This window comes from Talaromyces marneffei, chromosome 3 (genome assembly GCF_009556855.1).
Source record: "Talaromyces marneffei chromosome 3, complete sequence".
Classification (NCBI taxonomy): Eukaryota; Fungi; Ascomycota; class Eurotiomycetes; order Eurotiales; family Trichocomaceae; genus Talaromyces; species Talaromyces marneffei.
In genome coordinates, this window is record NC_072350.1 from 142823 (window position 1) to 278014 (window position 135192).

General features: G+C 46.8%; 48 protein-coding genes across 48 annotated transcripts in view; 23 read left to right on the forward strand and 25 right to left on the reverse strand.

Moving 5' to 3' along the window:
* Positions 1–1132: 1132 nt before the first annotated feature.
* EYB26_003803 (uncharacterized protein) lies at positions 1133–1921 on the forward strand (the record flags this gene model as incomplete). The annotated part of the gene is made up of 1 exon (XM_054263097.1): positions 1133–1921. The coding sequence occupies one exon, from the start codon at positions 1133–1135 to the stop codon at positions 1919–1921; it is 789 nt and encodes a 262-aa protein (XP_054119072.1).
* A 529-nt stretch (positions 1922–2450) lies between these two features.
* On the forward strand, positions 2451–4003 carry EYB26_003804 (uncharacterized protein; the record flags this gene model as incomplete). Its single annotated transcript, XM_054263098.1, has 3 exons — positions 2451–2500; positions 2568–3165; positions 3227–4003. 3 exons carry the CDS (start codon positions 2451–2453, stop codon positions 4001–4003), a joined length of 1425 nt encoding a protein of 474 aa, XP_054119073.1.
* Positions 4004–4651: 648 nt separating this feature from the next.
* EYB26_003805 (uncharacterized protein) lies at positions 4652–6339 on the forward strand (the record flags this gene model as incomplete). Its single annotated transcript, XM_054263099.1, has 3 exons — positions 4652–4691; positions 4746–5317; positions 5377–6339. 3 exons carry the CDS (start codon positions 4652–4654, stop codon positions 6337–6339), a joined length of 1575 nt encoding a protein of 524 aa, XP_054119074.1.
* A 196-nt stretch (positions 6340–6535) lies between these two features.
* On the reverse strand, positions 6536–8116 carry EYB26_003806 (uncharacterized protein; the record flags this gene model as incomplete). The annotated part of the gene is made up of 4 exons (XM_054263100.1): positions 6536–7198; positions 7252–7383; positions 7450–7995; positions 8060–8116. 4 exons carry the CDS (start codon positions 8114–8116, stop codon positions 6536–6538), a joined length of 1398 nt encoding a protein of 465 aa, XP_054119075.1.
* Positions 8117–9420: 1304 nt separating this feature from the next.
* On the forward strand, positions 9421–10573 carry EYB26_003807 (uncharacterized protein; the record flags this gene model as incomplete). Its single annotated transcript, XM_054263101.1, has 2 exons — positions 9421–9542; positions 9601–10573. 2 exons carry the CDS (start codon positions 9421–9423, stop codon positions 10571–10573), a joined length of 1095 nt encoding a protein of 364 aa, XP_054119076.1.
* Positions 10574–10948: 375 nt separating this feature from the next.
* EYB26_003808 (uncharacterized protein) lies at positions 10949–12681 on the reverse strand (the record flags this gene model as incomplete). The annotated part of the gene is made up of 2 exons (XM_054263102.1): positions 10949–10974; positions 11046–12681. 2 exons carry the CDS (start codon positions 12679–12681, stop codon positions 10949–10951), a joined length of 1662 nt encoding a protein of 553 aa, XP_054119077.1.
* A 522-nt stretch (positions 12682–13203) lies between these two features.
* Positions 13204–14743, reverse strand: EYB26_003809 (uncharacterized protein; the record flags this gene model as incomplete). The annotated part of the gene is made up of 3 exons (XM_054263103.1): positions 13204–14144; positions 14221–14512; positions 14567–14743. 3 exons carry the CDS (start codon positions 14741–14743, stop codon positions 13204–13206), a joined length of 1410 nt encoding a protein of 469 aa, XP_054119078.1.
* Positions 14744–16524: 1781 nt separating this feature from the next.
* Positions 16525–17058, reverse strand: EYB26_003810 (uncharacterized protein; the record flags this gene model as incomplete). The annotated part of the gene is made up of 1 exon (XM_054263104.1): positions 16525–17058. One exon carries the CDS (start codon positions 17056–17058, stop codon positions 16525–16527), a length of 534 nt encoding a protein of 177 aa, XP_054119079.1.
* Positions 17059–17837: 779 nt separating this feature from the next.
* Positions 17838–19422, forward strand: EYB26_003811 (uncharacterized protein; the record flags this gene model as incomplete). Its single annotated transcript, XM_054263105.1, has 3 exons — positions 17838–17940; positions 18060–18651; positions 18732–19422. The coding sequence occupies 3 exons, from the start codon at positions 17838–17840 to the stop codon at positions 19420–19422; spliced, it is 1386 nt and encodes a 461-aa protein (XP_054119080.1).
* A 1942-nt stretch (positions 19423–21364) lies between these two features.
* On the forward strand, positions 21365–22222 carry EYB26_003812 (uncharacterized protein; the record flags this gene model as incomplete). Its single annotated transcript, XM_054263106.1, has 1 exon — positions 21365–22222. One exon carries the CDS (start codon positions 21365–21367, stop codon positions 22220–22222), a length of 858 nt encoding a protein of 285 aa, XP_054119081.1.
* Positions 22223–24074: 1852 nt separating this feature from the next.
* Positions 24075–24732, forward strand: EYB26_003813 (uncharacterized protein; the record flags this gene model as incomplete). The annotated part of the gene is made up of 5 exons (XM_054263107.1): positions 24075–24164; positions 24247–24335; positions 24400–24456; positions 24519–24664; positions 24725–24732. The coding sequence occupies 5 exons, from the start codon at positions 24075–24077 to the stop codon at positions 24730–24732; spliced, it is 390 nt and encodes a 129-aa protein (XP_054119082.1).
* A 254-nt stretch (positions 24733–24986) lies between these two features.
* EYB26_003814 (uncharacterized protein) lies at positions 24987–27682 on the reverse strand (the record flags this gene model as incomplete). The annotated part of the gene is made up of 8 exons (XM_054263108.1): positions 24987–25474; positions 25527–26014; positions 26066–26547; positions 26594–27068; positions 27119–27296; positions 27348–27388; positions 27451–27505; positions 27571–27682. 8 exons carry the CDS (start codon positions 27680–27682, stop codon positions 24987–24989), a joined length of 2319 nt encoding a protein of 772 aa, XP_054119083.1.
* Positions 27683–28710: 1028 nt separating this feature from the next.
* EYB26_003815 (uncharacterized protein) lies at positions 28711–31104 on the forward strand (the record flags this gene model as incomplete). Its single annotated transcript, XM_054263109.1, has 1 exon — positions 28711–31104. One exon carries the CDS (start codon positions 28711–28713, stop codon positions 31102–31104), a length of 2394 nt encoding a protein of 797 aa, XP_054119084.1.
* A 706-nt stretch (positions 31105–31810) lies between these two features.
* On the reverse strand, positions 31811–32540 carry EYB26_003816 (uncharacterized protein; the record flags this gene model as incomplete). Its single annotated transcript, XM_054263110.1, has 2 exons — positions 31811–32427; positions 32483–32540. 2 exons carry the CDS (start codon positions 32538–32540, stop codon positions 31811–31813), a joined length of 675 nt encoding a protein of 224 aa, XP_054119085.1.
* A 570-nt stretch (positions 32541–33110) lies between these two features.
* EYB26_003817 (uncharacterized protein) lies at positions 33111–34554 on the reverse strand (the record flags this gene model as incomplete). The annotated part of the gene is made up of 2 exons (XM_054263111.1): positions 33111–34396; positions 34446–34554. The coding sequence occupies 2 exons, from the start codon at positions 34552–34554 to the stop codon at positions 33111–33113; spliced, it is 1395 nt and encodes a 464-aa protein (XP_054119086.1).
* Positions 34555–35477: 923 nt separating this feature from the next.
* EYB26_003818 (uncharacterized protein) lies at positions 35478–36528 on the reverse strand (the record flags this gene model as incomplete). Its single annotated transcript, XM_054263112.1, has 2 exons — positions 35478–36307; positions 36363–36528. 2 exons carry the CDS (start codon positions 36526–36528, stop codon positions 35478–35480), a joined length of 996 nt encoding a protein of 331 aa, XP_054119087.1.
* Positions 36529–37133: 605 nt separating this feature from the next.
* Positions 37134–38844, forward strand: EYB26_003819 (uncharacterized protein; the record flags this gene model as incomplete). Its single annotated transcript, XM_054263113.1, has 5 exons — positions 37134–37667; positions 37716–37755; positions 37802–37959; positions 38006–38542; positions 38596–38844. 5 exons carry the CDS (start codon positions 37134–37136, stop codon positions 38842–38844), a joined length of 1518 nt encoding a protein of 505 aa, XP_054119088.1.
* A 573-nt stretch (positions 38845–39417) lies between these two features.
* EYB26_003820 (uncharacterized protein) lies at positions 39418–40887 on the forward strand (the record flags this gene model as incomplete). Its single annotated transcript, XM_054263114.1, has 1 exon — positions 39418–40887. The coding sequence occupies one exon, from the start codon at positions 39418–39420 to the stop codon at positions 40885–40887; it is 1470 nt and encodes a 489-aa protein (XP_054119089.1).
* A 1721-nt stretch (positions 40888–42608) lies between these two features.
* EYB26_003821 (uncharacterized protein) lies at positions 42609–43600 on the forward strand (the record flags this gene model as incomplete). The annotated part of the gene is made up of 2 exons (XM_054263115.1): positions 42609–42675; positions 42729–43600. The coding sequence occupies 2 exons, from the start codon at positions 42609–42611 to the stop codon at positions 43598–43600; spliced, it is 939 nt and encodes a 312-aa protein (XP_054119090.1).
* Positions 43601–43943: 343 nt separating this feature from the next.
* Positions 43944–45711, reverse strand: EYB26_003822 (uncharacterized protein; the record flags this gene model as incomplete). Its single annotated transcript, XM_054263116.1, has 2 exons — positions 43944–45087; positions 45155–45711. 2 exons carry the CDS (start codon positions 45709–45711, stop codon positions 43944–43946), a joined length of 1701 nt encoding a protein of 566 aa, XP_054119091.1.
* A 1073-nt stretch (positions 45712–46784) lies between these two features.
* EYB26_003823 (uncharacterized protein) lies at positions 46785–48374 on the reverse strand (the record flags this gene model as incomplete). Its single annotated transcript, XM_054263117.1, has 2 exons — positions 46785–47823; positions 47878–48374. The coding sequence occupies 2 exons, from the start codon at positions 48372–48374 to the stop codon at positions 46785–46787; spliced, it is 1536 nt and encodes a 511-aa protein (XP_054119092.1).
* Positions 48375–49863: 1489 nt separating this feature from the next.
* On the forward strand, positions 49864–50394 carry EYB26_003824 (uncharacterized protein; the record flags this gene model as incomplete). The annotated part of the gene is made up of 2 exons (XM_054263118.1): positions 49864–50057; positions 50121–50394. 2 exons carry the CDS (start codon positions 49864–49866, stop codon positions 50392–50394), a joined length of 468 nt encoding a protein of 155 aa, XP_054119093.1.
* An 885-nt stretch (positions 50395–51279) lies between these two features.
* EYB26_003825 (uncharacterized protein) lies at positions 51280–52256 on the reverse strand (the record flags this gene model as incomplete). The annotated part of the gene is made up of 2 exons (XM_054263119.1): positions 51280–51944; positions 52010–52256. The coding sequence occupies 2 exons, from the start codon at positions 52254–52256 to the stop codon at positions 51280–51282; spliced, it is 912 nt and encodes a 303-aa protein (XP_054119094.1).
* Positions 52257–52869: 613 nt separating this feature from the next.
* Positions 52870–54137, reverse strand: EYB26_003826 (uncharacterized protein; the record flags this gene model as incomplete). The annotated part of the gene is made up of 4 exons (XM_054263120.1): positions 52870–53018; positions 53086–53460; positions 53518–53847; positions 53909–54137. 4 exons carry the CDS (start codon positions 54135–54137, stop codon positions 52870–52872), a joined length of 1083 nt encoding a protein of 360 aa, XP_054119095.1.
* A 1550-nt stretch (positions 54138–55687) lies between these two features.
* Positions 55688–58707, forward strand: EYB26_003827 (uncharacterized protein; the record flags this gene model as incomplete). The annotated part of the gene is made up of 7 exons (XM_054263121.1): positions 55688–56023; positions 56095–56155; positions 56213–56635; positions 56826–57030; positions 57443–58001; positions 58067–58425; positions 58494–58707. 7 exons carry the CDS (start codon positions 55688–55690, stop codon positions 58705–58707), a joined length of 2157 nt encoding a protein of 718 aa, XP_054119096.1.
* A 79-nt stretch (positions 58708–58786) lies between these two features.
* EYB26_003828 (uncharacterized protein) lies at positions 58787–60415 on the reverse strand (the record flags this gene model as incomplete). Its single annotated transcript, XM_054263122.1, has 5 exons — positions 58787–59420; positions 59473–59588; positions 59642–59928; positions 59979–60098; positions 60163–60415. The coding sequence occupies 5 exons, from the start codon at positions 60413–60415 to the stop codon at positions 58787–58789; spliced, it is 1410 nt and encodes a 469-aa protein (XP_054119097.1).
* A 584-nt stretch (positions 60416–60999) lies between these two features.
* EYB26_003829 (uncharacterized protein) lies at positions 61000–63431 on the forward strand (the record flags this gene model as incomplete). The annotated part of the gene is made up of 14 exons (XM_054263123.1): positions 61000–61081; positions 61135–61220; positions 61302–61406; positions 61456–61547; positions 61599–61693; positions 61749–61773; positions 61879–62003; positions 62055–62269; positions 62325–62338; positions 62405–62504; positions 62554–62592; positions 62735–63021; positions 63081–63288; positions 63342–63431. The coding sequence occupies 14 exons, from the start codon at positions 61000–61002 to the stop codon at positions 63429–63431; spliced, it is 1563 nt and encodes a 520-aa protein (XP_054119098.1).
* Positions 63432–63524: 93 nt separating this feature from the next.
* On the reverse strand, positions 63525–65260 carry EYB26_003830 (uncharacterized protein; the record flags this gene model as incomplete). Its single annotated transcript, XM_054263124.1, has 5 exons — positions 63525–64164; positions 64218–64342; positions 64399–64700; positions 64755–64799; positions 64864–65260. 5 exons carry the CDS (start codon positions 65258–65260, stop codon positions 63525–63527), a joined length of 1509 nt encoding a protein of 502 aa, XP_054119099.1.
* A 1471-nt stretch (positions 65261–66731) lies between these two features.
* EYB26_003831 (uncharacterized protein) lies at positions 66732–68426 on the forward strand (the record flags this gene model as incomplete). Its single annotated transcript, XM_054263125.1, has 5 exons — positions 66732–67034; positions 67123–67629; positions 67691–67723; positions 67783–68086; positions 68143–68426. The coding sequence occupies 5 exons, from the start codon at positions 66732–66734 to the stop codon at positions 68424–68426; spliced, it is 1431 nt and encodes a 476-aa protein (XP_054119100.1).
* Positions 68427–68682: 256 nt separating this feature from the next.
* Positions 68683–69989, forward strand: EYB26_003832 (uncharacterized protein; the record flags this gene model as incomplete). The annotated part of the gene is made up of 3 exons (XM_054263126.1): positions 68683–68853; positions 68916–69032; positions 69087–69989. The coding sequence occupies 3 exons, from the start codon at positions 68683–68685 to the stop codon at positions 69987–69989; spliced, it is 1191 nt and encodes a 396-aa protein (XP_054119101.1).
* A 647-nt stretch (positions 69990–70636) lies between these two features.
* Positions 70637–74921, forward strand: EYB26_003833 (uncharacterized protein; the record flags this gene model as incomplete). The annotated part of the gene is made up of 2 exons (XM_054263127.1): positions 70637–72319; positions 72369–74921. 2 exons carry the CDS (start codon positions 70637–70639, stop codon positions 74919–74921), a joined length of 4236 nt encoding a protein of 1411 aa, XP_054119102.1.
* Positions 74922–75776: 855 nt separating this feature from the next.
* EYB26_003834 (uncharacterized protein) lies at positions 75777–76598 on the reverse strand (the record flags this gene model as incomplete). Its single annotated transcript, XM_054263128.1, has 2 exons — positions 75777–76289; positions 76347–76598. The coding sequence occupies 2 exons, from the start codon at positions 76596–76598 to the stop codon at positions 75777–75779; spliced, it is 765 nt and encodes a 254-aa protein (XP_054119103.1).
* A 745-nt stretch (positions 76599–77343) lies between these two features.
* EYB26_003835 (uncharacterized protein) lies at positions 77344–78433 on the forward strand (the record flags this gene model as incomplete). Its single annotated transcript, XM_054263129.1, has 4 exons — positions 77344–77484; positions 77535–77628; positions 77677–78016; positions 78070–78433. The coding sequence occupies 4 exons, from the start codon at positions 77344–77346 to the stop codon at positions 78431–78433; spliced, it is 939 nt and encodes a 312-aa protein (XP_054119104.1).
* Positions 78434–78497: 64 nt separating this feature from the next.
* Positions 78498–79006, reverse strand: EYB26_003836 (uncharacterized protein; the record flags this gene model as incomplete). The annotated part of the gene is made up of 3 exons (XM_054263130.1): positions 78498–78661; positions 78735–78932; positions 78991–79006. The coding sequence occupies 3 exons, from the start codon at positions 79004–79006 to the stop codon at positions 78498–78500; spliced, it is 378 nt and encodes a 125-aa protein (XP_054119105.1).
* A 531-nt stretch (positions 79007–79537) lies between these two features.
* Positions 79538–81064, reverse strand: EYB26_003837 (uncharacterized protein; the record flags this gene model as incomplete). Its single annotated transcript, XM_054263131.1, has 1 exon — positions 79538–81064. The coding sequence occupies one exon, from the start codon at positions 81062–81064 to the stop codon at positions 79538–79540; it is 1527 nt and encodes a 508-aa protein (XP_054119106.1).
* Positions 81065–82248: 1184 nt separating this feature from the next.
* On the reverse strand, positions 82249–84784 carry EYB26_003838 (uncharacterized protein; the record flags this gene model as incomplete). Its single annotated transcript, XM_054263132.1, has 4 exons — positions 82249–82729; positions 82782–83964; positions 84010–84468; positions 84520–84784. 4 exons carry the CDS (start codon positions 84782–84784, stop codon positions 82249–82251), a joined length of 2388 nt encoding a protein of 795 aa, XP_054119107.1.
* Positions 84785–89060: 4276 nt separating this feature from the next.
* On the forward strand, positions 89061–92475 carry EYB26_003839 (uncharacterized protein; the record flags this gene model as incomplete). Its single annotated transcript, XM_054263133.1, has 4 exons — positions 89061–89468; positions 89541–89761; positions 89823–91030; positions 91313–92475. 4 exons carry the CDS (start codon positions 89061–89063, stop codon positions 92473–92475), a joined length of 3000 nt encoding a protein of 999 aa, XP_054119108.1.
* Positions 92476–98205: 5730 nt separating this feature from the next.
* Positions 98206–99880, forward strand: EYB26_003840 (uncharacterized protein; the record flags this gene model as incomplete). The annotated part of the gene is made up of 6 exons (XM_054263134.1): positions 98206–98248; positions 98301–99079; positions 99135–99398; positions 99457–99618; positions 99687–99773; positions 99824–99880. The coding sequence occupies 6 exons, from the start codon at positions 98206–98208 to the stop codon at positions 99878–99880; spliced, it is 1392 nt and encodes a 463-aa protein (XP_054119109.1).
* Positions 99881–100655: 775 nt separating this feature from the next.
* EYB26_003841 (uncharacterized protein) lies at positions 100656–101291 on the forward strand (the record flags this gene model as incomplete). Its single annotated transcript, XM_054263135.1, has 3 exons — positions 100656–100677; positions 100871–100899; positions 100956–101291. 3 exons carry the CDS (start codon positions 100656–100658, stop codon positions 101289–101291), a joined length of 387 nt encoding a protein of 128 aa, XP_054119110.1.
* Positions 101292–103053: 1762 nt separating this feature from the next.
* EYB26_003842 (uncharacterized protein) lies at positions 103054–106949 on the forward strand (the record flags this gene model as incomplete). The annotated part of the gene is made up of 3 exons (XM_054263136.1): positions 103054–103115; positions 103429–106352; positions 106408–106949. The coding sequence occupies 3 exons, from the start codon at positions 103054–103056 to the stop codon at positions 106947–106949; spliced, it is 3528 nt and encodes a 1175-aa protein (XP_054119111.1).
* A 1377-nt stretch (positions 106950–108326) lies between these two features.
* EYB26_003843 (uncharacterized protein) lies at positions 108327–110503 on the reverse strand (the record flags this gene model as incomplete). The annotated part of the gene is made up of 6 exons (XM_054263137.1): positions 108327–108533; positions 108594–108668; positions 109108–109199; positions 109258–109304; positions 109591–110377; positions 110449–110503. 6 exons carry the CDS (start codon positions 110501–110503, stop codon positions 108327–108329), a joined length of 1263 nt encoding a protein of 420 aa, XP_054119112.1.
* A 1711-nt stretch (positions 110504–112214) lies between these two features.
* EYB26_003844 (uncharacterized protein) lies at positions 112215–113231 on the forward strand (the record flags this gene model as incomplete). Its single annotated transcript, XM_054263138.1, has 1 exon — positions 112215–113231. The coding sequence occupies one exon, from the start codon at positions 112215–112217 to the stop codon at positions 113229–113231; it is 1017 nt and encodes a 338-aa protein (XP_054119113.1).
* Positions 113232–113796: 565 nt separating this feature from the next.
* Positions 113797–116024, reverse strand: EYB26_003845 (uncharacterized protein; the record flags this gene model as incomplete). Its single annotated transcript, XM_054263139.1, has 4 exons — positions 113797–113819; positions 113889–114273; positions 114372–115535; positions 115764–116024. The coding sequence occupies 4 exons, from the start codon at positions 116022–116024 to the stop codon at positions 113797–113799; spliced, it is 1833 nt and encodes a 610-aa protein (XP_054119114.1).
* A 2081-nt stretch (positions 116025–118105) lies between these two features.
* On the reverse strand, positions 118106–120592 carry EYB26_003846 (uncharacterized protein; the record flags this gene model as incomplete). The annotated part of the gene is made up of 6 exons (XM_054263140.1): positions 118106–118231; positions 118301–118609; positions 118678–118932; positions 119008–120247; positions 120305–120408; positions 120464–120592. 6 exons carry the CDS (start codon positions 120590–120592, stop codon positions 118106–118108), a joined length of 2163 nt encoding a protein of 720 aa, XP_054119115.1.
* A 2491-nt stretch (positions 120593–123083) lies between these two features.
* Positions 123084–129647, reverse strand: EYB26_003847 (uncharacterized protein; the record flags this gene model as incomplete). Its single annotated transcript, XM_054263141.1, has 4 exons — positions 123084–123101; positions 123166–124101; positions 124153–129408; positions 129486–129647. 4 exons carry the CDS (start codon positions 129645–129647, stop codon positions 123084–123086), a joined length of 6372 nt encoding a protein of 2123 aa, XP_054119116.1.
* Positions 129648–131276: 1629 nt separating this feature from the next.
* On the reverse strand, positions 131277–133066 carry EYB26_003848 (uncharacterized protein; the record flags this gene model as incomplete). The annotated part of the gene is made up of 2 exons (XM_054263142.1): positions 131277–132862; positions 132937–133066. 2 exons carry the CDS (start codon positions 133064–133066, stop codon positions 131277–131279), a joined length of 1716 nt encoding a protein of 571 aa, XP_054119117.1.
* Positions 133067–133626: 560 nt separating this feature from the next.
* Positions 133627–134124, reverse strand: EYB26_003849 (uncharacterized protein; the record flags this gene model as incomplete). Its single annotated transcript, XM_054263143.1, has 1 exon — positions 133627–134124. The coding sequence occupies one exon, from the start codon at positions 134122–134124 to the stop codon at positions 133627–133629; it is 498 nt and encodes a 165-aa protein (XP_054119118.1).
* A 561-nt stretch (positions 134125–134685) lies between these two features.
* Positions 134686–135192, reverse strand: part of EYB26_003850 (uncharacterized protein) — a gene marked incomplete at both ends in the record, with an annotated part of 1353 nt that continues 846 nt past the window's right edge. Inside the window, 2 exons of the mRNA XM_054263144.1 lie at positions 134686–135079; positions 135140–135192. The exon at positions 135140–135192 is cut by the window's right edge and continues 339 nt beyond it. Coding sequence (XP_054119119.1) covers positions 134686–135079; positions 135140–135192 — 447 coding nt within the window. The remainder of the gene's footprint in view (positions 135080–135139) is intronic.

Below are 135192 nucleotides of genomic sequence, written 5' to 3' on the forward strand. Positions count from 1 at the left end.
GTATTCGATGACCTTAGTTAAGCGCCCAACCAACATCTGCCAGGCCATATGCCTCGATGCTTCTCTTCGTCCGTGTCGAATGTAATCTCCATAAAGTTCACCCGCATATAAGCTTTGCTCTTGATAAATATCACCTTCCCAAGAGGGACATTGTGTTGCTCCTGGCTGCGGGGTCTTGGATTTTAGATCGTGGAGACGGGTTTTAGCTAGGTCTTTTATCTTTTGGAGTGGCTGGACTCTTTCCCGTCATGCCATCACTCTAATTTGAAAAAGAGTGGAAACAAACTCTGTGATTAGTAGTTCGTTTTTCCCAGTTATGTAAATTTCTAATTTTCTTATTCAAGCCACTGTTATGTCCCCTTCCGAGGCATTCCGCGTCCAATGCAACACAACATTCTAGTAAAGAGTTCTGTACACATGTTGCGGGACAGAATTTGTATATTATTCAAAGTGGCCAAGATTTTCTGCCTACTGTAGTAACAGGAACTTACACATGTCCTGTTGCATTTGTAGCGAACTGCATACCTATTGACTTGATCAAGGATCGGGATCGGTGGAATGTAGACAATCAGGGTATGCGTCATAGAGGCTACTCCAAAAGGTACATGTTATTTGAGCCGTGACCCGTCTCCATCTACATTCGATGCGCTTTGTAGAAAGGCTATTCTATTATCATACATATTTACTCCATAGGTAAGCTCACGAACCAACTATCAATGCTCCAAGGCTCCACAGCCCCATCAGGATAAAAGCTTAGCAACCCTCGCCAATAACAGGACGTATTAAGATAATCAACGATGACTATCAAATGAATGGTCCGCTCGTGCATCTTATCTCTGCAGCGTAGTATGGCTTCTGTATGCATGATCGTTTCTCTTTCGGGAAGGTAATTTACGGTCTCGAATTGTAGTCCGTGTGTCCTATCATCTCAGGATCTATGAGGTATCATTATAACCTTGGAAACATCTAACAGATGGAAACAGGTTGGTCAGCAAGGTTATAAAAGGGACTACCTTCCCCTCCGGCTCGAGACCAGAAAGAAGTATTAACAGTACAGGCTTCCTTGACCTCGCAGAACTTTCCAGATCATCGCTATCATCGTACAGTTCGCTATAATTGCATTCTATTCAAAATGAAGTCTTCCGTTTTGTCTACCCTTCTTCTTGCCGGCCTTGCTGTCGCTGCTCCTTCGACTCAGAAGGGTTTGGCTCGCCGTGCCGCTCGCCGCTCAAACCCAGCCTATCTTCCCAACTCCTTTGGTGTGGAGCAGTTGAACATCACCGGTACCAAGCACGTCGAGTACAGCTCTAACTGGTCTGGTGCTGTCCTTATCGGAACTGGCTACAGTGCTGTCACTGCCGAATTCACTGTCCCCACCCCCCATATTCCCAGTGGTGGCAGCAGCGGAACACAGTACTGCGCCTCTGCCTGGGTTGGTCTTGACGGGGACACCTGCGGCACCTCCATTCTCCAGACTGGTGTCGACTTTTGCGTTCAGGGCAGCTCCGTCAGCTATGATGCTTGGTACGAGTGGTACCCCGACTACGCCTACGACTTCACTGGTATTAGCATCTCTGCTGGAGATCTCATCAAGATTACTGTGACTGCCACCAGCACCTCTTCCGGTTCCGCTGTCGTTCAGAACGTCAGCAAGGGTACTACTGTTACCCACAACTTCTCTGGTGAATCCGACAAGCTCTGCGAGTACAATGCTGAGTGGATCGTGGAGGACTTTGAAGAAGGCGGCTCCTTGGTTCCCTTCGCCAACTTCGGCACCGTTACCTTCAGCGGTGCTAAGGCTACCAAGAGCGGCTCTTCCGTTGACACCACTGGTGCTACCATCATCGACATTGAGCAGAACAGCAGCGTTCTTACCTCTGTCACTGCTTCCGGTAGCACTGTTACCGTCAAGTACGTTTAAGACAGCCAAACTCTTCAGTGGTCAAGGCAGCAGGAAACCCCATGTTCGGGAAATAGAGGCTTTTATAACGAGTCAACATTTGTTTTGATCACTCATCCAAGCGTGTGGATATACTGGATGAATTACGACAGTCTGGAGCAAACTGATATGTACATACATGACTCTGGGTGTTATACAGAGGGAGGTAGATAGCAATCGAATAAAGGACTTTAGTCGCGAATCCTTGGCTATAGGTTAAGAAATAACTTTTCCCAGAGAGCATATAACAGACATTCAAGTAACCAACACGCATTTGTTCAACTACGGCGTCTCCTATAGATCGTGTAGACCCTGGATAGGATGCCGCAAGATAAGATAAGAATCCACGATAAGACCGATGTCGGTACTTCGGGATCGTACGTCGGAATTCACCCGATCGATTGCGTTATCCATAGATTAAAAACTCCCCTCCAGCACACGCGATATTCTCCGTTGATTCGTATAGTTACTTGATAAGCTTCAATATCAACCATAATCCCACATAGACACAATGCGAGTCGCTGTTATTGGAGCTGGTCCTGGAGGCCTAGCAGCCGCCAAGTAAGAACACCATTTTCTCGGTAAAACTTGTAGGATGTCGCCTAATGCTCTTGGGCGTGTTCTCTAGATATCTCCATGCCGAGAAGGCTTTTTCGGCAATCACAATATTCGAACAGCGCGACGAAGTCGGCGGTGTATGGTGTCACACCTCGTACAATGCGGTTGAACAGGATTTCGCCATTCCTCATACAAAACCTACAACGACAGCGGAGAAACCTGTCCCTACTAAAGAGACAAATGGCGAGATCATTTTCCAGTCACCGGTATACGATCTTTTAGAAACAAATATCCCGCATACTTTGATGGGTTATTCCGATTGGAAGTTTCCGAAAGGAACGTGTTTGTTCCCTTCGCATCAAGCGGTAAAGCAGTACCTTCAAGACTATGCACAAGAGCTGCTGCCGTCTATTGTGTTTCATACGCAAGTCATCGACGTACGGCTGCGAGATGGACAGCTCGCAAATAGTGGCTGGAAGGTTTCTGTAGAAGACCTGCGAACACAACAACGCTGCACGCATGATTTTGATGCCGTCGTTGTTGCGAGTGGTCACTATAATGATCATTATATTCCTGATATTACCGGTGTGCAGGAATGGAATAGAGCATACCCTGGCTCTATTTCCCATTCGAAGCATTATCGACGTCCCGAACAGTATGCGAACCAGGTAAGTGTGTCCGAAACCCACCTTCCCACTATCAATGAATAGCCTCTAATCACTTCTCTAGAAAGTCGTCGTGGTTGGAAATTCCGCCTCAGGAATCGATGTCAGTGTGCAAATAGCTGCTGCTTTGCAACAGCCACTCTTGCTCTCAGCGAGAAGCGAGTCACCACCTTATCTGAGCAATAACCCTAAAATCAAGATCGTCCCAGAGATCGTTGAATTCATCACCTCCGATCGCTCACTCCGTTTCTCAGACGGTCATGTCGAGAAAGACATTGACCATGTCCTATTCTGCACTGGATATCTCTATACATTCCCATTTCTATCATCACTAACCCCTCCAGTGGAAGTCCCGAACGGAAGTCGGCTTAATAACTTATTTCAGCATATCTTCTACTACCCCCAGCCAACATTGACATTCATCGGACTGCCACTGAAGGTTATCCCCTTCCCGCTTTCCGAAGCCCAGGCCGCGGTCATCGCACGGGTGTATTCCGATCGCCTGTCTTTACCAGCATCAGACGAAATGAAGGTATGGGAAATCGATTGGATTGCTCGCTACGGAGGGGACAAGAGTTTCAATGTCCTCGGATTTCCGGCGGATGCGGAGTATCTGAATCATCTTCATCATTGGAGTTTGCAGGCAGCTAGAAAGAGTGGGTTCGATAATGGCGGTCAAGGCAAGATTCCTCCAGTATGGGGAGATGAGGAACAGTGGGTACGGGAATTGACGCCTGCTATTAAAGCTGCTTCTCAGGCTCTGGGTAGTAAGAGGAAGGAAATACAGACACTGGGGGAGCTTGGGTTCTCTTTCGAGAAAGATACAAAGTCGAAGATATAACAATATAGATATTATGGGTTCAATTACCTTTGTACATATTTTAATAGAGATAGAAATACATATTGCATAGTTTACACGCTATTTTCCAATACAGACTATACATGTGGTGGGCTAGAAACCACGAGCACCAGAACACGTTGGAGAGCCACAACGATACCCTTAGCCCAACTGAATCTTCCAGGGCCATGCTGTCCATATCTCGCAACTCTTTCTACTTTTGCCCATTCAAATTTCATCGAGAATATAATTATCTTAAGAAGATGGTTAAATTGTCAACTCCAACGTCTTCTACTCCATACACAGATCAGATGAGCTGTTTGAAAATGCCCATAGATCTGTTGATTGACCAATCATCTTATCAGAAATAGGGCTCCATATCGATTCCGCCTGCTATTGGATAGATAAGCACAGCTAGTAGCTCTGACCAATAAAATATTTTTGCGCGCTGTACTAATCAGCGGCCTTACCTAATCGGACACAGTCGAACAATAGATAACTAACTTAAATAACTAAGATTCCGCTCCCCTTCCACTTATTCTACTATCTCCCCGACAAACTTCATCGAAGACTTCTAGAAGAACAATAATCCAACGTCCTCTTTCCGAACGCAGTCATGATAATGACTGCCATTTTAGCAACGGCGTCGCGATGGTTGCAAAACTAAGGACGCTTACAGGCTGCTTGCAATGTCCGTATTCCACCACTTAAGCTCAGCAGTTGCAAGGTTAATGATTCTCGATAGGCCGCAGACGACGTAAGAAGTGTGACGAGAATAAACCCGCGTGTGTTGGGTGCAGAAGAAACGGACTATCTTGTCAATGGCAAGGCGCCGATCACGTAGACAGGCGGTGTCTACAACATCGAAGAGCTGTGCGTAAAAGTCGGTCCTCACTCTCGCCCTCACCCTCGCCCGTGCCGAAAAATGAACTTATTGTTCATGATGATCGGAATTGCATGCCGACTGGAATCAACTTTTTCCACCACGTTCTCAATGAACGAGACGCTATGTTAGTGGAGTATTGCTTATTCTCGTTTCTGCCTTCTCAGTATCATCAAGCTGCAGATGGCAAACCCACGATTGACTTATCGTATTTGCGATATTTGTGTTTGGAATCACACCTTTTGCTGAATGCCGTATCTGCGTGCGCTATGGTTGGATCCAAGTCTGCAATAGTACTGGATCATTCACGCGAATCATCTCATAAATTGTACATGGCTGCTATATCGGAGATATCAGCGGGTATCGCTAAGGGAACCCTGACTGGCACGGAAGATTCTCTTCTGGCGACGGTTATATGGCTTTGCGTGTATGAAGTACGGTTTCTCAGGCTAAATCTTGGTCAATACTCACTAGGTGCTAACGATAATAACAGAATTCGAGAGTCGAGGCCCGAAGACAGAGTTCCATCCATGCTGCGGCACTGCGCAGAATTCTCCTTCTACGCGAACCAATGGACTACAAGCATGCTTCCATGTCGGAACTGATTTGGGAACGCATGTGTGTTGAGTCCTATATTTATCACAGTGCAGTCACGACATTGTTCGAAGGTGAGCCGAATTTGATAGAAGATACACTGATGGTGTTAAAGAAGTTTGGCAGCCGTATGTCAGCTACACGACCAGATATCGATCTCCTTCAAACGGCGGCAATAGAGGATAGTCTAACACCACAGTCTATTATGCAATCACCCGTTCTTGGAGCCCCCTATCATATGTTCCTATTTCTCATGGAAGGGACTCGACTTGCTCGGGAAATTACTGAGGGGTCTGCAACAGACGAAATACTAGCGTGGTCACGTTACTATGAGGTTCGCAATATGCAGTTTACTCTCGAGGAAACGGCTAGCAACTATTACGGTGACTCCCGCAGATGGATTGGGAAGTTATATGCCGTCGGTATTCAACTTTTATTTCTCTACATTATTTCAGCTTCAAGGCATGTGATTGACGAAAGCCTTGAATCCGATCTGTCCTGGTATACGGAATTCGATTCAACCCTCAACGAAGCCCGACAACTTTTGATAACAATTGGAGACGATATTGACAGGACCTCGGGTAAATTCTTCTTGTGGCCTCTTGCGATCATAGGCGCGGTGCTGTCTGACGCGAATGACCTCTCGCTAATAAGAAGCTGGCTGGATCGGGTCATTCGCAAGAGCAATAGTAGTAGTGTTCTTGTTATCAGAAAGGTTCTCGAAGAACAGATCTGGCCTAGGAAGCATAACATCGATGATGTGAATGATGTTCATCAAGGTTGTTCGCGAGGTCTGGCAATTATGCTAGACACCGAGATTATGAATAAAGCCGCCGGGGCTTTGATCGATCAGATACCATAAGACATTTCATGCCGTCAAATTGGATGATAGATCTCCTGGATGGTATATCATCATCTAGATCAATCCAAGTCGATAGTTTATTAAGCTTGGACATGTTCAGGGAGTAGTTGGGCAAATCCCGTCTTTGCAACTTCGAAGAATGGTCCTGACGCAGGGCATGTCTGTCCCGTTGGCAACACCGCAGATATGAAGTAGATCACGCACTACCAACAGGTAAATACTGCAATTGCTCAGCCACCCACTTCAACTCAATCATAAATTTGTCCGTGGCCCTCAAAGGAAAATCCTGCCGATAATCCTGCAGCAACATATTCACAGCCACCCTTTCACTGTCATTACTGGCTGCAAGCCATGCTGCACTTAGCACGACGAGCACATACCCCGACCCTAACGGCCGGTAAATATTAGCCACCTGAGCCAATTCCAATATCTGCGCCACTAAGTTCGTGGAGTCTGCTATAAGCCCGATTGCGTCCAAGGGAGGGGTGAGCGCGCCAAGCAGCCAGTTCAAGATGGTCACAATTAAAAGTCCAATCCCATATGCACGCTGATAATAGGCGTGCAGTATGGTGTTCTTGAGCGCACTATTCGGATCAAGTGTGCGGCCCTCGGCCCATTGTTTATGTAGCTGGAGTAGTAGTTTCTGGGAAGCTGCGTATGCGGGTTTCAGTTCGTCTCGCAGGATTGCGACTTCGTTCGCATTGGTTGCCACCCGAGCACGCCGGAGTATATTTGGCACATGTGCAAGATGTTGCATTAATTTTCCCTCGGGGAAATCCGCGTCAAGTTCGTTTCCTACTAGTGAAATCCATTCTTGCGGGTCAAGTTCTATCTTCTCGTTGAGAAGACCTTCAAATAACTAGGAGCAGTAAGAATTTGTATATGCCGGTACATAGGATAGGCCAAACATACGACACTTCCCCGCAGAGAAAGGAGTAATTGTTCTTCAAAGTTGTCGCGCGGCTTTGTAAATGATCGTGCTTTGAGTAACTTTGCCGCGCCTTCGCCATGGCCTGACCACCTGCCCTCCGAACCATTGAGGTTCTAAATACCATAACCATTCTTAATTCCACGACGTTCACTAACATAAAATTCGGCGGGTTGACTTACCTGACATATCAACAGCAGCATAACCGCACATAGAGTTTCCGACGTCGAAGCTTTCTCCCGATCATCGAGACAATTCCTCAAGCTTCTCAAAGCACGGGAATAACTACTCAACGTCTTAACGGACACCCCTGAGCCTGCGCAGAAATTGGAGTGCGCGCAAATAAGCGCATTGACTGCAGTGTCCAAGGCTTCATTCTCGTTCATGCGTCGCGGAATCTCAAACAAGAAAAACCCGTATGCCCACGCGAGATTGTATTTTAAATTGGTCGTTAATTTGATGGCTTGGATAAATTGGCTTGTGAGGATTGTGGTTTTATTGCTGGGTGGTAATCTCAGAAAGAACGTGATCAGATCTGCTTCGTTTTTGACTTTGTTGGATTGCGACGTGGTTGTGGTGGAGAGGCCTTTAGTCTGTGAAACGGCCTTTCTTGTTCTGACATTTGCGAATGTCTGATGCGGTTGGAACTTGTATCGTTGTTGACCAGAACCAATACACTCTAAACCGAGACGGATACATCGTGAACACGAGGGAGTTTTCTCGTCGCACTGGAGAGACGATGCGAATGAGTATGAAAGCTATTGCTGCCATGCGACATGTTTGTTAACCCACCTTTTTCTTCAATCTGCGACAGCCATCACAAGCCTTTCCAGAAGGCACTCCGGGCATTTTATCCACAGTCTATCTATATCACTGAACAGTTTTCGCGTCGTTTTCTCATGTATAATCCGACAGATGAAAGATCCAGGCGTTCTCGACAAATTATTTCGTTGTCAATGTGTCGCTCGACTTCAGCCGCCAAGTTATGCAAATCAAACATCACAGCCGCTTCACCTACCTAGCCTCATTGGGCGACTCCTCCCTCCACCGCACTCAATGATCGCCAAGAAGTTGCCAAACATTCTGACTTCTCACTTCTGACGACTCACTGGTTCGGTGGTTTGGGGGACTTGATCAGGATCATCTTGGGCCAAAATTCGGATATGGCAGTGCTTTAACCATGCAATTGTGAAGGAGCGCTGTCCCGCCCCAGCTGCTGGATATGTTCCCGTCTTCAGAGCCAAGCTGCCTTACCCTGTACAGAGTTAAGGATTCTGTCCATTCAATGCCGGGCTAATACGATGGGCATCGCGATTTTCGCGTTAACCAGGATTTCAATGATTCTATCTCGGGTCCAGTGCGGTACTTATCCCAAGGCTGACACCAGTTCAAATCAATGATCAACAGTCGTACCGCCACATCGCTCGAGCTCCGGGTTATGACGACTTACTACAGACCGGCATCAAATTAGATGCCTGCAAATACGAGTTTTAATTCTCTCAAACTTCCAGAATGTGTCGCCCTTTTCTTCAGCACGGTCGCTATCATTAAGTCCACTGATCCCTCAGCCCATATACAATTACAGAGTACGTATTCAATACAGAGTATGTCTGATTGGCTTATCCATAGAGAACGCTAATCGTTTACGGACATACGCACCGCCGAGTGGAGATCTCATGTTTACCGTATTCCAATTGGCCAAAATGGGCCAAGGAGTGGGTCACTGGCCAAGGAGATCACTATAAACTGGCCAATAGAATTAAAGACATGAAAGCGGGGGCATCAAAGCCACTGTATTGGCTGAGGGCCGCACGTCATTTTAGGAGAGATCGTCCAATCGTAAGATGAGAATTGCTGACATAATTCAGTTGACCAATGATAGGGTCCGTAATACGACTTTAGGTTAAGGTTTAGGGTTGGAGGCTCAGCTACGCTTAACCCTAAGCGGTCTGTTGTGCCGCCTGGCCTCATGGTGGTAGACGAGGGCTAGCTTTTTGTTGCTCTTGTGGTTGCCTTGCCTGAGTATAAATATCTATACCTTCCTCATGTCAATAGTACAAGAATCCAGTCTCATTCAGACATATATCGGAGTGAATCATCAATTTCCATTTCCATTGAAAAACCCTCCCGCGAATCTCGGAATACTATCCAGTATGAGCTCCAACTCGGACTCGGAGGCGCATAGTCTCTATCCATATGAGCCAAGTCATGTCCTCCCGGCATTTTTTGCTGTCTTGATTGGCATATCCCTAGTGATACACATCTACCAGAATTTGTAAGTCCCTTCTCAACAGAGATGATTGGTGCACCAGCTTACCGTGGCATTCTTATAGCCGCTACAAATTCTGGAGTACCACATTCTGGATGTCATGGGGAGGTGCAATATTTACTGTGGGTTGGATAGCACGATGCATAGCGAGCCACAACACCTCTAATTTGAACCTATACATCGTTCAAACGGTTTTCATCTATGCAGGACCTCCCATATACTCCGCAACAGCCTACAACATGATCGGCCGACTACTACACTACCTACCAATGCACGCTCCCCTTCACCCCAACCGCGCCACCATCTTTTTCATCTATTTGGGTATAGCCGTTGAGTCCCTGACGACTGCAGGCGCTTCTCGCATGGCCACCAATGCAGACGACTTGTCTATATTCAAAAGTGGTGGGACGCTCATCTCCATCGCGCTTGTGTTGCAAGCCATCGTTGAAGCCATGGTGGTGGGCGTGGTTATTCTGGTACATTATCGTGCCAGACATGCCGCTCGTCCACCGCCATGTAATGTTCAAAGACTCTGTTATACGTTGTACGGTACATCGTTCTTGGTTATCTTCCGATGCATCTGCCGAGCAATCGAGTCTTTTACCACTTTCACTCAAATTGATAGCTGCCTGCAAGGCCATTGTAGCCCTATCATAACTCACGAATGGTATCTCTACTGCTTTGAGGCTGCGCCCATGGTCGTGTTTACCTACTGGCTTAATTTCATGCATCCTGGTCGGTTCTTACCGCGAGAAAAGACTCGTTATCTAGACTTGGATTGCGAGACGGAGCGCCTTGGTCCTGGCTGGATTGATAAGCGATCCATGTGGCAGACTGTGATTGACCCCTTTGATTTGTCGGGTATAATCTCCGGGAAGCCCAATCACGAGGCCTTTTGGTTGTGGCCTGAAAAGTGGCCAGCTGCTGTTGATGGTAGTTTTGCGCTGGGAACGGCGTCGAATGTGCGGGAAGCGGAGTACAAGACATCCGAGTGTCCTGAAAGTGCACATGAGAAACAGCCATCTCAATCAGTTTAATGGTCTTGTGTGTGGTGTGTGATGTGCTCTGCTCTTTTCTTTTTTCAGCATCATCCTGTTGTTTTTCCCTTTCGTTTAAGCTATTTTGTCTTTCTTTTCCTAGATTTGTCTGTTTGATAGCGTTGAATTTGATATAGATCTTTGCCTTTGATATGTTCGTCACAAGTTTGGCGATATCATTGAAAGCTACTTATTGCCCCTTGTGGAATTCTCCTAATAATCAAGTAACATTACACATGCTTCAAACCCTTAGAATCGCCTAGATTTCCATGTGAAGATGAACTGTACAAAATTTGAACATGATTGGAACGACCATACCTAGGTATAGATGTACTCTATACATCAAAATTACGCACTCCAGCGTAGACTCCCGTCTTAAGCAATCCAATACCACAGCCTTTCTGCAGTCGGCAAAACATTAGTATCTGGACCCGGCAGAAAATTTAGAAATTGACCCAGAGAGGAGACTTACGAAAAACATTTCTTGGTTTCACTTTCTCCCAAGTACCCTCCAAACGATCCGCTTCCTCCTTTCCAGAGAAGAAATCCATTTCATCCAATTTGACGAATCTCGTCCTGTTAGAGAGCTTGTATCCCAAAAATAACGCCGCAAAGATGGGTATATTTATATACGGGGGAATAAATGACTTTGCACTAAACTTTCCGGGAAAGAAAGAGTCAAAGCCATTAAAGAACGCCACTGTCGCAGAAAACAGACATGAAAACCACGCAAGATACGGTTGGAAGGGGGCTTGGAAGGGAAGTGAAGATCGTGCGATGGCTTGGTGTTGCATCCCCTTGTGGAAGCGGAGGTAGATTATGGAAACGGATGTCCATACAAGCAGCGTGCAGACAGAGCTAAGATTGCTGATCCAGAAGAATACGTCGGATGCACTCGAGTTAACATTCAAATAGACGAGTAGACTCAACAATGTTGTAACGCCTACACAGGCATAGGGGACGCCGAATTTCTCGTATTTCAGGAACCCAGGTGCTTTCCCGTCGAGGGCAGTAGCGTACAATACCCGAGTCGACGCGTAAAAGACAGAGTTACCAGCCGAAAAGGCCGACGTTAATACAACCGCATTGATGATTGATGGAAGCACTTTGATACCTCCGTTTTGCATTGCGATGACAAAGGGACTGGCGCCGACGCCGGGGGCGCTTTGGTTGATGGCGTTCAGCAGGCGGCTATCCGTGGCTGAGACGCACATGCCAGCCAAGAGGACGCTCAATACATAAAAGACGGCGATACGCCAAAAGACTCTGCGAACTGCTTTTGGGATGTTTCGTCGTGGATTCTCAGCCTCACCAGCTGCGACGACTACCATCTCGCTTCCGCCGTATGCGAATGTAGCGCTGATAAAGACTTTGAAGAAGGCAAGAAAGCGTCCCAGGGTACCTGGCTCCAGGTATTCCAGCATTGGACCAGGATTCTTCCAGTACCGAAATCCAATACGATCATGATTCGGTGCGCCGCCGAGAGTAATGATGAGCATAAGCAGAATTAGTCCGCAAATGGTAGTCAGCTTGATTGCGCCGAACCCGAACTCGATTTCACCATAGTACCGCACGGGAAACAGGTTTATCGCGACCATAACGACTAACAAAATCGTGATCCAGACGACCGTAGGCACATTATTCGGCCAGTAATCAATAATCAACGCCGCCGCACTGATCTCTATCGGCACGTTGATGGCGAACTGATACCAATAATTCCAGCCCAGCGCAAAACCCAGAGCAGGATCCACGTATCGCGCTGCGTATACGGGTATTGCACCTGGTAACGGAAGCCATGTCGCCATTTCGCCCAAACTGTTGATTACACCATACAAATTAAACCCAGTGATGAGGTAGGCGAGCACCGCCGACAAAGGTCCACCTAGGGAGAGTGTTTGCCCTGACCCGACGAAGAGGCCGGTGCCTATAGCACCGGATAGGGCGAGGAATTGGACATGGCGTGATTTTAGGCGTCGCTGGAGTGTGCCGACGTTGTCGTGCGTGTAGTGACTGTGAGTGAGTGTGGGGTCGTCTGCGACACGTATATCGGCTACGAATTTTGGTTCATTATCCGGAAGATTTTCAATGTCCTTTTTTGTCTCATCCATGATTACGCGCTATACTCCTCCTCCCTCTCTCTTTCTGCATGACAGACAAATCTGAGAATACAAAGAGCGAGCAGTGGGTGAACCGAGAGGCATTTATACATAATACGGGCTTCGCAGCATCTATGAGAGACCGTTCTCAGTGCGTACCATAGTACAATCTTACCCCGCCCAGCATTTCCACTTGCCAATCCCCGCATTCCACTTGGCGATATGTTTACAGCCAATGCTCACAAGTCGACTGACATAATAGTGTCTGTAGAGAGTAACTTAGTTATAACGTAGTTATATAAACCGATCATCGAAGTATATTGCGGCGGGGCCGCTACAGAAAGAAACGTGAATTGATGTGAATATCTCGCTGGTCCATGTTGACATGAGCCGCGCCTAGATTCATCCTCAGAGATTACAGTTCGATTATCTGCTAGAAGACGTTCGTATTTATATAAATAATCCAAAACTTACTTTATTAGCTAATGGAATGTACAAACGAAGCCATCGACTGCTAAGTCATTCCCAACATCTTTAGATCATCAGGAGAAGACCAGCACCCGCTAGTCCCGAGAGCAGATGTTTGGCATTGCCAGTGGGCAATGCAGCCATGCCCGAGGACGCGCCAGTGGATTTTGCAGAACCCCCAGTAGTTGTACTACCAGTAGCACTCGCAATGCCGGTGGTAGCCGTTTGGACCCCGTTTCCAGTGGCGGTTGAAACAGCCGAAGGGACAAGAGTGGCACCAGGCACTGCGTCGGCGCCGACACCAATCTCCAAAATATCGTCCTTACCAGGGTTGAAGTTTGTGTTGGCAAGGGAAATTTCGTTGTTCTCAAGATCATAGACAACATATGCGTTACGCAGGAACGTGTCGCCAAGAATGTTGATACCCGGCTGACTGGGGGTAAGGCCAAGGATACAGGCATTCGCAGGCCAGCCGGCTTCGGTTGCAGCGAAGACCAGTTGATTCAGGCCCACGTCGATCTTGGCTCCAGAAAAACTGAATGTCACATTGTAATCTGTCTTTATCAAGTCACAGCTTACATAAGCGGCGCGGTTTTTATCATCGTAGGTCCCATTCAGAGCACCGAGAATGTCCTTAAAAAGGTCTTCTGGCAATGAAGACCAACTTGAACCCGTATCCAGGGAAACTGCGAGCGGGAGGTTGGTTGTAGAACTCTTAGAGTGTCCAGTTGTCACAATTACTTCGGTCAAGGCCAGCGCAAGTGAATAATATCTGTTGTAGACTGGCACAACTGGGAGAGTTTGAAGTTCGCCAACGTATCTGGCCTTGTTGACACCACCGAACATTATGGTTCCTGAAGCTGCTGCAGAATCATCCATCCACAGACTGTAAGCGGCCGATTTGGTAATGCCGCTAGCGACCAAGGCATAAGGTAGGTTGTTGTATGTTTTACCTAGGTGTTGAGCCTCATATGTTGAGATGTTGTACCCAATGCCGGCAATACCCACTGTGTAATAAATCCTGAATTAACATAACAGAACGTAATGGGAATTTTTTTTTTCTCTCTGAAGGTTAAATCTTACCATCAGAAGAAGTTTGATTAACAACAATGAACTGAAAGTCCTTGACAGTTGTGTCCCCCAAGCCCAACTTATCAGTCGCGTAGGTACCGAGCGCTGTAGTGCCATCTGCGTATGTTGCGTTGTATGGGAGATCAAGTGCTTTATAAGAGGACGATGCACCCGAGTCGTATACGTTATATGCTTGCTTCGATCCCCCAATAACCCATAGATCACTGCTGCCCGTGTCCAGAGCGAGTGTAAAGTTTTGTGGAGGCGATCCCAGAGTCAAATTCATCCAGTAGCTCCCATTTTGCTATTCAGCCGTCAGATACGGGGGATAGTTGCATTTGAAAACCCTCATACTCACGTGGTTGAAAATCGGCACATCCACTGGAGAAGTGTCCCTTCTACTCAAAACTCCACCCTGCCTACGTTGTAACGGTGCTGCCAGGACTGCTGGCGCATCACGTCTATGCAGAGAGAGTGCATTACCCACCGACGCCGTTGACAGTACAATGAGCGGCAATGCAGCTGTCACGCGCATTGTTATAAGCGAGTAATACTGGTTCGAAATATAAGTAGAAGGCAATAAAACAGCGTACTGAAGATCACCACGTCCAAAGTCCACACTTTTCGAGTTCACGAAAGCCACCTCCACCAGAGAGACGTGCGTCAGTCTTTTGTATCAGGTTTTAAGCCGCCAGCCGATGCGGCGAACCCAGTCAACCTCATAGTTCAGGGATATTAAGCCAAAATCTATTGGTTTGTGGCGTTTTATTCAAGACAAATCCTGTCACCAACGGCGTCAATTACAGTCTAAAGGTACGGAGTAGTGCGTTTGTGACTCGAATACGCAGTTTATCTCCGGACCTTAAACGTCTAGGCAACTGCGCCCCAACGGGCATGCACGAACAGCCAGTTGGAATAAAGAAATTTAATTGAGTTTAAGCTTGGCTTTGCCGAAGTTCCTGTAAAGTTGTATGGAGTACGCGGTCTTGTGGAGATTTAAAACGGGGCTGTCAGCCAAAGCTCCAGCTACTACTCCCGTATTAGTTAGTAGTTCTGCTGCTAGTGACTTTACTGGCTAGTCGTGGATGAAAAGACTCTATCTTGTCTCCGAATTATCTCTCCTCCAGTTGGGCCATTTGAGCCAGGATTCTACTCCGTACTCATAATCGAATTTAGCAGTGTCCTTCCGCTCGATCCCGTTCGGGAAAATTCCCTGATCTGTACATCTATGAACCCATCTTATGATTTGCAATCAACACTCTTTGATTTTGATGTGATTAATCTTTCAACCCCTGTACTGGGTAGTACTACAATAATTCTTTGCTTTAGCCAAGTCTCGCTCGTATTAGTACCTCACGCCCCGTACAATCAGCACCAATCATTAGCTCTGGCCCAAACCCCCCAACGAAGACAAGGTTGTGCCGTGCTGGGCACGATGGAACTAGTCTAGTGAGTCTTCAAGTCTTCTAAGCAGAGGGTGACGAACTCTACCGTCCAGAGTACGCACAGACGAGATAGGGCTATTATTATCGGTTGAACTATCAGCCGCCCTTGATATTGCATCGCATCGTCAACTATTTTACGGTCCAGAATCATCAACATTAGCCTTGCAACTGCGTAATGAGATATAATACGAAATCATAAACTGCTACATCACATGAATCATTTCAGAGGCCAAGTTGATCTGGAATATTGATCAGGAAACGAAGGATGAATACTTCTAAATAACCAAGGGAAGAACTATCAGCCGATATCATGATTCCCCACAGGAAGTCTTAATTCTATAAATGCTCTCTGCCCAGTAGTAGAATGGAGAGATTGCCTTCAAGAGCCATTCTGGCACATAATTCTATTTCTTGGTTGTCCTTTGCAACATCGAACCCAGAGCAGAATGGCAGTAAACAAAGTCAAGACATATAAAATTGCGAGCATCCCAGGAGATGACATCGGCCCGGTTAGTGCTTGACTCACGCAATTTCAAAGCCTCTTGATGGTCTATATCGAACACTAACGTATTTTATGCCTATAGGAGGTCGTAAATGTTACCATCGATGTTCTCAAATCGTTGCAGGAAATCCTTAGTACATACAGGCTCGAATTCACCGAGCTTGACTGGGGTACGGCACGATACAAAAGGACAGGAAAGTATATGCCAGCAGATGGACTGAGCACTTTGAAAACATTCCACGCTGGGATCTTTGGCGCAGTTGGTGCACCAGGTATGAAGTTTTGTATTCGAAGACTTGATTTCGGGGTTCGAAGGACATTCATCAATCACATGTACTAATAAGCTTTCAAATATGCAGACGTGCCCGATCATATCTCGCTATGGGGACTTATTCTTGCTATGCCGATAGAACCACTGAGTGCGGCTGCAAGGTCGGACAGGATGTCCATATGTAGGTTTGTGCCAACGATCGTATCCAAAGACTTCGGCTTAGCGGCCATACGGACCGTCATAGCATCGACTAGCGTCCTGTCCCATTTCACGTCCGGATAGTCTTTAGAGACCTCGACGGCAACCTCATCCCAAAGCACCATACCGTTGCGCATGGCATTACTTTTGGTGACAACTGTAAGGAACTTACGAAGACGACTGCGAGCAGTCTCAAACGCGAAACGCATGATTCGTTCAATGCCCACGCGGGTAAATACAGACACTTCAGTTGCTATTTCCCAGGGAGTTCCCAGATGAGTGCGTCCGCCGTGTCCACAGTATTCTCCTTCGCTGTTCTCGCGAACAAGTACCCAGTCAATGTCACCGTCTTTAACGTCTTTGAGTAGTGAAGGCTCTTTCGGGAAGGTTTTCACGGGTCGAATGTTGGCGTATAACTGCAAAGGTCCACGCATTGCTGCTTCTAGTAACCTTGACCCTACGCGCAAAAACCCGTCGATCTTTGAGCCAGTTCATGGTAGTGCATTTGACATCACTGGTAAGGGTGTTGCCAATCCTGTAGCTACTTTGTGGTGCGCGTCGGAAATGTTGGCTTGGATTGGAGAAAAGGAAGCAGCGGCAATCTTGCTCAAAGCAGTTGAAGACACATGTAGCCAAGGTATTTGCACACCTGATTTGGGTGGAAAGGTTGGAACTGTTGAGTTTGGGCAAGCTGTTATCGAAATGATCAAGAAGTCGGTAGGCAGATAGAGTGCTTTACCGTCTCTGCTAACAAAGTCCTTCTCCTACGGACTCTCGAGGTCATTTTGTAAATAGACAGTGGACCTTCCAAGGTTTCAATGTTGTCACAAGAAGTCCAGTTGATCGGCTCATCCAACGGATATATATAGACCTAGGTATAGCACTGAGTATTCTAATAAGTATAGAGCAGCTGTTGCTTCAACCGCATGGTACTGAGTGATTGCCCCCAGAAATCCTTCATCCTGCTATGTTCGTCATCACACGCAGGCAAATTGTACGTCTAAAGAGAAGATACCCAAACCTTGTTAGGGCTCGACTAGGGCTCTCTGGGATCGCCCGGGGACCCTGGGAATGCGGGGTACCTACGCCGATAAGCACCAGAGCTGCAACTTACCACGTTACCTTCATTCTGTGCTCATCTCCAACATCCATGGATCTCATCTCATCACTACCAAGTATATCAGATACATATCATCAAATATAATCCTCAGCGATGGGACAGTACGTGATAGATCCCAAGGGCCCGGCCATCTTCGGTCGCGACATGCTACAGAAGCACTTTATGATCAACCCGAAATATCGACCACTCAATCACGGTACTTTCTGTCCTACTTCACTTTGCTTTTTTTTTTGTCGATCATGTATCTTTTCATATTTAAGACGAGCATCTAATTATATGCAGGCTAATCGGAGTTTTTCTTTCTGCATCTCACAGGCTCCTTCGGCACATTCCCTATCGAAGTACGTGATGCGCAGCGGTTGTTCCAGGATGAGCAAGAATCGCGACCGGATGTTTTCTTTATCATATCACATGCCCAAAATATCACCGAGTCTCGCAAAGCGATCTCAGAATTAGTCCAGGCCCCTCTCGACGAATGCGTGTTTGTGAAGAATGCCTCGACCGGAATTAATACCGTTCTCCGGAACCTGGATTTTAAACAGGGCGATGCTATCGTATACTTCGCGACGGTGTATAATGCGGTGGAACAGACATTAGAGTCGTTGATGGAAACAACTCCCCTACAGACTCGTAGAGTCGACTATACTTTTCCGATTACACACGACGAAATTGTGAAGAGGTTCTTGAATGTGGTGAGGCGGACAAAGAGTGAAGGTTTGAATGTGCGGGCGGCGATATTCGACACGATTGTATCCGTACCGGGAGTCAGATTTCCTTTTGAGAAACTTATCAAGGCTTGCAAAGAAGAGTCTGTTCTGAGTGTCATTGATGGAGCACATGGTGTTGGCCAGATTCCGTTGGACCTGGGTGATCTTAGTCCGGACTTTTTCGTCAGCAACTGTCACAAGTATGTCATTTTAATTGTCTGAGATCTCTACTCTGGCTGGAAGAACTCTTAAGCATCTCTGTGCGACTAACAGTTCATAGATGGCTATACACACCGCGGGGGTGTGCTTTGCTCTACGTCCCTAAACGCAACCAGCATCTACTTCGAACGTCCTTTCCCACGTCTCATGGTTACACATCACCCGCTGACAGAGGCCGTGGAACACATGCGGGAAAGACCGATTTTGAAATGCTGTTCGAATTTGTTGCTACCGTGGACGATACTCCGTACATGTGTGTTCCCGCGGCTCTTGACTTTCGAAAACGAATATGTGGGGGCGAGGATGCTATATATAAATATCTACACACTATTGCTCAAGAGGGCGGAGATGTCGTCGCTCAGATAGTAGGTACAGACGTCATGCAAGAACCCGGTCTCTCCAATCCCTTTCAAGAAAGTGACATTCGAAGATGCGCCATGGTCAATGTGCGAATGCCGCTTGCCTTCAAAGACGACAAAGAAGTGAATCCGCATGTACCCGATCCATCATCGTCTCCGTTTTCCTTGCTCAGCATGAAGGATGCAAAGCCGGTGTGTGAATGGATGCAGAGCAGACTTATCATGGAGTACGATACTTTTGCAAAGTTCTACCCACATGGAGGGTGGTTGTGGCTACGGCTCAGTGGGCAGATTTACCTTGAGATTGAGGATTTCGAGTGGATTGGGAATATCGCACGCATCCTCTGTGAACGAGTTGGCTCAGGGGAGTGGCTGCAAAAGTCGAGAATTTAGAAAAGGACACCCTCGATGGTGTTGTGAAATCTTGCGCCTGGTCGTAAATACGGATTTGCAGGATCATGTCACGTGTCAAAGTTGCAAATCATTACGTAGAACTTTTTGAACAGCAAGTGTCTCGGAGTTTTTACACAGATGCAGCCCTACAATAGTTTCCGATCCGCTGTGTTGAAAGTTGATAGCTTGATAACTTGATGGGAATCTTTTCAGCCTTGGGCAGCTGAAAATGCGTATGACGAGCCAGCCTCCCACCACGAACTATATTCGCAGCATCTGGTATGGATAGATGCCGCCGATGAAGTTCGTATATATATATTTGTGTGTGTGTGTGTGTGTGTGTGTGTGTGTGTGTGTGTGATCTAGATTGTATCTTCGGGCTCCTAGTCTTGGAGGCTCCAGACCCTCGTATGGAGCACGCAAAGTGTGCCGAAATCCAGCCCAAGTGTTACGTCATTCGGTGGGTTTACGCATACCCGTCTCGGCTTCGGGGTTGCATCTCATTGCTCCGATCGTACAACAAAAGAATAGCTACCGAAATACATTGTCGATGACTGATATACGAACGATGTCTCCAGTTAATAATGTGTGATGAACATGCTTCCTCTTTGGGCCTAGTGTACGAAAGTGAGAAATGAAATCTAGCCTAGGGTATTTTCCTAAAGCGGTCTAGCGCAAGACTAAGCCAGATTAGCGCCCGTTGTGGATTAGTCAGACTGCCGAATCGGGGTTAGTGTACGAGGAACTGCCACCAGATTCGTATAAAAAGGACTCGCTTTCCTGTCTGTCACTATCGTCTACGGAGTATATACATGTCTCGCCAAACTCCTTTCGCCTTCTCGTCGTACTCCGAGTGTTCAAGCTGGATGAATCTTGAGTCGCATGTGTCCAAACAAGTCTTGAGACACGATAGTTTCGTGCCGCACCCCCTAGCTGCTTGTTTGCGACTCGTATATCCATGGGTGTCAACTCAAGTGCAATCAAACATACTTTGATGTCACATTGACATGCATTGAAGGTACCTAGGTCGTCAGTCTTAACAAATAGCATCATGGTGACACTACTCATGGCAATCAATTCTTGCCGTGATTGTTGCCTAATGTCTTTCACAACTTGAAATTCTAGTAAATAAATTGACCGCCAGTTTATGAGCTGGCGCTTATATATACGATGTCTATACGATGAAAAGAAAATGGATGTGGTGGGCTCTGTTTTGAAGCTTCAAGCCCACGGCCTGTCCTATAGAATTGCCTTTCCAACTTGTCGCAGGCTGGCTGGAACTCAAGCTCGTTTATTAGTAAAGTCCCTAACTTAAATGCGGGGAATCCAACATGTTTGATCTACATTGTAATCTTTGCAGTATGATTTGGTAGGGGGGCCTCATGAAAAGGTACAACGTACTACGTGTCTGACATGTATACTAAAATACTGTCCACACGGTCCAATTATTATGTAACCTTCATGTCCTTTACATAACTTAGTTAACTAGTAGAAAGTTCTCAATCTCATGCCGGCTTCCGTAGAAGGATTGAATCTCGATTCCCAAATGTTGTAAGTTAAATTACGTACTAGACATCTACTACGTAAGCGAGGAGGCAGGCTCACTAGTCCGCCACTATGAACTCAGGCCTCGCGCCAATCATCCCAGCGTTAGGGTACCTAACGCTTTGACTGGTGACTGTTCATGTACGAAGGAGGTACATAGTTTAGTCGAAAACATGTGTACTTACTGATTTAGCCTAGGCAAGAAATTCTTTCATAGCGCCTTTTCTTCTTTAATCTATGCCTTCGTATAGTTTTATATGTAGATAAATAATCGGTCCGCCCGCGGAGTCAGTTACTTCACTCTACCTATGTTAGGGTTTTGTATCTACCAAGCGAAAAATTGAGTTGAGGCACTTTACATCCAAACAATAGTCATAATTAATTCACTACAACAACAATGACACCCACACACACCATCCCGGAGCTTCATATAGAGAGAGCAAGAAGAACAAACCCAATATCAAAACGCCGCTATCAATACAATGAAAGGATACGATTCTCTTCGCCCATCCGCACAGCTTCCCGCGGTACACAAACCATCGAAATGTCCGATTATTCAGGAGGGTTGAATATGGTGTACCGGACGCTGAGGCCCGCTGCAGGATTTGACCGAAAAGGTCGGTCAAATAATAATCATCATCATCATGACCGGGCCGAGGACTCGCCGCGAAATAAGAAGTACCCGAAGAAATCAATTGTGGTTACGACTCCAACCACAGCAACGGAAGTACATGAAGCGGATAATAATACTGCCACAGCTACAGAGACAACCACAGCATCACCAACAGGGAGCAAGCCTTCTGCGGCGGTATTGGGAGTCGGAAAGATAATCGACATTAGTCAGTCAGACGGCAAGGAGCGATTGGCCATGATTTCTGAAATGACGACTTTCCACGACTCCAAGATTGTGGTTGTATGCGCATGGCTCTACAAAAGAGCCGATATTCATGAAGATCTAATGGATAATGCGGGGTTTTCCTTTGAGGACTCTCATCATCATTTACAATCTATGTGGCCCATCTTGAATAACGATGGTACATTGATGACGAGCACAGGCCGGCCGCAGTGTGATTACATGGTGAGCACGAAACGGACCATTATCGTTTCGGAAGCGATGGGTACGTGGCTTACAGGAGTTCCATCAACGGTTGCTTCGAGAGTATATCGGGATGCCATATACCATGCTGACTCGGCGGAGAGGAGGATATCTCATGTGAATGAGGGTTCGTGTTATTGGTTGAAGAAGATTCTTTGATCTTGGTCTTGGTGTTGTTTCTTACGCGACATGTGATGGGGTATGAAGCGAGCGTTATCTTGATTCTTGTCTTGCATTGATTACGGAGCAATTTTGGTGAGCGCGATATCTTTAGTATACCCTGGCATGTCCATAGTAGATTCATCAGTGGGCCAATCGCATAGCTAGCAGGAGGCTAAATTCATCTTGTTCGGAAATGACGGAGTGCTACTGCTTACGGGCATAAAGAGGATCGGAATTGCTGCAATCTAGAATACGAGGTGCATAGGGGCGAAAGGATCATGATCGGTTTACGCTTGAGCACGTGAGGTGAACAGCAAAATTTCCATTCTGAGTAATTATTTCGTAGCCCTAAAATCTACCTCAGCCGTCACCAAATCCCACCACTGTTATGTATCGTTTAAACCTCTTATTATAGCCTGATATTCATGCTATCTGAGTATTTCAGGACTCGCACAGACAGTATTCTGTCTTGTATAAGCGGCATCTCTATCTGAACCCCGATGCTATCCAAATTCCGCCTCGAAAGGAATCACCGATTGAAATGATCAGAATCAATGGCATCAAATTAATCTTTAAGCTTGGATTTTAATTTTCAGTTCATTGTCATCAAGTGTTGTTACTGGTATCTAAGCGATATCCAGTAACCCATTGATTCGCGACTTGCGAGGAGGTAAATCACGGCCGAAGCGAACTTGAACATGTGTGACACGGCCATCTGTAATAACTCTATGTTTCCAGAGCAGCATGGTCACAATCTGGAAGGTAATGGTATCATTTCACGATCAATATTGAGGCAGTCGACAGGTTCCAAACGCGAAGGACTTAGGCGTCTGAGGCACCAATAGATTCTTCATCTATGACATCATCGCTGTGAGATTGGACGTTAAATGTCTTTATAAACCATGAAAAAATATCGAACTTTTCTTATTTCTTGACCGAAAGACTAGGTGCAACATGCGTTACAAACAAAGTAACCGGTCAAGTCGATCATAATGAGAACGAAGATAGAGACTAGTAACCCATTAACTTAACCAAGAAGATGACGCTTGCTGACAACAAGACTTCCAACATGTGCAGTATCCACCGAAGCCCTCGTAGCAGCCCAAGCAGGTCCCAAACGGGGTATCACACCCAAGACATCCAACAGCAACAACAAGAAAGATGATCCCCCAGGTCCCGATCACCCAGTCAATTTAATCCCCGCTGAGGAGCTGGACAAAATGAGAAAAAGGAGCGTAGATCCGGTCTTGTATACAGAAATGAATCGAAACAAGCTGGAAGGAAATGGGACTTTCTAGTCTAAGGTTTCGCAGATGGCGATGGGAGGGACACGGATTAAATAATGGACCGGCTCGTGTTCTTCGAGAGCCAGAAGATATTCTCCGTTAGGGAGATTCTATTAGCTTATTGAATAATAAGTTGAGATTGAGATTCTCCGCTACTTCCAATGTAGTACAACAAAGCATGCAATTATTCGAATCTCGACGGGCAAACAACACAGTGCCGGAGTACAGTGTTACACGACTCTTAACAGAACGATTCCTCATTGGAGCTTACACCGCTAAAAACAGGAAACACAGGAACAATCCGAAAAGATGGTTGGGATTGCCATCTGTGATACCTTCGCATCTCGAGTCTGTCTCGGAATCACTTTTGTATCACATGAGGAACAAAGCAGCGTTCGTCACTGATATAACCAGTGCTTTCAGGGGGGGGGGGTCATAATTGATCGCTGAAGCTTTTAGTATTTCGCATCTTCCTCCCCTGCTGAAACTACATTGATAAGACCGACACACTCATCATAACTCAAATCTATCATCAAGCCTTTGTGAATACTTGCATTTTCGAAATGCAATTCCTCAAGACATTTCTGTTGACTGCCCTGGTTTTAGTGGCACCTGCTTCTGCCGCTGTGATCCAGAAGCGCGACACTGTTGATGTAAACATCCTTCTGTTCTGCTCCTCGTTTATTTGCTCGACAGCATATCGACAGTTGCTAACCTTTATTTTGGTTTCGGTAGCTCTTCATCTGGAGCGGTACCGGTTTCCAAAATTACGTTGAAAACTACAGCTTCGATTCCGATAGCTGCCAGGCAATCGCTGCTCCATCGTAAGCCGGAATATCCAATCGACAAACATGATCAATAAGGAAAGGGGCTAAATCTGGATTACAGATCAGGAACAGTAGGCTCCGCAACGGTCGACGACAATGCTACTTGCAATGTTTACGCGTGAGTAACGTCTACAATCCTCGCTGGTGATACTTGACAACTGACCAGATATCTGTCGACAGAAGCCCCGATTGCTCAGGCGACGTAGCGGGCACCCTTAGTGCGCCGGGCATTTCTGATACCGGCTCCCTGGGGAGCAGCTTCGGGAGTGTGTTGTGCACTGTCTCGTCGTCCTCTGGGAGTTCGAGTACGACGTCTAGTACTTCTAGTGAGCCGACCGATGTTTGTGAATTGTGATCTATGATCAATGATACTAAAGCTGGATCAGAGCATTGAAGTTCATAGGGTGATGGTGACTGGTGTTGGTAAAAATGGTGTTGATGGTCTTAACGAGAAATCATAAATTAGATCAGAGTGACCGCACAGTGATATTTTGATGGCTCGCCAAATGGTGCTGGTCTAGGTAGCAATGGAAGGGACCTAAAACGGATGGCATATCACTATTCCCAACGTTAAACATTATAAATTACGTTAATTCGTAAGTAGATACATTGAAAATAGCACCAAAAGTCCACGCCGCGCCAAATAAACTACTCTAGCTCTGTCAAATGATTGCTCTGTTGTTGTAACCCGTCAAGCTCTTCATCTAATGGGCCGACTGCAGTCTCAGTAGCGTTGTGCTCCTCAACTTCTCGTACCGTAGTTATCCGACCACTCATTACAGAGAGAGCTGTAGACGTATGTTCTCTGTTCGACGTTTCTATGTTGCTTCCGTCCTGAGGACCACGCACTGATGCTGCATCCGAGACCGAATTGTCTGACAATTGCCTATTATGGGTAGGCAGTCCGGGATCTGATGACCCGATTTCCGAGATATCACTTCGATATCCGGTACTCATATTACTAGTGTGTCGTGTGTTTTGGCGAGTTGGTCTCACAGGAGAGTGACTGCTGTACATCATTTCGTCGATATTCGGAGATACAAGTGGTGGGGATTGCTGAGCTTGAGACCAATGAGTTTCATGCCATTGAAGTCCTTGGTCATTGGGACCCATCTCATAGATAGGGGTGGAAATATCTGGTCAAATTAGTACTGAACCTTGTGGTTCTGCTATAGAACATCAACTCACTGTCAATTTCATGCAATGCGACACTTCCTGCCTCCGAGACGTGTCGCTCGTGGGTTTTCGAGGACACAACAGTGGCTCCATCAATATCCGCAACGACCAGATCTGGTTGGCTTTTGCCATCTTGTGCTGCTGTACCGTACAACCATCGCAGCACAAATCCTCTGATTCCAGTTGTACTGGCTTGTGTCTCGCTTACCCCTGTACTTCTCCCGGACTTTCGTCTTCGCCAAATCAAGAAGAGAATTATAGCTGCTGCTACAACTATCAATCCGAGTACAACACCTAATACAGGCCCTACCCAAGTGGGAAGGCCACCACCACCACCGGTGATAGTGATGGCTGTTGGTCCGGGTGACGGACTAGATGTATTGGTCGAGTTCGTGGATTGCAATGCATAGGGATAATATGTTGTGATCGTTTTTGTGTACACAGTTGCAAAGACATCGCTCAAGGTTGCTGGTGCCTGGGCTGTAGCACTTCCATTGCCACTATTCATAGTAAGTAAAAGGCTTCCAGAGCTAAGTAGGAAAAATACATACTTCCCGCCTATTTTCGCTGTGACGGCATCCGGTACCCTATATTCACTCCATACTCGGGGATCATATGAGTCCTGGAATTTCAAATTGTTCAAGTTGAACACTTCTACAATTCCAGCTTGAAGACAAATAATCGGATTGTTGGCATAGATTCCGCCTAGGATCATCATTTGATCCGGATACACCATGAAGCATTTATGTCCACTTCTACCATGATTGCTCTGTCCGGTATAAGCGTGAGTCCATACCATCTGTGGTACTGACAAAATGTACACATCATCTGACGGTATGCTGCTCTGGTTAATTCCATCATATCCTCCATAGATGTATATATTGAAGGATGAATCGTCTCTTGCTGGGGCAACCACGGAACAGAACATAGTCAACTGGGGCGGGGTATCCCCTGTCGTGTTTTGCTGATACCATTTCTTGTTGGCAATGTCATATACCGAAACTATCTCCATGAACGTTGGACTAGTTGTAGTCTAGGGATGTCAGTCGGTTTTCCACAGAAAGGATAGTCGTGCTTACGCTGTCATTAGTCTGTGATGAATTAATCTCTTGGGCTGCAGTCAGTGAGACCGGATCTATGACTCCTCCAATTGCAACGAGCACTCCGTTTTCGCCTGCTGGTATCCAGGCAATCTCTGCATTTGCCCGTGCAGGAATGAAAGACGGCAGCGTGTCATTCGCCCATGTTTCTTGTCTCATTACTGACATATTCACCGAAATCAAATGATTTGACGGAGTGTTTGCAGATTCAGCGTCGTTCAATATTGGACCCCAGTCTGTTCCTCGCATCCCACTGAAATAGTATCCCATATTCTCACTGGGAGCCGAGACACTGGCGCCGTTCGAGACATAGCGAGTAATGTTTGTCGGTAATTGTTTGTTGATAAAACCAGGCGACCATGATTGACGGGCTGGACCATATTGATATGCTTCGTACCCTAGGATAGTGTCCCCCGCAGGTGCGTTTGAACTATTGGTCGCATCGATGAGGCCGCTACACTGGCGTCAGAAAGTCAAATGAATTGACGAATAAAGCGGGCTTACCCAAAGGTGATCAACTCGTTGTCGTTTGCAAACATTGCACCGTCAACATAATTAGGAGCAATATTGTTGGTGGCAAGGCCGCCAGTCTTGGACAGGGTCTTGAACAAGCTCGTGACATTGGTCGAGTGGTTGAAGGGCTGGCCCAGGTTGAATTCATACACAACGCCATCGATGCCTCCTTGGAAGAGTCAGTGAGATTGTTGTAGGAGAGAAGAGGAGAAAAACGAACCGTCGTTTTGAGGGCTGGCGTTACTTCCGTCGGAGAGGCCGCTGTCGACGTGCGAATTAGGAAGGAACGGGGAGCCACGACCAAAGGGGAAGGCACGACTCACACCTGCCACCACAATTCTCCGCCGTCCAAATAAATCGTATCCCGGATCACATTCGCTTTTCTGTCAGTATATCTTCTTCTTTCGCTGGATATTTTATCAGTCGGACAATTAACTTCTCACCTCGAAATTGAGCCCAATTGCACATCGATACATTCACCTCATTCTGCCATTCAATCCCCCCGACGCTCGTAACAAGCGTCCAGGCGATGGGGGTAATAGCAAACCGCAACATGCTTTCGCCAGTGCTTACAGAATGGCACAACGATATATACTACACAGTACCATCTTGCGCTGCGTTTGTACGATATTCTACTCAAGTCGAATCCGAAAAATGACCGAAAGACGATAACAGCGCGGGCAGAAGGCCGGAGGCTGAACACCAACGTGGACTGGATATAGGTGGTACAAGACCGCGAATGTCAGCTAAAAAAAAGTCCCCCGCACGGACGGCGTGGTATGTACCCTAAACTCCGGAAGTTGCATGATGGTGTCTTGGGTTTTTTAACGTGATAGGTGCGATAATGCTTGGAATCCAATTATGCTTCTTCAATGTCGTACGTGTGGTTTGCTTGGGCTGCAAAACTGTTTCTTACATAAGACCGTGGTCAATCAACATTTTCAGCTTGGATTTTCAGGCTTGCAATATTATGGACCATGAGGCTCATGCCGGAACGATTAACCAATCTCTGATGGCGGAGGTCCATCATATGCATAGTTGCGCTTTTATGCATTTTAAGTTACAGCGACTAACGTGCCTTTCCTACTAAATCTACTTCGCATTGGACCAAACAGGTTGGCGGAAATGCAAAAATCGAATGTTGGCTTGAGAGGCGCAGCTAGGGCTGTAAAGCTACATCGAATGCAAGATTCCGGCCGTGCCAACACACTGCACACAGTGTCCCCGCAGCATGGTCGCTGTGTCCAAAATGATAACCAGATCAGAAGCAAAATGACTGGACGGGGTCGGCTGGGCTATGGATTTAGCCATAATCTGAACTTATTGCCCTCAAGGCTGAGTTGAATACACGCGGCCCCGTAAACAGAGTTTGAGGTTAATGTAGTACTAACTAAAGGAATGACACCCTGTTACCCAAAATCGCCCTGAAGGCTTTCAGCTACGTATGTAAGGCTCCCTTGCCCATTCTTAAACTGACTTCGAGAACTGACATGAAAGTTCCTAGAACAGCAGTCTGATATTTTTGGGGCACAATCTTGGTTCTTTGAAGCAGGAAGTAGAAGGCTTGCAAAGAGCGTACAACCATGCAATTAACATGGTCTGCCTTTTCTCTCTGTCTGGCGATGATGCCAGTTGCTTGTATAGCAGGGGATAACACAGACGATGGTCGCCGTTCCTGTTCGTACGCAGCTGCAAAAAGAGACGGTGAATATAGGGAGCCATCGTGCTTGCAATCTACGAGCACTTCAGCTAGTGTCTATCAAGCTACAACTCCGAAAGATAGGTCCACGGGATGGTCTACAAGTACGTCCACGAGTTGGTGGACGAGTTACTCGACAAGTTCGTGCACCAACACGACTACCATTAGTGGATATCCCCCAACGGTGATAAGCACGTCACCTAGCGTGTATACTATTTACCCTGCGACCACCCCAAGTTCTTCAACAAGCAGATCGACTACTACTACCACCAACACAACGACATTGACAGAAACAGAATGTGAGTCAACAACGTCTACCCCTACTTCCACATCGCCTATTCCGACGACATCAATTATTCCTACCACACCTACATCTAGATCTACATCAGCTACTCCATCCACTTCTACTTCTATTTCCGCATCAGTCATTTCCACCACATCTATATCCATATCTACATCAGTTATTCCCCCAAATTCTACTTCAACATCACCAGTTCCAACAACATCTTGTTCCACTACCTCGATTCTTCCAATCATATCTACATCTATATCTACATCTATTACACCGCCCATTTCTACTTCTACTTCCGCATCAGTCATTTCCACCACATCTATATCTATATCTACATCAGTTGTTCCCCCCAATCCTACTTCAACATCACCGGTTCCGACAACATCTTGTTCCACTACCTCAATTCTTCCTACCATATCGACATCAGTTGCTCCACCCACTTCTACTTCTACTTCCGCATCAATTATTTCTACCACATCTACACCTATATCTACATCAGTTGCTCTGCCCATTTCTACAGCAGTTATTCCCACCACATCAACCGCTACTTCTACATCTACCACAACGACCACATCTACCTCCACCACGACATTTACATCAACTATCACATCAAGTCCAACTAGTACAACTAGTACAACATTCATCGTTTCGGTATGTCCAAGTCGTATTGTCAATCCTACATATATCGCCCCAGGACCTCTACCAACGGACTACACGTGGGGCTGTAAACCAGGATATCTATGTCATCCTAAGAACAAACCCCCCGGTGGAGGAGATTGCAATTTTGAAGCCGGTCTTCCTGCCTCATCTTTCTACTGTTCACCGGATGAGTGCATTCCCAGCCCCAAACTCATTGATAACCCGGATAAAGGGTGGGGAGAAGGATATCAGTCAAACAAGACTGGTACCTTTGAAGTTACACCAGGATATTTCAACATGAATCCAATTGAATTTGGCCTGAACTATAGCATATTCACATTTCCATGGGGGAATGAATGTGATGGTAACGGCAACCCATACCCTCACGGCAAGCCTCCTAAGAACAGCAGAGGATGGAAAGGCAATAACAGAGTCAAGCGGCAAACAGGTGCAGAGGTCATCCCACCCGTATGCTACAACGAGTGCAACAAAGTCGCTCTCGAAGCAGAGAAAGATGGAAAAACGCCAGCACTCTGTGACAGTGGTTCTGTTTTTAAAGGGTATTTGAATGATTGCAATGTGTGTATATCTGCGCATGCTACAGGGCAAACAACGCGGGGTCCAGTGCCTGATTTCGAGCAGTGGCTATTTTACTGTTCATCATTGGGTACGACGACATCTTCTAGCAGTACAAGTACGACTTCGACGACGAGTGTGCCAATACTTGCTGATTCTACTACGGTTGGAACGACTACTTCGACTACTAGTACTCGCACAACGCTTTCGGAGATACAACCCACCAGCCCTTCAACAACTTCGGCATCTGACACTTCAACTGCAATCTCCACGACTACAATATCTTCCCCTAGCCTGGTAACTCTGACAACATCGACAGCTGCAACTACTATAGTGCCAAGTACTACCACAACATCTACAGCATCTATTTCGGGTGCTTCGAGCACTCCTGAGTTATCAGCAACTGCATCAACTACCTTGACAAGTGTTGCATCCGGTTCCGAATCATCGCCAACTTCGATCACTTCGACAGTAGGTACTGGCACCGCTATCACGTCTTTGTCTACTGGTACAACCCCCATCTCCAATTCCGGTGGCAGCCTTATCAGCGATACAGCGTCTGGAAGTGCGACTATTACTCCCGGGGTCGGTTCAGGAACTACCAGTAGCACCCAGACAACACCTTTAATAACATCAGGGGTCACTGAAACTGCTCCTGCCGCAACTTCCGGTCTCTTCACAGGGGATGCATCTACTAGTTCGCAGTCACTCTCTGAGAGGTTGCTTTTGACAATCAGTGCTGGAATATTGTTGTTGGTTACATTGGTTTGATTCAATGTTGAAGATTATTTCGTTGCGTTTTGGTGTTTGGTTATTTTATTTATACACTCCTTGACAGAGGTAGATTACAGTATGAGCGGCGATTAATAGTAATAATATACCGACTATCATTTAGTTAATATTGATTGTTGTTTATCAGACGTAAAGAAATAAAAAAAACAAAATAAATATGTTGCTAAGGCAATTGATTAATCCGTTCAAACACAAATGTGCACTTGAGCTTCGAATTACTATCAGATCAGCCCTGACATAGGTATGGTATACCGATACTGGTCCTGTCATTCGCCACCGTTTGTTGGCTCCGTCGACGACCCCGTTTTGGATATCCACGACTGCGAGGGCGGGTATGATATATTATATATAATTGGCCAACCAATCAATCTAGTACATCCTGTAGTCCTAGGATTAGTATGACGACGGATCGTCGACTGGAACTATCGCCGTGCCCATTATTCTGTTGTTTGTGAATGGCTGGGCTTGGAATGCGCTGGCGCTGATTTGGGCGGCTGCGTCGCCTGCGTTCATCCTGAAAGTATGGGATTGGGAGGAGGTAGAAGAGGCTGCGGAGACAGAAGAATATATGTGTATCATATATAGGCCTTTGTATTGTTATTTTTCAGCACGCATTGTTTGACGTATGAAGCACAGAGTTACAGTAAAGCCCTTAGAACTAATTCTATGACAAGCCATCGACATGTTACTGAAAATGACCACACATGTACTTTCGATCCTCTAGTAAATTCTCCCTCTCAACCTTGAGCTCCTCAATCCAATCCAAATACTTAATAATCCTTTCATATTCCCACCTCAACTCATCAAATTGTTTCATCGCCTCGCGCATATCCTTATTCTTCCCAGCGACGAGATCAGTCGCGAATTCCTTGGTCGTTGAGGGCAGTTCAGGGCGCCAATCGCGTTCCATCTTTTTCACTTTTTCGACTTGTTCTTGAGCTGCTTCGATTAGCGCGTTTAGGTCAGAGCGGTTTTGCGCGAGACGGGAGGTGGTTTCTGCAATGTCGCCTCGGCAGAGGGTTGTGGCGAGTTGTTTGACGGCGATGGAGGTGGTGGATTTGCTGATTTTGTACGCCAGTTCGAACTCAGAGCGTGTGTTGAGTGTTGGTGATGACAACTGAGCTACGAGAACTTTTGCTGCGGTTGCTGCGGTCTCATTACGAGAGTTATGGGGTCCTGCGATGATGGTGGATGAAGATGTCGCCGAGTATGACGTGTTGGTTCGAGTTGGTGCGTGGTGACGACGTTTTTTGGTCTTGTCTGGAGGCATTGAGAAGCGCACTTTGCAGGTGGATGGTTTTGCTGGGTTTGGCTTCAGTAGATGGCAGGTGGTTAGTCGAGACGTGAGGAGACATACTTTGGTCGTTCTTGAGCTTGTAGTTTGATAGAAAGGTAACGAGGACCACGGATGTCATGACTGCATATGTTTTCGGATATTTGAGCTCGAGAGAACGACTTGGCGGAACTGAGCGCGTCAGACCGCTTGGAGTCTTTACAAGACGATGATGAAGTTCAAAGAAGAGACTTGGGGTCTGTCGCGTTGATAGACTATTCCAAACCGACAAGGAACCGAGGATTAGCCCCGTCAAAGATATTCAAGTCTATCAAAGACGAATCAGGGCGCTGTAAATATTAATTTGACGGCATTGTCCATCAATGGCAAACGACCTCTTTCAATATGCTTGACGTCAATTGGGAGGTTAGGTTCATTGTGATATCGTTTGTAGTGAGCATGTGACTGTTTCAATCTATCACTCATTGACATTAGATGAATTGTATTGCCCTAAGACACAATCTCTTTGAACCACCGAGTCAGTTGGGCAATTAGTAGGTTGCTGTAATACAATAACTAAATAGGAAATGCACTGTCATGAATCAATCCATCGCTATCATAAGGCACAACGAGCCAACCAGATATCGAGATAACAATGATATAATGCAGTCTGCCAATCAAATTTCATATAAGAGGACACCAAAAGACAAAACTATGGATGGTCCTTTCGCTTCTCAGCCTTGGTCACAAAATGCCATGGCTGTACGCAGAACGCTCCATTGATATCCCCATCAATTGCGTAATTCTTGTCCGCCAATTCCAGATCAATTTCCCTCAAAACAATAATCAAGGTAACCCAACTCCATTGCCAGGCAAACTTTGTTCCAAAACACTGTCTCTTACCATTTCCAAAGCCCTTCTTCACTCCCGAGGGTAGTCTGTCGTATGCTTCGCCGAGCATACGTTCTGGACGGAATGCCTCTGGGTCATCAAAGACTGTGGGGTCGCGGTTCACAGCACTAAGCACTGCAATGAGAACTTGGTTGCTAGGAACTTGGTATTGGCCGCCAGCCAGCGATACAGTCGGTCCAGTATTGATGTCTGGTCGAGGCTCAATGTTGAAACCTGGCGCTACAGAAGATAGACGCATGGATTCTCGAAGTATAGCGTTGCATAACTGGAATCGTTGGAGATTGTCGTGGGTGAGCTCTCCATCAGCACCTAGAATAGAATCGATCTCTTCGCGGGCTTTGGTGATGTATTCGGGATTTTTGAGCAGGTAGTACAGCGCGAAACTAACAAAACAAGGGGATGTCGCAGACCCGATAAACATGTTTATAATCTCATCAATGACTTGCTCATCCGTAAGAGACACTCCAGTTTGTGGGTCTTTACCATTCAACATAGCATTGAACATGTCGTCGATCGTGCTTTGTTCCTTCTTGCGTTTAGCAACAATATCGGCACAGAAAGACCGCATAGTCTTGATGTCCTTGTCGTAGCCGCGTTGATAAATGAGCCGATTCAGCAATTTAGGGCGTGTCGGGCGCTTTACAGCCTCCATGGTGGACTTGTCAATGGCAGTGAGAAACGCGGGGAAGGGGCCTGACATCCAGTCCTCCTTGTGATGGAACATGCACCAAGCCACTGACTGTAAGTTGAGTCGTTTCAGTCCATCCGCCACATTAACCTGTTGGCCGGGCTTAGATGTCCAGGCAGGGACAATGGCCCCAATGATGTCGCGCTGATCGTTGAATGCCATTCTGATTGACTCATCCGATACCCAAGGGGACATGATGCGATGGGCGGGTCCCCAGATCTTTTCACTCTCGGATTCATACGATGTGAAGAGCGATGCATGCACAGCCTGGCGGATCTCGACGATAGGTCCAGTGACACACTTGCGGAAGCGGGTTTCGTCGCATATTTCTTCCAAAAGCGCCGCGTTGCAGATGAAGACAATCTGGGTGCCGAGAGCATTGATTTTGAATATAGGGCCTGAACAGTCAGTCAACATCTTGGTCGTGCACATGTCATGTCAACATACCCCATTTTGCAGCCAATTTGTTCAGAGAACCCCAGGTGTTGCTTGGGTCGACGTCGAAGACGTTCCCTAGCAACGGCACGCCTGGCGGTTGAGGGATCTTGCTTGTCATTTTGATGTGGTTTTGGTAGGGCACACGTAGAGGCCGGAAAAGATGTAGAAAAACTAAGGAGAAATTTGACAGTAGGCCTGCTCTGAGCTAGCACATCGTACGTAATAACAGACGAGCTCTCTATGCGAGGGTCTGGCGGACTGGCTGGAGCTTGATCACTCAGCCAGCCGCCGGCTCGATAAACAAGCTAAAGTGGGTTGGCATAGGTAGTTCTGCAGCTTGTTTCACCGCTAAAGCTCAATCTGGAGCGACTTGTTGAGTGAAATTCACAGAGCCAAGTCAGTGCACCAAACAGACAGCTGGGATTCGTCATACTGCGAGCTTTGTGGATAGATGGGCCGATGGCTGGAAAGCGGGAGCCAGAGCGGTTCGTCGATCGTACCCAAATCTCGCGACCCACGATTAGGAAGCCTGCTAGCCCCGCTGAAGGCTTAGATGGGACGGATCTCCCTGCGATGATTTGGCGAGCTTCATGGGAGAGGGGCGCCCAGACGCCAATCTCGGAGCTATTGGCTGGGAGCTGTGATGGGTTCGGTTCGGAGGTGCTGAACTGTGGAGTCTGGACTTTGACCACGCTGAATGATTTCACTAGTCGATTGAGATTGATTGTTGCACAGTAACTGGACTGTGCTCACTGTCAAGTTGTCAGCAGATTGATCATTCGACGTTTGGCACGCCAGTTGCAAGGGAGAGATAGCGGACGTGTCATCTCACGAGTCACGATCCAGCACTACTCGCAGCGTGCGTGGGTTGGCATGTCAGAACATGATCCTTGTAGGAGCTAAGAATTCAGATTGTTTCTACTGGAGGTTGCAGGGGTGAGAAATACGAGCGACGATCACGTGAGACTCGGTCGCTTCCTTCCTTTTGCAGTCAGAATACATCGAGTTATTTTCCAACAGTTCTACACTTTATTCCGATTACTATACAAAGCTGAGACTCCAAACATCTCCCAAACGGTTATTCGCCTCCCCCAATCCTCCCTGTACGATAATCATGTCCTGGCCGACAACATCAGCGTCAAACCATCCTCGTGCGTCAGGAACTGCATTGCTCTGGGCATCAACCTTGTGCCATGTCTTGCCGGAGATGTCAAACGCCCATACATCGTCCAGCATTTTGCCGGCACCTTGGTGTCCTAGATTGCTCGGGTCGCTTTCTCCAAATAAGGTGACAACGTAAGATTTGTTGCCAACAACGACCGGAACCAAAGCGCATACACTTCGTGCAATCGGGCCGGATTCGCCGTCTGGCTTGTACGAGTGTGATTCCCAGGTATCCGTTTCGGGAGTGTATACGTCGATGCTTCCGCCCTGCTCGGTCTTTCCATCGAAACCATTCATTCGGTAGAGTTTGCCGTCTGCGAAAGTAATAGAAGTACCACCCCGAGCTGGGTCTGGGGCAGAAGTGAGTTGTTTCCATTGTTTAGTGCCCAAGTTAAATGACCACAGGTCCGATAAGCGACCTTTCTCAGGACATCCAGCGTGAATATATAAGGTATCTTTCTGGTCGCTGCAGGCGCAATGGTAACTGCGTGGCTCTGGAACATTGACGGCATCTGCTGGAGATAGAAGAGACCATTGTCTCGTGGTGGTATCGAATTTCCAGATGGCACCCTGCTCATCGATAGGAGCCATTGCAGCTCCGCCACGGCCAGAAAAGAGATAGATGCTCTCTTTCAAGGTTGTAGATGCTGTGCCGACTCGAGGAGAGGGTGCGTCGGATTGGGAGGGCATAGAGCTGATCCTAGCCTCTAGAAAGGTGACTAGGTATCAGTAACGTACAGACTCCGCGAGTGAAGAACACACCTTGGTCATCAAGTGATACTACATGCACAACATTATCGCGGGGTTCTCGGGGTCGCAACTCTCCGCCAAACACGTAGACTTTGTTGCCAACGACGGAGAGTGCCTGTGACGAGCGTTGGAGGATCTCCGCGTTGAGCAGCTTGCTCCATTTAGCTTGGACAGACATTTTAATGATCTGTCACGATTATGACCCTGCTTAGTTGGCTGCTTGCATAATGCGATCAATTTCTAAGGAGAAAATACTTACAATTTATGTATGATTGTTGACCGTGAATATATTATACCCGATGTGAGAGTTCAAGCAGATTCAGTATTTCCTTCGGGCTGGAAAATTAGCCTCGGTCAATTGGGAGATATGTTTTTGATGCGCCAATTTATAACCCAGACCAGAAAAAAGAGAATGGTCTATAAAGAAATCATTGAGTTGATGAGAATTAGACCAACAGCCTCTCTATCGCTTGTGGTGGCGGAGGGGCAGCTGTATATTACGGTTCTATACCTGCCGGCGTAGCCATTATTGGCCAGACTGCTGTATTGGCCGTAAATACTTCTACAACAAAATCTCCAGCATCAGACCATCGGTTCGACCAAATCCCGCTTCAAAAATGCAAAAACTCAATCACGGTTGACTAGCCTACTGCTGTCTCTCTACTTACTCGGTACCGAATACATTATTTAATGCTCTGACAAGCAACATGATTCAACTCATCGGCCTCCAAGGTCCTTGTTGGAAATAACCGACAAAACAACAAGATCGCAGCCTTCGGCAGAATGGGACTGTCCCAAATACCTGCCACAGCGCACGACATCGAAATGGCTACGAACAACCAAGACGAAGAACAACGGATACGAGATGTCGAACCGCAAACCGAACTAGAACCACCGCTCCCACCCTCGATCCCCTCGCACTTAGCCTACCGTCTCTACACATCCCATTTCCTGTCAACATGGAACTCGCGCCTCTTCGAATTTGGATCTGTGCTATTCCTAGCATCCATCTACCCACAGACTTTACTCCCCATGTCCGTCTACGCGCTGGTACGCAGCGGCGCTGCAATCATATTTGCGCAGGCATTGGGGGCATGGATCGATCGTGGAGAGAGACTGTCTACGGTACAGGTGTCGATTATCGGTCAGCGGTTGGCGGTTGCGGCGAGTTGTGCTATTTTTTGGGTATTGCAGCAAGAAGATGAGGTGATTGGAGGTGGGAGAGTGAAGGATGGGCTTTTCGCGGTTACGGTTATGCTGGCGTGTGTGGAGAAGTTGTGTTCTGTGTTGAATTCGGTTTCGATTGAGCGGGATTGGGTATGTTGTTCCTTGATATGGTTGTGAATATGGCTGATGAATATATAGATTGTTGTTATTACGGAAGGGAATGAAGGAGTCCGAAGAGGTGAGTATAATACTTGAGATGCGATGACAACTGCTGACCAGCCTAGTGATGAATGCGCGAATGCGAAGAATTGACCTCTTTTGCAAACTCATGGGCCCGTTGACGATTTCCTTAGTGGCGTTGGCGTCAACTCTGATGGCTATCCGGGTTACTCTAGCTATGAACGTGGCTTCGGTCTTGGTTGAGTATATATGTATTGCTCAGGTGAGTTGACTTCATATCCATGTGCATTCCTATGCTCAGCGTGTAGGTCTTTAAGAGATTCCCTCAACTGCGTCGAAACGAAGTCGAACGCCTGGAATCGAGTGCCGATGCGGCTCCACAACGATCTGCCATGACAACGATTTTCTATTGCTTGAAGGGAGTCTTCCCCATCAGATCGCTTCACTTCTACTTCAACCACTCCGCATTTATCCCGTCATTCGCGCTATCCCTTCTCTACTTCACCGTTCTATCCTTTTCTGGACAAATGATCACATACCTCATCTCAGTCGGCTACAGCACCCTCTACATCGGCATTGCGCGAACAGTGAGCACTGCCCTAGAACTCAGCGCAACATGGATCGCACCCCGGATGATGAAACGTGTTGGTGTTGTGCGAGGAGGGATATGGAGTCTCTGTTGGCAGATGGGCTGGCTCGGTGCTGGGGTCACATGGTTCTTTGCTGATTTCAATCGCGAGGGCCGCGATGTGATTATCGCGGCGACTGGCTTGGCGGTCGGGGTTGCGTTGAGCAGAATTGGGCTATGGGGTTATGATTTGTGCGCACAGAATCTCATTCAAGATGTAAGTCACCACACACTATTGTTAGAAACTGGGAGGATACTGATTCGTAATAGGAAGTGGAAGATTCACATCGCGGAGAATTTTCCACCACTGAGGCCGCATTCCAAAACCTTTTCGAGTTGCTGTCATATGCATCGACGATCATCTTTTCGAAACCATCGCAATTCCAGTGGCCGGTGGCTATCAGTACAGCAGCAGTTTACATGGCGGGCGGATTGTATGCGTATTTCGTGCGACGCAGAAGAGGCCATTTGTTCCACCCGCCGGAGTGGATGTTGATCAAGCGACCGGAGGCTGTATAACATAACTGTCTTGACCTGTATATATCAAAAAGATGTCCAAAATTGAGGATATTCAATTGTGGTTGAACATGAAACAATCCCCATGCCGACTCGCGGCCAAAACAAGGACGCTCAATGCGATTCCTCCAATAAATCCCCCTGTACGGAGTAGATAAACAAATATCCACAAAACATCAAACCCCAATCTTAAACATTGAGAATCAATTTAGCCAAGACAAACGTCGCAACCAACACGAAATAAATAAGGCTGACTAAATCCTGGCTCTAACCACAACGAGCAACACGGCCCCTCTCTACAATTTAGGGCCTTAGCAAGTGGCACCAACCCAGAAGACTTGAGGGAAATTTTCAGTCGTCACACCATTTGGCCGATTGCCATTGGGATGATGGATTATTCTGCTGAAGGACGAAGATCTGATCGATAATTTAAGGCTGTTGTCACCCTAGACGCACGTGTCTATCTCCAACGACTCCCAATTTCACGGCGATGAATATGAACAACGGACACATCAGACGAGAATAACGGACGATTACCCACACATTCCACAAAGAGAGAGAAAGGGAGAGGACAGGATGGACCGCACAAAATACCTCGACAGCCTCAAAGGCCTCACCGCTGTCATCGTCGCCTTCGACCGTCTGTTTCTGAACGACCTCAACCTCCCCTTCCGGTCGTACTGGGCCGAACCCGCCTCCAAAAACCGCGTATGGCTACAATTACCCCCCTTCCGAATCGTATTCGCGGCACATGCGATGGTGACGCTTTTCTTTGTGATTTCGGGGTATGCGGTTTCGATTAATTTGTTGCGTGTGCGACAACAGCGACACCAGGCCGATTTCTTGGGACAGGTTGCTTCCGCTGCGACACGCCGGGTTTTTAGACTGTTCTTGCCCGTCGTGATGATTGCATGTGTGTCTCAGTTTTTGTTTTGGGTGAATTTGTATAGTTTTACGTCTGTGGAAATCAAGCAGTTTGTTGCGGAGCACAAGATTAAGCCCTGGAGTGCGCCGGGGGGTCATCTAGCGTTTTTGTTTCGGTATTTGACCGACATCATAAACCCATTCGGCGCGTTGCAGTACAAGGACGTAAATCATGGGTTGAATGAACAATTCTGGACGATGCCGGTCGAGTTTCGAGGGTCGTGTTTGGTGTATTTCCTGGTCACGGTTATGGCGCCCTGGAGAGCCCAGCGCAGATTGATTGTGTTGGCTGCCTTGGCGATTTATCTTCTGTGGTATGGCATGTGGGATGTTGCGACGTTCGTGGCTGGGTTGTGGTTGGCGGAGATGAAGGTCAATCAGGAGGCTGAAGAGGGATATACGCCTCATAATCAACATTATCCAGACCCTGAGGATGCTTCGGACGAGGAGAATGTTAATGGGACACTGCAGCCTGGTCTTTCATGGTCTATACCATCTTCCCTATCATCGACACTTTCAAGTCTGTTAACATGGAGCGGCCAATTGCTCGCCGACAGCAAGAAAGCCCGCCAAATCATGACCCCCGTCACAATCACCAATCTCGTTCTTTTCGCCCTGGGAATTCATCTCATGTGTCTCCCCTCGGGCAGCACGAGCCGAAACGATGGCCACCTCACGACCGGATACCGCATCCTCCTGATCCTGCAGCCCTCAACATGGAAAACATGGGAAGTGGTCCACCACAGCTGGAAATCCATTGGTTCTGTGCTGGTCATTTATTCGATAAACAACTCCCCACGCTGGCTGTTTCGGCGGCCCCTCGAAGCTTCACGGACATTACAATACCTCGGCCGAATCTCATTCCCGCTACATCTGATTCAGCAGATCGTATACTCGCTATGGCGTGAACCGATTAAGAATTGGATCTGGAAGGATCTAACGGGTTATGCGTACCCTGGTGGACAGCTCGCGGATAGGGAGCCGTTTGCGTGTGCGGTGATGTGGATGGGTGCAACCATGATACTCGGTCCGGTGTTGGTATATCTTTCGGAGGAGGTTGGACGGTATTTTGAGGCCGCGAGCGTGGTTGTTGCCAGGGAGGTGGAGACGTGGTTGATCTAAGCTTCGTTTTTTATTCGTTGTACACTTTTATTTTTTGTTGAACATACTTTATGGACATAGGCATATTGAACTGTATATTTATCATACGAGCTTCCGGAAAGGAATCGAGTTTATATGATCTCCCTAAGCACTAGATCATCCACATCCATGGATAGAGTTAATTTATGATGAGATGTCGCCATGTTGTAATACACGGAGACTTCTTGAAGGAGAGTATTGTTCTCTTCAGCCTTTCGGCTTACCAGAGAACGAAAGACCTTTGTAAATATTGAGTTTGATGCTAAACTCAGTTAACTAGGAAGAGGACCACGAAGCCTCTTCGCACACAGGTCAGGCCCGGTGCATTTTTTCTCTACCTGGAAACTATCCAGTATGTATGAAGTCATGATGAACATCGCAGTGAATTGGCCAATCCAGCATCGCTGCCTATTCATCAAAGACACCGCTTATAAAGTCTATTGCCTGGACTTTGGACACAACTGATTCACTCCAGTCAACAAACTCCAAGTGGACTGGATCATGTAATGCATAATAATCTCGGTCCTCCGCGCTCAAAAAAGTGACGATGAAGACGTGAGTCATTCCATCCTAGAAAGATCAGCTGCAAACATCTAGGTAACCGTAGGGGTTTGCCCAGTCAGTACTCACATGCAAACCCTGGACGGAGTTGTCGCGGCCGCCAGCACAGGATTGAATATACGGTGTCCCTGTCTCTGGATGAAGACATGTTTCCTTCAATGCCAGCATCTTGTCAACTAGCCCCTAATAGCAGAACATGTTTGGTAAGCACTACTCCATCAGCCAAGAAGCCGTTGCAAGTTTCATACCTGATATGTCTCCGAGTTACTCCCCGGTTTGAACTGAAATTGCACCACATGTGTGACAGTCATGTTGGCAGACTTGTTTGGAAAAAACTCGACTGTAAGTTGATAGTCGTTATCGATATAATTGTGGTTTAAAATAGGCAATTACCATCGTATCATACGTTACGACGTTCGCCGTGTAGACGGTGGCTTTAGGGTTAGATTATCGGCGAACGTTGGCCGAGGAGCCATGTTACTGTCGGCCATCGCAAAGGTTGCTTATCAGTTATGATATACATGAGACATATTCTATAGGCTGAATATTGGGTGATTCCCATTTGTTGTAAGGTCTTTTCTGACCAGAATTCTCCGCCTCTTCAAAGTTATGGCGTGTTTGGTGTAGGAGTCCTATTAGACCAGTCCTAGGCAATCTTGCACAGATACTCCAAAGTCTATTTTCTTTCTTGTCCCTTTTCTTACCAGGAAAAAGAAAGTAACTACTAGGTTGACACTTTCTATTACACCCCGTGTACAGGAAAGCGAAGAGTCTGTCACCAGAGTAGTTAGAGCAAGGCGGAGTGTTTATCACATTTTGAGGGAAGGGTGGAGTGCAGTCTGTCAAATTTTACTTGTGATCGAAAATTTTGTTACGCCTAGAGCCAGTATGAATGATATCTACTGATACTCGGCCACTGGCGGCCACCGGCGACTGTAATATTTCTTCTATCGTCTTTGGAAACTATACGCATGCCCTATTTCGGCCAACTCAAGTGGCCGAACAAGTTCGTGAGAAACTCAAGGACTTCTTAAGCCGTGGAGTTGGAGGTAAAGGAGCTCAGTCTATCCTAAGTAATTATTTTCCTCGAAGTTGGTTGATAACCCGTTTGAATTGGAGTCCTTTCGGAGCCTGTTGTTACCATGCCAGCCTACAACTTGAACATCGAATCTTTCTCAAAGCTCCGCTCACAGGTAGTGGTCCTAACAGGTAATATACCATTCCTTCCTCTTGCTTGAATTTGACAATAACATATATTATAGGAGGCGGTCACGGTGTCGGAAGAGAACTAGTTCAAAGTCTGTACAAAGTTGGGGCCCATGTCGTTTTTGGCGATATAGATGCCGTGGCGTCCACGGAGTTGGTCGAGAGCTTAAAATCAATCACCACTCAGGGTAATGGAACAGTTTTATTTCAACAGGTTGATGTTCGGTCGTACGAGGATAATTTACATCTTTTCCAAGCGGCATTTGACCAGCATGGACGAGTAGATCATGCTCTTTCGATCGCTGGCGTTACAGAAGGGCAAAATTGGTTCGACCCATCCTTGGATCTGGAGTCCGTCAAACAGCCACCATCTACTTCAGTACTGGATATCAATTTGTTGGGAGCGTTGTACTTCGCCAGGATCGCCACGGTATATCTTAGGCAAGGGGAAGGGAGCCGGGACAAATCTTTACTTCTTACCGGATCATTGGCGGCTTTCAAGGAGCAGGTTGGCTTGTTTATTTACTCGCCTAGTAAACATGGTGTCATGGGTCTCTTTAGATCCACGCGCAAGAATCTGCATTCATTGCATTCTATTCGAGTCAATATTCTTTGCCCTTCTCTGATAAGCACTGGCATGGCATCGAGAGTTGAGCATATCTGGAAAGAGAGGGACCTACCAATTAACAAGGCGGCGGAAGTTAGTGATTATGCTATCAATATCACGGCATCCCCAGTCCTCGAGGACGGAACACTCCAAACTGGATTGGCGGTTTATGTGGAAGGTGGCAAAGCATGGGAGATAGAGTCGGACCTTGAAAGACTAGACAGCGAATGGATGGGAGCGGAAATGGCCCATAATTGTGCAGCCATCAATCGCGCTTTGGGGGTTGGTGCTGGCTGGACGACTGAGAGGCCTCAAGTCTAAGATTGTATGTAGAGAAGCACCCCGGACCAGGTCGCAAAAACCCACAATGGTTTACTCGGTGCGGCTCTTTTTTTTTTTTTTTTTTGGTAGAGTATTTTATGTTCTAATAAATGCTTCTTTGAGTTCTTATACATACCGCTCTTGTCATTTTATATTTGTGTAGCTGCGATCTTACATGGACATCTACATGTAGGGCAAAGTAGGATTGGAGGTCACAGTTACCGAGATGCAAAATGGAGAGCCGTTTGCCTTTATGAATTCTATAGTTCATTAATAGACCTTTCAATTTCACTATGACTCCATCACTAATCACGGATTGCTCTGATATATCATAAAATAACACTCATGGCTGCTTGGCTAGGAGTTCCTCAGAAGGAATAGGGGGCACATCTGCAAAATCAATGTAATAGCCGAGATTACCTCGATTTACATCCTCAATCGTCCATCCATTACCGATCCAGCTTAGCTCATCTTCTTTCTCTACGAGTTTGTACTCGTAGTCTTCCCACCGTGGATGTTCAAGAGTCTTCATGGCATGGAGACTGCTCCCAGGCCACAACCCGAGGATTTTCCCATCAATTTTATACCAACTTGTGCAATTGTCAACGTGCACTGTCTTTGGAAAGTACTGATCCAAATGGTTTTGCCAGCTGACCAATGCACATTCCTTGACTTCCATCGACTTGATGTTCTCGCGGCTGATTTTCTGTACGGCCCTCACCACGTATCCCATTACCGATTCCAGGATCAAGAGAAGTGAGCCACCGCCAGTGGCTGAGTTAGGACCACCGACAGTGAAGTAGTTTGGAAATCCTGGAATTGAGTGAGATAGGTAAGCTGAGGCTCGTTCCTGCCATTTCTCAGAGAGGTTTTTATTGTCTTTTCCAATGATCGGAAAGCGAGGCTTATAGCTACAGTCAAACCCAGTAGCGCAAGCAATTGCGTCTACGATCCATTCCTTGCCATCTGTAGTAACCACTCCTCGTTTGGTAATGCGCGCTATTGGTGTCTTCACTAGCTCAACATTATCTTGGGCGAGAGCTTCCAGATACCCGGGGCCCGGAGTCAAGCGCCGACAGCCAGGTGTGAACTGAGGTTCGAGAGCTTCATACACGCCCTCCTTGGAGGCGAGTTTGGCGCGCATGTTATCCTTGATTTTTTGCGTCGATTCTTCTTCTTCGGAGGTTCCAGGGAAGAGACATGGGAAATCTTTGTTGATGAAACTTTCCATTTCTCGCCTATATGCCTGATAGTATTCAGTGTCGGATTCAAATCGTTGCAATTCTTCCTTAGTGTAAGCGTAGTTTCCAGACTCTGCACTATTTGTTAAGATGTTCTCAGTGAATGTAGAGCCGAATGGCTGGCTGATCCAGGTTCCTCCCCTAATGAAATTATGCACGCGCAGACTTTTCTTTTGAAGATGCGGTAGAATTTGGATTGCTGAAGAGCCGCAGCCAACCAGCGCAACAGCTTGTCCTGTATAATCCCTGAAGTCCGAATTTCATTCCTGTTAGTAACCCATGTACCTAAAGGGCAGAAAAGGATACTACTCACCAAGTAGTGTCCCAATTCGCAGAATGAAGCAGTTTGCCCTCAAACGCATCAAGACCCTCGATATCTGGCCATTTCCAGTTGTTGAGGATCCCTACAGCACTGATAACTATCTCTGCCTCTGTCTCCTCCTCTTCAGATTCTCCAGAAGGTTTAGCATTCATTGTCTTCACCATCCATACGCCCTTGTTATCATGCCAAGTAGCGCCAACAACCCTCGTATTGTACTTTATCTTCTCGGAGACCCGATACTTGTTGGCAACGCCTTTCACGTATTCTAAAATCTCGGCTCCAGTGGAAAAGAGCTTCGACCACTGTGTGTTTGGCTCAAATGAATATTGGTATACATGACTGGGTATATCGCAAGCAACTCCAGGATAGCGATTTTCAAACCAAGTCCCTCCCAACCCGGCGTTCTTCTCGAAAATAGTGATTGTGACGTTAGGTACATACTGGAGAAGACGGATATACAAAGCAATTCCAGATACTCCGGCTCCAATGATGACAACTCGAACTGGACGACCACTGTCTATGGGCTTTTGTCTTGTATTTCCGTTCATTGTGAGAACGTGTAATCAAGAATAAGGAGAACTTCAGGTATGGATATTAACACTGGAGAGTTGTCTAATGAATCGCAATGACCGAGGTGGGAATACTTAAAATCTTTAGATTGTGAGTGATATGTAAGATTTACTACTGTCTCATTATCAAAACCTTGGCCGACACTAGGTATCAGAGTCAATTTGACGGCGGCTCGATCTCATGCGATAGGCCAACATCGGCCATTTCGAGCCAACAATCACACCATGATAATACGGCCAATTCATCGATTCTGGGGAATAGCCTTATCTTTTATCATTATTCTACACACGAAACCTACAAATACTAATCATTTAGCGTATCTAATAACAATTCCGGATTAGAGGGCTCTAGAGATGATGATTTGTGATCATATCTAGTAGAAATGATACAGTGATTCCTGCATTATCCAGCCAACTATCGATATCTGTAGTAGATTGGATGTCTGGAACGAACTACAAGGTATAAATGGGCATTTACGCGTTTATACACTGAAGCAACCTGGATGCATACCTAACTATTCTATCGAAAATGATAGAACTATCTCACAAAAAAAATGGATTTTAGCCTTGATATCGTGGCGTAGGTAACTCTTGTCGTAGAGTGTCCTTGACATGGCTTGGTAGTCTAAACGTATTTTCGAGACCCATTCGGAAGAAAGAATCTAGTCTAAGTAGACCCAACCTCATGGTATCAAATACAACACTTTGCTCCCTCATAATTATTACCCATTTTGCGAGAATAGCTAATAACTCTTTGGCGAGGAGCTTGGTGGGAGCTTGAATGAGAAGCAACATGATGAAATTTGACAAGACGGAAAAGCAAGCCGAAGACCCTATTTCAATATCAGGTTGTTTGCATGCAAGGAGGCTAAACATTCCACGAAGAGATCTGGAAAGAAATAAACTAAAAGAATGGGTTGGACTTACACGAATATGAAAAACCATTGCAATCGTAAGACCCGAGCCTTTGAGCGTACCCCAACGTGCGATTTGCACTATTAAGGCAGTTCCGATATGTTTCTTCAAAGTTTATAGGGTTTTCACCTACTATTTCAGTCATGCTTGGGATATGGTCGACCCTGATATCGTTCTTTGGGGCGGTACTCTCTTGCATCCGAAAGGTACGTTTCTCGAGCCACCAAGTTGCTTAGGGGTCTCGTTATGGCTCGCCAGATAAGAGTCTCTAAAGTCAAACATGCCAATTTCAGGTGGGACGATGAGCCTGCATGAAAGCAAAAACGGGGCTCTGCATCTAAGCCATTTTCTGGGGCCATTTGAATAGGTGTCCTTGATCTCCAATGATGAAGCTTTTCCAGCAACTCTTTCCCCGCTACCAATGAAGCAGAGAAATTGGTAGCTAACCTCTTGGTTGCACCCATGGTAAATAAAGATTTGTGTGTGTCATAGGCAATCAATGAGAGCCCGGCCAAGTACTTGAAATCACGTCCGCCGTGACAGAACGGGCAGGGTTTTTGATGAGCTTGCTCTTCTGCAGCAGTTTCTTCAGCTGGGCACCATAAATGGTCCATCTGAAAATCATTATCTTCTAGGGGGCTGACATCCCAGTCATCATCATTTATTAACTGAGGCATTCCAAGTAAAAGAGGTCTCCAAACGGCTTCGGAGTAGACTATCCACCATATTCGGCGGCGAAGCCGCTTTTCCCACGCAGGCATGGGCCAACTAGAACAATCCATATGAAGCCCAAGGTGATGACTGATATTCACAGTAGAACCTACCAAAGACCATTTGCTGGAGTCCTCCGCAGACGCGGTTCTAACATGGTCTTGGGGCGTCTGGAGATAGATCAAAAGAGCTTGTAGGAGGTGGAGATTTGGTGAATGCATTTGTTTTATAATTACTTGGTACGCTATCTCGCGGAGTTCTGTACGTGGGAATGGGGTATTGACATTACAAACATTCAGCATGGGATCGTATCGGCTAAATGGCTCCGCTGAAACGTAAATGGCGGCAAGAAGATACGGTGGAAGTAATTCGGTTACTTTGATTTGGGGAATCAAGGTTTCCGTTCTTACTTTCAGATGGCTGCGAGACAGAACTGGAATGTTGGGGAACCTGTATCTGAGGAATCTAGTGAAGTGTTAGAAATTCCCAATCGGAGGGGATCCAAGAGGCAAAACCTACAACCCAATCAACTGCGAGCCCTGTTCGGTGGATATCAGGTTTTCGAGCAATACATCATGAGTGTGATAGATTGTGCCTTCTGGCGATAGAAGGGTAGGAGACCTGTTCATATGAATCAAGAAATTCGCCGGAACACAAGACTCTTGCTCATCGTGCGAATAAGAACTTGTCAACTGCCGATACTGAAACTGTCCGAAAACTACTTTTCCGTCCTCCGGGAAAAGCATATGCTGAAGAATGTATGGATCCATCTCACCGGATGGTCCGAAGTACTGTGCAGAGACACTACCATCTGCCGAGTCAAGCTGTTGAATAGGATGTCCTTGAGCAAGGAATCCCGTGACGTGCTGGGCTGGGTTTGTTTTAGCGCGAGTCTTTGATGGCGAAGGCGGGCGAGAAGGTAGTTGGAATGAAGGATCGAGTTGGTAAGAGTTGATGTCATCTAGGGTCATTTCTTCGCTTCCCAGGGGAAACGAGGCCAACGTAGGGTCCAACATTGTGAACCACATGTCGTGATGACCTTCATGCTGTAGCATATGTAAAACGGCTGCATCTTCACCGACGAGCGCAGTATCGCATGAACTTGAGGCACCAGGATCAGAAAGTCCCAAAGCTAAAGAGGGATTGTTCGGGTCTTGAGACCAAACACAGAAAGTCGAACCGTCATTACCATTTGCCCGATGATCTATGGGAGAGGAAGGCCGCGAACGCGACACGGAGTCATTGCCAGCTTGTCGGATCTGTCGACGCCGTTTTGCTGGAGGTTCATCAAAAGTACAGGCTGTTCCCAAGTCACGGCAGACCTGGCATGGGGGTTGGTCCTCATAAATGCATGCATGCTTCTGGCGACGACAGACATCACAAGGCCGGTGTTTATGCAGTTATATGTGTTAGGTCAACAGCCTGTAATTTGACAGTCCTTTGGCAAAGCGCTAGTCGTGAGGAAAGACAATAACCTCTTCGATTGACTTTAGCCGAAGGCGGCCGACGACGGCCGATGCGAGTCCTTATCTACGATATGATTCTTGCTTCTTGCTTCTTGCCCGGGCAGACGTGGGACTGTGTAATCGCCTCTACTCTGTGCGTTGTCTAAAGAAGGCGAGGCCGAGGAAAGGAGATATCCCCAACGAACCAAGAGCACTCTGGATTAGTCATTCGGCTCATTTTTTAATCCAAGCATCCCTTGTTACTTATTGAATCTAGGCAGGTTTTGCGTTATCGCGGGGTTCTACTCTATAACTAGAGGATTCAAGGCACGAAAAACAACTTTTAATAGGACTACCTAGCGAACTAGCTACCGACTGATTTAGAACTTCTTTGGAACTTTTTTGCAACGGCTCCCACTAGGGCTAGATGAAGTTCGAGCACGCTTTGCCACCGACGTGTAACTTCTACCATCGGTCTATGAATACAGTTAGTATTGATTCAAGGCTGGATTCTGGCTTTGGACTTGGCCTCAAAGTTCACGACCACGTTTTGTACCATCGTAGTGAAATTATTCCACTTCTTGGTCTGCTCTACCACCAACTTGTATTTCGAGAGGCTGGGTCGTTTTGTGCGGGGGATCCAAGTAATCCATTTATCTATCTAACCAATGATTATGAGATGCTACTGGAGAACCCCAAAATTCTTTATTGTATCCTGCTCATAGATGTAGATCGATTCCTTCAGACCGTGATAAAGCAGAGTCCCAGTGTTGTTTGCCATATTCCCACACAAATCGTTTGTATCAGTATGACTTTGTTTGATTGTATCGTATATCCCAGGCGCCATATCAAATGTTCATTATTATTGCAATAAATGCAAACTCCTTTAATAATAGAAACCCTGAATGGCGCGTCATTTATGTTTGCCTAACTATCTTGTCACATACCTCCCGCCATGACTATGAATGTTCTAAATTTTATCTTCATCAGCTTCTTTGTCCACACCAATTAATACTTGCTTCTCCCAAACTCATGTTTCCCTGTTTCCACCTTCTTCGATATGTATGAGAATATCTGGTATCGCGACCTAAGGGGTCGGACGTTTGAAATCGGCGAAGATGATACAGAACAGAATGTTAAAGTCGTGGAGATGTTGACAGAGGGTTTGGACGAAAGCATGGCACAGATGCTCGTCCGTGCTAATGGGCGTATCCAAGAAACTGGCACCAAGGTTATGGTGTTGATCAGTTATGAGTAAGTTATTTTCTATCATCAGCTTTTGAAATAATACTAACTGCCTGTCTTCTTTCATCATAGTGTAAAGCCTGACGATTTCGATATCGACGATTTGGAGGATCTCCAGGCAGATGTCAAGTTCCATCGTGGATTAGAACCCGATATCATCGATCTGCTGTTCAAGATCGGCCATGGCCCCGGGCGCATCGACAGCTGTTTTTACGAGCAAGCAGAGATTTCACCATGCCCAGGAGGCTTCATATATCTCGATGCTATGGAACAGGTGCCGGGTGACGATGTTGAGGAGATCATGGATGACCTGTCCGACAAGGAGCTACTTAGTATCAGGAAGTAACTTGCTTACATACTAAACGAACTGGGGAAGATCAAAGTGACGATGGGGGTCAACATCCTAGTTTCTTGCAATATGATAGAATGAATGATAAATTGTGAGTTTCTTTCGATAGAATCTGATTATGGAGAAGAGCAGACTCACATTTGCCGGATAGATATTTGGTTGACATTACGCATTGGTCGTACCATGACATTGGTGAGGAGATCGGCATGAATAGTCCCTATGTGATGGCATTTGGATTGTGGAGGGATCTAGTCTCAGACGAGGAAGAATATCCTTGAAAAACTGTGAAAGAAGGTGAAGTGAAGAAGGGAATAAAAGACGACGAGGAGCAGAGGGGCTGATAGAGGAGATGAATAGAGGCAAAGAGTTCTTCTCTGAGCGCGCGCCATACCTAGGAGGCTCGCTACCAGCAGAAATTCCGCCCAAATCTCTCCCATGTTCCCTGGCTATAACAATCAAAATGTCTCTCCCCATATCTGCATCGATAGTTTATGATACTATATCGATATATTAACACGAAATGCTCATCATAAATCCTCAAGTAGATTAGTATATTTCATATCTAAACTTCGTTCGTAAGACGAGCGTGACATCCGACTTAGGGCCTGGTAGTTGTCGGCATCGCGCAGTGGTCAATAGATTAGAGATGATCACAAAACATGAGAATATCAACATATTCAATATTATGAATATAAATATTATTGTTTCAGACCTCAAAAAGTCAAATTCAAGGCTGTAACCGCTTGCTATGAAACCTACCACCCTAACAGCTTGCCTACCCAAAAACGCTTGCTATAAGATGCAATCATGAACAACCACTGGCTGAACGCAAGAATAAAATTTCCTCTCCCTTTCTAAGTTAACACCGTTTGATTGACTCCCTTAATATAGCTCAGCCAATGGCCTGGTATTCGGTGGAAGCTCCTGTGGTTTAGGCGTCGGAGGTAGTTCATATAGTGTTTTAGCTGATGACGATGACATTGGGTATCCCTTTGTCGGCGCTATATCCTGAAGTTTAACGGCTCGTTGCCGGCGACGACGGTGGTGGAAATATAACGATATGAAAGCAAGAAGAACAAGCACTAATACGCCCGCACCGATCCCGATGCCTGTCTTGGCTGCGACTGATAGCTCTGAAGGGCGGCTGGTGTTAGGGGTGTGTATTTCGGCGGTTGAAGTAGGCGACGTAGTTGGGGTTGGGGTTGTAGTTGCGGATGCCATTGTTGTTGATAATGCTGATGATATCGATATCGTGGTTGACGTTGTGGATGTTGAGGATGTTGAGGATGTTGATGTTGACGTCAATGACGATGTGGACGTAGATGGAGATGTCGTTTTAGAAGTAGTTGACGTGGATGCCGATGTCGATGTCGATGCTATCGTTGTACTAGATCCAGCAACCCATATCGTGAAAAGATTCGAAGGAGCACCCCCAATGAACGTCTCGTTCGTTGGTGACTGGCATTTTCGTTCACTCTCATTTCCTCCACAGCATTTCCAGGAACCAGATGAACTGTCATAAACAACGTCGGGCAGACCAGTATCGGCTATAGTGCACCAAGAACAGTCAAGAAAATAGTAATTGAGACCGAACAAACTAGATATCACTCACCACATCGATTTGAGCACGCCGAGCTTGAGCCCTTTTCCATAAGCGTCCCATCTGAGCAGCCGGCGGAATAGTATCCACTCCCACCGACATTACTATGAGAGGTATATGCGCAGATATTGTCAGAAAGACAAAAATCTCCATCTGCGCAACATGAGACGACTGGATTCGTCTCATTGATGGGTCCACAGGGGCTTGAAGCTGGTATATAGGCCATGCCTGACGGCCAGGCGCAGCTATATGTTGTCATGATGGGTCGTCAAGATGTAATATCGAAATATCGAATGTCAGGAGGTTCGAAGACTTGAGGACTCAATAACCACAACTAGATAAAAACTGCAGTGTTCTTCATCAGTCGTTGCTGTGTCATATGTTGTGTGAAGGTTTTTCCCACGACGCTCGTTGCAGAGCAGATCATAACTAAAATGTGTAGATCGAGCAGCATGGTGGAGAGACCCATGTTTAATATTCTATGACCGAAAAGCGCTTATGGATATATTATTAGATTTATTCGATACACAACGGAGTAAACTCTGCCTGTGCCGTATGTGTGACAGATCAAAATTAAGTTCTTGAAAGTCGAACTGTGAATGGTGGCACTCGGCGCTTAAATGCATCGCACTAGACGAATAGCTTCCATTACAACACAAAGAAATGGCGCTTAGGTATAATAGGGTCCAATTACATTGAATCTTCGGTTTTAGCCATTGTTTCTCTTACAAATGATAATGAATTGCTTGTTAGAGTGCTTGCATGCGTTGATGCCGAGCGATTCATGTTCTGGTACACAAGCGCTACCAAGAATAGGTTCACTGTTTGAGCCTCGAGCTAGAGCACATTCTCCGAGAACTACGCCCTTATTCTTAACCGAACAAAGCCTCTCGTCTTCCAGTACTCTCAGGATCAAAGTAGGGTCTTTCACCAAGGCTGACAACGCGATGGCCAGATCGTGGACCCTGGCCATCAATATCCCACGTAGCGGCATGGTACACTGATCTGTTATCCCAGATTGCTAAAACAGAGACATTGGCATTAGTATCTCAACTCCAAAATGTAAGTGTGTGTGGATGTGTCCTTACCAATGTCATTAGGATTCTGCCAACGGAAGCGCACTTGCAAGTCATGGGACTCAACAATGAGGTCAACAAACCACTTGAGAAGATGGGCGCTTTCTTCCTGGGAGAGGCCATTCACCTTCTGGCAATGAGTTCCTACTGCAAAAACACTTTTCCAGCCTGTGACTGGATTTGTACGAATTACAGGGTGCACGGCTCGTAGTATGTTGCCAACATTTTCGGGCGCACCACGGGGTCCCGGATGAAGTTCAAAATTCTTGTCTCGTGCAACTTCCTCGAATTTTGGTTGTGCATAAGTTGCAGTAAGGCCTTCCAAGAACTTTTGGTATGGAGGAGAGATGCGATCATATACCTCGTAGCCGGAGGCCCATAAAGTATCTGTCATCCCTCCCGTCAGCAATAATCCATATTGCTCAAAACAAGAAGAGTACTTACCACCACCCGTCTTTGGAAGTACGGTCAATCGTAGACTGGTATAGTCACTGGGAATAGGTTCAAAAGTGATATCACTGTGCCATTCAATCCTAGCGCTTTGGGAACGTGCATTGCGATGATTGTAAAGCTTCTCGCGCTGTTTAGAGCTGATGACACTGATTTCGTCGTCCTTCGTACCCTCTTCGCGACTAGAGTTGGCGATGGGGTGGATATGCAGGCCAGAGGTCTTGGGCTTTCCGGCCAGTTCACCCAGTCGCTGGTTAAGTTCCTTTTGTATTTCGTCGGTCACGTCATCTTGCTTTCGGAAGAATACGACGCCGCGGGAGGATACTAATATATTACCCAGTTAGCTCTTGTTTTGAGAAGGGGGGAAGCAAAACTGCCAACTGACTAGTATAGGCAAGATCACGAAGAAGGTCATCTGAATTAGGAGCTCGCAAGATCTCTGTAACCCTGGCGGTAGGATATTCTCGGCCGATGGTTGGGGTCAGATCAAAGTGCTCATACACATCGAGGGCACCGCTGTATTTGAGAGGTGTCTTCTTGAGGCCCTTTTGGGACGTGATATGCTCCCTGATTGGAATGGTAGACTCTGTCGTTTCAGTGACTGCGGGAGCCATGATTTAGGGCTGGAGGATAAGAGTAAGGAGAGATGTCAAGTACAATTGTATCTTATATTGCAGAGTTTGCTTTCAAAGGGCCGCGTTTTATTTGAAAGGTTGACAGTGTCTCGTTTTGTCCTTCGTGTCGGATTGTTGATGGCTATATATCCCCCTCAACGTCTTCCCCGCCAGCATCCTGATGATGCAAACACCCCTCACAAGCACGAATGGGTGAGTTTCCCTTTCCTCCCTCTTCTTCGCAATTGTGTTGCCCAGTAAGAAATTGCAAATAATTCAGCGTTTAGTGATAATCCTAGACCCTATGTTGTATAGAATAGGAGTTGTACCATATTAGACCAGATGGCGTCAGGAGTGGGCGGGGACCCGTATGCTGCGAATCTTATTGGGGCTATTATCTATGCGTCGGCCGTCTTCCCGAGCATCATATCTGCCTACTTTGAACCAGCGCCATCTAGCCCTAACATGGGCTTCGTGTGCGGGTTTGGATGAAGCTTAATTCGTTGTGTCTGAAGGTATCTTTCCTTGCAAGCGAAGAGCAACGGGGATGGTATGCAGTGACAGGGTTCTTTGTTGAAACTTAACGACAGACAGATTCAACCAAGCCAAGGCTATGAATCAAGACCAGGGTGTGGTATCTCAATGGAGGCCAGTATAGAGTCGGACAGTCATCTGGTGAGTCCGCCCGTTGGGTTTTAACTTGTACCGTAGTTCCTTCGGAAATGGTGCAAACTCGCCATTTCCGTAACAATCACGCCATATACAAAAAAAGTGAGGGCCTTCAATACTTCTGGAAGAAGATAAATTGTTCTGATTATAGTTGCTAGCCTTTCACCGATCGTTGACATTTCATAGCGCAGATCAACAACATGAAATCAGGTTACGAACCATGTCATGGCAGAAGGTCGCTTGGCTGCTGACCGGAGATTAATCTGGATTGGCTTCCTCATACCAGCTACTTGGATTCTCGGTTTTGGACACCTGAAATCAATCCATCCCAAGCGTGGGGGATTTCTCGTCGTTGTTGAGCGCTGCACTCAATTTGTTTCTCGGCTACGTCTTCTTTGCGGTCGCGTATCTACTGGTGTCTACATAGAGATTAACTTGTTGACGGGCCTCGGCAGGACATTGCGTCGCTGGTATTCTTGTTGGTATTCTTGCTGGTATTCTTGCTGGTATTCTTGCTGGTGCTCTGTGTTGGCTTTTTCAAGCTTGGATCTGGATTATTTGCTGCCTGTGAGGCGATCAAAGCTGATTATTCGGTTGGCATTACTCCTGCTTGTACCTGTACAGATACTTCGATTTGATCCATACCACAACCTATTGGGTTGATTTTAATCTATTTGAACAGGTACATAATGACTGGGATAGGGGACCCGAGTACGAAGCCCTAACCCCAGCCCTATACAGTCGTGAGGCTAACTTAGACCCAACTTTTCTTTGTCACTTTTAATTAATTCCACTTTCTCCTGCTTTCCATTTTCGATTTTCTTCAGTGCCATATTATTCTCGGTCGCATTGCACTGCTACATAGAACATAATAAGCCGACATGTCGTCACTGGATCTTCGAATCCTGGACGACACCGACGACTCCGTCAACAAGGTTATCGGTCGCTACTCTGACGGCAAAGCAGTGGAAATTCTAAGACGATACCTCGAGCCTGGTGGAGATCTTTCAATAGGAGAAGCCACAAAACTAATTGATGACATGCTTCCGAGTCCCGACGAACGCGACCTCCACTTCCAGCTGGGGAATTTTGGTTGTCTTACCTTGGAACAAGCACAGCAGATTCCATATGATCATCCAGCCCAGATGCGGTTTGCGAGGTTATTGCAACGCCTGCAGAGATCGTACAAGTTGAATGAAATTTGTTGCACTGATGAAGTATGTTGTGTCATGTTTGTATACCATCGGCGAGAGCTATGTGTTATGGCTGACAAAAGTCTTCCATATAGGGGTCCAAAATATATGCTAGCATGCACTCTTTTCGAACGGCAGTACAAGAGTGGTATGACCGTACGTTTGAGTTCGCGTCTCATAATTGCCGAATAGAGGATACTAAGATAACAAAAGCCGGGTTTGAGTCCGGAACCGATGAGGAAGCCTACTGGATCAACATAGCAGCCTTCATTGCACGTCTGGCAGCTTTGGACATCCTTGATGGCACACTGTGGGCAATATCCACCATGAAAGATGCTCTGGAGAGTGAACCAAGCGCAAAGTATTACAGGAGTTATATCAGTGCTGCGGCCTTATGGATTCTGTGTGCTGGTCAATGGCTCTGTAATGAGGTCTTGCGCCCACAGGAAGCTAATCCATGTGGTGCTGGAATTTGGGAAATCGAAGGGCTGTATACTGGGCCCACGCATGGGCTAGAGAGATGGGAATTTTGGCAAAAGGCTTTTGCTGCTGCAGTCGAGAATGAGCATGCCACTGATGAGTGTAAGAAGCTTGCGCTTCGGGCTGTGAATTTGATGGAAGGCCTCGCACGAGATGGTATGTGGTGATCTCGTGGGTTTTGAGTCGTTCCTTATTGTTTTATGCTGTGAGTTTCTGTCTTTGATAATTGTTCTAGCGTTTTAGTCTATGGTATCTCTCGCGTTCAACTGTGCCTTGTTTTCAAAGCAAAGAATAACACCATCCCTAATGCAACTAACTGTCTGTTTGTTAGGGCTAATAGTATCAGGCCCGATCGGAACGGATGCTCTGTCTCCTTATGGTCGCATATTTGACTACCTCGGTGAAAGTCCTCGCCTTTTGAAATCTGTTTTGGTTTATCTTCCTTCTATTGGCTTGCATATGCGATTTGGAAAATATGCCCGTTCAGAACGAAATAAGAAGAATGCTGAAATTCTCACGTTGGATGGTGACTACCTGATTGCCCACAATCTGTATGACGATTGCAACCATTGTGCATATTATATCACCTGTCAGATAAACTCGGCTTCAGATATTATTATCGATCGTACATGATTTTGGGTCGCGAACTAGGGCTAGTTGCCTCTTTAGGAAATTGTGCGTCTCAAAGTTCGATCATTTTCACCAAAAGAGCGAGCCCCGCAGAGTCGAACTTGGAGAACGCGTTTGTATGATTACTCGACGGTTCCTTGCTTTAGAGTTTCGGGGCTGAAATTATGACTTGTCTAGGACTAGTTAGTGCCTCACAGATGGCTTAGGATGCTGGTTTAGGGTCAATACCGAACACTCATTCTCTCCCCGAACTGAGATATTCACCTGTTTTGGAAAGGCAGCGGCCAAACTATTCAAACAGATTTCCCCGCATATATAACATTCACACAACAGCTCCTCAATACGAAACGTTCAAAAATATCTCACACATCCCGAAATCACAGTGCTGACCAACATCATTACTATGGGTATTGAAGATGCACTTCCCCGGAAGCTCCGCAGGAAGCTCAGAGAAGACCTGTTGGCAGCCAATGACGAATTCGTGCGAGACATTCCCAAAGTCGAGCTCCATGTGCATATTGAAGGAACTCTGACTGCCGAACTGAGGTGGAAGCTGGCTCAGAGGAATGGTCTCCAGGTGAAGTTTGGCAATAGCCCGGAGCTACAAAGTATGGAGGAGCTGAGATACGCCATGAATAGCGCGGAACCTAAAACTGAAGATGAGGAGCGCGAGTTCTTCTTCGCGTCATATTATGGGGCATTTGACACATTAAAGACCAAGCAGGATTACTTCGACCTGGCAATGAACTACTTCGAGACCGTTGCAACCATGAATGTTCGGTATTGCGAGGTCTTCTTCGATCCTCAGGGGCATACAAGCCGAGGTATCTCCTGGGATGTTATGATGGGAGGCTTCAAAGAGGCTCAGGTCAAAGCCCAGTGTGAATTCAACGTAAGTAATGCCACTCTGTCATGTATTGGGAAAAAAAAGACTCAAAGTACGACGAAATTATCTAGGTTTGTTCCTCGTGGATCATGTGTTTTCTACGCGATCTGTCCCCTGAGGACGCAATGGATCACTATATGGCTGCATTGCCATATCGAGACATGATTACCGGCATTGGACTTGATTCAAACGAATACCATCGACCTCCTTTACTATTCCAAGAGGTGTTCTCCCTCGCCCGACGGGATGGCTTCCGGATCACGATGCATTGTGATGTGGGACAGGATAACACCCACGAGCATATCCGACAAGTCGCTTCCGAGATGGGCGGGAATGGGGCGGATCGAATCGACCATGGGCTCAACGCAGCTGATAGACCAGAGCTGGTGGACCTGATCCTGAAGCGAGACATAGGCATGACCATCTGCCCGTGGGCTTACATGCGATATCAGACTTACAGCGAGCTCGGATCGAAAATGAGACTTCTTTTCGATGCAGGGATCAGACTCACCATCATAGTGATGACCCGGCTTTCATGGATGATGCCTGGATTCTGCATAATCTGTTGCTCACAAAACACTTTGGCTTTACTGATGAGGAAATTGTAACATTAGCCCAAAACGCCATCTCAATTTCCTGGGCAATGCAGTCGACCAAGAACCAAATTATGCGAGAAATCGATGCGGTATATAAACGCTTTTATCCAGATTGAAACAACTGCCAATCGGGTTCTTTGTTGATCTAGCATTCTCGGGTCCTTAATCTTCACGTCAAATATCGAGCTTTTGCTACTAAAACAGCAGCGTCTGCAATTCAAGATTCAGCTTATTGCCGGTCTGCCAAAACTTTGCTAACACATCGATTGCAAGTTTTGGATTCCAACATCCAAGTGTCCTAAACTGGCTTGCGAATTCGTTTCGCAGCCATTGCTTCCGTTCATGAGATTCCCGACGTAGACATAAACCTGCTTGAAACAACGGCCATGACGTTGAGAATTTCCGTTCCATCTCTGATGATAGTTTTCTGGCCCTCGAAAAGACATTGTCTAGTAAATCCGAAGTATTTAATATCTCGTCCGATAGCTGGAATAAACGAACGAGGTAGAGTAAAATCCCATGTCTCCAAATCTCGACCATGTCTTGTCGTTGATCTGACAGCATACCAGAACCATTCCATGTCCTTGTAGCATTGCCGAGGGCTATGGCTTTTCTCAAGGCGTTATCGGATGGGATTCGTGAAGAAGTATACAGCTTATGCAATACAGTAATGTCTGCAATGTATTCAAATAAATCAATAGGGCAGTCGAACACGTCGAATCCCCATTTGCGACCCGACGGGGTTTTGAATTTGTTCAAGGAGGCTTGGACATGCTCAGGCTTCAGGTGCGGCATTCGAGATGATGTCGTGGCGCCCATGATATCCAGCCTAGCAAAATGTAAGTGTTGCATTGAATACTGCTAAAGAGGAAACACGTTACCATGCAAGACGTTGTTGAAAAAAGCCGCGATCAGTTCCATCAGAACCATGCCGCTTCACAATGTCACTTGCTGCTTTTAAATGGGTTCCAAATTCCAGGCAGTCCCCAGAGCAGAGCTGTTACATTTGTTAGTTAGAACAACTTAAAGAGAGGATACCTAAGCACGTACATCGAGCTGGGCAAGTAATATCATACAGGCGATAAGAGAAATGTCTGTTTGCTCGGCGTCATTTATCAGTTGTTGTCGTAGTGCCTGCGTGGCCTCCAGCCGTAATTGGAGACTTTGTATTTTGAACCTCTTGTTTTGAAGTCTGTTACCCATATGGCACGACGCCGTCGCAGCCACAGCATAGCGAATGCAAGGAACGTTCTTGGCCATTGGTAGTATATGGTGCGTGTATGGGGTTTCCGCAGGTCCATGTCCCAAGTAGAAGGCTGTGCTGATGTCGCGTTCGTCTATAAGCCATGAGTTATGGCAAAATCTCTCCGTGAATAACCATCCTTACAATATTTGATGAAGACCTGTAGGCCATCGAGAAGGCGTAGAGTGGCAGGCATTGTCCATGTAGGTCGACGCAGTGAAGGGAAAAGGTGTAAATTCCTCACATCGCTCAGTTGCTGATCGACTGTTCTGGTGAGCATAATACTGTCCCTCCAGTGCCTGGGCATTCAGCCACTTCGAAAACTCACCTCCAACGTTGGAGTCGCCGTTTTTCGAAATCAAGCTAACTGAGGCCTGCTGTTTTCGTGGGGCAGAATCATCAGCAACAGACTGGTATGTTCGTACTGCCATTCTTCCCCTAGCTGCCAGGCCGACCCAACGTAGAGGGTAACCCTCACATTCGACACCGCATCTCATACACTTGGGCAGAGTCTGGTCGCACTTGCGACCTCTTCGGCGACACGTCTTGCAGGCAATGCCGAACTGGGGCTGAGAGGCCATTTTCCTGTGAGAAGTGATTGTTTGGGCTGTGGGGCATGTGTGACCGGAAGGATGAAATGATGAGCTAAGGTGATAAACGCCGAGAGGAAGTTGGAGATACCTAACTAGACAGATAAGTTAGTCAGTCCACTACAGGCCAGCTAACGTAATCACCGCGCGGTCCGACAATAACTAACTTATATAACTACGTTGTCTAGTGGATACTGTACAAAATGAACCTTTTTAAGCATTGTATCTTAAAATTCTATATTCTAGAAATATCTTATCGTAATGTATGAGCGTATTATCAGACTGAATGTCGGCCAATAAAGAACAACATACGCAGTCTTACTCAACATTTCCATCTTGGGACAGTGGTTGACCCATTTCTGGCATAGTGTGGATTCTCATATACTTAGCTGGCAGAGAAATTATCTGTACATGTGCACTTTTTGCAATTACAGATATGAAAGAGGGGTTGGAAATCCATGGCTATTTTCAAGTATTTAGTTGAGCAATTTCCCCTGGTCCTCGAAGATGAATTCTCATTCCTTCACAACACTCCCGATACAGCAACCATTAGATTCCTTAGATTGTTGACCATCATGGCAGATATATCAATTGGACAGTACATTTTCACCAGACTCTCTCAGCTTGGAGTCAAGTCTGTCTTTGGCGTTCCTGGAGGTAGTATCCTCCGTCCTAAGGACACGCTTCATCAACTTTACTAACGATGCCAGACTACGAGCTCATCATTCTCGACATGACCCCCGCCGCAGGCCTGACATGGCGTGGAAATGCAAATGAACTCATTGCTAGTTACGCTGTATGTCTTCTTCTTCTTCTTCTTCTTCTTCTTCTTCTTCTCGGGAATCTAGACGGCCTGCTGATGAACGAGTCATCGTAGGCCGATGGCTACGCACGCGTAAACGGTATCGGTGCTTTTGTGACTACCTTCGGACCCGGTGAACTTTCTGCTTATTGCGGTATGGCTGGGCAATATGCTGAATACGTAAGTCATCTATGCGACATACATGTGTCCAGAAGCTTACGATGTATAGGTTCCGGTCGTGCATATTGTGGGATATCCATCTACATCCGCGATGAAGAGTGGCGCTGTTATGCACCATAGTCTTGGAGATGGGGAGTTTGGGTATGTTTTTTATCAAATCTGCCACGAGACTTTGCTAATATGATGTTATAGAATGTATCAAAAAATGATTAAGCATATTACTGTTGCGGATATTATCTTGGATGACGTGGGTAGTGCAGCTTCAGAGATCGACAGGGTGCTTGAGAGTAAGTTGCCTTGTCAGAATGTCATACATACAGTCTGGCTGATATTGTTGTATAGCAATGCTTTACCACTCCAGACCGGTGTAAGTTCATCGATTCATCTCCAGTAAGGACTTCGATCTGATTCATAATTCATATAACTACATTGGCATCCCTGTTGATATCGGTCCAAAGGTCATTCCCAGCAGTCACTTATCAAAGCCACTTATTACGAGTTTACCATCAAACATGGTGGAAGAAGAAACGAAAATAATCACAGAGATAGTCAATCTGCTGCAATTCCGTAAAGATCCTGTCATCGTGGTCGATGGCGGTACGCAATCTCATCCCCCTATTTCTTTCTATCGTTGACACTTTACCACAGGAGCCATACGTTTCGATCTACTTCAAGAGACGCGAGAGATCATCACATCCCTCCAGGTGCCATACTTCTCAACGGCCATGTCGAAGGGCAGTATTAGTGAATGCCTCGGTGACGGGAAACTGTTTGGTGGCGTTTATTCTGGAGGAGCATCGCCAGATAGTATTAGGGCTGCTGTTGAGAAGTCAGAGTTGGCGCTGTTTATTGGAAGATATCCGGTATGTTTAGGACTAGAAGTGTCCATCTGATATGCATACTAACGCCCTTGTGTAGTCTGATTTCAATACGTACGTCTATCATAAGGGGCTATTTAGAAAACGGTTCTGTGCTAATACCCTGTCTGTATCATGAAGAGGGGAATTTACTACTCAGCTTCAGGATCTTAACATTGTCGACTTCCAGCGCTTCTCGGTCAATATTGCCGGCAAGTCATACAATCTTGCCAACAAATATGTAGGTTTCCTCCCACGAAACAGGTTGATCCAATCTAATAATATTGCAGCTCCTCCAGAAGCTCGTTCAACATATATCGTCCATCTCTGTAACTCCTTGAACAGTGTCTTGGGATCCATATCCAAACGATAGCTATGAAAACCTCAGCAACTTAGTCCAAGACTTCCTCTGGCCGGTATCATCCCCTCGCACAAAACCAATACATCGAATCCTGGCTAATCTGTAAACAGACCTTAGGCCGCTACTTCCGCGCCAACGACTTCATAATCGCCGAAACAGGGACATCCAGCTACGGTATCCCCGCCGCAAATCTGATGCATTTCGAAAATGTTAGAATGTACAATCAGACTGTATTCGGGAGTATAGGATATGCTACTGGGGCCGCGTTGGGGTCTTTTGTTGCTGGGAAGGAAGATGGTTCGGTCAAGAGAGGGATTTTGGTTACGGGTGAAGGGTCGTTGCAGTTGACTGTGCAGGCTTTGGCGGATTATTTGAGATGGGGGTTAAATGCTACCATGTCAGTAATCCCATTACAGGGGTGGAATGTGACGAACAGGATGCTGATGCTGTGCGTAGATTCATCGTGAACAACGGCGGCTACACGGTCGAAAGGCTGATCCATGGCATGGATGCACTATACAACACCATCCCAGTCTGGAAGTATGAGAAGTTGTCCGAAGTGTTTGGACCGGATCACCCTTCTCGATACGATCGTATTGAAACTGGCGCAGAACTCGTCGAGTTGCTGAATTATGGGCGGTTCAGCGCTGCTGATTGTACTCAGGTATGTTTCAAGTCCTGCTTAGCTGATTTAGTAAGGTGCTGACTTTAGGTAAGGTTGTTGAGTTAATTCTAGGAAAGGATGATGCGCCTTTGGCTGTGAAGATGGCTAGTGCTGCTGTTGAAGCGTTTAATTTGAGGCAGTAGTCATTGAACAATCTAATGGACGAACCAATGAGAAGTTCTATACACAAATCTATATCCTTTTACCCATAAAATACACCCAGGTGCAGTCTGAACTCAATCCTCCTCCGTTTGAAGCTCCTCCCATATCCTCCGAAAGTAGCCATCACATTCTTCCACATAAGGAAACACAACCAACACCCCATTCACACGCTGCCAGGAATCCAACTTCAACCTCTGTAACGTACGTGATAACGTCGCTAAAAACCAGGGCCTATACCGTCGTCCTTCAGCCGCCGCGCCACCAACAAAGAGAAGCCACAGGTAAACCGGCAGCGGATATTGATCCTCAATCGTCTCCTCAAGTGCATACTTTAAAGAGACGACCAGATAATCCAAAACATTACTTCGTAAGGAGAGTTGGCGTAGCCATAGGCACAGAAAAATACTTCCTGCAATGGGGTATGCGCGCCATGTCACGAATGATGATGAAGGGTGTCGAGGACTGTAATCATTTTCGAGGATTCTGTGCATTTTCAGCTCTGTGATGTTTAGCTGGTCAAGCCAGGCGGATTGTTGGGTCATGTTGCCGCTGGGAGCTTGTGGCATGGTGGTTGCAAGGTGTTTGAGGGAATGGAACATTGATCGGATTGAGGGATGGCTGTCTCGGGGTAGGTTTGTGAGGATATAGTCTAGCGTTCTGCTTTCGTGATTTGATGGGTAATCTTGATGGCCGTTTGAGACGAGTTTATTCGCTCTAATTCCGTGTTAGTACTCCATTCAGCAATTATAGGTGAGCGCGATACGGACAGCTTCACAATGCCAAACGACAAATGATGATCCGCCGGGGCTCCAACCGTACCGCCATTGGCAGCCATTATCTCTCGCAGGCCAGACATATGGTTCCGTGCATTCTCTATGGTTCCTGTGGTATACTTGACCACCGTCAGCCATCAATACCAACATTACACTCGCGGAGCAGACCACAAACCTCGATAATCGCCAAAACAGCAATCGCAACTTGAACATCATACGCAACGGCATTCAAATCTCTAGCCAGACTCTGGTTCACGATCTGAATAGCCTGGACTTTGTGATGGTAGTATGCAGCCATGAGATCCGAGTCGTGTCGACTGTTGCTGCCGCCGCTGATGAGAATTCGGTGAGTCGCCACCAAGCTCAAGAGTGCACTTAAGACAGCGGCGCTGGAGATTATGAAGGGAAGGCAATACTGCACCAAACCAAGGCCTGTTCTGCGGACGGGATTTTGGATAAAGACGTATACCTGTGCTACTGTTTAAGTTTGTCAGTGCGCGAATTAGAGAATTCGTGCAGAATGGACTTAACGGTATTCGTAGAGCTGCCCTGATTCTGATGTGTAGTCGATAGGTACTGCTATCCCAGCAAAAGGTCAGATCTTGCCATCCCCTCTTCACATTTAGATAGAGACTCTCACATCGCATCGTGAACTCCCGAAGATGACCCTCCACGTCCCTCTCAGTAGTCGTCTCTCTACAGCCCTCGGTATTCAGGCGTCCACACATCCGACACGTAAAATAATACTCAATACGCGGATCATAATCCGCAAACACGCCAGCTCTATTTGACGGTGGCGCATGTTGACCCAGAGCCTGCTGCGCTCGGAACCGTTGCATTACGTGCGAGCGTACACGACTCTTGGTCTTGTCTGGGGAAGTATGCGTGGTTGTAGTAGAGGATATCCATTCCAAGCGTGTGTTGCCTGTTGTTTTGGAATCGAAGACGATTTGTTGGTATGGGCGTGATGAAGTGCTTTTTCTTGATGTTGATGTTGAGGCAACAGGGTTATCGCGACGTTGGCAAGAGCACTGCATTTTGACGGCGGAAGACCCCAGCTCTATATCTACATTTTAATTCTCAACATCGAGTAGAAATCGGAATCGCTTTAGATGGTTTCCATCTCTTTATATCTTTTCTCCTTTGATATATGATGTCAAATCTGAATACCTGCCTCGGCACCTGGATAGCTCGGATGAGGCTATCTCACATTTTGATGCGTGTTCTCGGCCGAACTGTGCTTGTTGTCTCTAAATTCTCTAAATTGCTTACCGGTAACCGAGGTGGAAGCATTCTGTATGGACGAGTTGGATTTCGGGGCTGGTGAAAATACGCCACTGCATATGCATAGGGGCATTTGTAACTGATAGAAGCCAACTATGCTTTAATATATCATACAACCGCCCTGGAATCTTATATATACCGAGAAACATACAATAGTGTGAAATCACTGCATCATAGGCAGCGCTCTCCAGTTCGCCTCATCATCGTCAACAACCACCACCACCACCACCACCACCATCCAACGAAAATCTTCCATCCCATGTGTCTAAGAGATGAAAACCTGTCTTTGAAATCACAATAAAGAGAATCTGTTATATTTACCCTTATCGCCGAAGATGCCTGTCGAGAGAATGCAGCCTCATTATATATATTGCATACAACGTTGCAGAAATTTACCATGCAATGTCACCTTTTGATAAGTGATATTCGAAGAACAAAATCAGATTCCAAGGTTATATGTTGCACATTCCTATCCAATGATACGGAGAAAATCAGTCAAGACTTGTATTATGCATCTCTGTCCAGGCTCAGGAGTAACTTATTTTTACAATTTACCGCCACATTGCTCTGCTTACCTCATCCTGCTCCTATATGCAGGAGAACTCGCGCTGATCATTTCATAGAATCGGCATGTTGATCTGGAACAAAGAGAGCATTGATCTCTTTGATGTCTGGTCATTCGCTTAACCCTCGCTGAGGTCAAGCCGGGGCCCCTCGTTAGACAGACCGTCACACAAAGCACTCTTTGTGTAAGAAAAGCCAACCCCGCAGATGACTCGCCTGCAGCCAAATAATGATGTGTAAGCCTGATATGGGAAAATCATAGCGGGTAGCCTAGCCGGGTTGTGCTAAAATATCCGAGCACGGTACCTATGGGATAACCCCGGGGTCGGGTTCTTGTAGATGGCACGAATCCGAATGTCGTGTCGATCGCGAGCCATGCGATCTTTGGGGTCAGGCCACGACTCTATTCTTTTTTGTTTAATTAATCTTATCCCTGTCGGTTTCACGGTTACCCCTCATCTTGTTCATGCTGTTGACCCCTACTACTTTCACTTCCAGGAGGCACCAGGGGTAAACAGCACATCCTTGGGAGAATGGATCGACCATATATAAGAGTCTAGAGCAGAAACAACCATCTATGCAAATGGTTTCTCTCCTATTTCACACATAAACATAACCAAAGGAGCTAGCTTCTCATCTCGTATTCATCGTTTCACCAAAATGGGTTCCACGTACCAACCTCTGGATTGGTCGAGCTATGCTAATGTCATAGATGGACGTCTGTCCTCAACTGTTCAAGTCCGCCACAGCATCAATCCTGCGACTGGCGACGACAATCCCGACGTCCCTGTCTCCACTCAAGAGAACGTTGAGGAGGCCATGCAGGCAGCAAAGAGAGCCCAGGTTGGCTGGGCTACCACGCCGTATGAGGACCGTCGAAAAGCAGTACTCGCCTTTGCGGATGCGGTTGAAGCTGAGTTTCAGGCGTTTTCTGATATGCTCGTCAAGGAGCAGGGGAAGCCGGTGAGTATATTATATATTTTGTCAATTACCAATTGGCATGGAAATTGGTATAACCCTTGTGCCCGCCACTGATACCAGCTTTCTCAAGAGCCAATTCGCCGATTCCGAGATAAAATTTGCCATAAAATGGATCCGTATCATTGCCAACCTCGACTTACCTACCTCTAAAATCGAAGAAGAAAACCGAACTCTCGTCACTCGGTACACACCCCTAGGTGTGGCGGTAGCAATCGTACCTTGGAACTACCCTATCTTCCTGGCGACAGGTAAAATCGCACCATGCTTGGTCACCGGCAACACCATGATTGTCAAGCCCTCACCTTTTACGCCTTGCGGTGGTCTGAAGCTCGTTGAGCTGGGCCAGAGGTTTTTTCCTCCTGGTGTACTTCAAGCGTTGTCCGGAGACGATAACCTTGGGCCTTGGCTTACTAGTCATCCTATTCCTGCAAAGATTGCGTTTACTGGTTCCACGGCGACTGGTAAGAAGATCATGGAATCTGCTAGTAGGACTCTCAAGCGGGTTACCCTCGAGCTGGGTGGGAATGATCCTGCTATTGTTTGTGAAGATGTTGATATTCCTGATGTCGCAGCCAAGGCATGTCCAACATCACCTAGTTGCATAGTCTGGACACCTGCTAATCTTCACGGTTTTACAGATTGCTCAAGTTACTTTCTTGAATACTGGACAGGTGAGTCGTGCATGAGATCCATGTTCGTATCTTACCTTCAGATATTGACACGCAAACAGATATGTCTTGGCTTGAAACGTATTTACGTCCACGAAAAGATTTTCGAAGAGTTCAAAGCGGCCATTGTCAAAGTCACTCTACAACTAAAAGTTGGTGATGGTACTGAGCCCGGAGTCTTCCTCGGCCCTATCCAGAATGCAATGCAATATGAACGTGTCAAGGGCTTCTTTGAGCACGTCAAAGACGAAAACTTTGACATCGCTGTCGGAGGAGATATCCCAACAGGCAAGGGATACTTTGTCAACCCGACTATCATTGACAGGCCGCCCGAGACTTCGCGTCTCGTTGTTGAGGAGCCTTTCGGTAAGTCAGATCGTCCTACTCGTATGCACTGACACAATTTCACACTCTGCTCGCAGGACCAATTGTCCCGCTTCTCAGTTACAGCACCTACGACGAAGCCATCGCCAAAGCCAATGACACGCACTACGGTCTAGGTGCTTCAATATGGTCGGGAAACATTGAGCGCGCCAACGAGCTAGCCCAGAAAATCCAGGCTGGAACGGTTTGGGTCAACACGCACTTTGAGCTTGATGCGCGGGTGCCGTTTGGGGGTCACAAGGAGAGTGGAATTGGGACTGAGTGGGGGGTTAGCGGGCTTGTTTCATATTGTAATTCACAGACGTTGTTCTTGAAAAAGTAGCAGCCTGTCCACCTAGGTTGAAGAATAGATCTGTAATTGAATGTGAAAGCCAAGATCAAGAATGCGTGTCGTGAGTATAACTGAGCATCCCACTCTCATCTTGTGGGGGGCACTCCCCGCTGTCCCACTTCCGGTTATAATTCTGAAGCCGACAAAATCCGGTTCCTGACTGGATTCATGACTGTTTATATTTACTTATTAAGTCTCTATCCAGAATAAAAAAGACCTTACTCTTTAAAGTCGAAAGAGAAGAAACATGGACATCTCCCTCGAAACGCACCAGTCATACATTGGCCAACCCATCAGCGCCCTTCCCACCCCTGCGCTGGTGATAAGCAAGCCAGTCCTCGAAAACAATGTGAAGAAACTCCACGACGATGTTGAGGCGTTGGGTATTGGGTTTCGACCTCACGTCAAGACGCTCAAAGTATGTTCTTGTCTTCCCGAAAACAATTGCTTGTAGGGTGTTTATTGAACGCGGGTACGTAGAGTATTGAGACTACACGAATCATGCTCGGCAATGGGCGATATAAAAAGATCGTGGCATCCACATTGTGCGAAATCCGGGGGTGTTTGCCACTTGTCAAGGAGGGGATTCTTGAAGAGGTACGGTATATGATCAGCATTCCTGATTTCAGTCAATAGCTGACCTATTCAAAGTGTCTATACGGCCTACCAATCCGACCATCTGTTCTCGCAGATTTGGACGCATTCACGACCCAGCATGGTCTGAAGATAGTCCTTATGATTGACCATGTTGATCATATACGTATCGTGGAGGAGTTCAATGCTCGTACAGGCCGCACGAACCCCTGGCCGGCATTTATCAAGGTTGATGTCGGCACTAACCGCGCCGGCATTGAGAACTCATCGTCACGACTGGATGGGGTCATTCAGAAGGCTGATACGTCTGAGGCCGTGTCGATATATGGCTTTTACTGTCATGCCGGGCATTCATATGCATCAAAAACGACCGACGACACTGTAAAAATCCTTCATGACGAAATCAACGGCGCGTTGGCAGCGGCTAAGAAGCTTATCGATCCCAAGACGGAACTTGTGCTCTCCATTGGCGCTACTCCAACGGCTCACGTCATTTCGAACTTGAAATCCGGCATGCTGGAAAACACGCAGCTAGAGTTGCATGCCGGTAACTTCCCGGCAAATGATCTTCAACAAGTCGCGACCGGCCTCGTGTCGGTTTCAGACCAAGCAGTCAGAGTCGCAGCTGAAGTGTGTAGCGTATACCCCGAGCGAAATGAAGCCCTCATCAACGCGGGTGTACTCGCACTCACAAAAGAAACAAGCTCCTTCAGTGGCCTAGCCAGATGGACGGAAGGACTGGACTGGAGTATTGTGCGCGTTAGTCAGGAACACGGTATCTTTGGCTGGGTGGGGAGTGACGAAAGGAGGGAAAACGCCGAGGAGAGGTTCGCGATTGGTCAGAAGGTGCTGCTGTATACTCAGCATGCGTGTATTACGAGTGCGATGTTCCATGCGTTTTACGTGGTAGATGAGCAGGATATTGTTCGCGAGACGTGGGTGCCGTGGAAGGGGTGGTAAATCTAGGCCTACATCTAGACTTGACATGGTCAGCAGAGAGAGAGATATATTAGATTAGGCCTGTTTCGCACACAAGTGCCTTTTGTGGCGCAATCAGTGTGATTTGCTCCAAACGGAAAGAATTGGAACAATATTAGAAAAATACATAGTGGTAAATCAAATACCGCTCGTAATCAGTTATGTCCAATAGGAAGCACGAAAAGCGCTCTCGGAAAGCACTATCGTCCGGTAATTTTACGGCCATTTCGGAAGTTAGGGCTCCCGGCGACCCGTGGCCGGAAGCTGGAAACAAGTCAAAACCTTCACGTCTCCATCTTCCGTTCACGTTTTACGGAGTAATGGCAAAAAGAACATACGAAGAGGGGAGGATCATGGCTGGCCCCATAACATTAGCTTTTGCATCCGCAGCACGCCGTTGCCGACTCGCCGACTTGGTCACGGATATACCGTGGCTACGCGTGTATGTAGAGTAAGAATAGAACGGAGTTAAGATGTGTTGTGATGGGACTGCTGGTTCATATTTTTTTTTTTCGTGGATCTGGATATACGATTCTGGTAAATGGATTATAAATGCTCATGCTCCCCCTGGTTGTAGGTGACTTGACTTTCTTTTGTCTTTTTTTGCACAGCCTTCCTTATACTTTAAGATGGACCAAGATTACAATCATACATTATCGTCACCACCAGAGAAGATGAGCCCCTCGAAAAGGCCAGAGCCAGCCCATCACTGGCCCCTCAGACACAAAGTTCTCGCCACAAAAGACCGGGAAGCCCGCTCCGGCTTCAAGGCTCGCGAACTCGGCGTAACATGGCAGGGACTCAACGTGGACGTCATCAGCGCCGAAGCCGCAGTCAACGAAAACGCGCTCTCACAGTTCAATATCCCAAAAAAGGTCACTGAGTCTAGGCACAGGAAACCGCTTCGGCGGATTCTGAGTGATAGTCATGGCTGCGTGAAACCTGGAGAGATGTTACTTGTTCTTGGTCGACCCGGGTCAGGCTGCACGACGCTTTTGAATATGATTGCCAATCGACGAGGCGGGTATTCTTCTGTGTCAGGCGATGTGTGGTATGGCTCTATGACGCCGCAAGAGGCAGAGGCATATCGGGGACAGATTGTGATGAATTCCGAGGAAGAGATCTTCTTCCCCACCCTGACAGTTGGTCAGACCCTCGATTTTGCAACTAGAGTCAAAATTGCGCATCATGTCCCCCAAGATGTGGAGTCACAGGAGGCTTTACGTCTCGAAACGAAAGAGTTTTTGCTAGAGTCGATGGGCATCTCGCATACGCATGGTACCATGGTGGGCAATGAGTATGTGCGTGGTGTCTCTGGCGGCGAAAGAAAACGTGTTTCAATTATTGAGACGTTAGCCACAAGAGGGTCGGTGTATTGTTGGGATAATAGTACCCGTGGCCTCGATGCTAGTACCGCGTTGAGTTATACAAAGGCTATTCGAGCAATGACGGATGTGCTGGGATTGGCGACTATTGTCACTTTGTATCAGGCCGGAAACGGTATTTATGATTTATTCGACAATGTGCTTGTTCTCGATGAAGGCAAGGAGGTCTTCTATGGACCCTTGAAGGAGGCTCGTCCGTACATGGAGAATCTTGGGTTTGTCTGTCGAGACGGCGCCAATGTTGCTGATTATTTGACTGGTGTCACTGTGCCGACTGAACGATTAATCCGTGACGGTTATGAGCATACCTTTCCTCGAAATGCGGACATGTTGCTTGAGGAATACAAGAAATCTAACATTTATCCCAAAATGATTGCCGAGTACGATTTTCCTTCGACTCAAAGAGCGCTGGAAAATACTCAAACGTTCAAGGAAGCAGTGTCCCACGACAAACATCCTCAACTACCCAAGTCAAGTCCATTGACATCCAGTTTTGCAACTCAGGTCAAGGCCGCAGTTATTCGACAGTACCAAATCCTATGGGGTGACAAAGCCTCTTTTCTGATCAAGCAAGTCTCTTCCCTCGTTCAGGCTCTGATTGCTGGTTCTTTGTTTTACAACGCTCCGAACAATAGTGCAGGACTATTCGTCAAGTCTGGTGCCCTATTTTTCTCGTTGCTATACAACTCTCTCGTCGCCATGAGTGAAGTCACGGATTCATTCACTGGACGTCCTGTCTTGATCAAACACAAGACCTTCGCCATGTATCATCCCGCCGCGTTTTGCATCGCGCAGATTGCAGCTGATATTCCCATAATCTTGTTCCAAGTCAGTATCTTTGGCATTGTGTTGTATTTCATGGTTGGCTTAACCGCATCTGCGGGTGCATTCTTCACCTATTGGATCGTTGTTATTTCTGCCTCTATGGTGAACCCCCATCCTCGTTTCGGTCCGGTCTTCAGGCTAACAGTAATAGTGTATGACTGCGCTCTTCCGCGCAATCGGCGCTGCATCAGCCAACTTTGATGATGCATCCAAGATTTCAGGTCTGGTTGTCACGGCCACGCTCATGTATAATGGTTACATGATTATGAAACCCCATATGCACCCCTGGTTCGTATGGTTGTACTGGATTGATCCACTCGCGTATGGATTCGAGGCTCTGCTCGGAAACGAGTACAAGGGCAAAATCATTCCTTGCGTTGGCAACAATATCATCCCCACTGGACCGGGATATACGGATTCTGCATACCAGTCTTGTGCCGGTGTCGGCGGTGCTGTCCAGGGACAGACTTTCGTCACGGGAGAAGCATACCTCAAGTCTCTCTCGTACAGCTCGTCGCATGTATGGCGCAATTTTGGTATCTTATGGGCATGGTGGGCTCTCTTTGTGGCCATCACCATCTACTCAACTTCTCGCTGGCGAATGTCCTCCGAAAACGGACCCTCGCTACTCATCCCACGCGAAAATCTGAAAATAGTTCAACAGAAAAACACGCTCGATGAAGAAGCTGCTCTTCCCCCATCTGCAGACAGCGGCGTGAGCAGCTCAGCGAATACCCTCGCCGAGAAAACAGCCGACAAATCCAGCCAACCGGACATTGACAACAACCTCATCCGAAATACGTCCGTCTTCACATGGAAGAATCTGTGTTACACTGTCAAGACACCCTCCGGTGATCGTTTACTGCTTGATAATGTCCAAGGATGGGTCAAACCAGGCATGCTGGGAGCGTTGATGGGTTCTTCGGGTGCCGGTAAGACGACGTTGCTTGATGTTCTTGCCCAGCGCAAGACCGAAGGAACAATTCATGGATCCGTGATGGTCGATGGCCGTCCATTGCCACTCTCTTTCCAGCGTTCGGCCGGTTATTGTGAGCAGCTTGATGTGCATGAACCCTACGCCACCGTTCGCGAGGCCCTTGAGTTCTCCGCTCTGTTGCGTCAGCCCAGTGATGTCCCCCGCGAAGAGAAATTGAAATACGTCAACTTCATCATTGACTTGCTCGAACTGCATGATATCGCCGATACTCTGATTGGCAAAGTCGGCTGCGGTCTATCCGTCGAACAGCGCAAACGAGTCACCATCGGCGTCGAACTGGTCTCCAAGCCCAGTATCCTCATCTTCCTCGACGAGCCCACGTCTGGTCTTGACGGTCAATCAGCCTACAATACCGTCCGTTTCCTTCGCAAACTAGCTAATGTCGGCCAAGCCGTTCTCGTCACGATCCATCAACCCTCTGCCCAACTCTTTGCTCAATTCGATACTCTTCTGTTGCTTGCCAAAGGCGGCAAGACCGTGTACTTCGGTGATATTGGTGACAACGGCGCCACGGTCAAGGAATACTTTGGTCGATACGGTGCTCCCTGTCCATCTGAGGCAAATCCAGCCGAACACATGATCGATGTTGTTTCTGGCGATCTGTCCCAGGGCCGAGACTGGAATAAAGTCTGGCTCGAGTCTCCCGAGTTTGAGGCTACAAGCCGTGAACTAGACGCTATCATCGCCGAAGCAGCTTCCAAACCACCCGGCACACTAGACGACGGCAGGGAATTCGCGACTCCGCTATGGGAACAAACCAAGATCGTGACGCAGCGGATGAACGTCGCCTTGTACCGTAACACCGACTATCTCAACAACAAGTTCATGCTACACATCTTTTCCGCGCTGTTCAACGGGTTCAGTTTCTGGATGATCGGCAACACCGTCAACGACCTACAAATGCGCCTCTTTACCGTGTTTCAGTTCATCTTCGTCGCCCCCGGCGTCATTGCACAATTGCAGCCACTCTTCATCGAACGGCGCGACATCTACGAAGCACGCGAAAAGAAATCGAAAATGTACTCCTGGGTCGCCTTCGTGACAGGACTAATCGTCTCTGAGCTTCCGTATCTGTGTATTTGTGCCGTGCTGTACTTTGTGTGCTGGTACTACACCGTCGGGTTTCCGTCGGACAGCAACAAGGCCGGCGCCACGTTCTTCGTCATGCTCATGTATGAGTTCGTGTATACCGGTATTGGACAATTCATTGCTGCATATGCACCAAATGCAGTGTTTGCGTCTCTCGCGAATCCATTGTTGATTGGTGTCCTGGTCTCGTTCTGTGGTGTGCTAGTGCCTTACATGCAGATTCAAGAGTTTTGGCGATACTGGATTTATTACCTCAACCCGTTTAACTACTTGATGGGCAGTATGCTCACATTCACGGTATGGGATAGTCCCGTCCGCTGCGCCGAGCGTGAGTTCGCCGTTTTCAACACACCCAACGCGACGACTTGCGCGGACTATCTGGCTGAGTATTTGAGTGGGTTCGGCGCTGCTGCATACCTGGAAAATCCGGACGCCACGTCGGGCTGTCGAGTGTGTCAGTACCAGCAGGGTAGCGATTATCTCAAGGCGTTGAATCTCAAGGAGTATTATTATGGGTGGAGGGATGCGGGGATTGTGGTGATTTTTGTGATTTCGTCGTATGCGATGGTGTATGCGTTGATGAAGTTGAGGACGAAGGCGAGTAAGAAGGCCGAATAGTCCGCCTTTCCTTTCGTGACTTTTCACTCTTTTGTTATTTCTTTGCTATCGGTCGGTTGGCGTTATCTAGAGGTTTGATACATAGACCAGTGTCATGCATAATAAGCAGCTAATAGAGATACTGTGATTTATCAATAGACTTTATAATCAAGTGCAATTGTATTCAATCTGGACGATATTATAGCTGTTGCTATCATAACTATCTTCGCGAGACCACTCATCGACCAAATAGACGATACGGAGGACTATCTTGAGACAATGTCAGTCAACTAAAGTCGCCAGGGAAGAAAAGACATCCGAGTAGAAGAGTTCTTTCAGGTGAGGTAGGAGATGCAAAATATAATCAAGGTATTTTCATATGGGGTTGAAACATAGAAAAGGACCGTTCCTCATCGTAGAATTGGTAGCGTAGTGTAGAATGAGCCAATATCAACGTACCTTATGAACTACATACTATAAAGTATGAAGTGGCTGTTCAATGCCGAAGGATCGGCGGTGTTGTTGTTGGTGTGTTTGAAGATGAGGAAGAGAAAGAATTTGTGGCTTCTCAGAGAGCGTTGAAGATCAGTAACTTAGCGACCACGTGAACGTGACTAAACTAGATTATCCTCCCTCCGCTCTCCGGCTGTCGGTATATCATCAGAACCCGGTTATTCGATCGTGTTTCAAGTAGGCTGTTGACCGTTTTTGTAAGACTTAATCCAACTCAGAGGTCGGTGATTTCTTGCACGACGAATTGATATGGTGGCGCGCAACTTGTCGGCCTGCGGATATATTTGCTGACTTCGTAATGAAAATGAATGATACGGCTCTCTGCTCGGAATCGATACAAAGATCGACCGAGTCTGAAAGCAATCACTCATCCTCATCATTCAGCAACTCCCACAACTTCCGCGCCTCTTCCACAGTTTTGCTATCAAACTGCACTGCATTCGCCTCATTGCCCAACTCCTGAGGAACAGATTGCGCGTCCAGCCCCTCGGCCGTCAACTGTTCCAACAACCTCTCTACCCGATTCTTCACGTCATCCATCTCCTGAATCTGATTCCGTGTACTCTCCAACTGTTCCTCCATCATCAATATAAGAGACTCCCGTGCTTGATGCGGCCTGTAGAGATTTAGAAGGTGGTGCGCGTTGATGAATAGATTCCGTAGATCCCCTAGTTTCGCTTCGAATTCTTCGGGGGCGATAGAGAGGATGCCGACGAACTCTAAAAAGTTGAGTAAGAGGGACTTGCTGATTTTTAGGAGGTAGTACGCGTGGTTCAAGGCTCGGCCGCCGTTCTGGTCGTCTTTGCCGTCAGCAGGGGCGTCGGGGTAGAGTTGTTCTATTCCTTGTTCTTTTAGGGAGGGTAGATTCGTCGATAGCTATGTATTTCAGTTAGATTAATTCAATAAGCGCTGGCTGAGATGGCAAGTTCATACGTTCTGCAGCTCTCCAAAGACAGTATATGCGCCCTCTTTTGGCGGTTCTGGTGGGATCAAATATCGAAGCTCAGGCGGTACGTCCAGCGCCCGCAGCTCACTTGGCGTCCATTTCTTGCCGGGAGAGGTTTTTGTGGCAGCGGACTCTTTCTTGATCTTTTCCAACTTCTCGATGTTCTCCGCCGTGAAGTGTTTCCAGAATGGTGGCGGCGGGGGAAAGGCAGCCGTGAGGGCGCGCTGGGCGTCTGCCATTTTGTGTACAGGATGTGATCACGCGACCAGGAAAGTGCGACGTAAATGATGGGAGGTCAGCTCATGAGTGTGTCGGTGTAGTGAGAAGGAAGGAATAAGAGTTGAGATGCGGAGGATATCGAAGGAGCTAAGCTCTCCGCTTGCTGCATTCCTATTGGCTCGCACTACCAGTAACCGCACTGTTTACATTTTTACAATGAATGATTGCCTACATAGTACAACATTCAAACCTCAGACATTATTACAACTACGGAAATGGACTATCTGAGTATATACAGGCAGTCTATCAATTAACTACCAACGGCCTAATTAGTATATCGCAACTCAGTACCAAAAATCCTCGGAATGATACCGGCGTTGGGCCTTGTTTGGTCCATGTATAGGACACAACCAAGATTGGATAAACATGCTTCTTGTCTTACATTTGAAGCCTCATCTATGAGCTTCTACTAGGTCAATAGAACTTTGATATGTTTGTATATGGATGGAAATGCTTGTCTCTGAGATCACCCAACAACGGAGATACGGACGTCCTTGTACTCTGGTTGGTCGGGATACTTATATCCTGCTGCCTTGGCACCACCTTCCTTCTCCACTCTTGAGTCCCATCAATTGAGTTTACTTCTGATATCCACATTGTCTCTACGACATAGTAGCTACATTGTACTCACCGACTGCCAAAGAGCACCGAGTATAATGGCCGGCATGTTTATATAGGGCTCCTCGTCGACAATCTGTACATACAATGTCTCCATTCCCAGCACCGCGAAACAGCATGGCATTCTCAAACCAGCCCGGGGCTGTCGGCGCAATCGCCCGGTTTTGGGCGCGCACATATGCCGCCGATTATGTCGCTTTGGGGGTTGTTGCGATTGGGTTTATCCTAGTATGCTAAACCGGGTGATGAGAGAAATGATAGTTCTGACGGCTGCGTAGATTCAATTGTTTGTTACGCCGTTTCATCGAATGTTTTATCTGGATGATATGGCTATTCAGTTTCCGTTTGCGCAATCTGAACGAGTTCCTATGCGTATGTCATCCTTCACCTTATCAAATCTATTTCTAATCTGGCGTACAGGATGGTCAATCGTTTACTCCGCCGTCCTCCCCTTGCTCGTCCTCCTGCTCTGGGCCCTCATCACACGCCCATCCACACACAAACTCCATGTCAGCTTTTTGGGGCTTGCGGTCTCCCTGATTACTACGCCCTTCTTGACCGACATCATCAAAAACGCCGTTGGTCGTCCACGGCCGGATCTGATTGATCGATGCAAGCCCGAAGCAGGCACGCCGGAACATAAACTGGTTACGTTTAGTGTATGCATGCAGTCGAATGAGCATATTTTGCAAGAAGGATGGAGGAGTTTTCCGAGTGGACATAGTAGTTTTGCGTTCGCCGGGTTAGGGTTTTTGTCTCTGTACGCTCCCACCCCTGACACTCTTATAAGACGATTGTACTAATTGATTGAAGATTCCTGGCAGGTCAATTGCACGTCTTTCGCCCGCGCGCCGATCTCGGTCGCTGTCTATTCGCATTCGTCCCGATACTAGGCGCTATAATGATTGCTATATCCCGCTGCGAAGACTACAGACATGATGTATGGGACGTCACGGCAGGCGCAATTCTAGGGTCGAGCGTGGCATATTTTACTTATAGACGGTACTATCCATCTTTGAGGGATATACGATGCCATGTCCCATACGATCTGGCGGATGCCAAGGGTGAAGGATTCGCAAAGTTGGCGGATGATGAGGAGAGACTATTACATGTCAACGGAGCGCTCGGATCGGACCAGGAGTCACTCCCTATACATATGGACGCACCGCGCATTTAGATATCAGTACGTTGGAGATATAGTATATTAACAATATCAATGCATGAACTGTACAACGACTAATTTACAACTTGGCCTTTGTCTGCGACTTCTTAAGAATAGGATCAAGCTTGGTCGCCTTCATAATGTTACCCTTGATCTTGAGTTTTCCACCCATAAACAGTCGCTGCGCATTCGCTTTTCCGGCTACGAGGCTTGCAAAGTCGGCGTCGGAGAGGACCAACGTAACTGCCCAAATCAGCACAAATCCACATTTGCCATTTGCGAGAGAGAGAGAGAGAGAGAGGAGGGGGGAACTCACCGTCAGGTTTCCCGCCAAGACCCTTTCCAACGGTTCCCTTCTCTTTGAGGTCAATGTGCCACGATGCCTGGTCTCCAGCGGAGTTGGTGAGCGTGAATGCGTAGATGCCGGCGCCTTGTTTGATGGCGTCTTTGCGGTCTGCCTCGCTCTGGAGGGCGGCGTTGATGGCGTCGAAGGCGGCGCTGGCGGGGAAGGAGTCTACCAGGTCTCGATTAGCTGGCTTGATCTGCTTGGAAGGGAGGTGGCTGGGACGCACCGTCTTTAACGGACATGTTGGCGGTGATGGTATATAGTATGTAATGTGTTCGTGCGGTGTGACAAAGGTCCTGAAGCGATGGAAAATGTTAGATATTGCTCATTTCGAAATGGGGACACGGGGTATATAAATCGACAATCAAGTGCGAGACGAACCTCGGCAGTTTTGGGAAGTTGGTTTGTGATGGAAGAGGGTAGGATCGTCACTTACTAGTTACTACTAGCTTAGTAGTATGTCGCACAGTCCAGTTTGGGCTAAGACACAGAGTGATATTCGCCAAATCAGATGAAAGAATGAATTGTGAAGAAAGACTAGTCAGCACAGGGAAAGTTAAGAATGGAGAAGTTGGAGAAGCGAACAAGAGGAGGTGACGTTGAGAACATGTGATATGCCGAGGCTCCGGTCTGCCCCAACTGAGCTTCCCCGACTCTTAGGTTCTCTCCGCATAGTTATGCATTAGGTACGGCAATATAACTTTGTTCGTTATATAACTGACTAGTTAACGAGGAGTTAACTACTCGGCATATCGATTGACAAAAGAAAAAGGCTATACAAATATCGGCGACTGAACCGCCTTATGTAAATCATGACCATGTCCCCAAAACATCCGCGCTGGCTTGGCCTTTGACCGCGCCCAGTTACTCAGTCCCTCCCGCAGAGTCCTGAAATTCAAATTGCTTCGATGCACCGGCTCCTCGTCTAACAACATCGCGGCCGTTGAAGCAAACAGGTCGTTGTTAATCGCGACCTCGGCCGTTCTGGCGTGTCTCTTCTTCCTTTTCTTTCGTCTCTTGTGTTCATGTTTATGCTCATTCGGCGGTGATGTCTCTTCTGGACTGGGTCCCAGGACGAACGGGACTTCCATAACTTCCACTTCGGCCGCCTTCTCACCCCAAGCAGCATCGTACTCGGCGCTCGACAGCGTCATCCACGGCGCAAGCGCATCATCCCACGTGCCGCTCCTCAGGGAGACACTCTCAAAATCGAATTCGAGTAATGAATGGCGATGCTCGGTCAGAAAATCCGAGACTTGCGATGCGTCCAGCATCGCATTCCCCAGGACCATGTATTGCAAATACGGGAATTTTAGTGGTCGCAAATAATGCCTTGTCTTGGGACATGCCTGCGATCTAGCTGCTAATTCGCACAGAGCCGGCTCCGTCGCGAGTGACAACGGGCTCGGCCCTTTTTCATCGCCGTTGATCCAGCGAAATGTAAAACTGCGCAGAGCTCGAAATGCCTGTAAGTAGGAATGCAACAGTTTCAAATGATCCGTTGCCTGGCCCTTGTCAAAAGGAAAAGTGTCCATGTGGATCTCGAGACGCTGGATCTGCGTCCAGCGTCGACAACTATTCGGCAACGAACCTATGCCCGCCATGGGACAGAGATATTGAATCCCGCCGGGGTGGATGGGTGTAAGTGACAATGCCTCTAGTCTCGACAGGGGAGCTTGCTCAATTGCTATTCTCAATGAGGAGAGAGCGTAATCCACCACGCTACGACGGTAGCGGTGCGAGGGGTCCTGACCTGCACAGTTCACTTTTAAATGTCGGAGCGATGGCATATAGGTCAATGCGGCTACGAACGAGGATACGTTCATGGCTGCGTGGAATAAGGGAGGGTACTGCTTGACGAGGATATCGGTCATTTCCCATGTTCCGTATACCCCTCGCCTTTCACCCGCAGCAGCAGCAGCAGCAGCAGTCGCTGCTGGTGCAGTAGGAGAAGAAGTAGGAGAATTCCGCACACACGGCGTAAACACAAAACTAACTTCCTCTCCCGTCATGGGATCCAGCAGCGGCGGGAGGAATGTCTCGGGGCCATGCTCAATCTTGAACGTGGCGGTGCGAATGTTCCATCCAATCCGTTCCAGCGCAGCCATGCGCGCTGGTTTTGTGAATGTGCTGCTTTTGAATGTAATCGAGACATCGCGGAAGAGATGTCGAGATGTGGTGATAGCAAACTCGCGGTTGACGAGACGTAGAGATTTGAGGGTGGGAGTGTCTAGGAATGAGAGTAAGGAGTCGCGAGTAAGGTCTGTGGACCAGAATTTGGAGAAGGATTGGGATGTCATTTTCTTTTTGATATGTGGTGGGAGATGGTTAGGGCTTGGTAGGGTTATGTCCCGGATAGGAAGGTGGGATAAACAATATCAACAATATCGCCAAAAAGACAAGAAGAAATGGTGAACAGGGAGAAATATGCCAGATATTTCTTGAGGATAGTATAAAATAAATGCAATAGTATCATAAAGTCATCAATATGTATTCATCATCAACATCAACATCATCCAAGGGTATTATCGTAATGCAAATAGATAGATAAAGAAACAGAAAAGTTTCAACCCCTCAGAAATCGGGCATGACATTCATATTTGTATACAAGTAACCATCCCACACTACTCAAAATCCTACGAAGAAATTTCAGACTTTCTCCTCCGTACGAGAGATGGATATCCATTGCATGCCAAGGACATCGACGCGTGAAACAAACCCCGTTCTCGCACTCACGAACAGAATCCTCTCTTCGTAACGGAGTAGATTCAAAATATCGCGCCTCGACTGTCCTGCTCCGTGATAGCAAGAGAACTGCACAGAACTGAATCCACCAATCCAATCCAATCACACCCCGCGCTAGAAAAAAGAGAAGGAAGAAAGAAGCTAAATCGTGAGTCACACTCTCAACCTTCAAGAAAATGCAATAAATCCACCGAGGGGAACAACGGGGAACCGATCCCATAGGCCGTCAACTGGAAAAGTTTCACGGTCGAAGCGGACGGAATGCATTAGTGGACTGCAAGCTTTTCCTCTGGGCTTGAAACGAAACGCGACGAACCAGTAGGAGATGGACTAAATGCATGAGCCTTCCCCCCCCCCCCAAGGGCCGCAGCGGCTCAGAACGAAATGTTGAGACGGTGAGGCGATATGCAGACCGTCTCTCCGTAGTGTGCGAATAGGACCCAATGAGAAACGGAGAAAAGCATGAGGCGCTGAATCGCGGGAACGATAACGCGGGAAGCACGCGTTTAGAGCGCGTTTAGACACGAAGAAGACGCGAAACAACTCCAAGCCCGCGATACAGCCAATCGTTTTGTTTTCAAGGCGCGATTATGAGTCAGTTTGCTGATCATCTCTACGGTGCGATAGGGTGGTCGGATATGTCATTAAGTTATTCATACACTGGATGGTACTCAGTAGTTAACTAATTGGTACATATTAAATACTGTGAGTATCAAGAGAAAGATAGCGAGTCAACTGTCTAGTAGCTGAACAAAGCGATAGAGTCAGGGTAGACACTCAAATTGTCCGAGTACAGCGCCGCGCTGGTGCCGTTGATGGTAATCATGTTCGTAGTACCAACGGTCTGGTAACCGTAAACATTCAGACCAGAAACCGTGCCGTCAACACGGAAGATTTCACTCTGGCAGTTCTCGCCGTTGCCGTTGTTGGAGCAAGTGGTGCTGTAGTCGTTGAAGAAGCTGTACAAGCCGACACCGTACATGGTGATGGCGGTGCTGTCGGTGATGTGGAGACCTAAAGCGTCGCAGTTGCCTTTGAGGCAGGTGCTGAAGTCGGGGTCAGACCAGGGGGTTGTGGTGATGGATTGGTAAGGGCCGGATGTGGCATCGGGCTTGGGCTGGTAGTAGGGTGTTTCGGTTTGGAAGTATCCACCGACGACGTTAGAGGCGCCATTGAATTGGAATTGGTACAGCCCGTGGTGTTCAGCGCCGGTTCCCCACCTAAGAAGAACGTTAGCTAAATCAAAACAAGAGAGGAAAGGAGGGGGCCTACATTTCAATGTTGCTGCCCTCCACAAGAACACCGCGGCCTGTATAGACAGAGATCTGCGTGTTGGCCGGGTCTTCAATATCGTGATCAGCAGTCCAGAACCAGTTGTTCTCGAGATATACGTTCGACGCGTCGGAAGTAATGTGTACGTTCAAGAACGCAGCTTCACACTCAGTTGAAACAGCAGCAGTGGTTGGGCATTGGCTGAGCTGCAGTTTAGATCCCTCCCATCCACCAATCTGCGAGTGCACGTCCCATGCACCAGAACCCAAATCGCCGGCCAAGTTCCATTCAATAAGAATAGCGCCAGCAGTGCCGCCAATAGTACCAACGCGCATGTCGGACCATTCGATGGTACCAGTATCACCGCTCTTGCCGACCTGGACAACAGGGTAGGGCTTGGATGCATCGGAGAACTTGCCGCCGCTACCTGCGATGATGGGGTAGCTTTCTCCAACAACCTTGGAGCCAGGGGGGAAGTAGATAGTGTCGCTGACCAAGTACACGCCATAGTCAAAGAAGACAAGAGAACCACTGGAGGCAGCAGACTTGAGAGCAGAGTTGATGGCATCGGTGTCATCAGTGGTACCGTCACCAGCAGCACCGGCACTGCGGATGCTGACAACTTGATTGGTGGTATAAGACTCATACTGGGGCTTGGACTTGGTGTAGTAGTTGGAGGTGCCGGATGCCAAAAGACCGGTGGGGCGGGATGCAGCGGCGTAGGTTCCAGAGAGAGTGGCAGGGCCAGTAGGAGTGTACTCGTGGCCCTGGCCGTAGTTGGCAATAGTGGTAGAGCCTCCTTCGAGGTAAACAGTGCCAGTTCCAGCAACGGCGGTGGGGACAGTGTCCAAAACAACGTTCTCCAAGATCAAGTTACCAGCACCAGCGGGGTTGGCAGTGGGGGTCCAAGTGGTGTTGACAAATGTTTTGACGTTAGTGATGGTGCTATCGATGATGTTGACACCACCGACGACTTGAGCGTCACTGGATCCAGCAAACCTGATACCAGTTTGACAGTTGTTGAGAGTCAGTCCAATGTAAGTCCAGCCCCAGTTCCAGAGTTGGGTGATACCAGTGACGGCATTGTTGACGGTAACGTTGCGCATGGTGTACTGTTGGTTGCCAATGTTGAAACCTTGTAGACCACCGTTGACAATAACGTCACCAATGAATCCAGCGGATCCTACATCGTCAGCTATATTCCCAAAAGACTAGGAGATAAACATACCATCTTCGATGAAAATACCCGTATGCTGGGTACCCTCGTCAGCGTTCAAGTTGACAACCACGTTTTGCAGGCTAGTAGCCTGCGACGTGGGCCAGTGAATACCGGTAGCAGCAGTAGTGCCAGGAATCTTGGTCATGTCGATGACCAAGTTGCGGATTTGGCGGAGGAAGACATTGGTAGACATCCAGCCCTCCTTGCCGCTGGACTGGTACTGGTCACCATCGATAAGGCCAATACCGGTAAAGCCGGCGGTGGCTTGAAGGACAGCAGGGCTGTTGGGGTTGCCAACGAGCTGGGTAAAGTAGTAGTCAATAATAGGAGAAGAAATCACATAGGTGCCGGCGGGGAAGTAGACAATAGCCGGGGTGATGGTGGTTGTAGTGTTGGACGATGGACCTGTGCGGTTACCGTCGCTGATGGCCCTTTGAATAGCAGCGGTATCATCTGTCACACCGTCTCCTGCTAAAGTATCAGAAATCCGTTAAATCATACAGTCGGGGATAGACTAACCGGCAGCACCGTAGTCCCTGACATTGCGGAAGACGGTGTACCCGCTAGCGGCAAAGGGAGCATTTCCCTGATGAGTGATATCGGCCAACCAGTAGGACGGAGTTGCAGCAGCACCGGCAGCTATGAGAGGTGCAGCGGAAGGAATCGAAACTGCCACCGAGGACGAGGCACTCGGTGACGGAGTGGGGTTCTTGTGAGAATGGTGAGAGAAAGCGCTCGCGCCAGCGACGAGCAGGGCAGAAGAAAGAACGGAAGACCAACGCATGTCGCCGGTGGATGCCGTATAAAGGAGTGTGTATGGCGATATGCTGAAAATCAGATTGGAATGTGGTTAAAAATTTGGGCGGGGTGGTCCTTTTGTAGACTCATGTCGAAGCTTGCTGGTGGCTGCGCTATCAAAAGTCGGTGCCATCCACATTTCATCGATAGCCGGTCCATACTCATCGAGGTTGCTTTCCAGATCCAAAGTCCGAGGGCATGTGTGGAGAACGTATAAATAGATCAGCTGGCGCTAATTCCTCGATATGATTGGAGTCATGGTACTCCATACAGATATATTCTCCCCGTCGTGGTCGTACCGGGGGAGGTGATAACCTTGTGTGCACTCCACGGCCTCACAAACACGCCGCTGATGCCCGTGTGCATAAGCCGGTTGACGTTTCATTCTGGGGCACAGAGTAGCATTGGTCGAGTTGAGTCGCAAATAGCCCCTGACGGTACCTGCTTTAGTCTGTTGAGAGTAAACATTAGTTAGGCCCAGAGTAGTTAGGAAGTCGGAGTTGTCAATGAAGTTAAGAAGATTAAGGCGGGGCCGCAGCCCACTGGAGTAGTTTGTAGTGTTTCCGTGACCGTCCTTTCTTTGTTTTTTGTGTCCGACAACTTAAACTGCAACCTGACACAGTCACACTCGATCGAAGATCCTCGATAATATCCTTCGATTCCTTCCTGATATCACCCGTCTACGTGTGCATGAGCAGATGACTACCCGAATGACCTCGAAACTCAACGGGACGGGACCAATGGACGTCTCTCTACGGAACCCTGAACTATTCGGCTGAACCGCTCGTGGCGTGTCAATTACCTATCATGAGGAGGTGTTTACTCCATATTTCCACAATCAGCAGTCTGACTCGGCACTCCGTCTTAGTCGTCCTCTAGTCGATCGACTCGGCCCGAACCAGAATCAATCAGGATGAATTGTGTCCAATGTTGCTGCTGATCCTGCGCTGAATCGGGTAAGGTTCGCACAGAGGGCTAATCAGAATGAGAGTCACCAGTTGCTTTTTCCTGGTTAATACGTAGTTAAATTAACTAACTAACTATTACTCCCCGCTTCGTACCCTGGACCCTGTACACATACTCGTAGTACGTATACTATAGTCGACGTAGTACGTAGCAAATAGCCGGACCAGGTTGATCCATTAATCATCAACAGACTCGACAATGATTTGTTTGTTGAGATCAAACAATACTATTCATCATGCACTAAGCGATGGAGCAAAACATGGTCGAGTCTATTCTGGCCCCCCGGATCTGGTCTGGTTAGTCGCTGCTAATTTAGGGGTCAATATATCCCACTGTAACGGTACGCAACGCATGAAACGTCCTGCAAGAGTAATGGTCACGCACTCATTCTCGATTTTCGACATAATAATATTACACGTGTACGAAAGGAGTCGAAACAATAGCATTGCAACCATGGTTCTATACATAGGTAGGTAGTATTGCTTGATTCCTTTCCTCAGGCAATCTTCACCCCACTTCGACTTCATTTCAACAGGCTACAACCACCTCGGATTTCTACATCAGCAGGATGGAGATGAGAATAAAAGGGCCAAAATTGCGACCTTAGATCAGATCTTTATCCACAGCAGATTTCCTATAGGATAGCCGGTCTATTCAAGGGTTACAATCTGCAGGATTCTGGAGATCTAAATGTCGCGATACACGACACAAATAGGGTGCTTCTTGACAAGCGCCACATGATTGCAACGTGCTGTTCACTGCTGACTTAATACCCCTGATGGTAGTACTGAACTGGGCGATCCTTATAATGACGTCTTCTGCGCATGTGAGATGGTCGCTTGATTAAAGGTCTAGGTGTGTTGTTCGTCCGCCAGAAATTATCCACAAATTGTTGCTGTGTCGATACAGACAGCCCCCTGTACACCATTACGAACGAACGTGAGCGACTTCTCAATCATCAGTTGTAACAAAACGATGATTTTGTCTCTTCCTACTTGGTGATTTATCGCAGAAATTGGAAATAATTAAAAAGAACACCTCGCATATGTTTTCTGCCACGACATGGCATTACTGAGCCAGAGATACCTAATACCTTATCTCGCTGATGCAACAATTGTCGTACTATGAATGGTGGCGGCAGGTTCTCATCATAGTAGGTCAGCTAAATAACTAAATGCTCTTTAACATGAGGTCATTGATGACAGTTGTAAGCAAGGCACGCAGCGATTTAACCCAGATACTATTGAGTAAGCGCGGCCAGCAGATCTAAGCCTATTCATGATGCCCATCTATATAAGACTTGTTCTTGCTGTTAGTGATAGTTGGTCTGGAATGCGCTGCGAATATACTTCAATTTTATCTCCACAGTTGAATATGGCATGACAAATAGCTTACATTTCAAGTCGATTTTGGAGGATGTGTCGACAATTATGGACATTCTATACCATCAACTTCTAGTCATGACGATAAGAACAATTCTTAGTATACACCATCATCATCATCATCACGCATTTCCCCCAATAAAATAACACAGACCGCGTCTGACTGGTCGACACAACGACCGTCATGGGTGTCAAAGCCGAAAGCCTCCTCTCTCCCATTCAACTCGGCCACGAAATCATCAGCTTAACAGACGCCGCTTTCCTGATCGAGAACGAAACTTCCGAAAATTGATGTTTGACATAGACTGTCGACGGGATCACTGGAATTTGCCGCCGAGCGTCCGCGAGATTTTCGGGGGTGCAATTCCAGAGCTGAGAGTTGACAAGGACATTAGTCAGATTCTGGTCGAGAGTGGTGTCACGCTGGAGCTAATCAACGCGTGATTTGGTGGCATTATCACTAGGATCATACGGAGAATTGTTCGGAGTTCCCATCGTCGACTTTTGTAATCGTCGGGCCAGGTTTCAAATCTGTGCCGCTCCTGCTTCCTGGATATCCAGAGTTGTCGAACTCGTCGATTCGGTCGTCTGGCCTTGCGGGCCGGTCTCTCGTTGATTTACTTTAACGCTTCATACCACAGTGGATATTGTCGGAATTGGGGCTTATGGCTTCTTTGGGGATGGATCGGTTTATCTTCCTGATTGTCGGGGACATTGTGTCGGGCATATGTGCGCCTTGGCTCGCATGACGGCTGACTTGGTGGACGATAATAAAACCACGTTCATCTTTCTTGGAGGTGATATTCTGCCATACCCAGGCACCTTTAGACCTAGTCATTTTCCTGGACCCGGTGTCTGTCCATGCTGGATTTCCATATCTCAACATCCTCGCGGTCAGGAAGACAAGGAGACACCGTCAGCAGGAACAACGAGACCAGGAAGAAAGTGAGGAACTAACCGTCCCATCAGCGCCTTCTTAGCAGTCCCAACATGATGGGCATAGTTCCTCGGGTGTGAGTTCGTCGGTTATTAGGGTGATTCTTTGAATTCATTCCAGTCGTATTGTTTTAGCTGCAAAGTCTATGAGCAACTCACCGTGGCATACAGTGTGAGGAGGTACTTACCTTGGCGAGTAAGATGACGACTGTGTATAGAGTGGGTGAGAAACAAGTCGCGATAACGCCGTGGCTCAACACCAGACCAGAGCCGACACTCGACGGATCTTGCCGACCTAGGGCTGAGACCCTAGGCGGTTTTGATTTGGAAATAAACTCAGCGGTGTCAGATTGGGAAATGGTTACACACACAGGAGTGTATATTTGCTCATAGGCAGATGGATTCCTGTTTTCTCTTCTTCTTCCTTTCTCTATGCTTCTTATTCTCGGTGTGCGAGCACTTTTGTATGCACTTGTAGCTATATTCAATACATAAGGTTGGTGTTGTCGCAATCCAACATTCAAAGATGATCTTTATGCTCTGTATCCCATTGCGTGGATTGTATTGAATCACAACCTTTTTAAGAGTATCATCCTATTCAGAACAAACTACGTCCGTTTGTATGAGAATACATAGAAAGTACTCCAAGACGAAGTAGAATCCGATTCAGACAAAGAAATTTTCAATGGTAAACAAACATAGATAGTTCTACCTTTCAAATTAGGAGGAGACTTTACAAACACTCACTGACAAATAGGCAGAGAGTCTTTAGCTTCCTTTGTCCTCACCTAGATCTCTATCTAGATTTCGCTGGATCTCTTTTTCATTAGACCCAACGCTACAAATTACATGCAACAATCAGTCGACTCGTTCATCCTCTAAACAACTCCTTGGATACAGTTTTATCATTTGGCTTCAAGCTCATATTTGTTTCGTGTCAGATTTCCATTTTTGGCAGAGTCCGATACTGGAGAAGAAATGGCGCCTTGCTGCAAGTCTCTGGTGCGTTATCGTCCGGGATATCTTGAGGTTCGCTTTTCTTGTCCAGTCTGTCGACAAAATGACCTACCAGGACATATCAAGTCAGCTACCAGCCCTTGCCCTGTCTGCACGCAGTGCCCAAGCTGTTTGCAGAGAACCCCAGAAAACCCAGGTGGTGCAGCTCCAACTACAATTTCAGCAGTACCACCAACTAGGACAACTCTAGAAAACCGAGGTGGTGCAGCTCCAACTACAATTCCAGCTGTGCCTCAAGCTATGGCAACTCCAGAAAACCCAAGTGGTCCAGCTCCAACTACAATTCCAGCAGTACCACCAACTATGACAACTGTAGGGAACTCAGGAGCTCCAGTTAAACAGCTTCTCATCCAAATCGAACCACCGGATGTGAGTCTCTCTATCTAGATAACTCAGTCAAAGATACCTATACATTATTTATGGCGTTCTAATTGTTCACAGCCTTACGGCTTGGTAACCCATACCATTATTTTCCCTAACCTTTTTGAGTTGACTGAGAAGCTGTTGAGGTACCTTGACGAGGAAAGAGACCCAAGTCTTAAACCTTTCAATTATCCTCAGTTAATGGCCGAAAAGAGTGTCGAGGAGACAGCGGAAGAGCTAGTCAGCTTCATTAATCCTGAGATTAAAGAGCTACAGGGTGAAACCATTACAGCCCTTCGGTAAGTTCTCATATTCCTTCTATCAAATTTAAAAGAGACACTTGACTCATAATGACTCTAGACTTCTACAACTGGAGAATCTCCAGTCCGAAAGTTCGATAAATTGGGAAGTAGATGGTGGATATCTGGATTTCATCACGGACGACCGTAATCCAGCCTATTTTCGTTCTTACGTGGGACAATCGAATTTTCCAAAACGGCGTAAGAACTACCATATCAACGCAATCCTTGCAAATTATGATTCCGCCCTTCATTACCACGTGCCCATAAAGGGATATGGCCACCGCCATCCTAATTTCATCCAGCTCTGGAAAACCGGTCCAGATCAAGTGGGTGAATTCTACGATCAGACTCTCCTCATATTAGTGAAAAATATTCTCGAGATGGTCCCATGCATGGCATTTCAGACTCTGCCTCCTACGATACTGAAAGAGTACTTCGAGCTAGAAAATGTTCAAAACTCTACAATGCTAGGACTGAATATCGTGCCTCCGCTGTACCAGACTGTCTCATTAGGCCAAGAAGTACGGCGGAGCTTTACGATACTTTGTGAGGAGTCGGTGGATCTTGATATCAAAGCCTGGCCTACTATTCGCTCCAGCCAACAAAAGAAGCGCTGGGATACAGATAAGACGCCTCATGTCATTACCAACGAGGATTACGTCGAGGCTGTGAAAACAGGGACAAAAGTGAACCGCCTTCTTTCTCGGCTGGTTATCCCTGGTGAGAATACTTCACCTGTCCGGAAGGATGGTAATATTGAGGAATGGTTCATCGGGCTCTGCAATGGCCTCGAAACCACACTATCAGATGAAACGACTCGACGAATTCCCTTTGGCTCATTAGAGGCTAAGATTGGCGTGGTTTTTGACCAGGTTTACCAAAAGGAGGGGATGGATGAATCAACGGGTTTGCCATATGGGATCAAGCAGTCTGGTTTTAATGAGACCAATATTTTAGCTTGGCCGTGGAGTTTCCGTCAATATACAAGCGCCGATGCATGTCGCCCAATCAATTCAATTACTCGGACAGAACTTGTCTTAGTCAGAAATTATACGAAAGATTTGATTGCACGAAGCCGTCTACAAGTGATTATCCTCTGCGGTAACAATCCGGTTGGAATTATCCTGACTGAACATCTGAAGGAACGCCGAATCAATATTGCCTTGCCTTATGGTACAATCGAAGCGTACGTCGAAACAATGGACGGAATCAATATTCAACGCCTCTATCTGAAATGTCCAACTTCAATGTTACATGTGCTCACAGGTACGGATGCACAAATAGCTCATGTTACGCGACTTTTCCACTTTGCTATGAGATGGACGAAAACCCTTAACATCAGCCCTTACTTCTTGGATAATTCAAGAGCAATAACCCGGCTTGTGCGACTTCGTGGAGCTGAACAAAAGGGCGCGGCTCCAATGACTGTTAACAACATTCACCCAGCAATTCGAGTGTGGCTAGCCAGATAAGGATTTACCAACACTGAAGATATCAATAAACTAGCATCAAATGGAGTCACTTTATCCCATGCTTGTCTGATTCTAGCTCGATTCGCATCCCGATGCCCAACAGAGTTCAGGGCCATAACAAATACCCCAGTGCATCTCGTTGCTCCTCGAAAGAAGGGTGGGCCGAGACGGTTCGCCTCCAAGCAACAGATTGAGGAAATTAAAGATCTTTATCGGAGCATGTCTGCCCAAGATCCCGAAGATGCGATTGTTGAGCCAGTATCAGCAGAGAATTCTCCGAGAATTCACAGTTTGGTACCCACTTTAGCAGATAGCATTCAAGGTGAAGAAGATGGTCCCACAAACCAACTCATACCAACAGCGTGTAGTCAATATCAAGATACCTCGACCCTTGATACGCACTACAAGGAGTACGACTCTCAAGATAGTGAAACCGAAGACGCCCATGGAAGCAACGAATTTGAAAACTTTCAAATTGGGGGCGTCGACGTCGGGAAGCTTGATCAAGCACTTGAATTGGCCGAAGAGATTACTTCAACCATGGAAGACGTTACTATCACTATCAACGAACAAGGACAATCCTGCATCGATCTAGTCTCAAAACCCAGATCCAAATCTGGTCACTCGATTCGACGTTGGTCTAGCAACGGACCATCGAACATACATGTCAGACGGACTATAGCCAGTCTTCAAACAGGACGTGAGTATCCTGATCGCTGGATAGTACCTGAACCCACGGTGGGGACTGCTCGCAATTCCTATAAACCAACAAAAGAAAGGAACCCCAAATATACCATCCTGATTCACTCAACGATGAGATTAATTATAACAGATGCACCAATGGAGGGGCAAAGAGGCAACGCATTAGTGAAATTTGAGTTCGCAGAAGGCCGACATGACAACGTTTGGGCATTACGAGCTTTGGATACTGACCCATGCCGCCGTCTTGCAATCCGGGTGACGCTTACATATGAGGATGGGAGCACGCGTACCTTCTATCCTCAATCCAATTCAGAATGCGACCCCTATAAAGCCAATTCGGTTGTGGACTGGGTGAATGGAGATAACGATGATATAATAGCATCCAGGCCACGAAGATTTATTTTTATTCAAAGTCAGATGACCGACGTTCCACCAGCCCTGCAAAAATTCGTATTGGGTGGTTATACAGATAATTTGGGGCAGTACTTTAAAAAATTCTCTCGAGGGAAGAAGAGAAAGTTGGGTGAGACCAGTTGATGTTTGTTTTAGTATATCTCATCTTCTAGATCGTTCGTTTTTCAGACTTAGCTTGAATGAAAAGAAAAGAGAGATAGTACGAACAAACAGTACAAGAGGACTAGTTATTGCGGATGCGTTCCCAAATAAGTATTAGAACTAGTACTATGTATCACCAAGGAGTGGATTTTTAGGCTTTTCAAACACTATTCATTGCCTACATTGAGGTATCATTGAGTGAGTCTTTAGTGGGCACGTAAATGAGCCTTTTCGTTCACTGGCTGATATGATGGGTAGGTATCCTTTGCGAGCATATACGCTGGCTGCGCGACCTGCCAATTAACTTTCATATAGGCTTGTCAATCGGCACGTATTAGAGCTCGGCTCAAATTTTTAAGCTATGTAATAGTGTAAACAGGCTTCTAGTATTATTAAATAGCTACACAACTACTACTGGTAGCCCGTGTTAGAATTTTCTCTAACAGCCGAACCGTTCGAAAGATGACAGATGGTGGCTGCCAACATTGAAAAAATACTTTGTGTAGCAATACAAAGTCGTGTCAATGCCTGTGTCACTAGGCCATCATTTTTTATATCCCTTTGACTTTCTAACTTTTGACACTCCTTACGATTTCCTCGGTCCAGATAGATCCAGCTCCAAGCGGATATTATACACTAGAATGAGCACTCCAAACTCAAAATGAAGAAATTAAGTGCCTACAGACCCTCGACCCAGCCCTTGTTTACTTCATGCTGCTTCGATAAAAAATTTGGTAGCTCCAGGTGTCGGCTTACAGCTGGTATAATATATTACTAGGCTGTCCTCGATCAAAAGCAGACCTACAGGTGTGTATGAATCCTAGTACCTGGAAACGCCACCGCTTTATTCTATATATAGTCAGGCTGTAATGTGGTCCCAGGTAAACCAATGTACGTTTTTAGACCATTAGAGTCACAATAACATCGTCGATAAACTCACAGGTGTGTAAGAAACTGACGAGAGTACGCAAGGCTGAAGAGAGGCAGGATTGGCCATCCACAAGTTACCCAACAATAAATCCGCATAGTTCTCTCATACTTACGTTTCCTTGCTATATATACTGTACTTCACTGAAATAAAGACCTAGTCGTCATAGAACACCCGAGGAGGAAGAGTGGCAAAAAAAAAGTTCATGACAAGAGTGGGATTCGAACCCACGCCTCTTGCGAGAGATGCATACTCATATATAAGAGAATATATGGATCATATTATAAAGGGTGAGCCCTCCATAAGTAACCTTGAGACATCCGCCATAGACCGCTCGGCCATCTTGCCATGGTTCAAATCTTTCAATTTACCCTAGACGAGGCTTCCTGCTAAGCACGGGTGCACCTGCGAGATATCCCCATGAGTATATTCCGATAATAAATCCGTAGGATGCAATCTGTGGTGAAATCTGAATCATCCTAAATGATTTCGTGCCTTCAAGGATAAATATTTCCTACCTTAACTAAGTGTGAAAGTGCCCAGGCCAATATATCTTATTGGGTAGCGGTCGACGAGAAAACTAAGCATGGAGAGGAGAATAGAAGACTAGGATTGAGTTGAGCACTGGAGCCATATATATAGGCAACAGGCACGTGAGCTCATATCCTCATGCTCCGGATATCTCCTTCCAATACTATCTAGTTACGTACAAAGATTCAGGTATGTCCCGTAAACAAAGGATATTGACGGGAGTTTCCAGGACGAAGGCCTAAGCCGTGTATGGCTGTCACACTAAGCACGAGTCGTGTGTCATTTGATGATTTGATATAGAACGGTGAACCACCCAAGTCTGGTCTCGTTGTCGAAGAGGACACCGGGAGCTAACATTGAACTATTATGCTGAACGACTGGGCATGTTATAGGTGGCAATTTTTAGGGATATATAGATATTACGATTCCGAAGTCCATACTCAAGGGCCTTTCATCTCAATCATGGAAGATGCCCCATGACATCGGGAATCATATACTACGGAGTATGTTTGGCGAGCTTCTGAGAGATAACAAGGAAACCGACTCACGTACAATAACCGTTCGACTATGACAGCTATTGGGGGCAATATTTCCTAATTATCTGGCAAGATGGCCGAGCGGTCTATGGCGGATGTCTCAAGGTTACTTATGGAGGGCTCACCCTTTATAATATGATCCATATATTCTCTTATATATGAGTATGCATCTCTCGCAAGAGGCGTGGGTTCGAATCCCACTCTTGTCATTTACCTTTTTGCCCACCTCGAAGGTATTTGCCACCCAAGGCTTTTTTTTCCCTTTTGGGCATTGCTTTCTACAGATGCCCATCCTCGGTACTTTCGAGGGTTGCAAACTGCTGACTGGCCTGTTCCCAAACCGTGGATCCGGACATGGTGGATGGATGTGGATTCAAGTCCTCCTTTTCATCAACAATGGCAAAATATTGGGAATTTAACCATTTTGGAAACAGTTGCTGGCATAATACAGGTTGACACGCCTGTTCTCACCAAACGCAGTCTCCGAAGATGTTGTTCAATATCAGAATGGCAGCAGTTGGATACCGAGCTAACGTTATTGGACGCAGGCCCCACGACATCTGCCTAAATCAAACAGGCCAAATCGATAGCGATCTTTACATCACATCCTACCTTCAAACACAACAAAATGATTCTGGATCATCTGCCCACGGAATTATTACGATTGATAGCACATTTTCTGGACAAGGAGAGCTATATAAACACATTATGTCGAGCCAACAGCCGCCTTTACCATGCTTTGAATCCATTTTTGTATCGATATAACTGCTAGAGAAGCAACAGTTCGGCCCTCCTGTGGGCCGCTAAAGTTGGTGGCGAGGCTACTGCTCGACTCAGCATTCGTAAAGGAGCCTGGCTAATCTTAATCTGTCTGAAGATGGTACAACATTATTAACACTGACTGTATAAGACGGACACATAGCAGTAGTAGAGCTTTTACTCAAGACTGAAAAATTCTTCATCGATTTAAAGGATATATATAATCGCACAGTGCTATCCCAAGCTGCATTATACAGTCACGAAAGATTAATAAAGTGGCTACTCCACACTGGCAAAGTGAATATCAATTCAAAGGATGGTCACGGTCAGACGTCGCTATTCTATGCTACAGGGTGGGGCCACGAAGTGATAGTGAAGTTATTAATTATGGATGGATCTTTGAATTTTAATATTAATGACTGTCTTTTTAATTAAATACCACTGTCTATGGCTATATTAAATAGCTATAAATCAATAGTAAAGCTGCTTTTTAAAACTAGAAAAGTAGATGTCAATTCTAAATATAATAATAGTGTCAGAGATTCAAGAAAGTCACAGCCAATAGATTAGACGCTAGGTAGTCTACGGACGCTAATGCATGATGGAACAAAGGATGATCCGCAACCACTAGGGTTAGGGTATCATAGAATAACGAGAATATCTATGATAGATATGAAGCCTGCAGCAGAGACTTCCGAGAAAGTCTCTGATGGCTATGATGACGATGGAATATATAAGGACGCTCATTTACCATGTATTTAGTTTTACTCTATGTCTCTATCGTCTTGAATTAACTGTTTAACCTTGAGTATACTATTGCTCATAGATCTAGTTAACTAAGGCTATCTTGTTTATTACTTAGGCTACCTGCCCTTTCTTAAGCAGAATACCACCGAACCGCCGTTCAGTGACGAGTTTACTCTGATCTAGACGCTTGTGAAGCACCCGGTTTACGACAAATAGTTCCACACCAATATCTATTGCTGTAGTAAAAGGCGATAAAGCCTTAGTGAAACTATTACTTCAGACTGAAAAAGTCGATGTTAATATTAAAGATTATAGTAGCCGTACACCATTGTCTCACGCTGCAAATAACGGTTATAAAATAATAGTAAGGCTACTGCTTGAGATAGGAAAAGTGGATGCGAACTCTAAGGATAACGATGGATGTATACTATTATATATTGCTGCAATAGAGGGCTATAAAGCAGTAGTAAAACTACTACTTAAGACTAGGAAGGTTGACGTTAACGCCAGAGATGTCATTAATCAAACACCACTGTTTTAGGCTATATGCCGCAAGCACGAAGCAATAGTCAAGTTATTACTTGGAACTAGAGATATAGATGTCAATCTCAGGCAATAAATAACCGCTAAAAGACATTAGTCAAGCTGTTGCTTACAATAGAAAACATGGATGTTAACTCTAGAGATTGTATCTATGGCAACATACCATTTTCCTACGCACTATCACCCACACTATCACAATGTGATGAAGAGTATATGAAACTGCTACTTGAAACTAGAAACGTCGATCTCAATTGCAAGGATAATGATAGTTATATACTATTATCACATGCTGCTATACTTGGCGATGTCGAGGTGGTACAATTTCTGCTTGAAACTGGGCAGGTGGATGTCAATTCTGTTGATAATCTAGGTTTCACACCAATGTGATTGGCTGCGTATCAAGGCCAAGAAGTGAAGAAATTGCTAGCTGATGCTACCTTTGCTTCCTAAAGGTCCTCTGTGGCTTTGCACGGAGATAACTAGTTGACAAGATAATTCGAGACCGCCAATATTATAGCGTTGAATGAGGTCGGGTGCATGTTAACCCGGATTCTGAACTCGGCAAAACCCCTCAGTGCGATACCTGAAGCCTGACCTGATGTTAGGAAAGCCCGAAAAAGGTAAAATGTTCCAGCCTACATTTCTACCCTATCAACAACTACAGTCGATAAGACAGTTCGTAGGATAGCGAAATTAATGTTATCAGCTTCAAGCAGCTCATAAGCTTTTCGATTAACCCAATGCACGTCCCTAAAGGGCTAGGATTGAAAGCCGTTGTGATATCACATTCGAATCTCTTCCCAATGACTACATAGGTCTGCAACTGATAAAACTTGTAGAGACGGGCGGTGGTGAGTAGGCTTCTTATGGATAATATGTATTTCTGCCGGGGAGAGGCCGCACAGTTACCTTATGGGCATTCGGATACGAGGTGTACGATCGTATTTTTTACTCTTTACCAATATTGAATACGAAGTATCTCGAGGATCTCGCTGCAGGGTTTCCTATTAACACACTAATGCCAACTGAACATTAACTAAGAGTTAAAAAAAACTAGCCGATAGAGGATAAGAGCGTTAAATATACACCCATATTTCACAAATGTAACTTTCCTCTCTTTCTACACTAAAAAATACATTCACCCTGTACACAACTCGCCAAAATCGGTTATCAGGTAGGGTTGGTTATCAAGCGGTGAAGGACGGCAGTTCAATCCATAACCCTACGCGCATTAACCCTAAGCGCATCCTTAGACCTATGCCTCAGGCATTGTGTCGGATTGGCGGGTTTACTCCCGGCTAACCCTGAATGTATTTTACAAGTATAAGAAAGGAAGAAGTGACTAGCAAGATTGTATCTGTTTAGTTCTCTGTCTCTCCGTCTACATGATGTTCCAAAGCCGGGTTCTTATAGACATTCTGGTGAGCTGATTTTGTGTATGGTCGACGTAATTTGTGATCTATCATGAGGGGTAAATCTGGGGGCCATCATGTAGAGCTTCTGATTGACTGCCTCATTTGACTGCTCCTGGATACCCGGATTATCTAACACATTGATTGTCACCGGTGGTGTAAGCCATTTTCCCCGCAGAATCTTTGTCTCCACCAGATCAGACATCATCAAAAAGCTCGAATATCATCATCTATTTACTAGTCTGGAATAATCTCAATGGGAGCAAAGACCTTTGAAGGAGGCGACAACCATGAGGATGGTAAAATCAGATACTCGAAAACCTGCCGTGAAACCATGCTAATATCATACAGCAACCAACGCGCTTTCGACCAAATCGAATGCCGTTGGAGGTAAACCTCGTGGCGCCAACATGCTGGAAGACGGGGACGGCGAATTTGGCACCGACGATGACGACGACGGTGATGGACAGGATTCATCCTTGGCCGTGGTAAATCCCGAGGATGGTTCTAAGCCAAAGAAGAGAAAACGCAGCAAAAAGAAGAAGAGCAACAAGAAAAAGCCCGGTGACGGTGCTCAGCAGCAGACTTCGCCTCCTAGAGTTCCGCTTTCTCAGCTCTTTCCAGATGGGAAGTATCCGGTTGGACAGATGGTGAAAGTTCCGGCTGTGAATCTGCGTCGTACTACCGACGAGGAACTCCGCTATCTGAGCCGTGGTACTATCACCAATGATGAAGCTCTCAGCGATTATCGCAAGGCCGCTGAGGTTCATCGCCAAGTCCGCCACTGGGTTCATGAGACAGTCCACCCCGGACAGTCCCTTACCGAACTCGCCGTGGGCATTGAGGATGGCGTGCGCGCATTGCTCGGTCATCAGGGACTAGAGCCTGGAGACAGTCTGAAAGGCGGAATGGGATTTCCAACTGGTTTGGCGTTAAACAACTGCGCTGCACATTACACGCCCAATCCTGGCCAGAAGGATATCATCTTGAAGAAAGAGGATGTCATGAAAGTCGATTTTGGAGTGCATGTGAATGGTTGGATTGTCGATAGTGCCTTTACAGTGACTTTTGATCCCGTCTACGATAATCTACTTGCGGCCGTCAAAGATGCCACCAATACTGGTTTGAAGGCGAGTAGTCAACCCTGCATGTCTGAATCGAGTATCCTCACTAACATTTACCAAGTGTGCGGGTGTGGATGCTCGAGTCGGCGAAATCGGTGGCTACATTCAAGAGGCCATGGAGAGCTACGAGGTCGAGATAAATGGCAAAGTGCATCCGGTCAAAGCGATTCGCAACATTACCGGACACGACATTCTCCCTTATAGAATCCATGGCGGTAAGCAGGTCCCTTTCATCAAGAGCAAGGATCAGACCAAGATGGAAGAGGGCGAAGTATTTGCGATTGAGACTTTTGGTACGACTGGAAAAGGTTACATGATGGATGGTGTTAGTATTCTCTATCCCCCTTTGTAAAATGATTATAAGCTGACTAAGATGTTTAAAGCCCGGCGTGTATGGCTATAGTAAAGATCCAGATGCACGAAACATGCACCTTCCTCTTGCTTCGGCACGAGCACTATTGAAGACCATCAATCAGAATTTTGGCACCATTCCGTTCTGTCGCCGTTACCTTGATCGTCTCGGGCTGGAAAAGTATCTCCTAGGGGTAAGATTCTCATATCTGGAATGATGACTAGTTTTTGGTGACTGACTGTTATTTCTTTGGTTGTATAGATGAATAGCCTCATATCTCATGGTATCGTCCACATGTATCCGCCCTTGGTCGATATACCCGGCTCATATACTGCCCAATTCGAACATGTATATATCAAACTATCACCTATCAGAGTTTCAAGCTGACATTTAAACAGACAATTCTGATCAAGTCCTCCGGGAACGAGATCATTAGCCGTGGTGATGACTACTAAGTCTGAACCAACGAGATCAGAGGTTCGCCTCTCGTCATTTTTGCAACCAACTACAGTCGCTCGCTTGAATTGAGTTTTTTCGCCATGATTTGTTCCTCGATCCAGAGACATTTGAATTGAAGAACTACGGCTTGATTCCTTATATCGTGGCAAATCTTGCTCACTGGAATATTACAGGGTCGAATACTTGCTAGTATAGCCTTCATTTGAGAAAATCCAACTACCTACGCTCGTTTACCACATTGGCCTACTTAAACAATAACAATTGTAGACATACTTAATCTTACCGCATTCAATCTAGGCGGTATTAATCCCCAGTGATACTATTGATTGTCTCCGGTTAGACGGATTTTGCCTTCCAGTAATAAGACTGCCATTGCTGGCAGGTCGTCGGGCAACTTTAAGACCCAAAAACACTACTTGGAGTCCTACCTTTCCTCCTCCTTTTCTTCTCATTCTCTTTCTGTTTTGATCATACGCGGAGCCTCTTCGCGATTTTTTGAGTTTCTCGCCTTTCAACTTACAGTCAACATTAATCAACACTCTCAGTTCATCATCACACCAGGTTAGTATGCCTCTTGGAAATATTTGACATCTACATGCTTCAGCTGTCAGTGCTTATCAAGCGCGTATTTTCATGTCACCAACGCAATCTTGACTCGGTATATCAATCAGTCCTCCCTTACGAACAACAAAAGTCCCACCATGTCAGCGAACATTCCTGGAAACGTACCAGGTGTCTCCTCTAGTTCTAATAAGAAAGAGCCCAACCATCATGACCACATACCGAAACATGTGTATGCGCTACAAGAGAGATGGTGCAGAAACTGCGAGAGGCATCATGCGCAAGGACAATGCCAACTCTACATAGTAGACCGCATGATGGAAGATGGTCTTATGAGTGTCTGGGATATTGAAATGATTCGAATTTAACATTTGTCTATGTACAACAGTCAGAAAGAGAGACGGACACAGATCGTATCTTTCTAGACGCATGGGAAGAGATCTTAGGAGAACGCGTAAGTAATATCAATTCTGGGTACCTCTCCTGATCAACTCCAGCTAATTTGCTCAGCTCCCGGTTCTGATCTCACGTATCGGTATGAGTGGTGGTAATACTGGGTCTGCTGGTCAGCGGCAACAGCAAACGGGTCCTAGAGCTTCTCGTTTTGCTGAAGGTCCTTTCGACGAGTCTGAATATGACAACGATTCCGGTTCTGACTCCTCTGGATCTACGCCTACGCCCGCCCCTGAAACTACTCGTGCCAAGAAACAGGATGGAGAGAATGGGGAGCCCAAGGAGTCCCAAGAGCCGCTTTACTTGTTTGTAGTATTGCATCTTTTGCTTTTGCTGGCTTGTTTGATATATCTGGTTATAAACTTTGGGCTGAGATTGGGGTATAATGTGTAGGTATCTACAGTTGCCAACCTTCCTGTTCCATCTCATCTTCGATGTTGAGAGTAGCTCCATATATTCCTAGGAGAAGATGCCCACAACAGACCTCGTGGTGTCTAGATGTATCAACCAGATAGCCTGTTGGTGGATTTTTCGAGCCTACATGAACCCACGGCAGCTATTCATCGTGCAGTCGAGGCTGTAGAACTTTGAGCTCAGAGAATGAACACCTATTGACGTTATACATGTATGTTTCTAAATGAGCTTCCAGAGAAAGCTTTCATTCTTCCAACTATTCCAGTCTGATTTGGCCGTCTCTGCCTTATTCAAGAGGCAGAAGATTTTATTTCTGTTACAGTCGAAACAGCTCTTCTGGTCATAGAGCGCTTCGTTCCTTTGAGAGGAGCTTGACTTCCTAGGAGATCAATGATTAGCTCTCCAGTTTGTAAATACTTATTTTCCAATTCAGAAAAAAACATTGAAATTTGAAAATTCTAAAAATTTGACCACAGGAATGTTCAGGATGGAAACCCGGTATATCACTCACACTATCTTTGTGGATTCATATATTCTCTCCTCGTCCCGCCTAATTATGTAGGTATGTACGAAAGCAAACTTGGACGGTCGAATTCTACATATACGAAGCCCAACTACCATTGAATTATATATATCTTAACAAACACCCACAGCCAAGTTCATATTCGAGTGATAGTGAGGAGTAAGGATCACGGTAGATTGTAACGGAACTCAAGGCACTCATTAACCCTAACCCTAACATTATATGCCAAGAAATCATGTGATTTACTGTAAGTGGCCTAGCTCATGGAGCTATACCGCTTTCGGAGTTCGCCCCCCCGGAAAGCGCGAGCGTGCTCAGTGCGGCGCCGGTCGGACCTGCGGTCGAGGTCAGAGTCAGGTCAGAGAGAGAAGGCGCGGCTAACACAGAAGAAAAAAAACAGTTCAAGGAGAGGAACATCGATCATCTCCAACCTCAGCGATCAACGAGACAAACCACCCGGTCGCGGTAGTTCGGGAGTCGAACTTTTTATAATATTTCTGATTTTTTACCTTCTTTCGCTATCTGTTGGTTGATATTCCAGCTGCCTCGGTTTTTTCTTCGACTGTTCGTTGACGTGAGCTTGATCCCGCGATCGATTCTATTGAACTACCATCCGTCATCAAAATAGCTCGAACCATCGCGCCGAAGCTATTTTTGTCAGGGGTTTTTTTGCGTTACGATATAGAAATATTTACATTCACGAGTTGATTCGCCGATATAGTCTACGCTTGAGGATTTGTGCTTGATAAATCGATAGCTCGTGCGCCGACGGACTGGACTCCCTCCATCGATCGAAAAGTCGAGCGTACTGCGCGTGCATCGTGGCGAACGATAGCCTTGCTGTCAAATCGCATCCTGGTATTATTTACTTGATATTTGAATGTTGAAGTGATACTTTGCCGAGACTAGCGCGTTATATTGAAAGGCTCATCTGCCTCATCTCTCCACCGTGTTGTATGCGATAACCGACCAGTTGCGCGAAAGATTGGAGGAAAATAAACAAGAAGAGGCAAATTTCTGAATAGTCGTCACAACTGCGGGCGTGTTTTGGCGGTACCACTTTCGGTGTGGTCGTGCTCAGTGCTTATAAAAGGGACAGCGTCCCTCAGGTCGTGGGAGCGGTATATATAATTCCAGGAGCCGCATTTCACTCCGTTGATGTCGAAACGAGTTTTACCAGGCCCGCACGCTGATAGGTCTGCTGGGATCGATTTCGATATGTCCAGCACTCCAAATGATACCCCTCAGCGGGCGACGGCTGCTCAGTTAGCCACGAGAAAGTAAGTGCAGATTTGTGATTGCTGTTATTGTTTTGATTGTTGCTTGCCTTATTGTCAGGGTTTTCCATCATTCATGGGCACATCAGGGTCGCTCCATTGTCACGGCACTCTGGTTAGGTAGAAGCCTTTGTTGATGGCATTCTGAAACTTGATTCTACCTTTATCGTGTTTCTCCACGATCTGCCCTCGTCTCTACCCCTCGTTCGTTCTCATCCATATCTCATCCCACTCTCTCAACACAACAAAACCATTGTTTCTGCACTCGTTGTTTTCAAATCCTAATTATGGTTCGATTCTCACCTCATCACTCTAGGATCAAAGAACTTAACAAGCGTCGCGTTAAGCCCACCTCGTCCACTCAGACACCATTTTCTTTTGGCGAGACCAGCGGTGCAACCGCAGCTCCTTCAAGCTCTACGGCTTCCAATGGCTTTTCGTTCGGTCAATCTCAGAGCTTTCCTGCGCCAAGTGCTTCAGGTGCGACTCAGAGCGGCTCCCAGTCCCTTTCCTTTGGCGCTGGGGCTCCTGCTTCTTTCAATTTTGGAGGCTTTGGCTCTACTCCTGCTAGCAACCCATTCGCCACTTTGAACGGCGGTAACACACAAACTCAAACTCAAGTCCAGCCATCCAACGTTTTCGGTGCTCAAAGCTCGACTCAGCCTGTACAACCCTCAGGTCAGGGTGTTTTTGGTCAAAGCTCGAACTCAGGTTTTCAAGCCCAACCAGCAAGTACTGGTGCCAACCCATTTGCACAGTCTACTGCTACAGCCCCTGCTTCTACTTCACTTTTCCAGACACAGCCTGCTTCGACTGGTTCATCCTTGTTTGGACAAACAAAGCCAGCAACCACTGTTACCAATCTCTTCGGACAGGCCACTTCTGCTCCTCCTATATCCACCTCTGCAACTGCGACTGCACCTGGTTCAATTTTTGGCCAGCAATCCACTTCTGCTGCTCCTAGTGCTCCACTTTTCCAGTCAAAGCCTGCCACAACCGTGGGCTCAACTCTCTTTGGTCAAAACCCTCCAGCAACCACGACCGGCACTACAAACCTGTTCGGTCAGCCAGTTGGTGCTTCATCTGCTGGTGGTGCTACTACTGCAACTGCTACAAACGGTCCTGCATCTTTGTTTGGGCAGGCACCTTCTGCCACTGGCTCATCATTGTTCCAGCCTAAACCAGCCACGACTGGGACAAATATATTCGGTCAGACTGCTACTGCCTCAAGTCCTGCTGCGTCTTTGTTCGGACAATCTCTCGCTGCTCCATCTACACCAAACAAGGCTAGCCCCTCTTTGTTTGGAAATGCACCTTCAGCAAGTGCGTCCAACACTTTCAACTTTGGACAGACTACTACTACGATCCAGAAGCCTCTTTTTAATGTCACCAGTGACGCAGATGACATGAGCACTTCCCCTGATGGTAAACGCAAAGTTAGCGAACAACCTCCTGCGCCCTCAAACATTTTTGGCCAGAAGCCTGCGCACACTTCCGTCCCATCTGAAATCAGTCGTCCCGGGTCTTCGCTTTTTGGCGCTCCCACCCCATCAGCGACCGGCAACCCTCCATCGCCCAGCCTTGGTGCTTCCAACAACATCTTTGGCCAAAATCCGTCAAGATCGGTTTCACCTGTGCCAAACGGAGTTACAACTGCAGCTACTTCTGTATTTGCGCCTGCTGCTCCGGCCTCTACCGCGCCTAACCCGTTTGGATCGTTGTTTGGAGCCAGTTCTACCAAGCCAGCCTCAACTCCAGCGCCAGCTGCATCAGCATCCGTGTCTGCTGCGCCAGCCCAATCACTTTTTGCGGCAACTTCCAAATCAGCCACAACCACAGCACCAGTGACAACTGCTCCTGCAGCTACATCTACAACCAAGTCACTTGTCGCTGGAGCTTCTCAGCCAGCTCAGGTCGGGTCTCTGTTTGCACCTCAGCCGTCCCCTGATAAAAGACTTGGTGGTGCAATCATGGATCAAGCTCTTGCTAAAAAGGCTGCTGGCACAGTTCAGGTATCTGCTGAAGAATCCCTCGAAGGCGACAAGAGAGCTCAAATTGTCGACCTGAACCGTGGCTTCAAGGAACACGTTGCTTCCTACGACCCCGAAAACCAGAGCTTGGACAGCATTATCATCTATTATATCAAAATGAGAAAGGTGATCGGCGCACCGGTCGGTTCACTTACCAATAAGCCTGGTAAGCGTAAGCTTGACGACACGCACGGGATTGAATCGCCAGCTCAAAGACCCACTACAAAGAAATCAAAGGCTCAAGAGCCCACCCCAGAGCCTGAACTTCCCTCTGTTCGACCTTCGGCCGCCGGGAAGCGAAAATCGTCAGAAGACCTTGATGATAGTGCGAACAGTAAACGCGGCGCTCAGCCTTATGTGCGTCCTTCTACAACCCAGGCAGGTGGAAAATCAGAGACAGCCAGCATCTTTGCAAGTTCATTCTCAGCGCCCAAAGCTGCAGCGCCAGCTAACACAACTTCTACTGGCTCCAGTCTATTTGGCTTAAGATCTGGTGGATCATCCACTAAAGAAACTCCTCGCGCAGCATCTCCCCAGAAGGAAATATCAGAACCTGCTGCGAAACCAACGTTTGAGGTCCCCAAGTTTGGTAACCTGAATTTTGCAGGCCAGTTCGGCAAGGGAAGCTTCCAGGCGTCTTCTAGTGAGGCCCCTAGGGTCAAACTTGACCTCCCCAAGTTTAACGTTTCTGGACAAAGTTTTATGAACCAGTTTGGTCAAAAAGCTAAAGGCGACGATGATACCGATGAAGACAGTGACTCTGACGCAGAGCCTGTGGTTGAGAAGAAAGTTGAAAAACCAAGCTCCGCGCAAGCATCTAGTCTCTTTTCGGGGTCCGTCTTTGACAGCAAGCCAGGAACACCTTCGATTGGAACAAACAACATTTTTGGTCATTTGAACACTTCTACTGCAACTTCAGATGCTGCAGAATCATCCGACGATGATTTGACAGAGCAGCTACAGAAGCGGGCCAAGAAGACTCAGCCCGATTCTGAGACCGACCCGAAGCCAGTGAGCAGCCTATTCGGTCGTATCACTAGACCTGATGGAACGCCTGTCAATCTTAGCTCCGATGAAGAAAAGACAGAGACTCCCAAACCGAAACCACTTTTTGGACAATCCACATCTAGTCCATTCCTCGCTGTTCCCAACAACACACCTCTATTTAGCTCGACATCCACCTCAAAAACGTCCTCTAACATCTTTGGAGGTAAGTTAATACCGAGCCATATTCTAAGGAATACATGCTAACACAATCAAAATAGGATCTTCGACACCATCAACAACATTCAATCCTTTCCCCTCCAGTCTCAACCCGGCTGCTCAACTTCTTGCCAAAGAGGGAACAACAACTGCTAGCGTCACATCTGATTCAAACGCGGAAGAGACCGACACCGAGACCGTCAAGGACACGCAGCTTAATTTGTTGACCAATGCTGGCGAAGAAGATGAAGATTGCCTCTGTGAAGTCCGTTCGAAAGGGTTGAAATTGGCTGAAAAGACGGCAGATAACGGGAAAACCGAGAAGACTTGGGAAGTGCAGGGTCTCGGTCCACTTCGTGTTCTTGTGAACCGAGAAACAAAACGCGCTCGGTTCCTGCTACGTGCAGATCCCAGTGGAAAAGCTGTTCTCAACACATCAATCAGTCGTGCCATCGAATACAAGACACAATCCGGGAACTGCACGTTCCTGGTGCCCCGTGTAGATGGCTCTGGTATGGATCTATGGACGCTTCGTTTCAAGAAAGAATTTACCGCGGAAGTCGAGAATGCCGTGAAGACGGCCAAAGAGGGTTTGCCCAACTAAGGGATGATGAACACCATGCGATCGACCGGCCGTGGAACCATATTGTGGATTAGAGAATACTACTTTCTGTCAACATTGATTCCGTCGAACCGATCTATGGATTTTCATGCTTGAGTATTGTGATTTAGTGAAGGAAGCATTTGTTGATGATTTGTGATCCCGGAGCTCCTCGTTCATATCAATAATAAATCGGTGGAAAATGGACTTGGCAACATCTTGAATGTGAAGCTCCCTTTGTCTTCGACTTGGGTTGAGAGAAGCATTATAGACGAGTCAAAACCGTGGACCTCATTGTATGATTTGATATCAGTGCGGGTTGAGAGAAGCAACGAGTTTTCAGATACAATGTGGAGCGCACGGAAGAACTGATTCGCATGATACTCGATAATCGATCTCGTCGACCTCAGCAGATAACAGCTACAGCCAACCTTTACAAATTTCCCATATTTTCTCCATTCATTACGTTGATCGCAGCATCATCAAATTTTTGTTGCATCCCAAAATTCTCATTCAAAAACCACTACCACCGACTCTCAATCCTTTCACTTCCTCAATGCGTATGTATCCATGATTCTTGCCCATTTCAGTTCCGTGCTTTCAAAAACCCTCATGTAAACGGAGTTTGTCCCATTTTCGTCGAATGTATTCATTTTCAGTTCTCGCTGGCCATAGAACCTTTCTTTTTTTTTAATGTTAATTAGCTTGTTTCTCCTCTTCATTCTTCATGTTCATTATTTTTCTTGTTTGCCATGCATTTGCAACTCCTGTTCTGGAATTTTACTTTTTTTTCTTCCGACTTCATTCAAAAGCGATGTGTATCAAATAGTCGGTCCATTTTCTTGATCAATTCACCAATTCATTGCCCATCATAGCATCATCAGTATTGTGTATTGCATGAAAGAGAAGGAAGCAGTGGTCTTTGAAGCCTTTTTGCTCTTTTTCTCCCCTGGAATTTTCTTTTGGGATCATTCCGTGTATTGTAGGTAGGAGTTTAATTTCATATCAATACTTCAGTCATACAATCATTCATCTGAGATCCAGAGAATTTCAAACGTAGGTACTGTCTGGCACTGGCAGGAGCAAAAGCAGCATGCCGCTACGATTTGTACCTACAACCGCGAAGAATATAGTATAGAGTGTGAATGGTATTGTTGTCATTCGTTTCATTTTGTGTTTGTTTTTTGCAGGTCATCCTAGGACACGACGAGCTGCCTGGTCCTCAAATAGAGAAACCAAATAATGTCCGGACTCATACGGAGTACATCCAAGACAATGGTATCGAGGTAAAAAAAAAGTCTTTTCCCACGCCATAAGCTTCAATAAAAATTTTAAAAAACGCACCGAATACAACCCATCAATGCAATTGAATTGTCATATCTAAGCATCCTCGACAACAGTGGTGCTAAGACCCTTGGCATCCTTGACATTGACAGCCTGCACGTAGCTGTAAAGCTTCTCCTTGGCACCTTCCTCGTCGTTACGCTTGCGGCTGATGCGGACACGGAGACGGAAGGGGACACCCTTGATACCAGCTTCCCAGACCTTCTTGTTCAACTGGGGGTCGAGGCGGACGTCCTTGGTGCCCTATTCACCCCGTTAGTTATCACAAAGGTTTCGATGGAGGTCAAAGGAAGGGAACTGTACCATAGCCTGCTCAGCGAAAGCGCGAATCTCCTTGACGGCGCGGGGAGCACGCTTCTTGAAGGTGACACCGTGCACCTTTTCGTAAAAAAAGAGGGAAATAATTAGTCTTCCGTCCAAAATGCCTTTTTTGAGTGTGAAAAATTGAAGGTGAACTGCACGAGAATGCAGTCAGGCCATAGAGGTGGACTTCATCAAACTAATTTGTTGAATTGGTGGGTTTTCTTGTGCTCGTTCCCGAGAAGGAAGCGAGAAGAAAGGTTCTCCGTCCATCGTCTAACGATACGTATCGCATTTGCAATGTCTTAAGTCCCTCCGCTCTGGTTGCCTTTCATCCATAAACCCCATTCAATCGGGCGAAATCGCCTGAAGGCTCGGAGATCGAAAGTTTCGATATCGACAATTCAACGCTTCGACAATCGGCGAAAGAGCGGACGGGAACACAAGACATATTGCAAACTCGATCGTAGGGCCTACAGAGTGAAGCGCAAAAAAAGAATAGGAAGGATCAACATACTCTCTTGTGCAGGTGGATGGTGTATTCGCGCGACACAACATCGGCGATGGCGGAACGACCGCTCTTCTTTCCCTTGGTGGTGCTCGACATTTCTGCTCATAAATATTAATATCGAAATATGTTGAGAGAGAGAAAAGGTAGAAAACTGACTGGTAGATGTGCCGGACTGTCGTCTTTGGTTGTCGTCGTCGTCGGGGCTAAGAGAATTCAATGTTGGGACTGGAAGAAGTTTGTTGGAATTTGTGTGGGTTCCCGCGTAGTGCGTCGCTTAAGGCTTTACGCTGCGTAATTGGTTGGTTTGTGCATCACGTGACAGGCTTTGAACTTGCGGCAACCATAATTCCTACGCAATATGATTGGTCGAATCCAAGAGCTGTGAAGAGTGCTTAAAAAGGTCTTTAGATGCATTATAGTGATGTGCTAATCTACGATTAATCTTCCAGCTTGACATCCCCTGCGCTCACGTCAGGATAGATATCAAACCGACGCTGCGTATTCACCGGAATACCTTTCCTCGCGGAATCAATAGTCCCACCCGTCAAATCAGCATAGACAATATCCTCCTTCTCCTCCAACTCTCCCAAAACCTCTGCGTTCGGACTAGCGATGAATGTGTGACCATACGCATGATAGCTAGCGCTCATATCCCGCGCTGGGCTGCACATGGCGACGTACACCTGGTTATCGACTGCGCGCGCGCGTCCGAGAAGAGACCAGTGCATAGGTCCGGTGGTCGTGTTGAAAGCGCCAGGGTAAACGAGTAAGAATGCGCCTTTGCGAGCTGCAACCATTGCTAGTTCGGGGAATCGTACATCGTAGCAGATGGCTAGACCGATCTTGCCGTACTCTGGCAAGTCTAGTATTGTGACTTTGTTGCCGGGAGAGAGTACCTCGCTCTCCTTGAATGTAATCTTGCCTGGGATATCGATATCGAATAAATGCGCCTTGCGATGAGTGCCAATCAATGCGCCTGTAGGTGAGAATACGAGTGATGTGTTGTAGTATTTCTTTGTTTCGGGTTCCAGTTCAGGAATACTTCCGCCAACAAGATATGATTTCGCTTCTGCGGCTAGTTTTGATAGCGCATGGTATGAAGGCGACTGTTCCTCCGTGGGCGGCGAGGGGAGAAGTGTTTCGGCATATTTGGGGAAGAATTGTGTGCCGTAGGGGGAGTTGAAGCATTCGGGGAGGACGATTAGTTTGGCGCCTGCTTTGGCGGCTTCGAGGACTTTGACACGCGCATGGCTTAGGTTTGCGGCTTTGTCGGCTCCTAGATACCATGATTTGTTAGTGTTGGTTGAGGGGCTTGAGTCGCAAGAACGTAGGTAGTCGGTACGGTACCGGATGCCAGCTGTACGAGGGCGAGCTTGAGAGGTTGCTTGAGAAGTGTCGTCATGGCTGTGAGCTAGATTGAAATAGTGTAAGATTGCTATTTTATGTGACCAATTATCGAGTAATGAAGCAGATCAATTCTGAATGTTCGATTTGATGTTATCTCTCTTTTGTAGTTCTACAAAGTAACTATCGGACTCAAGAGTCCGCGGGGTCGGACCTTCGGTCTGCCTTCCGACATCGTCATTTGTGCCTGATTTATCAGGCATCAGTACCCGTGCTTGTCAATAAACACGAACGAACCACTTTCAAGAGAGCCGTCTTCTTCAACAAACGAAGATTTGAGCACGAGAACAGTTACCACTTGGGTACTTGGGTTTACGCTACGTCTTAGCTTCTGGATTACAGCCCGGGCTTCACATCTGCCCCATGAAGGATTCCTCTAGCTCCAGCCTGGCCCCAGGTCGTCGTCACGAACCCCCCAGCAACGTGGATGCGGATAAGTCCGTGGCTTTCGACCGGATTACTGTTTGGACGAAGTGGTCGTAAAGCTTACGGGAATTAATAGTCAGCCACATAGCCATGCTTTTATCCGGGGGGCAGGCGAGCATCTGGAGACTTCCTGGTTCTTCGTCTGACGCGGATTGCAGTGCCTGCCGACTCAGCACGTGTGTCATCCGTTCTTATCCAGCTACACTCTTGATATGTATTGTCCAGTTACACAAGGAAAAGGACAGCATTCGGAGCAATTTGCGTTGTCGCATTTATACTCTCGTAGTTTAACACAGAGTTCATGACTTCGTGTTTTCCAAACTATAATTAGGGGCGACGGAATGAACCATGTGGAGAGGTATTACAAGAACGTCCAAAAAATAAGCAAGTTCAAGCAACCTGGTTGTCTCACTTGCCCATGGCTTTCGCCCCAATGGCAAGTCACAAAAAAGGGCAAAAAGGGCAAAAACGGCCGATGGCTTAATAGCAACAGTACCAGCTGTTTGAAGGGTGGCTGTTTGTTTATAGTCTGTATAACTGATTGACAGTCGGTCGACCAAAACATGCATGTATGTGCTCCGTACGTCGTGTGTAGTACGTACTACGTACTCTGTAGTATGTCCCAGTGGAGAGCGGCATTGTGATGCTCTCTCTCCTGTTTGACAGTGATGGAACTCCGACTTTAAGCGGCAGGCCCCTGTTGACTATGGAGTAAGTCCTTCCTGAGGCATCCGCCAGGAGTTAGAGTTTCGCTGCACCTCCACACTAACCCCAAACAGGCACCGGGGCCCTTCCAGAAGCTGAGTTTGGGGGATGCTGATTGGGCGAGCTTGTTTGCTTAGCGCCGCCCGCTTGTCCGTCGCTCATTGGCGGGTGCTTGCTTGTGATTGGCCAAGACGGCTGTGCGGCGAGGCTTCCTTCCTTGAATCTTCCCTCGGTGGGCGGCTCGGTGGCCACTTTCTATTCTAGGCTGTGAAAAAAAGGAAGTGAAAACGACAAAGCAACAGGTTTCTCTACAGTCTATACATATCCTCAGACTGTCCTTTCGCCTTCATAGATTCATTCCCTCTCGCTTTGACGTCTTGCCGGCTGAAGACTCATTTCCGATCCGCCGCGGCCCCAAGGACCGTTATTACTCATGTCCTTTTCAGGCGCCAACTAAGTTATATACCGTCATCTTCACCCTCCAGCCCCCAATCCCATAAAAGCCAACATCCACGCTGCTCGATATACCGACCGCTTCACAAAAACCGGAAATCAATCATACCGTTATATGAGCGAGCATGTTCGAGAATTTCTCATTCCCGTCCCCGTCTTCTACGGCAGAAGGGGACGATCAACTGATGCTCGACTGCGATAGCACGACGATATCTCCACTTTCGTCTCGGTGTCCATCACCCTCGTCCTATTTATCAAGACGATCGCGTCCACTGTCGCGTCCACGATCGCCATACAATCGTCGCCCGCAACAGCCTCCTACATCCATGCCGAGCAACTATGAACAGTCCCAGCGCCGACTTTCGGTCGGCACACTGACTGAGAAGTTGAATGCACATAGTTTGGATCAGAATTCTGCGTCAATTTTGGCACATGTTCCTTACGACTCACCTTTATCACCGGTCTCTCCGACTTCGTTTTCATTTTCTGTGACTAAGGATTCTGCCTCGTCCCGGGGCAGTGTACGAACACTTCTGACCCCACCAGGAGAATATGAAGATGAAGGATACGACGACCAGTTAACTCCCGGTTGGGAGCCATATCACCCTGGACATTCCCCGACTTCTGTACCACTTGAACACGACGGATTTCTGGACGTACCACACCACCGTTTCCCGCGGGAACTAAGCCTACGGCTACAACGTCAGCAAATGTCCCGAGCACAATGCAATATCGACGTTCTCAAACTCGCCCTGCTAGCCGAAGATTTCACCCGTCGGACATCCGAGTCAGTAGGCCTCAGTGACGACGAATGCCACCCTAGTTCTCTTCCACCAAACACTTCCCCGCCAAGTAGCCTTCGACGAGCATCCATTAAACCTCGAGGTGGCAGTGTTGTTTCCACAGCGGGGAATATACGGTATCGCTCACGGACGTCATTAGATCCCGATATGGTGCGAAGGCGCAGTACTTCTTCGGCTGGAACATTTGCCTCTTCGGCGCGTATTGCGAAACCACGTGCTCGTGAGCTACTTTCGAAAAAGAGCGAGCAGACCTTGAGACGGAAGAGTCTGGTTTGTGCAACGCTTGCATCGGCGATGTATGAAGCGCCGACGTCTAGGTCTTCGGGTCCTGGACAGTGATGTGCTTTCTATTTTCACGGATATTTTCATTTCACTTCTTTGTCTATATATTTACTTTGATATTTACTTCGACTTCGTTTGAGTCGAATTTGGCATCGCATTGGGAGGAGTTAATCTACATCCATCTAGAAGTGAACCTCACGGTCGAAAACTATGGCATTGTCTGTTTTTTATTTCTGGAGTACAAAGCATTGCGATACGTGGGGTTGTAAACGGATCATTCATCTCTTGTTCCCTGGGATAATTATGTTCATACAATAGGCATAGTTGGGACAGTTTTTATTTGGGATATCATCCCGAATCATTTCAACTCCCGCCGCTTTGGGTTCCAGAATCAATCTAGAATACATTAAACATCCCGCCTGCACAGCAGGCTTGTTCCAAAAGTACACCTTTTCTACCTGTAGAAATACAATCACCATGCCAACTGCGTCATCATCATCACCTTCAACTTAACACAGAGGATGAGCCCCAAAATGTTTCAAAACTCATTCTATAAGGAATGAAAGCGTCTTGCAATCGAGCCAATACTGTACTACAGTAATGTGTTGTACAGTCCTTTATGTCAGAGACAATGACACCCCGACGCTAAACACAGATAATAATCAGCATATCATTCTCTGACGGAAGGTATCCGGCACAATAGATAGAACTTACAGTGCTTCTTAACCTTTTTCCCCGGCGCAATAGTAGTAGTTGTCACAACTCTCGGCGCTGCCGATTGCGTCGCTGTCGTCGGGGCCAGAGGAGGTGGCGCCATGTCGGCTCTATGATTGATAGCAGGAGTAGTAGCAAGATCGTCCCCGAACCGGACGATGCGATGATCGGGATGACGGGCTGGGATTTCGGGACTCCAGCTTATCCTTGTCATGGGTTGAAGTGTATATGTGGGATGGGGAGGGGTTGGAGTGGCGCGGGTGTCGGAGGCTAAGGACAACGAGGATGAGGAAGAGTCGAAAAGGAGTGGTGTGTCGAGATCGGGAGGGTTGGAGGAGAGTGGGCGAGCGCGGCGAGAGATACTGCGGCGGAGGGGGACTGTTGGCTGAGATATGTTAGATGAGTATGCATACGAGGGGGAAGAGGGAAGGTGGTCATGGGTGGAAGGAAGGAGCTACTCTGTCTTCCCAGAAAGGGACTCACCTCGCCATCGTCTTCTGTTTTGATGTCCTCTTCATTCTCCTTTTCACGACCTACTTTCACGTTCAACGTCTCATGCTTTCCTTCATCTAGATCAGATAACGACGACTCGCTGAATGCATCACCACCACCCGCCATAAACGCCGCAGCCCGCTCGACATACGGACGAATAGATGCACGCGTACTAGGCGCGTTCGTCGAAAGATTGCTATCTGACGGACGATTGTGTGGCATACGCACAAGAGTTGGTTCATTCCATGTATCTGGTTGCCAGGGTCGCTCGACTTTTTCGTCCAGTGGTCCATCACTGACTTCAACGGTTTCAATACCATCACCATTTTCGGCATCGATGTAGCGCATGATATCTTCAAAGCCGAGGCCGTTGTTGTCGGGTTCGAGTTGGCGGAGTGCATCCTGCAGGGTATGGTGGCGGTTGGATGAGTGAGGCCCCCATGTTGGTCGACGGCGGGAAGAGAGCTCCTCGTGGTGGGATGAGTCTTGATTTTCCTCAGAGCTGGTTGTTTTGGCTGTTATCTCCGGTTGATGGACCGGTTTCACTGATTCCCCTGTCTCCCAGTGATTAGACAAGGGTGAGCGTGGGGTGTTTCTTTCGTTGTGATAATCATCATGATCGTATTTTTCGTGCAAGTCGATTTCTTGTCTGGGCGAGGAATGTTTATCAGAGCTACCAAATAAACGAGACACCTTCTGTTTCAATGTACTTGCTGGTGTCCTGGGCGATCGAGGCGACACTGGACTCGAAGGTACGTCTCTCAAGGGAGGCAAGGCACCAAAAGAATAACTAGACTGTGACAATCCTGGCGACAGTGCTGGTGAAGTGTACTCGGAGAGAATCGCACTTTCAGACGCTGAGAGGGGTCGAATCATGTCGTCTGGTATGGCGTAACTTATGAACGAATGAGTGGGCGATACGTCAGGGCTGCCCTCTTCCATCATGTCTTTGAGAAGGGAGGATAGTCGGTACGTAGAGTTGTCGCTGAACTGAAATGAAGAATGACTTTTTGGATTCAGAATTTCGAACTCCGCACCATTGTGCTTGACTTTGAATGCCGGGGCACTAGTAGAGGGTAATGTTGAACCCGAGGAGGTTCTACTGTGACTTGCCAAATCTTGGGTTGGTTTCTTCAGTCGAGCAGAAAATGGGTCCTGTAGACGGTTAGCGACTCGTTTTTTGGTCCAAGGGCAATCATATGTGTGCCCAATCACTTCCTCCAAAAGCGAAAATCAGAATTGTGAGGGGGATGATAATGAAATGATGGGAAGGAAGATAAAAAAAAATTCACAGTGTAGAGTGTAAACAGGAGAAACATGGAGGTTTTGACAAACAAAGAAAATCCAATTAGGCTGGACGATTGCACAGGGAACAACACCTACCATTCGACGTGCTCCAAATGAGTGGCTTGATGAAACATGCCGAGAGAACGGCTTTACTATTGAAATCGGAGATATTGGTGTGGGTAGGTCACCACCAGGCAGACTAATCACCGACTTACTGAAAGAAAGTGGCGGAGGACTCGACGGAGCCGACGATACAGGGGACTGCAACTGAAAACCGAGATCATGATGTGACTTCTGACATAGATCCAGAGCGGCGGGTTTCCTCTTGAGTCTAGGTCTGGGAGATGTGGGAGACATCTTGCTGTTGTCTTGTCGAGACAAGAATTTCCGGTATTCATGAAGTGATAACTGGCCTGAAGAGAAACCCATGTCGATACGCAAGCCAAATGCTTGTATTTGAGCCATTTCCATAATTCTGGCGAACTGAACTGAGCTCCAGGTAACGTTCTTGCGAACTTTCGATGAAGATTTCGAAACAGTATACAAGACCTTTGTGTTTGTATAATGTCACAGATTCACCACGGAGGGTGAGATTCAGACGGATATTCGAATGATCTGTCGAGATCAGCTTCATTTTACATTCATTATTCTATCATCACACAGGACCAACTCACTTTGTGCAGATTCTCGATAGTAAATGGTCGATATGAACAAGAAAAGCAGAAAACCTCGAGCCGTCTATACCCTAAACTAGTTCCAAAAGCAAAAAAACACCGTCTAATGCAGATTATGGATTAAGAGATAAAAGCAAAAGCTTTCCTGGCATCAGCTTCACACACAGACATCATACACAAGCTTGACACCTACAACTCAATATGCCGCCTTCAATCGCACCCGACCTCGGCAGAACCGATATTTTTCAAAAGATTATACACGCCCGCACCATCGTAGGACCAAATAAGTATGCATGCTTCGAAAACAAGAGAAACGAATGACGTGGCTAATAGCCGAGAAGGCTTGATCTTTAAGTATGAAACGAGTGGTTTGTGTTTATGTTGGAACGTTTGACATGCTATGCATGCAATGTTGTCGGCGAGTATCAGAAAAGCACCTCAGGAGAGAATGGTTTAACGAGCCAGTTGATGTCAAAAGAGACGAAGGAAATGGGAATGCAAGAAAAGGTGGAGGGGAGAAGAGAATTAGGTTATCTTTTCATCTTTTCCTCCGAGCTGTTGAACGAGTCTACGGAGTACAGCCTTGGGTGATGAAATGATCCCAGAGAAAGAAAAAAAAAACTTTATAATAAGATCTGAAGCAAGTATACTTCGTCCCACACCATCATTTACCCTGGATCAATCGACTGGATTTGGTTGAACATGATCATCAGGCACACCTTTTCACCCTAGCCTCACGAAAAGAACGACCAAAAAATTTGGGTACCCAAAACAAATCAGAACGAGAAGAATAATCCATTTCCAATGGACGAATAGATTCCGTCGAGGATGAAAATTCGTCGAGAATCGAGGACGGTTTCTTTGAATGAAGTTGTTTTTAATTTTTTTGGATGACCACCTTGCAAGTCTCATTGGACGATCGACCATCCGGAGTGGCAGCCAACCAGGACACAATACACCGATTTGTCTACATCAACCAACCACAACCACTTAGGGTCTAACCAGTCAAAGAGGAGAAACGCGGTATTCTTTGAAACAACAGGGCTGGTAGTTTGGCACCAGGAAGTGAGCTATTACTCGATAGTGCAGTCAAGTGGGGATGTGCGGATGACTATGTCCCAGTCGTGAAAAGGGTTGTCCGCTGAAGAGGGGAAAAGATAGACAAGAGAACGTGGCACAATATGGTTGATCTTATCATGCATTATCATATCTGCTGCATGTAAGGCACGGTCTGATCTGGCTCTTTAGGGTGTTTTACTGTTGATATGAGTTGACAGGAGCAAAACGTGTATTGTTGACCACTTCGAAATGAGAGTTTTCTCAGTCCGAGAGTGTACGTAAAGGAGGGTCATGCAAAAGTCTATATTGGCAGAGACAGCTTCAGATTCGATTCTTCATTGGCCAGATGCCATTTCCAGCAGTACCCGAGGACATGGGTATTGACTGGCAGTATATGAAGAAAGGTATGGTGGAGGCAGTGGAGGCGGATTGTTTGCGGCTGTGCCTGTAATTAGGGCACCAGCCAGTACGAAGCAGACGATGACCATTGCATAGTTGATGGGATATGTCAGAATGTTAAAGTGTGTCAAGTGTACGTGCGACACGGTCCATGCAGCTTTTTGTCGGTGCGTTGGTGCATGACCTAGGTGAGGTATATCAAAAAATTATTTGTTTTTGGTGAATTTTTAACATGTTCTCCACGTTATGGTCAAAAGCTTCTTTTTATGACAAAATCAAGTACTATGTAAATACCCAAGTACTATTTCACCCAAGGTACCCCTTTCGAGACGACGAGCTCCCCGAATCCGTTGATGGCGCACCAATACAAACATAGAATGCCAGCCAGAGACTGCCGCATTCAGATCCGACATAGGGATTCCATTCGTTGAACTGTCATTCATTTCGTTAGTTGCTACATGCCAAAGACGTGCGTAATGGGAAGTGACTAGTTTGACACACCTGATTAGCGGTTATCCCGTATTTCTGCTCAATTGAGTAACATGTATCCCCCGAAACGACGAGGTGGTAGTCTGTGCATGTGGAGATTGTTCTCGGTTCTGTGGGCGAGGGAGGGGCTGTTGAAGACGTAGTGGGTGTAGGTGTGGTTTTAGTGGGAATAGTTCGTGGAGTAGATGAACTGGCAGCAATCGCTGAAGAAGTCACAAAAGCAGACGAGGAAGTTGAACTCGTCGGTCCTTGGACACAGATGTAGAATCCGAGCCATAGGTTCATACAGTCCGAGCCGATGTAGGGATTCCACTGTGAGAACTGCATATAAGAAATGCATTAGCGAACAACCTTTCATCTATAACTTAAGAAAATGCGTTGAAACATACATCATGAGGGGTAATGCCGTATTTGTTTTCGATTGAATAACACGTATCCCCCGACACGACGAGATGGTAGCTCGCACAGGAGGAGATAGTACGTGGCTCTGTAGGCGAGGGAGGAGCGGCAGTTGTCAATATCGTAGCTGAAGTAGTCACTGGAGTAGAGGAACTAATCGAAGTTGTCGGGCCTTGTACACAGACGTAGTATCCAAGCCAGAGATTTGCGCATGTTGAGCCGCTGTAGGGGTTCCATTGCATAAACTACGTATCCAACAAGAAAGTATGTTAGGGCACACCTCATTCATATATTGGATGAAGAAATGTGCTGAAGCTTACCTCAGCGTTCGTGATCCCATACTCAGACTCAATTTTCTGGCAAGTATCTCCCGAAACGACAAGATGATACTTCGTACAGCCAGGAACAGTACTAGGCTCCATAAGCGAAGAAGTCACACTAGAAGTCCAGCTCGGTGTCGCAGTAGCGGTCGTCGAAGTCGATGGCGCCGTAATATTCGCGACAGATTCAGCTGGAAATCCAGCTCTCAAATTATCGTATACACTCGTTGAATAATTCAGATGATTGAGCGTTTGATCAAGGGTACTTTGTCCTCCATAAGTATCAACCGTGGTGCCGATCAAGCTTGAGTCGTCGGTCCTATCCTGGCTGACTTCCCACCACATTGTGCCTCCGAGACCCATATCCAGGACATACTGTGCCTTGACGGCTGCAATTTTTGGGGAGTCGTAACTGATCATGTACTTCTTAACAGGATCGTAGCTATAACTTGCCCCGATATCTGGGAGATTGTAAGTCGTCGCATTGAAACCCGGCACAGGGAGAGAGTTGTAATTCCATAGTCCGGCTGCGCCGTTTGTGCCCAATGTGCCGATTCCGTCGAATGCTGTGCCCGGGCCGGAGGTGTTGTTGAATGAGGCTCCGTACAAGGGACATCCAAGGTTGATTTTATTGCGTGTAACGCCTTCGGAGATGTAATACAAGATACCTGTATGAGTGTCGACGGGGGTTGAGAGGGGATTTGTTGTGGAATTGTAGAGACTTGCCTGGTGTCCGGAATATGTATTCCAGGATCCGGTGTAGGCGTAACCCATGAAGTTCCAGAAATCAAGGTATTTGTCCATGGCACTGAAGTCAAGCAGACCATAAAACGAAGATCCACCCGGAGATGCAAATGAAAGTGAGAAGGGAGAGGCACTGATATTCGCAGCGAATGTATCCAAGGCAGTACGGGTTTTGTTCAAAAGGTCTACGAATTGCTCTGCTTGGACAGAGTCACTGACAGACTCGTAATCAATGTCCAATCCATCGAATCCCAAATTCGCAAGAAGGGCGACGGCAGAATCGGCAAACTTTTGGCGTAGAGTGTCATTTGCTAGAACAGGGACAATATTGGAGGAATATGTGCCTCCGCCAATGGAAAGCATGGTTTTCAGGTTTCGTTGCTGCTTTTTCCAGAGGTATAGTTGTTTGATGTTGCCGTATACATTGTTTCCAATAGCGGATCGGTCGTCTCCTGGGTAGGGGTATTGGAGGTCGGCCCATGTGTCGCTCAGATATCTAAGGGAATCAGTTGTCTACATCCAGATAGGTATGTCCGGAAAATCGATAACTAACACCTCCCCAGTAGTTGAATTGACATTCGCAAAGGAATATATCAGATGTGTCAAGTTTCTTGCTGGAATGTTTGGGATATAGTAAGGCGTGGAACCGTAAATGTCCTATGAGTAGATGTGTTAATGTTGCGCTCTGAGAGTAACAATCGGACTGACATACCCAGTTTCCGAAATATCCCACCGTTCGCGGCGCAGGCTTGGAATCATTGCGAGGTATAAGATGCCTGACTGTACTCTTTGATGCTGTAGCACAGACAACGATCCATGCAAAAACCACGAGCAGATACATCCTGAAAGAGAACCGAAGAACAGATACTTGACAAGGTGTTCGATCAGTGACGCAAGATGGGCCTGTTCCTACATATGTATGATTAAGAATCAAACTTTCATTAGAACAGCTGTCATTACGAGCGATGTTTTTAGATCTGAAAAACTACAAGGGTGCATAGTCACAATGCGGTTGTCATACATAACCACCCGTGAACGGGGAAGGAACATTGTTACTACATAGCAGGGCGTCTTTAATTAAACCGTTGGAATGTTTCCGAGGCTTTGATTCGTTGATATGTTGTAGGTGTGTTGGAGGTCCCGACAATGCCATTGGCTAGACAGTGTATATGGATCTTTAGCAATGCTACTATGTAGTAGGTATGTATAAAAATAACCTTACTACAAATGTTGGTCATTCACCATGTGGCTAAATTGAATGGATGGCAATTGGTTGAAGTTCTCCACTGCGCTTACGGTACGGTAGCTAGTGGCCGTGGCGGCTGTAACCTGTTGGACCTGAAAGCGACAGATATTATAAACAAGAATATACCCTCAGCTTCAACAACGACCATGATACGGACTCCAATTACGGGATAGTAACAAAACTAAGAGAATTTGATGTAGCACTGCTAAGTTAGTTCGCATTTCATAGATGATTCCAGCATAATTACTCTTTTGAGCCAGAGACTTTGTTATAGAATAGCTACGTTAGCCTGCTGAGGCTCAGTATAGTCGATATAGGACGGAAATAAAGTTGATTTTTAGGACGAATCAGCGGAAGTTTGGAAGTTTAAGTGTTGCACCATCATGCGTAGTTTGTGCTTAGATTAGATGCAAGCACACTGCTTTAACGAGTCAGCCGTGGCAGTTGAGCGCTCGACATTTTGTGAAATATTTACCGGAGATGTCTGTTTTTTCCCAGGTGGAGTACCCATGATGCTTTTTATCTTGGATATAGCAGGAAAGAAAATGTGGAGTAGCTGATGTAGGAGCGTTTCGTTGAAGCTTGGTGTGAGAATTTCATTTCCTCTTTGGGGCGGCTAGGGCTACCGGTAACCCCGTGGTCGGTGCCACGACAGCCCAGAACGAATCGCACATTTGTACCGCCCACGTAGACATAATTTATGAGGAATTTACGGCCAAACTGATGGTAGTATCGCAACCGAATTTTTCGGTAGGAACAAAATATCTAGGTATTTATGTGATACCTAGAGATAAGATTAGAAACTGGCCATTCTCTGATACCACCGAATCCTTGGTTGCATCAAGTGAACGGTACCGGTAGCGGTTGTCGAAGAAGATGAGAATGAGCGGAGATGCCTACGACAGGTTTATTTTGACCCCGAGACCAGCCCGAAGCTTAGCTATTAGATACCTGGTGAATACTGATTCGAAACGCAAGCTCGTTAAGTTTTCCGGGTTCTGTTATTCCATGACATTTAATATCCATTTGTGTATGGATTGTAGAGTTGCAATTATGTCGCCGGTGTTAATATTTAGGGCGGCTGGTTCTTTCTTTAGTCGATGAATGCCCACCACCCACTCAGATTCTCACATGTTTATATGACAGTGTGTAAATCAACCGTCTTCTGTACATTACGATACCGAGATATTTAGACTCGGCCGACGATCAGTTTCTCGATTCTTCCGGCGACGGTGTAGCGCAACAACTCAATAAACTCCTTGGGCTGAAAATCTCACAAATACCCATAGAATAAACCAGTAAAAATCAAGCCTAAACATCGAAACGGCCGATGCATAATGTTTGGGTAATTGGAGGGTTCGTTATGGAGCAAAATTGCGTCGATAGACGCAGCGTCCTATCTCGGCTAGAGTGCTCGTCCAGGCGGTGTTTGAAAACCTGGTGAGCTCCCCGATCGATAAGCATAGCATGGCTGTTGGCTTTTATTGTGCAGTCAATCGGTTTCTAAAAGCAGTAGATCCAGTATTTGCCACGGATTCCCTTCTCGGTGATCGGTACAGCTTCGTACTTCCATTGAATCCGCGCCTAGATGGTCTATCTCAGCATCGTCCATGGGAGGCATCGGAAGCCGGGACTCAACAATTGCGCCAACTTGCAGCCAGAATTCTTTGACGCAGTCCTCACCGGACAAGTGGAAAATCAATTTGACAATCATAGCGTATCCATAGATAAGTCATAGCTAGTATCACCAATATTGCAATAAAAAGGCACATAACCAAACCAAAGCAAAAAGCAGAACGCTGCGTTATGTATTATGCAATAGATGATGATATACTCCATAGCAAGAAGACCAAAGCAAATTGAAAAAAAAAGCAAATGAGAAGAATGGAAAGGTAGGTCATCCTGGAATTAAAAATGAATGTCAAAAAATAACATGAATAACTGGGATATCTTCATGAGTTCGGCCGTAAATTCGTGTTCAATGTGTCCAGCAACAATGACGCCTTATGCAAATTGTGACATGAAAAAGCAAATGGGGAATATGGTCTATTCATAATCGGTGATACCAAAATGGACAGTGAAGGGTTTAATGTCTCTTGTATTTCTGTGAAAAAATTAGCATTATGAGTCATAGATAGTATGGAATGATATAAAGGTGAACAACTTACATCCTCAATTCTTCGTCGATTAGTTGGATCCAAAGAGTTTCCTGCTCCAAGTAAAGTCTGCCCAACCGCACGTGTAGCACCAATGGCAGGCCGGAGAATAACAGTGGGTGCACGTCGCCAGACGGCTCTTGCAGCTCCAGCAGCGCTGCTGCTTTCCATGACTTCGCCGGGAACGGCGACAATGGCGTCTCGTGTCATCAGTAAATCACGCTCGAGACTACGGAATGCGCCTCGAAGACCTTGTACAACTCCCACTGGTTGATCAGCATAGTGGGATATTTGTTTCTTCTCTTCTTCATCCGTAGAGTCGCCGTCTCCTTCTCCATGTGCCATTCCAGTAGTTGGGGCGCTGAGGAAGTCTTCGGCACTCTGGAGAACTGTCTGGGTTCCTATCGCTAGCTTGGCTCCCAACTTTATCAATTCATTCGTGGTGGTCTTGGCGAATGCAAATGCGCCTTTCTGGATGCTGCGCACTATTCGACCATCTTTCTTGTACTCGCGCATTGGAATGACGACTAAATCTTTCACACCGCTTCCAACATTCACCAGGGATCGAATAGGTGCAAGACCTGCTAATACACCTGGTAACTGGTTTCGCTTAATATCGGGCATCCAAATATCATTCAATGTTTGGCCGAGTCTTTCAAAGCCCGAAACACCGTATATTATGACGTGTCGCATGACCATGTCCGCCTCATCTAAGATAAAGAAGTTCATGAACTCGGTTGTGCGTCCAGAGCGTAAGCCTGCATAGTCAACCCGTTTGGGCTTGAAGTCGAGTTTGACTCGTATTGCATTAACCTCAACCCGTTGTAAGAAAGGAGTTTCGCCTGGCGAGCTAGGAGCAGGTGCCGACTCGTCCTTGAACTCAAAGAAACGGCTGAGGAAATCCAATGCGTCTTGGTCGACATGGAGACGTAGAGGTAACACGGTAGCCTAGGGACCTATTAGCATTTGTCTTTTGAAACAAAGTCGGATTAAACATACCTTGAGGACAATTTCAGATGCCGCCAACTCCGCCACAGGCTTCACGTTGATAACCTCCAAGTGTACCATGCTGGTCCCACTTTCACGCACTCCTGCATCGTTCATGTATGTAGCAAACTTCTTCCACGTCGAGGTCGGGATATGATCGAAAATCTCAAGGTTGTTTACTCGCACGTCAATCGTGCTCTGTGTCTCACCGGTGTCTGGCGGGAAGACGACAAAATCGGCCGAAATACCCTTCAGCTCAAAGGTCATTTTGTGATGCTTGCTTCGTGACAGACGTAGCCTTTTCCCACGAGTCGAAGAAGGTCGATTCTGATGGGAAGTGTATCCGGTAACTGTCGTTGACGTGATATAGCTGCCGGTTTCACTTGCCATATCATCAATGTCATGGTTGATAGCACGAGATAGTTCACGAGGGTCTTTATTTGCAGGTATACCAATGTAAATGGAGTTGAAAAGAAAGTCACCAATGACTGATTCCTCTTCATCCTCTTCCGGAGACAGTCGACTCGTAGTCTTTGCACGTCGTTCTGCGGCTTTCATTTCAACATCCTTGACGGCTTTGGAAATTGTGTCTCGAGTGCGCTGCCAGTCATAGCCATCAAATAGATTCCAGATGAAATGTACATCACGAACCCTAACCCTCAACGGGCTACCATGTAGTTTGACTTCATTGGAGAGCCCATAGGTATTTTGAGTGGTGTTCCATCGATGAGCGGTGCCACCAACCGTTGACTTTCTAGAAAAATGATCATCTTGAAAATCAAGTCCCGTCACGCTGGTCGAAACGTTATATTGGGAATGAAAGCTATCCATGAGTTGTCTAGATCGAGACATATCGGCCATGGGATCCATCATACTTGCACTCATCGTGCCTTCTGGAACAGGCTCCTGGGGATAGAAATCGCTAACATAGTCAACCTCGTCGTCAAGAGCGCCCTCGAAGTTGTCTTCAGCTTCGTGTACAGATATTTCTTCGGCATTGGTGACTTGGTCAGTCATGAATGCATCTCCCGTGAATGAGCTCAGCATGTCCTGCAAGGGCATAACCTCGGTACGATATTTAAGCGTGGTGCTCGGCAATGACGGTGGAGCAAGACCGCTGAGAAGGCTAATGAGTGTCTGAGTGGAATCAGCACACGTTTCCAAGATTAGCAAATCGTCCCTCAGCTCCACATCGACAGACTTCTCGCCAACCGCGTCGGGTTGTTGTACATTAACTGAGAGCACTGCCGATGATATGTACGAGACTGGGACAAAACCCATGTTGCTGAATTTGTTGACTTGTTCCTCCTGACTCTCGCCTATTGATCGACGACTTGTGCTGTCACCCCTGCCAATCATTTGCACGTCGTCTATTATCATCATCGTTGCCTTTTTGATTTCAAAGTTGGCCTCGAAAAGGCCCTTCTCTTGGTTGTTGCACTTGAATTTGGCATAAGTAAATACTACCAACCCCTTCGCAGGCATGTCACGTGGATTCAAACCAACAACACAATCTCTCAGAGATACAGCGAGCTTGAAAGGTTTGGTATCAGGTTCAGATCCACCATACCCCCCAAATGATGGGCCTTGAAACTGCGACGCGCTTATTTCCGTTAAATTAGCTACAGAGCTGGCCATCTTGGCGACAAGGTCATCAGGTGTGGCATTATTCCCTAGACCAAGGAACGCTATTATGGAAGGCAGGCTATATTCCATCCTAAAGTCATGGAGCTTGACTTTGACGGTAGGATCCATCTCATCCGCGATGAAACGCACCATCAACATTGGCAAAGATGATGACGAGGTGCTCTGACCTGTAGTGATATCGAGAGCTTCGCCTATCAGTGCTTCGGTCTCATTTCTCCTTAGTGAAATACTTTTCACCTGAGCCGCAATCAGAGATGGAATGCTGATGTGAGCCAATTCGGTATCTCTGGTCGTTAGTCGCAAATCTCCTATTTTCTCGTTGACATGCGTATGACTCTCAAATTCACGGATGAGTACAAGAGTCATGACACCAGGTCGATCATCCTCTGGCAAATACTTGGTCACGCTCGATAATCTCCCAATTTCGTTCGGAAGATCGGATAGAGGTTTCAGTCCTTCAATATCGGGAATTAACAGCTTGGCTGTTGTGACTGTAACACGGAGAACGCCACCCTGTCTACGTTGCCGAAGAAGTGTATCGAGCATTATATCGTCATCCTCCTCATATTTATCTTTTGAAGGCGTAAGCAAAGATAGCAGTCGGTCAAGGTCAACCTCCTTTGGCGAATACAAGTACTCGATTCGAATATTTCCGATGCTGAGAGTTGCTGGGCGCTCCGCGTCCTTGTCAAAGATTACAGGCCCAACAATTTTAGCCTTGTCGATCTGGATACCAATGCCTTCAAATCTGCTTACTGCCTTGACTGCAGTAGTCATGAGCTCGATACGACAGCTCTCACCTACAAGGTCAAGTATAATGCCATCTAGCCTAGCATTTATTTTCCAGGGAGCAGATGTAGGGGTGGCAGAAGGGGCACTCGGAGGTGGCATTCCTTCGAATCGCACACCTCGTGTCGGCTTTTTCAAGGAATCCGATTTATCCCCTCGGACTGTTGAAACAGAAGCCATAGAGCTTCCGAGCTCCATTAGGGTGCTTAACCCACCGAACCATCCAAATATCTCCTCCAATTGCTGTATATTGAAATTGATATGCAATGGTAAGGTAGCAAACTCGAGCTTGGCGGATGACGAAGTTTTGACAACAGTGAGAGTGATATCGCGAGGCACACCCGTTCGCAAGTCCCTGATGGATTCCCTCATCTTGAGATCCTTGTTAAAGGATACCAGGGGCTCGGTTGCGCATCCAAGAATAAATTTCGTCACCTCGAGTTGGAATTTCGTTGTGTCATCCGCAGTTAAGTAGTCAGAAGTAACTGATAATACTTGCGCCTGTAGAATGACATCTTCTACGTTAGATGAGGTGGATTGGGACGATTCCGAAGCCCTTCCTCCTGTATAGTAGGGAACACCGGCCAAGCTTTCCAAGAACTTAACCGAGCAGGAATGAAGCCTGAACTTGAAATGTTTGGAGACCTTCGACGGAGAATTCGGAGTGTTTTTCGAAACACTTGCTTCTGAGTGTTCAAGGGCGGTCACTACCTTTTGGCTTGCCTTAACAAGCAACCATCCGGTTGCTATGTCAAACTGGACGACGGTTTCGCCAATATCAATGGATATGGCTGATGATAGATTTGCGAATGAGAGAGGCTCAATCACATCGACGTTTCTGTGGCTAGGCTGCTCACCATTCTCAAAGGCGATTGATGAAGTGATAGAACTACGGCGTACCGACGCAGAAAAGTCCATCCGCGAAATTCCGAGAGCATCACTATTGATTGACTGGGCCATAGTAGTGCCATGCTCTTGACGCTGTGGTTGACGTTGCGTATGAGGCTCCTGTTGACTACTATCAAAGCTCTCTGGTACCCAAACTGTGATTCTGCTAATATTTATGATTTGGCGAGTAACCTTGAGTTCTTCATTGTGGGTCTTGATATCAGCGCTTGTGTGATGTTCAAAGTCCGGACGATAAGACTCTCGTATCGAAGTTTGCGGCGTATTTCCGTTCTCATGCATAAACGATGATGTTTGACCACCGATCTTTGGGGTTGAAACTTCTGCCTCTTTATTGACAAGAGCCACTGGTTCGCTGGATGCCTCCCTCTCATGGGTGGGTGATTCAAAGTTTCGTGAATCCCAGGCACCAGGCATTCGGGGCTCTCCGTGGCTGGAGGTGCCGCTGATAGCACTCATATACATGCTTGATGCCTCTTCATGACTAAAAATTTTGGACTCCGATAACTCGGCAGGCACTGACCCAGAGCTGGAACTAGTGTGGCTGGATTGACTCTTGACGTCTTCTTCTGGAGATGAAGAAGTAGTTGGCAGGTCTGCGTAGTACGACTGTTGAACCTGTTCCGGTGAGAACAAATGAGATGTCTTTGGAGATGACTGAGATTCCGCGCTCTGCTCCAGTGGTTCGTAAAAGCGGGTATCTTCAACGTTATACTCGTGCTGGCTCCGAGATTGAGGTTCTTCGAAATCGTGCCATGTCTCCACCACTTGCGAGGAGTCTATTTGAGGACTCTGCGGTCTCGGAGTACCGGTATTTTCAGGCGATTGCGTTGGTAACTCAATCGAGTCTTCAGGGTTATCAACGAACTGCGAGTGAAAGACCTCATCAAGGTATCCAGGATTATCCAATAGCTCCTCACCAAATCCATCAAACCGACTGTTTGAAGGGGAATGGGAGTGGTACTCGGATGTGTATCCCGCCTCACTATCTGCGTCGGAGAATCGACCATCCAAAGAATCAGTAGAATTCTCCATGGATTGCCTACCTGTTGCAATGGGGGTTGAAGCCCGGTCCAATATTTGGGAACGATCCAGCATCATAGATTGGGAAATGTGCGGCCCCAAACTCCCAGACAGGGAGGTTGATTGTGATGGCGAGACACTTCGTGCTTGCCCAATACTGTGTCCACGATTCGAAGTTGTGGTCGAAGGGGACTGTGGGGCGGCAGCAAACCGTGCATAGTTGGAGAAGACCACAGGATCAGATATGAGAAATACGCGAATCGAATCTAAGGTGACTGTCCTGCCTGCCACCTTTGGTTGAGTGTTCTGACCCTCTGGTTGAGTAACAGAGCCTATTGATAACTCCCCAACGACCAGTGACACTGTCAACTGGTCCGGTTTGTCCGCCGGAATTCGCTTTATGGGTTCACCTTGCGGAAGATCCATTTCAATGCGGAGGTTGACATTCTTGACCTTGATTTGTAGTCTGCCTACGATTCCCTGCAGGAAGCCGGAAATGAAGCTAGGGAGCGATACCTCCTCATTGCCAAGCCCAACCTCATCTTCATCGCTTAGTGAACTGGTTGAACGCTGTAGGTATTGGGATCGTGATGAGATTGCTGCCTCGATTTCAGCTCTTTCTTCCTTAGGCTCGGACTCAATAAATGACTGTGCTAGATCATTTGTTGTAGGCAACGCTGGTCGCTCAGCAGTACTACCATCCTGTCGATCAGGCTCTCCGGGAGCCGGGGTATTGTTTCCAGATTCGCTTTCAGACAGCAGTTGTATATGCACATCGACACCCTCGACTTCAATGATTATCCCGCTACTGTAGATGTCGGCCGGTATCGTCACTCTGATTAGCGATGCTCGTGCTTTCAGTAGCTTGCATGTTGCTGGTAACCGAAGGAGCGAGGCGAGTTTCTATATGAGGAGGGGAAGTGTCAGCCAAAGAAATCTTGTAGTCGGGATACTAGTCAACTTAATGAATGTTCACTAACGTCTAACCTGAGACCTAACTCGCGTAGCTCAAAAGTACTCCTCTGACCCCATCGTATACCCAAACTATCAAGATCGACCGCCTCGGTGTCAACCAGCTCAAGTCGCGAGAGTGCATATCGCAGCAACCGCTTTTGCACAAACGATGGCAGGAAGTAGTCCATCGCGGCTTGTGTCTTCCGAACCCAAGCCGGGTGAACAGCTTCCTAATTCATCTGGATGGAATAAACAAGGACTGATATTGCTTGAAACTTGTAGTTTGGTATATATGAGATGAAGCTATGGGCTGGGATCGAAGAGCAGGATTCAGAGACGCACGCTATGACCGTAAGAACCCGAGAACACGTCTGTGATGGCTGAGGCGATATTGCGGAAGCGGAGGCGGAAACGATTGAAGATAAGGAGCCCGATAAGCTGGACAAAGCCCCTCGCGAGATAGATATGGGATCTGGGATATGGGCTTCTTGGGAGGTGGTCCAAACAAAGAAGCCACAACCTCAGCCCAAGAATGCAAAAGAAGTTACGTTGGAGAAAGGAAGGGAGCACACTTGAGACAACAAAAGATCATCCTACTATGTAGTAGGTAGGTAGCAGGTAGGTTAGGTTGCCAGCAAGCAGAGCCGAGTGCGTCACGTTGCCCCAGGTCACGGCGACGCCTAACGTTCCGTCGACACTAGACCGCTTTCGGCATTCTCGCCCAAATACAGTTTAGCGTCGCCTGTACTCTCCGCATGAGTCATGTCATTCAGACATAAAGAAATCATCACCAGATCTCTCTACAATACGATCTGCACTTAGCAGTCCCTAACTGAAAGGGCGACCGAGCTCCCTTCAATTGGAGTGACAGCACCCATTTCCTCTATACTTGTCTCAGGCACGAGACAAAGAAAGTTGGCAGAAGGAAGCCCAAGAGATGTTTTCAACCCGTGAGAAGAGACTCACTGACAGAAAGCCAATCGTCCTCCAGCACCCAGTGGTTAAGGCGTTTTCCTGATCACTAACTTGGCAAGGCTGAAGTTTTCGAATCTCTGTCCAGCTGCTGTTGCCATTCTGTCGCTGGCTATACGAAGTTCCGTAAACATGCAGAACTTCTGCTTAGGGTTCCACGCAGAAAGTGAAGCGCCATGAGCAAAAGAGTACATATTTGTCTTATTGATAGGGAAGCTGGTGAGATTATCTATGTGCTACCTAGGTAGATGCACTAGACGAATGCCTGGAAGACGATCAGAAGCAGCTTACTGAAGCATTGACCACCGTGTATTGAGGCTACTTCTAGACACTGGAAAGGTGGATATTAACTCAATGGATATATATAATCGAACTGCGCTGTCATTGGCAATGGATAATGGACATATGGCGGTTGTCTCGCTGCTGAAGTATAGCACTGCATCGTGAACAACTCCGATTGCTGTGCCATGGCGGGCAAGGAACTCGACCACAAGCAGTTAGGTTGCGTCTGAAGAAGGATATAAACAATGAATGGAGCTATACCGGATACAAGATATTTTCCAAGGTTGCATCGAATGTTAGTCCTGTAACGAAACACGTAGTCATTTACTTGTTCGAAAATAGTGAGCTATGAACGACAGAGTGGACACATTTTCCTACAGCTTGTTGTGATATTGTTCGCGATACCTTTGGAATACTATGTATTAAGGTATGACTTCTAGTGTGTGTCATTCCGGTGAAGAGTTGTGGGGGCTAATCACCGGACAAGACAAGCTTTGTGATTGCCATAAGGAGGGGGTAGATGATGCCTTAGGTATTGATTGTGCTAGAATATAACCGCTCTGCTAATCATCAACCTCATCCGCAAACTCCAACACAATCCATTGACAAAATTTTTCAAAATCCTGATACCATTCCTGCAACCTCCTCGCTTTGACTCCCTGGCCAGCTATCCCCTGCTTGATGTCTGTCTGCCACTCGGTCATAGTCTGATCTTCAAAGCAACTCCATCGGATCGAATTTTCGGCCATGGTGGCAAGTCCCGACAACCCCAGATTCTCTAGGCCTTGGAGCGTCTGCCAGAAATCGTGGGTCAGTCCGTTTTTTCCATGACCCAAGACAGCAGGGTCGTCGTTGTTGAGGGAAACGGATACTCCGCGAGACAAGAGCGCGGGAAGCGAGTGATGTTTGATGGTGCTTGATAGGCGGAGGATTTCATTGGATATAGGACAGCATTCGATCAGAATTTTCTTCTCTTTCACTAGATTGATTAATAGTGGATGCTTGTAGAGTGAATATCCATGTCCAATGCGTCGCGTGCCTAGTAGAACTGCATCGTAGAGATTCTTATCCGTGTCATCGCCATCTCCCAGACATTCACCAGCGTGGAAGAAAAAGGGAATCTGGACTCTTTCCTCTGCACAGACTTTGCGAAACCAGAATAGTAACGGTATCAAATCGGCAAGGGTTCTCCCCTTATCTTCTTGACCAACAAGATCGAATCCACATATCATGTCCGGGTATTCATGCTTAGCAATTATGCATTGCTCCATGCTCTCAACAATATCTCTATTCGAAAAAGCTCGAATCGTCGTCCAGATCATCCTCGCGCCATAAAAGTCTTTTCCTTCTTCACTCTCCTTGAACTTTTCAATCTCATCCTTGAACACTCGGAAGAACTCCACAAAGTCGCTTTCTGTCTTCTCGCTCCCCGTTTTGCGCCATTCGAATACGAAGGCTGCTCTGAAATCGACGTATCTGATGCCATCTTTCGCTAATTGTGCAAGCATGCGCCGAAAACATCGTCTGAATATTGGCTCGTAGAATATAATAGACTGTAAGATTGGGAATACGCGTTCAAATATACGCCATATGGCATTCACGCCATGGTGGTGGTAATATGAGTGTTCCGCTGATATCATCATTCGACCCTTGAGCCATCTTCGAAATCCATCTTCCCCTCCATCCGGGAATGTGGTGGCTGATTTGCGAATATGGATAAAGGAAGTCGGTTTATAGTCTTTACTCCATATTGGCTCTTTATTCTCAGACTCTTCAGGCACATGAGTTAAGAACTGGAAGGTGAATGGAGCAACCTCCAAGTCATCCTTGGTCAACAATGGTGCCGGAGCCGACATATGTATCCCCGGCGTCTCAAAAGCCTGATCAATCAAAAAATCAAGATCAAACATGGCGTCCATGTGGGCATGTAGAAGAGCGCCTTTGGGCATTCGTTCTAGGATTTTCCACAGTTTCGTCTGTTCCATGCGCTCCCGGGCAACAGTGAACATCATCCCGGGATACAACAATTCATCGTCTGGGCCATTGTTGTCCTTGGTCCATATTTCGCGAAGTTCCTTTTCACGAATTGTGGATACGATTTTGCAGGCTTCCTGGGCCACAGCGGACATTGAGCTGCGGAATGCAAAGTCTGTAGAAATACGTCAGTGGGATGTTACATAGAGAGGTAATAAGAAGGACAAATAGAATAATGGAAAGTCTGACCATGTCTCTGTTTGTGTTCCTGCTCTACGAGTGCCTCGCGACCGTTGAGATACTTTTGGATAAAGGGATCGTCGACCTGGGGGATCCCTTCGCTCTTCTCCCACTGGATATCTTCTTCGGAGCGAGCCATGGCGAGCGGTATTGGTAATGTTGATAGTTACAAGCTTCGTAATTTTATATATCGGAAGGAGCAGATGTCCTTACTCGCGTGTGATATAAACAAATCAAGAGATCGCAGTTTGTGTTTGGAATGCAACGCGTCAGCCAATCAGAATTCGTTAATTTGGACCCCGCCAGTTTGTGGTGCTGTCGATGGCTTCCGTATGCTCACATCAAGTCATTCAGCACGCCTGGGCACAGTATATTGTATATTTGATCTACTACTAGGCCGGACTAATCGGTAATGGCAGGGGTATCGTATAGTTATTGTCAGGAAGAAGATGGAGGAGTTCTAAAGCTGCGGGGATCTCACGTGCTCACTGACGTCATTGGGACATCTACAGCATATAAAAATTGAAATTAGGGTTAGGGCTATAATCAATCAAGTACAGGCTTAATAACAATCTTGAATCTCAATTGATGAGGTTGTCAACAAATAAACTAGCTCAAAGGCATGATATATAAAGCCTCCCCTTGGGGGTTGTCATGTTGAATGGTTGCCACATTCTATCAGACAATCGATGACCACCACTAAACAACCACATTCAAACCCACAGCAACCGCGAAACACACCCACGCCGCCAGATCAACGGTATAGGTTCGAATGTCATGGTAATACAACCACTCTGATAGCACCTGTTTGGATCGGTGACAAACCCCATTCTTTCCCTGAAGCTCTTTGATTTGAGGCAGCACCAAGGGCGCGAAGGACAGATGACTGGCAGCCAACGCGGCACCAGCAAGGTACCACTTCAATGACTGATTTGCGATCAAGAATTCATAGCGGTAGTAATAGTTTGCCGCAACTGAGACACATGTCGTACCCAGAAGGCCCAGGACGCGCGGAAGACCCGCGGTAAAGAATTGTGTGAAATAATCAGGGATGAATTTGTCAATCTCACGGTCAGAATGCGTGGTGAAAATGCTGAGGAAGTGGTGCTGATCGAACGCGTACCAAAGTGTACAGGTCGATGATATGAGGGGGGCGACGACGAGAGCGGCCAGTGGTTTGAAGGTCATTGGCAACATGTTGTTTGTGTTTTATAATTGATTGTTAATATTTCGATGTGAGAACTCAGATATAGGTTGAAAGGTCATTAAAAAGAATGGCTGAAATAAAGGAGAGGTAGAGAAGTGAAGTAGCGAAGTAGCGAAGTAGAAAATAAGTTCGGACGGGGAGAAGGAATAGGAGGTTGTATGGCTACCAAATGAGGAAGGTATCAGGCGAGGGAAAGCTTCTTTGTCCCTCGCTGAGCGTGGTATATACCTGTAATATTACTGTCAACACACTGTGTAACAAAGATAAGTTCTGTCAATCTCGGATAAGATATGCATGTCTAGTTGATACAGAATCGCAACGTTGTATTACCATAAAAGACATGAGTTGGATACTTTCATGTAATATGTATGTATTACGTCCTTATATGGTATTACGTTCGCTGGCGATGTAGGGTTGGATGTAGTCAGATTACACGTTCAGTTCGTATGTCCAAAAGGGGCGGAGATAAGCACAAAAATAGTCAATCCATACTAAGTCAATCATAATAGTCAAAGAAGGGTATCCGCGTATCCATATGGGTGTCTTGTCAGTCACACCAAATGGTGCCTATCGGAATCCCCCGAATACGCAGAATCACGCCTTGAGCCCCTCGAGGTCATCATAATCCAACTGTCATTCGGTTTGCTCACAGAATCAATCTCATTAGTCACATGAACCTCGAAAGTAGGCTCTGACCTGACTGTGGTAGCACTGGTAGTAGTAGGTCTACTCCTTAAAGTCGTATAACTTCTGAGGGTCGTGAACGATTGGGTCTGTTTGAATCCCTTGATTGCTTTTGGAGTGCAGGGCACACACAAGATCAAGTTGGCGCAGGTTGTCTCGCTCAGAGAGCAGAGTGCCATAATGGAGAAGAAGTAGCTAGTGTCGTTGGAGACGTAGAATTGGGTTGCGTAATATAAGCGGACGGTGCTTGCAGCGCATCCACTATTGTGTGGTCATTGTCAGTATTCTTTTATTGAGGCAAAGTAGTGGTAGATGACATACATTATACCGATAAAGAATATCAAACTAACACCCAATTTCTTTTTCCAGGACAT